The sequence below is a fragment of the Mixophyes fleayi genome, chromosome 1, assembly GCF_038048845.1.
Source record: "Mixophyes fleayi isolate aMixFle1 chromosome 1, aMixFle1.hap1, whole genome shotgun sequence".
NCBI classification, from domain to species: Eukaryota; Metazoa; Chordata; class Amphibia; order Anura; family Limnodynastidae; genus Mixophyes; species Mixophyes fleayi.
In genome coordinates this window covers 437839574-437983752 of record NC_134402.1, presented here as the reverse complement: position 1 = coordinate 437983752, position 144179 = coordinate 437839574, and the positions used below count along the sequence as shown (strand labels likewise).

The window sequence follows — 144179 nt, the reverse complement described above, 5'->3', positions numbered from 1 at the left end:
AACTTGAGAGAGACAACGATGGTGACATTCAGGCCCCCAAGACGTAACTTGAGGGGTGCGCCAGTCAATCTGGGGAGAGTGACATTGAAGCCATGGAAGGCCTAAGACAATCGGACTTGTCGTAACAGGAAGAATTAAAAACGAAATTTCTTCATGGTGTAGTACACCAATCTGAAGGGTTACTGGAGACGTACTCTGGGTGATGAGACCATTGATGAGACGTGATCCATCTATAGCCGTCACAGTAATGGGTGTTTTTAAAGTGATCACTGGTAGGGACCATTGATTCACTAGTGATTTAGAAATGAAATTTCCTGCTGCTCCGGAATCAATCAATGCCTGTGACTCAAAGGATTTAGTAGCAAAGGAAATCGTAACATCGAAAGCGCAGACTTTAGATTTCATAGACAATGGAGAGGACTCCAGGGACCCTAACTTCACCTCTCCAGAACTAGTTAGGGCCTGGCATTTCCCGATTTCTTAGGGCAAGAACTGAGCATATGTGTGGAATCAGCACAATAGATACAGAGTCTATTCTTTACTCTTCGTTTCCTCTCTTCTAAAGATAATTTGGAACGTCCTATCTCCATGGGAATCACAGAAGGTGAAACTGGACGAAATTGAGGGTTTAAACGAAGAGGTGCTTTAGCAGAAGTTGTTTTCTCAGATTCTCTTTCACGAAATCTCATGTCTACACGATGGCAAAGAGAGATCAAATCTTCTAGTGACGAAGGAAGCTCTTGGGTAGTCAGTGCATCTTTAATTTTATCGGAGAGCCCCTGCCAGAAGGCGGCAACTAATGCTTCAGTGTTCCACTGAAGTTCAGAGGCTAAGATCCTAAATTGAATGACATACTGTCCTACTGTATGGGAGCCTTGTCGCAAACGAAGAATGCTGGAAGCAGCGGAGGTCACACGACCTGGTTCATCGAACACACTTCGGAACGTGGAAATGAATTTGGCACTATCTTGTAGAATTGGATCGTTTCTTTCCCACAGAGGGGAGGCCCAAGCCAGGGCTTGTCCAGAAAACAATGAGATAAGATAGGCCACTCTGGAACGATGGGTAGAAAAATTTTGAGGTTGGAGTTCAAAATGGACTGAACATTGGTTAAGGAAACCTCTACAAGTTTTGGGGTCCCCGTCATATTTTGACGGAGTAGGCAGGTGAAGCGTAGGAGCTGTAGACACCTGGGATGGCACTGGGGAAACGGAGGAAAGCACAGGAGCTTCAATACTAGCTGTAACAGTCTGTCCAGATGTTCCTTGGGAGGTTAACGATTGGTAACATTGAAGTAACAGCTGTTGGCGAGCATCCTGTTGCTCCACACGGCTGACCAGATGCTGCAGCATCTCTTTAGCAGTAGGTTCCGTATCTGGGTCTGTCATGGCCTGATCTTACTGTCACGGGCACTAGGAGTCTTTACCCAGGGATCACCAGGTGATAGGCTTACCAGAGCAGTATAGGTGGTAATATGGTACTCTGGTAGCAGGGTGATCACGGAACAGGAAATAGCAGATGATGAGATGCTCAGGAAAGTCTATGACTAGCAGCACTGGCAATATGGAGGTAGTAATACACGAGGAACTGTATGGACAAAGGACACGTGAAGGTAGTCAGTGGTCTGCGGTAGCAAGTTGTACCACTGCTATAGTGAGGAGGAATGTCCAACAGAAACGAGGAGGTGATGAGAGTCAGCGGTCTGCGGATAGCAAGTTGTACCGCTGTCTGAGTGAAGGAATGGAATCCAAGTGGAGATATCCGGGGAGTCAGTGGTCTGCGTTAGCAAGTTGTACCACTGCTATGTGAGAGGATACTGGAACAGGTGAAACTGTAAACAGGAGTCAGTGGTCTGCCACTAGCAAGTTGTACTACTGAATATATATGTGAGGAGGTGCACGGGGAGAGACTGCAACACAATATATACACGGGCACCTTGACTTTGATCCACAGTAATATGCACAATATAAATGTATAAATGACTGAACAATACTGCCAATATAGAAAGTCTCTTGAAGTAGTCCAGCATAAGATAACACAGTCAATGATGGCAATAGACTCAGCGGATAGCACACTCCAGAGGAGAACCAACACAGTCCAGCAAGGTATGCAATACACAGCACAGTCAATGAGAAGTATGCATACCGTGGTTCAGGAGGCAGTCAGACAGGAGTGCAGAGATACCTGAACGGCAGGAGGCCGGCAGGATGCGAAGTCCCTGGATGGGTGAAGCGGTGGTCTAGTAGGTGCAGCGCACGGGAAGGTAGACCAGCAGGGAACACAGGAAAGCGTGGAGAGCGGATCAGCAGTAGATGGATGAGTAGTGCTGAGGAGTAGCAGCAGCGGGTCTCTGCGGGAACACGGAGGTAGCCAATAGCAACCAGCAGGTGCAGTAACGATGGGACACGGGAGAGCAGAGTTGAACAGGCACTGTTGATCACGGAGAATAGCGGGTAGCAATAGTGGAGGCAGACTCAAGGAAACACGGGAGCGTTGACAAGGACTGAAGACTGAAGCGCACAGAGGCAGCGGATAGGAATCAGCCAAACAGTCACGATGAAACACAGACGGGTTGCAGGTTGAAGACTGTAGTGCACGGAGGCAGCGGATAGGAATCAGCTAGCAGTCACGATGATGAAACACAGACGAGTTGCAGGTTGAAGACTGTAGTGCACGGAGGCAGCGGATAGGAATCAGCTAGCAGTCACGATGATGAAACACAGACGAGTTGCAGGTTGAAGCCTGTAGTGCACGGAGGCAGCGGATAGGAATCAGCTGGCAGTCACAATCATGAACAGGTGAGTGGATGTGGTTGAAGCCTGTAATGCACGGAGGCAGCGGATAGGCATCAGCTAACAGTCCCAATGATACATGGTAGAGTTGAAGTGATAAGAAGACTGTAGTGCACGGAGGCAGCGGATAGGAATCAGCTCACAGTCACGATGATACAGTAGATGGTAGAAGTGGTATGGGAACCACAGTAGCAGAAGTGGTTTGGAAACCACAGAGGTAGAAGTGGTTTGGAAACCACAGGAATCAGCAGGGCTGAATAAACAAGGAAACACAGGAACACCTTCAGAGACTCATGGGGAATGAGACTCCAAGATCAGGCAATGTGGTGTTGACCACAGGTGCTTAATATAGGGAGGTTGCCTGATCTGCCAATTAAGTTAAAGGAACATACACTGAAGGTTTGGAAAGGGCTGCGCATGCGCAGTCCCTCAGGATAGAGGACGTCCACGGTTCCTAATAGTCCGGGAAGAAGCACTCACAGTCCGGTGAGTGACAGCGCCTTTTGATGGGAGGAACTAGGAGAATTGGGGTGTTTCTTGCCTAGAGTGGATTAGGAGCAGAAATGCTCCTACTTTTGCACCCACATGCAACATTTAATTTTGTGGTCCAAGATTATTTAGATGAGATAAAGGTCTGAAGAAGGCGCATTTAGGAAGCTTTTTCCTGTTTTGCTAAAGCATTCAACACGTGTAAAAAGAGCATTCAAACACACAAAAGTGACACAACCCATAGAGTCTTTCCAGATTAATGTAGAAGTTTAAATTAATAAAGGTCATGGTTCAAAAGTCGCAGCAGATTTAATTTTGAAGTGATGTTTTTTTCCATTTCTACCATGCTTGCAGGTGTATACTGGAAAAAGTATGTATAACCTCTTCTTATAGGGACAAGTCCAAGAACTGGGCAGTAGGTGTGCAAACAAATATAGAATATATATATTTTTTATTTTATAAATGAATCTTCCTATATCTGCTGAACTGTATGTAGGGCTAGAATTACAGCTCAGCGGAGAATCCTTGTCATAGTCTCTCTGTCTGTGTGTGTATGTTAGGGAATTTAGATTGTAAGCTCCAATGGGGCAGGGACTGATGTGAGAGAGATCTCTGTACAGCGCTGCGGAATTAGTGGCGCTATATAAATAGCTGATGATGTCAAGGCAGATAGACAGGAATATCTGTATAAAACTAAGTGCTGCCTACACCCACTGCAGATTATTTTAAAATGTTTATATCTGTCATGTTCATGGTGACAATTTGTGTATAAATGCTTTGTGAAGACCAAGTGTGGTTTAGCTTTCTCTTAGCCTGGGCAGATAGTAGTCAGCTGGTGTTAGTGTGTAATTTATACGTGCCAAGGTATTGTGTATTCCCGGACAACATTCACGAGGCTTCTGTCTCCCCTGATAGAATTTTAGAAGGGTGAGATAGCATTGAAAAGCTCGTTAATGATATATGGGCTGGACAGTTAACGACTTGATGACTTTTTTTTTTGCGTATTTGTTGTGTCTCTTAATTGAAAAAAAACACAGCAATTCTTCCGTCACGGTGATGAAACACAATGGAGAACATTAATCAATTGACAAAAAAGAAACGACACAATTTGCATATGTAGAGTTTGGTGTTAAGCGGTGTCACGGTCCTATATACAAGTGAAACAGCATAGAATCTTCTAGGACAGATGAAGACCAGTAATCATAATGGAACTGAAAGAATTACATTAGATTAGACATTACATTATTAGCTGTGTTTTTATCATTTAAGCCTAGTAACATAGGAGCAGTTGATTGAATAAAGATTGTATTGTCTTTGTGGTGTGGGTCTGATTGTATCCTGCTCGTTTACATTTTCTGCCATCACGCACAAAACTACAGGAGACTAACAGGGGAAATTAAATGATGGCAACCTAAAAACTGGAGTAAGCCCTACAAACTGTGCATCCAACTTCCTACCCAACACCTGGCAGTATGCACGTGGGTAGGAAACGTTCTCCTGGCATCCGCCAAACCCATATTTGTCCACCATACTTCCAGATGAAGCCTGACACAACTCCAAACGACATTTGGAATTGCGCGCTGTGATCTGTAGAAACCAAATCCATGAAGTTCCCCACGAGCAGATCTTGTGCTTACGTTGCTTCCAGAGGCCGTTTGGAACTCAGTAGTAAGTGTTGAACCGAAGGTCAGGTGATTCTTATGCGCTACACGTTTCAGCCCTCTGCGGTCCTGTTCTGTGTCCTTGTTTGCCCGATCGCTTGTGGCGGAGCTGTTGTTGCTCCTAGACGTTTCCACTTCACAATAACGTTACTTGCAGTTGACCAGGGCAGGACTTGCTGGGAAGGTGGCATCCTACAACAGTGCCTCGTTGAAAGTCACTGAGCTCTTCAGTATGACCCGTTCTACTGATAATGTTTTATTGTACAGATTGCATGACATTATTCTTGATTGTACGCACCTTATAGCAGTGAGTGTGGCTGAAATGGCCAAGCACACTATTTAGAAAGGGCGCCCACATACTTATGGCCGTGTAGTATATAACAAATCCATGAATGCACATCGGTATAATAAAACAATTAAACATAAGAGCAGTAGAAAACCCTAGTATAAGTTATGTAAGAGCACTTACAGATAGCACAAAGGGCCTGAGTCATTAAGGAAAGTAAGGCAAAAAAAGGAGTAAATGTTATCCGGGACAAACCATGTTACAATGCAAGGGGTGCAAATTAGTTTATTATATTGCACATAAGGAAATTATTGGCTGTTTTTTCATGTAGCCCACAAATACTTGATAGCTTTATTTTTGCACTGAAATTTAAAGTTGATCTAGGACATGCCCTACCCCAACTATAAATATGTCCCCAAGTTTCCAATTTGCCTCCCCCTCCAATGCATCATGGTTTTGCCGAGGTGCAAAGTTACTCCTTTTTCATGCTTTACTCTCCTTAATGACTCAGGTCCAAAGTGTCAGCGTAGGACATCACGGGCTAGATAACAGACACCAGACATGGGGCATCCTTTCTTTTCCCTTACATTTCTTTGTGACAACATAAATACTGGTCACTATTTACAAAATAAATATCTAGAAAGGATAAGGAACAGATAATCCATTTTTTCTTTAAATAACCTTAAGGAAGGAGGCTGATAATTTAACCAAACTTGCACTGTGGATTATCTGTTTGGAGTGGAATGGATAGAAGCTTCTATTTACAAAGTAAGTAAGAGAAGTTGTGCGATGTATGGGAGAGTTACATGAATATATCAACGCAAGATACTAAACCTCGAATGTATCAATGTTTTAAACTTACAAATGAATATGAATATGAATCTATCATTTTATTGGAAGACCCCACTATTGAAATATCAATATGAAGTCTGTTAGTTTGCATTACTTCTCAGGATTATGTGGGGTAAAATAGGCAGTTAATAGTCCTGGTTATGTAGGTGTTGCAAAGAGTATAGATGAGACAATGGGGCAGGGACTGATGTGAGTGGCAAATATTCTTTGTACAGCGTTTCGTTTGCTGGCTATGCTATATAAATGAAAGTTCATTAATAAATTATGTCCCACCTAGTTGTCTACCTTGTTTGTACCTGTCTTATGTTATTTCTCTTTATGTTGCATCATCTTTGTATAATATTTTGTTTTATGCTCATGTTTTACTTTGTATGTCTTATAATGCTGTATGTACTGAAGGACCGGTGGTGTCTTATACATAAACACACAATGATGATGCTGATCTTGATGAACATGGTTGGCAGCTATTTCATGACTACACCTACTGCGGCCAACTATGTTCAAAATTGAGGCCAACTACTCTTCTTTATCCAGGAGGGGAAACAAAACACAAACAACCCCAGCATTTTTCTGCAGGTAGATAACAATGCATAAGATCCGCCCTGTCTACCTATAACATTGTTCTGGGAGCTATGTATATGGCCTGAATCAAGTCCGGAAGTGCGTATCGTGCATGATTCCACACTGCACATGCCCAGATATGAACATTACGCCAATTAGTGCAATTCAACGTATGTCGTATCCACATGCATCGTAGGTCATGTACTGTAAGGTAATATTAAAGCAGATGCAGCTGTTTCAAATCCTGTGTTAATCAAAAATACTCTTATTGTCAGCCATATCTTTTACACTTTTTACAGTTGTAAATGCCAGATGATAGTGATGATCGACACTGCATCGTTTTTGCAAAAAAATACTCATATGCGTCTCAGTAGCTATCACAGAACAGCTGTCAGACGCCGTCCCCGTGCCTCCACGCTAAGCAGGGACGGACGTCTGACTCTCCTTCAGCGTCCCGTTGCTAGGCAACGGAGACGCACCTTCCGGCGGCGGTGTGCGCATGCGCGCCCGTCGCCATGACAACGGGACGCGCTGCTATGATTTCCTGTCGGCGGCCAGACAGCTGGCCGCCGAATCACTGCCCACCAATGAGGGTTTAGCTCTTGCTATTTATATCCTGCTCTGATATCACTAGGATGCCAGAGCAACTAGTTTCCTAGCCTCCAGCGTTTCAGCCATCCTTAGTGTATTTCTCCATTGATTCCTGTTATTGACCCGGCTTCCTGACTTTGCCTTTGGATCCTCCCTGTGTCCTGCATTTATACTTCGGTTCTGACCTCGGCCTGCTGACTATCCTCTGCTTCCTGATTTTGTACCTTACCTGCCCGCTTGGTTCTGACTCGGCCTGTACCTCCACGGATTTGCCCTTACCTCGCAAGTAGCTACCTGGGAGGGCCGCGACCTGCACGTCGTTCGCCGCGAAGTCCAAACTCCCTTGCGGGGGTCCCTGGTGAATACCGGCGGCGTGTTAGACTCCGCGCCTCCTGGCGTAGCTGAGCCAATACTTGCAGGTACTAAAGTCACCTCTGTGACAACAGCGGTACGCATTTGGGTAGCACAGTGGCTAAGTGATTAGCCCTTCTGCCTCACAGCGCTGGGGTCATGAGTTCAATTCCCGCTTTTGCTAATAGGATGGTCCTACTCTAAACAATGAGAGTCCCATATATTTGGGCAAAAGCGCCTTGGCGCTGTTATGGCCTATAAATTGATTTGAGCAGCTTCCACTTTTGTATTTGTCTGAGAGGCATGTTGGTGTCAGTAGCTGAGAGGGGGTACTGGCACTGAATTGCTGTTTGGAGGCTTCTGGGGTACCTCTTTGGTAAGTTGGCTCTCAATTTAAAAACACATATGTATGGCCCAAATATATGGGACTCTCATTGTTTAGAGTAGGACCATCCTATTAGCAAAAGCGCCTTGGCGTGGCAGGATGGCTTAAACATACATTTGCAAATGTGTGCAACAAAGACTTTTGCATTTTTATCTACAATAGAACTACACGCAAGTTGCATGCTCTTTTTAAACATGTAAATTATGGCCTCGTTGCGATCGGACTTGAATCTGGCCCATAGTGAGTAAGTATAGCGTGAAAGAAAAGTATTCTAGGAATGGGTCTTAAACTTACATTTTGGAACCTGGCCATTTGTCCTTTTCACAATTAATTCCATTTATTGATGGGATACGTCTAACCAAATAAAAAAAACACTTGTGAACATTAGGGATAGAAAGTATATTAAAATAGGTTCTTCCTGGAGAGACTGTGGCTACACTGGCACCTTCATGCACACCTGGTGGGATTGTCCCAAATTGCGCCCGTTCTGGACAGAGGTTCTCGCACTAGCAACAGCTATTCTCGATACTCCTGTACCCTCCGATCATAAGCACGTATTACTGCCTCTACCTCTCCCAGACCTTCCACCACACACCCATAAGCTTCTTCGGCATATAATCAGTGCAGCTACTTGCCAAATAGCTGCCCACTGGAAGAAGAACCCCACGCCTCCAATGCTCCAAATGGTCTGTGGTCGGGTCTGGCACACCTATCAGATGGAATACGTCACCAGCGTGCTTAGGGGCTCCTCCGTGTCCTTCAACAAAATCTGGTCCATGGGCTTCATATTGCAACCAACCCCTGCTTCAATTCTAGTTGTATTCGATTTGTTACTGGAAATCCCAGATTATCACCTTCTGCTAAAAATTTAAAAGCGTGAATTCCTCCTCCCCCCCCTTAACCTTCCCAATCTGCCCCCTTCCCCTCCCCCCCATTTTGCCCTATACCATCCCCTTACTCCCCTTTCTTTATCTTTTTCCTTTTATTTGTATAACTTAAAATAAAATAACATCTTCATGGTACCATGCTCATATGAAGCTGAATTTGATTTGTAAAAGCACTGTGAGAGAGTGTTACACACACTGTTAAATTTGTATCTGCATTTATCTCACTAATGTACCTTTCAAGAGTTTTATATTTTGTAATGCTGTTCAAGATTAGATGTTATTAATAAAATGTATTTAAAAATAAATAAAAAATAGGTTCTTCCATATAGGCTTGGTTTCTGAGTAAATTAAGTCATGGTTGGGGTTATGTATCATGGTCAGGGTTACGTTTAAAAATATCTGCTTCACAGCACTGGGGTCATGAATTCAATTCCCGACCATGGCCTTAACTGTGTGGAGTTTGTATGTTCTGCAAAAACATACTAGTAGGTTAATTGGATGCTATCAAAATTGACCATAGTCTGTCTGTGTGTGTGTGTGTGTGTGTGTGTGTGTGTGTGTGTGTGTGTATATGTTAGGGAATTTAGACTGTAAGCTCCAATGGGGCAGGGACTGATGTGAATGAGTTCTCTGTACAGCGCTGCGGAATCAGTGGTGCTATATAAATAGATGATGATGATGATGATTCTGCCCGTGTTTGCGTGGGTTTCCTCAGGGTGCTTCGGTTTCCTCCCACACTCCAAAAACCATACTGGTAGATTAATTGGCTGCTATCAAATTGACCCTAGTCTGTGTGTGTGTGTGTGTGTGTGTGTGTGTTAGGGAATTTAGACTGTAAGCTCCATTGGGGCAGGTACTGATGTGAGTGAGTTCTCTTTACCGAGCTGTGGAATTAGTGGCGCTATATAAATAAATGATGATGATTATGATTGTACATATCCAGGCATCTGTCACTACAGGAAGAGACCACTTCAGGGACTTTGAGAGAGAGCTTATTGCTGGGGCATGTTTGGTTGAGTGACAATGATAGACTCAACTTAATGGTGTTTCATGAACAATAACACAATGGTGTTACTGGCATGGAAGACTGAGGGAAAGACTAGGAACAAGTATCTACTCCTGTACTGTGATGTCCATGCATAGATTCATCATACAGAGTTAAATGGACAGGCAACTCAGAAAAATTACAAATCTACAGTGTTAGCAGGTGACGTCATCTATTACAGATCATCGAGAACTTCATACTATGGTTTGACTGCAGCGTATAAAACTGTAATTATTCATAATATTTAATAAGACAATCATATAATTAGATAAATTACAATTAACACTGTTCCCAAGAATAGTATACATTGAGGATTATTTACTAAGATTGCATAGAGTTACAACGTGCATTCAAACAGTATTTAGCTCTCCGGGGATATGTGCTGTCTCACTTGTTTCACAATAGATACTCTCTGGAGTACAACCTGGAACACGTTCCTGAGTGCGGTCAGCCCTCTTTTTTGTTTTGCATAATGCAAGTGTTCCCCTAATCTAATGTTAGTCAATAACACTCATTGCATGCCATACGTTTCATAAAGAAAAATATCAATTATAAGAATACTTTACATGCAGAGCGCAACTGCTAATTTAGAATTAGCATTCCCTGAAGGGGGCCACAGTACGCTGTAGATCAGACATCAGGCTACATTTTTAGTAGGACATCTGTGGAGGCGATGTAGATCGGACCTCATCCTACACTATTAGTAGGACATTTGTGGAGGTGATGTAGATCGAACCTCAGCCTACACTATTAGTAGGATATCTTGGGGGTCATGTAGATTGGATTTCACCCTACACTTTTAGTAGGACATCTGTAGAGGTGATGTAGATTGGACCTCAGCCTACACTTTTAGTAGGACATCTTTGGAGGTGATGTAGATCGGACCTCAGCCTATACTTTTAGTAGGACATCTGTGGAGGTGATGTAGATTGGACCTCAGCCTATGTTTTTAGTAGGATATCTTTGGAGGTGATGTAGATCGGAGCTCAGCCTATACTTTTAGTAGGACATCTTTGGAGGTGATGTAGATCGGACCTCAGCCTATACTTTTAGTAGGACATCTGTGGAGGTGATGTAGATCAGACCTCACCCTACACTTTTAGTAGGACATCTGTGAAGGTGATTTAGATCGGATCTCACCCTACACTTTTAGTAGGACATCTTTGGAGGTGATCTAGATCGAAACTCATCCTACACTATTAGTAGGACATTTGTGGAGGTGATGTAGATCGGACCTCAGCCTACACTATTAGTAGGATATCTTGGGGGTCATGTAGATTGGATCTCACCCTACACTTTTAGTAGGACATCTGTAGAGGTGATGTAGATTGGACCTCAGCCTACACTTTTAGTAGGACATCTTTGGAGGTGATGTAGATCGGACCTCAGCCTATACTTTTAGTAGGACATCTGTGGAGGTGATGTAGATTAGACCTCAGCCTATGTTTTTAGTAGGATATCTTTGGAGGTGATGTAGATCGGACCTCAGCCTATACTTTTAGTAGGACATCTTTGGAGGTGATGTAGATCGGACCTCAGCCTATACTTTTAGTAGGACATCTGTGGAGGTGATGTAGATCAGACCTCACCCTACACTTTTAGTAGGACATCTGTGAAGGTGATTTAGATCGGATCTCACCCTACACTTTTAGTAGGACATCTTTGGAGGTGATCTAGATCGAAACTCATCCTACACTATTAGTAGGACATTTGTGGAGGTGATGTAGATCGGACCTCAGCCTACACTATTAGTAGGATATCTTGGGGGTCATGTAGATTGGATCTCACCCTACACTTTTAGTAGGACATCTGTAGAGGTGATGTAGATTGGACCTCAGCCTACACTTTTAGTAGGACATCTTTGGAGGTGATGTAGATCGGACCTCAGCCTATACTTTTAGTAGGACATCTGTGGAGGTGATGTAGATTAGACCTCAGCCTATGTTTTTAGTAGGATATCTTTGGAGGTGATGTAGATCGGACCTCAGCCTATACTTTTAGTAGGACATCTTTGGAGGTGATGTAGATAGGACCTCAGCCTATACTTTTAGTAGGACATCTGTGGAGGTGATGTAGATCAGACCTCACCCTACACTTTTAGTAGGACATCTGTGAAGGTGATTTAGATCGGATCTCACCCTACACTTTTAGTAGGACATCTTTGGAGGTGATCTAGATTAGACCTCAGCCTATACTTTTAGTAGGACATCTTTGGAGGTGATGTAGATCGGACCTCAGCCTATACTTTTAGTAGGACATCTTTGGAGGTGATGTAGATCAGACCTCAGCCTATACTTTTAGTAGGACATCTTTGGAGGTGATGTAGATCGGACCTCAGCCTATACTTTTAGAAGGACATCTGTGGAGGTGATGTAGATCAGACCTCACCCTACACTTTTAGTAGGACATCTGTGAAGGTGATTTAGATCGGATCTCACCCTACACTTTTAGTAGGACATCTTTGGAGGTGATCTAGATCAGACCTCAGCCTATACTTTTAGTAGGACATCTTTGGAGGTGATGTAGATCGGACCTCAGCCTATACTTTTAGTAGGACATCTTTGGAGGTGATGTAGATCAGACCTCAGCCTATATTTTTAGTAGGACATCTTTGGAGGTGATGTAGATCGGACCTCAGCCTATACTTTTAGTAGGACATCTGTGGAGGTGATGTAGATCAGACCTCACCCTACACTTTTTGTAGGACATCTGTGAAGGTGATTTAGATCGGATCTCACCCTACACTTTTAGTAGGACATCTTTGGAGGTGATCTAGATAAGACCTCAGTGTCACTCTTAATTTAAGACATACATGAGAATGGAATGAGCAGTAATTTGAGTAAAATCTTTACTGCTCCCATTGTGCGTATTTACAGCTGGACCCACAACCCCGTAAAAGTTGGAGCAGAGTGATTTTAAGTGGTGGTACCAAAAATCCAATTTTGGCATGCTCCTATATATACACAAGACATTGGATTATGTTAATTTGCATAAAATGAAAATTGCTGCATGCCTGTGTATTTTACAGTTTGTGCATGGTCCTTATTGGGTACACTTTACAGTCAATTATTATTTCATCCATTCCAGTAGTTACTCCTTCAATTGCTTCTCACAGCTGATGATTTTTATTGCATAGACATTCAGGGCCTGATTCACCAAGGAACATAAATGCAGATATGTGCCGTATTTTGCGTTAAATTGCCCAGAAACGCAAGTGTAAGCAATTTATCTTCGAGCAAAAAGGAAACTTCCAACATCCTATGATTTCATGGATGGAACGGGTAGAAGAATGGGCGTATGCACATAGTCAATGTACACTAAGGGCGTGCCAAGCTTGCGCGCACAAAGCAGCGTCCAATTCAAGCTTTGGGCATCTCTAAGGTTGTTTTTCTGACACAGCTACAGGTCAAGTGTAAATGCTGAGTGATAGTGATGATGGTCGTGTATTCATGCTGGAACATGTGTAATCAGGAGTAACTGCATAAATGCATTTTATGTACAATAGACATTAATAACAACATAATAAATGTATTTCATGGGGAAAATATAAAAAATTACTTTTATTTTCTGTCCATTCTCTTGGTACTTTTTATTCCACATATGTATTTTACGTATCTTGCAGTGTTTTGTGTCTACCAGAGCAGAGCGGACCTAGAGCCTTATGCAAACAAGACGTTTGTGTATGCCAAAATTATGTGCGTGTTTGAAAACAGCACACTACATACGTTTTGTGTGCCTTAATGAATAAGCCCCAAAAAGCTTGATGTTGGCTTTTTAAAGTATCACATGATCAGTATCAGCTTTTAAAAGCATCTGTGGAAGATTGTATAGCAATCACTCTAGATCACTGAAACTTCTCCTGGGCTTATATTTGGAAAATTTCAATTTAACACCTTTGCATTTTGGGAGAGGCTTCAGGTGCTTGTTTGTGATTGTCCAATGAAGTCAGGGATATGGAAAACAATCCAAAATATAAGCGGTTTGGTCCTGATCCCATTTTCCCTGTGAGAAATGGTCTAATTCATAATTAAAATATCAGGAAGGATGTATATAATTTATATTTTTTACTTAATTGATTATGTTTTGGGATAAATAGAAGCTAACCTAGAATTGTATTTATATTAAGAAGCGCTAAAGCTGTTTAATTCATGTTTACGCATCCTGTGACACTGTCAAAAGGCTGTGGAACTACAAGTACCAGCTTTTCCAGTCAGCTGCTATCGGAGCATTCTGGGAATTGTAGTTCCACAAGAACGTGACAACTGTATGTGGTCTAATGAATCCCAACCTAGCCAATCTCTGCAGTGTTTTCTAGGTCTTCTAATATTATCAGAAAAACACATAGCCACACGCTGTTTGGAGACAATATTACATTGTAGAGATATTGACAAGGTTGACATTTTCCACTGACAAACGCAGAGTGAAGAATGTGTGTGTGCGGAGATAAACCCAGGGCATCATGCACCGTGTCCCAGTGAGTCAGCTAGGCTAATTTAATTACAAAATGTCATATATCTGCGGGTGTCACTTGTAAACTATTTTTTCTTTCTTCTTTCATCCATTCATAAATTCAGTGTTTTCTAACAACTGTCTCTATTAGAGTTGTGTGATCGAAGCAAACACCGGCTATCAAGCCTGATGAACATTTGGTGAAAGGTGTCATATTTTACACAAACGATTGCAATCTAAACAAAAAACACTGCAGAAGGGAACAAAAAGGGGGGGGGGGTGGGAGAATTATTATTGGAAATAGATAGTAATAAGATTTGAGTGACATGGATTATAAGTGATATTGGCATAGGTGACTCAGACGGGGTGTTGCAGAGACCGGGTCAGTTTCTGGGTAAGGTCAGTAAAGGGTCCTGTTGAGGGGAGGAGGCGGAGGGGGGCGTCAGCCTGATAAATTCTGGCACTAGACCTTCCCTTCTTCACTTATAAATGCTCTGTGAGAAGTAGGGACAGGAATAACACGGATTCCAGTGGAGATATAAGGATATCTCCTAACAGGCGTCATTGCATTGACAGTCCAGGTAAAGCTCCTAAACAGTCCAGCTTCAGCACCACAGTCAGCGCCTGTCCTCAGCTTCAGCACCTCGGACAGCACCAGTCCTCAGCTTCAGCACCACAGTCAGCGCCTGTCCTCAGCTTCAGCACCTCGGACAGCTACTTACACCCATCATGGACGGAGTTCTGGTGTTCTGGAGATACCGCACCCTCTTCTCCCTCATCCTCTGCACCCTGATCCTCTTCAAAGTCCATTCCCAGGCAGCTCCCTCCCAGCAGCACACCGAGACAGCCCCTGCCTCTAAAATATACCCCCGGGGCAGCCACTGGGCTGTTGGTAAGTGCACCTTCTCTCCTAATAATGTATAGGAAGCTCCACCAGGTATTAGAGCACGCTTACTGCTTTTAATTAGACAGTGAATCAAGGAAGGCTTAGACAACGTCGGCTGTTGTGGGACTACACGTCCCAGCAGGTCCTGCCTGCTGAGACTTGTAGTTCCTCAAAAGTTTGGAGAGCCAAAGATTTGCCTACCTCTGGGTTAAGGGAATGTAAAAGACTGCACAAATATCGATGTAAATAGGCGCAATAGCGACATTAATAATATGTAAGACTCTTATCTTATGCCAATCTGTGCAGGATGCAACATATACATAGGAGGGAAGAAATGCAATAAACTTGTAGTGTATATCACACCACAGACATGCAGTGACTGTGCAGACTGCTCTGTGTACATGAGAATTGTTATCGGCATTTTTGCAGCTAACAAAATCTTGACAGTTAATGTCTTGATGATAATGAGACTGTATCCTGCTGTATTCTGACACGGACATATGGGGAAACAGATAATGACACCTGTATTCACGATTCTTTGTCATTCAAATCAAATGTGCTCACAGCAATAATGGTATAATAATTGCATCGGAGGAAATATGCTGTATGGACAACTAATTACATCTACTGAAATATACAGTATGTACAACTAATTACATCTAATAATTGTCTATAGTGCCTTATAACAAGGTTCTACAGGCTCTATACTAGCTACTGCGCAATAATATGTGTCGGCGTATATTAAAGAAAGGATTATAATAGTTACTCTTGTGTTTTAATATTAAATTAACTACTAACAAATTATAAATTCAGAGCAATGTCAATTTCGCTTTCAAATTGTGCAAATTAATTAAGCCTGTACTGAAAAAAACGAAAACTTTTCAACAGATAGAATTCTCCCAGAAAAATGTGAATTCTCACGTTTTTGTCTTATATACCGTTTCTCATAGGACGATAAGGTATGTAACGAATGCAAAGTATTTAATAAAAATGACCAAATAGAGAAAACAAACAAAACATCAGAATCGTTTACTATGTTGCGGTGACGATTTATGAGACTGGATACGAGTTTTTGAAACAGAGTAAAAGACCCGTGAAATAAAAAATGTATATGTCATAAAATACCAACGATACAGAGCAATATTAGCTTTCCAATCATTGGTTAGTAAGGATAGGATAATAATATTTCAAAATTAAAATACTGAAAATAAATAGATACATACAAATTGAGATATCTATTCGCTCTATAATAGACCTTTTCGTTTTTTAATGTATATAATTAGCTATTAACTTTCAATAATAGTGTCTTTGCGATTTTTTTAATATATATATATATATATATATATATATATATAAAATTATTTAATATATATATTTTAATAATTGAATTTAATATATATATATATATATATATATATATATATATATATATATATATATATATATGTTATTATAATATATTATTTTATATTTTATATATATATATATATATATATATATATATATATATATATATATATATATATATGAGTTATGTGCATATTTCTGTGCATACGTACTGAATATGAAACACAATACTTTACATATTATAATATTAAAAGTAATATATTTACGTAAGGATTAATTCCGTATATCATCTATACTGTCAAAAATGTAAGTTTCCATACAGTGCAGCTTAGTGACTACTGCAATGTGATTATTTAGAGGCAGGTATTTCATCCTGCAAACGTGCAGCTGTATACAATGCAAACTAGTCCACTCTATCATGATTAAAAATACACTTTCGTTGTTGTAGCTTTAAAAAGAGACATCACCCAGTAAGAGCAACTCACTCTTTAAAGGTTAAAACTGAGTTTGTGTTTTTAACTAGTTTTTCTTACTCGGTTTTCCTGAGCCGAGAGCAACCAATCTATATACTATCCATTATCACAGACGTATCTCACAAATAAACAGTATATATGTGTGAACGCGATGAGCAGTTATTACATATAAAGCTGTTTAAGGACAATGGTGCATTATTATCCAATCAGAATTGTTGTTTGCCGTTACAATTAAAAGTTGGAGATAGAAAACTTACAGTGATTACATTTGCAGCTTCACCACTTAGGAACAGTTATTCCAACAAAAAAAAACAAAGGAAACGGAGCAAAACAAATGTATTCCAGATAAAGCCTCGATGAACTATAGATGAACGGCAGATATAGTTTATTATAGTGTTATTGTAAACACACCCTTCAAAAAAATGTTTACAGTACGATAACAGTAAAATAAAAATAATTGTGGGGGTTCCTAGCAGACAACAAACACTTTCATTGTACTAAATAAATGAACCCCTTCTTAGTGAACCCTAAGGGACATTTCTGCAAGTTTAATACCCTATATGGCGCCTTTAACACTTAAGAAACCTATAGACGATTGAATTAAGTGCTCAGGCGGATTTGCGCCTTTATTGCACATTGTAGTCTGTGATTGTGGTTGCAGAGATTCTGGTCAAAGCTCTACCTAGAGGCGCATTTGAGTCTTACCCCCTCGTGAGAGGTGAAGAATCAATACTTTCAGCCTATGCTACGGTCGCTGCAACTTAATCGGCTGTAAAACTAGAAATCATTGATGATCATTGGAGTGACCGCAGCTCAAACTTACTAAGCGTGTAGCTGTCTTTGAGAACTTATTTTAAATTTCTCTGCTTTCTCCTGAACCTCTGCTCATTCCATCCTCAAATAACTAGCGATATCAGTTGACAATGTGGTCGTCCTTATTTCATCAATGCCTAATCTTAGTATTGCGCAACTGTGCAACTGGAACCACAGAGAAAGTGGCTGATACCAAAAATGGTGTTAAAATAATTACTCTTTTTACACTGTTTTTTTTTTTAACCAATCGATCTCTTCAAGCCCCCTTCACCCTAACAGTCCTGGTTTTAAGGATATTCATGCTTGAGTACAGGGAACATAGTTAGTGCTTCAGTCATTTCGATTCAACCACCTGTGCCTAAATAAGGATATCCTTAAAACCTGGACTGTTGGGGGTGCTTGAGGACTGAAGTTAGGAACTATTGGAAAAGGGTATAACCTGATCCACCAATCATCATGAGAATTCATGTGACTTCTTTCCTTGGGCAGCACGGTGGCACTTCTGCCTTACAGCACTGGGGTCATGAGTTAAATTCCTGACCATGGCCTTATCTGTGTGGAGTTTGTATGTTCTCCCTGTGTTTGTGTGGATTTCCTCGGTGCTCCGGTTTCCTCCCACACTCCAAAAACATACTGGTAGGTTAATTGGATGCAATCAAATTGACCCTAGTCTGTGTGTGTGTGTGTGTGTGTGTGTGTGTGTGTGTGTGTATGTTAGGGAATTTAGACTGTAAGCCCCAATGGGGCAGGGACTGATGTGAGCGAGTTCTCTGTACAGCGCTGCGGAATCAGTGGCGCTATATAAATAAATGGTGACTATGTGTAGTCTGCTATATAGATTCATCCAGGTACAGTACACAAAGGTAGACTTAATGTAAAAACTCTACGCTACATTCTTTGTCATGACTGTGGGTAATTAGCAATTTATTAATATGATTTTAATCGTGTTTTTCTGTGATTTTCTGTTCCTCTCAAGGTCACTTAATGGGTAAAAAGAGTATAGAGGAATATCCTTATATCTATGATGGAGACAGGACCTCAGCCGCTGGCTATGCTGAGGGGGACAAGCCAATGGAGGGGCCCCAGCAATGGAAAGAGGCTCTTCTCGGTTTATTGAGGATGTTAGAGACAAGCGACAGCAGAAGCTTCCAGCCAATGAGAGACACAAAGTTATATAACAGGAAGTTCTGGGATTCCGAGGACAATAACAACAACTACAAAGAGGTGATTGATTGTTTAATGTCTAGTAACTTATCACTGATGTCATTGCATAGTGAAGGATATTAAGGCCGGTGTACGATGGGTGGTGGGCAATGCTATATAGTATATACAAATCCTAGAGGAACCTTACAAATTATTCTACCAGGAAATTGGTGGTAAAAAGTAGAATAATTATATTAGTATATCTCGCATGGTATTTTTATATTTATGTGATTTATAAAAGCCCCCTGCTCCTTTAAACAACATGTTAAATAACATTTCTCTGCAGGTTATAAAATAGAATTCATTTGAGTTCCATTTTTTCCATATCAGATCTGACCACTTGTTTCCTGGCAGGACCCATAAGGGGTGGGGGGCTCTGCAACCTCTCTTTTTGACTCCTGGCATTTAAAATGACACAGAGGACCTGATTGATTAAGGAACACAACGTGATGGCAATTTGCGTTTAAAAACAAACGCGCGCAATTTGAATGCCTGTACGCCTGTACTCAACTGCAAGCGGGTCTGTAACACCTCCTGTTGAATACGGGTGTAAGGTCGCGCTGACTATACGGCACTCGCCGTACGCAGACAGACACGACACGCTGCTGGATATGCACAATACATATGTCAATATCAAGTCCCAGCAGAAAGCTCAGAAATAAAAATATTCACTTATTGTTACCTGTTAAAAATATAGATTAAGAAATGGACATTGGGGAAAAAAAGTGTTTTTTATTTTATTTTTATTTTTTTACATGAGATACATTTATTGGGGGATCTCAATGCGCACTGTACATAAAATGAATATTTACAGTTGTTCCTAGTTGTAAGCACATGTTCTGGCATGTATACCTAACATCATCACTATCACACAGTACTCAGGCCCGGCGCTCCCATTAGGCAAGGTTAGGCACTTGCCTAGGGCGCCGGGCTCTGGAGGGCGCCCTCCAGAATGAAAATTACTTTAAAACTGTGCGGCGACCGCTGACCATACCTGTCACGGCCCCCGCACAGCATTCAGATGCACGGGGGAGGGGGGAAGAGGCTATTGCTCACCACCGCCGCCTCTCTGCTCTGTCTCCTCCCCTCCACTCACTAGTGTCAGTGAGTGGAGGGGAGGAGACGAAGCAGAGAGGCGGCGGTGGTGAGGTAAGGAAAGACGGAGGGAGGAGAGCGCCGATTGTTGCGCGGGGGGGGAGCTGGGGCGCCGATTTTGTAAAAATGCCTAGGGCGCCATGGAGGCTAGCACCGGCCCTGACAGTACTTACACCTGATCTGTAGCTGGTGCAAATGGGACATATTTACTAAACTGCGGGTTTGAAAAAGTGGGGATGTTGCCTATAGCAACCAATCAGATTCTAGTTATTATTTATTTAGTACATTCTACAAAATGATAACTAGAATCTGATTGGTTGCTATAGGCAACATCCCCACTTTTTCAAACCTGCAGTTTAGTAAATATACCCCTAGGTGCTTCTTATGCAGACTGGCCTGGAGTCTGGGACCAGGGCGACAGAGAAGCCCATTGTTGTTTTATTTTTATTTTGTATATTAAAATGTGTTAGTAAAATATTACATATTTTATACATATAGCAGGCCACAGCATGACACAGGTATGTCATGAGGCAGACTGTTTCATCATGATTAGGGCTCATCAGTGTAGGATATGGGTATGCTGTTCAGTATAGGAAGTGCAAGTTGTCAATTTTAATGAGGTTGTTTTGATAGAACTCCACATGCAGAGCAGAACACACCTAACCTACACCAGTGAGTCCCAATTAGGGTGGAGTAACCTGCCTGATGTTAAAATTCTCAGCACTGTCATGCTCCGAAAATCCTGAGGATAAAGCACTGATCCTAAAAGCAGCCACGTACATGGTATTCTCAGAAGTAATGGAATTGCTTATTTGCCTATGGCCACTACTAGGGAGGAGCTTACAAACTCTTCCCCTTTATTCCCCTTGCCTCACATGCCAAACAGATGATATTTAGTCTACACTAATGAGTCCCAATCAGGGAGAAACAGTGTGTCTGATAGTGTCATTCCAGTACAGGGATGTTAGCTGCTTCTCTAACCCTAGTAGAATAGGTAACATAGTAACAGCTAATTGAGTTAAATATTTTCTTTATTGCTTCATGTCTGATGTGTACTTGATCATTTATATTTTTTATGGGAGATGTAAACAGTCAAATGTTCATACTCCTGCATTACTGTTATAAAACAAATTATTTTAGCAGGAGCTCAGTAATCCCATCATACATTTACTTTCCCTGTACATGGGTGGGTACCAATTTATATGTAGGCAGCTATATTTTTGCTCTTTTTTAATGACCCTCAGAGCAGTGAGATATTTTGCTAGAATTTTGGATTTCTATTCATGTCTAGACGTACCCAGGGAGAGAGTGTATCTCATAAAACTAAAAAATGTTTAACCATATGAGGAAATATATTATTAGTTGTGCTAGGTGTAAGCCTTTCTTATTCACCGGCATTTAGGAAATAGTAATAAATAAAGGAAATAGTAACTAATAACCATGTGATATGCCCAGTGGCGGAACTGTCATGGGTGCTGGCGGTGTGGCCGTTACGGGGCCCCGAGGTGAGGGGGGCCCAGCAATGCCGGGTTGTCGGGTTGCCCTTCCTGATCCATGGCCCTTGCGGCCCGCCTGACACCCCTGACCCCTAAAATGCTCTATAGAGCGCTCCCGCATTGATCTTTTGATTGCAGAACGGGGATCCCGATCGGCAAGAACGACATTGCCCAACCCCTTCTCAGATTTTGTTATATGGTCCAGCGATGCACCATCCCTCCCCTAAATATCCCAACTATTTTTGGAGCGCTCCACCCTCCTCTAAAAGCACACGTTCAATGCCGCGTGCCGTAGCAGTTACACGCGTTTTGCCTTCACTTCTGCTCTGTTGTGCAGAGCAGCGTTAAATGGGACATCTCTCCCAACGTTCCACAGCTGTCCCTATCACGACAGCGGGACAGAGACTCCCACTTAAATCGGGACATTTGGGAGGTATTTATGCTCTTTAATTTGGTTTAGCAATAAAACTAATGGGATCATTTAAAAATCTTGACAGTAGAATAAAATTATTTAGTCAGGTAGAGGATAGAGAATGGTTGGGTGTGAGCATACACCAATACTGTGCTTCTCAGAAAGACAATACAGCAGTCTGCATGACCAGTACCTGGTTATTTAGGGGTCATACCAACAGGTGTAATTGTCACAAAACTTCTATATAAATATGATCTAGGCAGTGTTAATATATTTTTGCATGCTCTCCCCATGTTAATACAGATTTATTCTTGGAGCCCCAGTTTCATCCCATGGTTCAAACACAAAAAGGAAGCTGAATAAGATTCTGACTCTATTACCCCTAATTTGTACATTTGTATGTCTGTGACAGGGAATATAGATTGTAAGCTCCACTGAGGGAGAGACTGATGCGAATGAACAAACATTCTCTTTACAGCACTGAAATATGTTGGTGCTACATAAATAAAAAATAATAATAATATAAAAAAAGAAGAGATAACATAAAGTATTGTGTTCATTAAAAGGAAATAGCATCACTTAAAATTAAGTCTTGGTAAATCTGCTGTTACAAGTTAAGTTTGCAGTAAGCGGTCACTCGAATATCCAAAGACGAATCGGACTCAGATGTGTACTATGTGTTTCAAGTGGATTTCAGTGATGCCATTTTTGACAGACGCATTTCACACCATGGACTTCCTAAATGACTTGAGAGTGTCTTCACAACGTGTGAAACGCGTCTGAGGTCACTGTGAGATTACATTTGAACGCAAGTGACATGCATTGGTATAATTACTGTTCCAGATTTGGAAAACTCAAGTACCACTCCTCATACTTCACAATGATGGTAACAAGTAGGTTTACCAAGACTTTATGTGATACTATTTCCTATTTAATGATTGAAATACTTTATACTAATACTAATATTTGCCCTTTTTTTTTTTATTATATGGGTATTGCTCTCAGCATTGGATAGTGGAGATCCAGTAGGAGGATACACACACCAGAATCCTACTGCAATACATACAGCGTGTGACATTATTTCCACACTGCTTGGGTTGTGCTGTTAGATGTATTGGGCCTGAGTCATTAAGGCACGTAAGAGCCTTCTTGGCTGCAAGTAGGCTCTGTTTACACCTGTAGTCAACAAGGAACGGATCCCCCTCCAAACACCATTTACCCTTGTGCTGCCAGCCTAGTGCTGGTAATCGCAAAATTGGGGGGGGGGAGGGGAGTGTGGGGACCCCAAATTTTACGAAAACCAGCACTAGGCAAGCCAGCCAGGGCTGGTGGCACTATAGAAAAGGAACTCGCAGTGTGGGGTCCCCCTGCCATAATGACAAACCAGCCCCAGGCTGTTCAGCATCGGGCTGACTTCCCTAGGGAGTTGGGTCCATCCCTCTAGGGATACCCAGCCCCGTGCTGAAAGCATTAGGGCTCTTCCCACACTGCTGGGTGGCGAGTGTTGGGGTAATAAAATGGTAAACACTATTTTAGTTTGTGCAGCTACAAGTCCCAGCCATCTCTGACTGCCATAAACAGTCTGGGCAGTCGTGTTTTTAGAACTACAACCACCAGCATACCCATGGCAGCCAGGGCATGCTGACACTCAGAGAAACACAAGTGCCAACATATCCTGACACCCACTGAGTCATGTAGTTCCACAAAGTAAAATTTAAATAAAACATACCCCTTGTTAAAACCACATTAGTTTATTAAAAATAAAAAAACAAAATAATGTAAATAAATCAAACACCTCTTTGCTTTATTAAATTTTATTAAAAATAATAAATCCCCATATACTTACCATGTATTTGTCTGTAAGCAATCCAATTTTGTAAGCTTTTAATCCAGATTGCTTGCAACCATAAAAAAAACATAATATTCCCAGGTCCCATAGTTGTCCCAAAAATATAATCCAAGGTCCTGGAGTGGTCCATAAAAACATTACTAAAATATATTCCAAAGGTTGTTGAAAATAATCCTCTTATCTTCTTTCTTGAATATTTCTTGCTATATATGTGCATAATGCTAGCTGTGATTGTTCTTCCCTGTAGTAGTTTAATATAACAATACCAGATGCCAGATTATGCATAAAACATCCTAGACAATTGCCTATGGCTCTGACCTGAGCTTACATACTTTCAATGTATTTCCAGATGCTGGACTTCCTATACCAAATGATGAAGGAAAACGCACAAAGCTGAGGGGGAAGATGCCGTTTGTATCGTGGAAGAGCTCTGTTTCACAAGCATTTGATTGTACCAGATAACTGAGATTTTATTTATGTAAATGATACTTTTGTGTAAATGATATAAGTTTCCTTGTTACAATCTTACCAAGCCCATATTTCCAAAGCACGGAATTACTTGCCTGATCTGTAAATAATGGTCGAGGAAGGGTCTTCCAGTTACATGATTATATTTTAGCACCTGACAATTTCATCTATTTAGTTTGTAGACACAGAATATTTTGACATTCACAATAAAAAAAAACTCAAATAAAGATGTTGTGAGGTGTTTCATTACTTCTTGTTTTCAGTGCAGTAAGAAGAAAGTTTCACACAACCGAGTATCTGAATTAAAAACTATGTGACTGCATAAAACGCTGATACTCCAATTGCCTGGAGTTTTTACTTGTGAAAAGGACATACCTTAAAGTAATAAACAAATGTGGATCAGAATGAAAACATGTAAACACAAAGAGAAGGGTTCAAACATTTGATAAGGACAATAAAGTGTCAATTGTCCTACACATAGGATTATCCATGTAGCATATAGTGCCAACATATTCCACAGTGCTGTACAATCACAAGGTATTATTCAGCCAGGTTAGTCCCTGCTCCAGCAGAGCTTACCATCTAATTCCCCCACCACAGACACGCACACAACAGCCAATTTACCTACCGATATGTCTTCAGAACGTGGAAAGAAGGAATCCTGCCTGGTTGTAGGGAGTGGTACAATCTCAATACACCTTGGCTGGATTTGAACCAAAGGCCCCCGGTTCTGTGAGGCAGCAATGCTAACCACAGTGCCACCCATAGAGGTGCTGAGTTTCCACAGATATTGTGCATGATAACAGTCCGGGCGAACTTGGAGAGTCACTGGCAAATTGAACTTTTATTGTACTCAGAGCTTAGCTGTTACCATGGCACTGACTGAGACTGAATACACATGCTGTTCCTCTAAGCCGTGTCAGGAAAATGTTTTTTGGCATGTTCCAAAGCAGACCCTGATCAGGTGTGAAGCCCCTTACATATCAGTGCATACGCAGAAGTGGCCACCGCCTCTATTCCTCTTAGGAAGCACGATGGGGGAGGGGGTGGGGGGGTGTTATTGGGCCAGTGTTGGATAACCTGTGACACTCCAGGTGTTGTGACACTACAAGTCCCAGCATGCTTTGCCAATATGTAGCAGCTTATTGCTGGAAGGGTATGCTGGGACTTGTAGTTTCACAACAGCTGGAGTGTCACAGGTTAGCCAACACTGAATTTGGCAGTGTAAGCGCAGTGAAGCCGGAATTGGGACCCCTAGGCAACAATACTGGTTGGACCCACATACACCCTCTATTTTTCAAGAAAAGCAAAGCATAAAAATAGGGAGATCTAGGCCCCCCAATGCCCACTGGGCTCTAGACGGGAGCCTAGGATGTGTAGTGGCTGATCCTACAGTGCCGGTCCCCTTTGTCCTTGACTGTACCAATAAAACCATAGTTTTGCAGTGCGGACGGGCTGTTGGGATGTCCCTGAAGCTTTGTGCCTTCCTACCATGCACATGGCATTATGCTGGTCCTGTACAACAGGAAAAGATGGTAAGTAAGGCCTGGACCCCACATGATATTATAACAAAGCTGCTGTTCAATGTCCTTTATGCATATGGGTCCTCAGCCAATCAGAATGGTTTCCCATAGTCCAGCCTGTCAGACACTAGCCGATCTAATTGGCTGAGCATTTGACCCCTTCAGGTCAATAGAGTTTATTAATTCTTATCGAGGCTCCGTTAGACACAAGTTACATTTGTCTATTAAAGTGCTTTATATCCATGTAAACTAAACAGGAAAGAACATTCCCTGTGGATTTAAGAGGTTAATAAAGAGGTTTTAATAAAATGTTGTTGTTTTTTTTAGCATAGCTATTGTCAGGGCTGGACTGGGACTAAAAATCAGCCCTGGCATTTAAAGTACACAGGCCAACCTCAGGTCCAGCATTATAATAAAACATTACATTTATCACGCCCTCCCAGCCACATCATGCTATCCCCCGAGGCACATTATGACACCCCCAGCCCACTGTACTTATCTGTGCTTCTGGTGCTGCTGACATCCATCAGAGTGGGAACTTCCTGTAGAGTGAGCAGGGAAGCTCTTAGTCTCACGAGATTACCAAATCTTGTGAGATTTAGAGCTCTTTGGCTTGCTCTGCAGGCTGTGTCCTATCCAGGGACTGGGAGCAACTATCCGCTCCCTCCTGCTAACCAGAGCTGGAGTAACGCTCGGGGGGCACAGGGTATTTAAGACAGGGGGTCCCTATTATGTAACATGGTTATCATATTAGGCAAAATGTTAGACAAATATACAGGCAATACTATGTGCAATACTGTTAGGTGCCCGCAGCTCTGCCTTCACAAGCAGTACAGTGTGAAGTGGGACTTACCTCCCAACTGTCCTTGTAGTCGGACCAAATCTCACTAAACGAGACAGTCACTAAAATTCGGGGCTTCCCCACCAGTGTTCTTGTCACTATCACCACCTGTGGCTGCTGGTGTCTTTAGTTGCTGCTTGTTTGGATCCTCGAATGCTGGAGGCCCTATTTGGAAAAAAAAATGGGTACATGTAATTTAGAAACCTCCAACCAGCCCTGGTGTTTAATCAATGCAACCCATGTATTATAATTAGGCCTCTCTCCAGCCCCAACATTAAAATACTAGTATTCACGTTTAATAAATAAACCTATTTACCTCCCTCCAAATAAACCCCACAAATAAATGAAATCACATTTACGTTTAAGAAATATACCTATTTCCCGCAACCATCACTGCCATTAAATAATTCCTATTCACATTTAATAAATAGACGTTATTTTTTTCCCAAACAGCCCCACTTTCAATTAATAGCCCCCAAATCATATTATGCCACAATAGTGCCCCAGTTCATACAATAGTGCCCCCAGTTGATATTATGCCACAATAGGGCCACCAAATCATATTATGCTATACAGTAGTGCCCCAAATCATATTATGCCATGAGTAAACATATTAACAACACTAAATTATATTTGCATAAACAGTGAGTTTATATAAATATCCAGCCAGCAGGAATATACAGCTGGAAGTTTGTTTGTTACTTTTTTAGTCACTTCCTGAAAGAGAAATCATTTGGCACAGTATTGTGGTATCATCATATATAATTAGGCTTCTGCAACAAAATGGTCAGAAATGTTTGTAAAAAAATAGGAAGAATTTGCGGTCACGGAAGTCATAAAATTGCAATGCAACGTTTTAGCCACATGAGGGAGCCCTTCATCAATCAAAGGAAAGTAAAACTTGTGGCAGAACTATTTTGGTTCAGTTCCCCAGAGGTCTACAGCTTGCACTTAGTTATGTGGATGCTGAATTTCTGGTACGTCCGAGGTCTGCTTATTGTATTGTAGAAATTATATTGTAACAGCTTGTTCCTGTGATTTGAGTATTTCTTTGACTTTTAAGGTAGCCACAACTTTAAAACTTGCCCTGGACTGGGCCCTTATCGTGCCCTGCAATAATGACTGGCAGTTGTGTGTTGTGTTCACCAGATGGTCAAAATAGTGATTTATTGATCACTGTGGCTGCAAATACACTGAAAATCCAACTGACAAATGTGGGTCATGGGAACAGCTCATGCTTTCAGTATAGTTACAGCACTAGTTATAGAGGTCAGATGTGATTAATACATTAAGTTAATAAGCCAATTTGCATCTTATCGATTGAGAGGTCCACAGCTGTTTGTTCGTTTTTTTGTTTTTTTTAATAGTCTGTGGTGGGTCCATTTTGCAAGAGAGCCTGAGGCTTTGTGGATTTCTTTGTTAATCCCATTGTTGTTAATTGTTAGTCACTAATTTATCCATTTGGAACAATAGAGCTGGATGTGCTGGTATAATACAGGTGGTAATGTACATTATGAGGATGACAAATGTTAATAAAGAGGTCTGTTACTATACAAAGACACAAGCACAACTTTTAAAACATAGGTACCATTTATAGAACCTCTGGGTAGATTGAGTAACTCTTCTAAAGAGGCAAAGTGGAGGTATTGCCCATACCAACCAATCAGATTCCAGCTATCATTGATCTAGTGCAGTCTAGATAAATGATAGAATCTGATTGGTTGTAGTGAGCAACACCTCCACTTTGCCTCTTTAGAAGGGTTAAAAAATCTTCCCCTGAGACTTAATTAAAAGTATTAACTTTTATTACTATAATACCAATATTTTATGTAATATAGCATGCCAGTCTTTGCATTGTCTTTCCTCTTTTTAAAGGCCATTTTTATCCATAACTTCCAAAATTATTTATTTTACCTGGGACATAAAGCTCCTATACTTAATTCCTACAAGAACTTAAGCTGGGTACACACTACAGAATTTGCCACCAACTTTTTGTGCTGATCGATTTTACATCCTATCGATGTCTTGATCGCTCGGTCCATGGACTGCATACACACCAGCCTTGCTTTAGACGATAAAGGGAAGAGCGTCCGTCCCGTTAGCGACTTTTTACAGCCATGTTGTCGTGAGCAATGATTGTAGTTTCGTACTCACTGTCGTTGATCGGTCGGAAACTTATACACACTGCACAACAGAAAGGAGATTGGAACAAAAATATTGAACGGTACGACCAACCAAATGAGGCGACAATCGTCCATTTGGGCAGACTTTCGACCATCGTGTCACTACACACACTGACCTGACTTTCGAAGGAGCGGTCGTATGTCGGCTTTTTGAGCCGATTATTGGACAAAAACCCTGTAGTGTGTACCCAGCTTTATTTGGTGTCAATATCAGCTACTTATCTTCAAAACTATAAGGAGATAACAGAGGCAATATGGGGGAAAAACAATGTAAATCTATTTAACCAGTTTACGGCTAGTTGCATAGATAACTTTGCGGCTACAGGTCGAATGTTAGTTCTTACAGCACCACAAAGATCTCGGTGTAATTTGGAATCCTAGAATGCCCCAACGCAAGTAGGGAATTTAGGGCTCCAAATTACATCCTTCTCCGTTCCCTTCCTGTTTGTGCAGCAATTGCTGAGTGGGGCCATTGCAGAAAGAGGAAGAGGCAAACATCTTGGTAAGGTAAGTGAGGGTGAGTTAGGCTACTGTATCCCTTTCTAAGAACCTTGGGAACCCCTTAAAATTTACCTAAGTGGCCCCCAAATTTCTAGTTACGCCCTGCCTTAATCTAATAAAATTGTAACATTGACAATTGAAAAGTGTGGATCAGGATAAACCATTCTCCAGGAACTCCACCTAAAATTTTGTTTTTTTGGTGGAGTCCACAAAGTCCTAATAAAATGCAAAGGTTGAATTATATATGATCCAACCATTCTCCTGAAGGATCCTGCAGTTCTGTTCTCTGCTTCTAAGCCCGGCACGATGATCCACAGAGCAGCGCTGTCAATGCCCCGCCCTCATGAATTTCCCATTGACATGAAGTTCCATCAACAACAATGCTCAGTCTTTCAAAAAGGCTACTGAGATAGAGATCCGAACAACACTAGGCCGGCTGGGTGTTTGCAGGGAACTCGCTGCATCACAGGCAAGCCGGATTTCGCATTTCTTTATAATTTAGTGACCTCCACCAGTAATATAATCCAATCTAATTTCAATGTGATATTATTTTCTATATCCAAAACAACAAAACTAATCCTACTTTGATACTGTACATTGGGCCTGATTCAGTAACGAAAGTAAAGCAAGAAAATGAGTAACTTTGCACCTTGACAAAACCATGTTGCATTGGAGGGGAGGTAAATTAAAAATGTATTGGCAGATTTGTAGTTTGGGAAGGGCATGTCCTAGATCAACTTTACATTTCAGTGTAGAAATAAAGCTATCAAGTATTTGTGTTCTACATGAAAAAACAGTCAGAATTTTCCTTATGTGCAAAATAATAAACTCATTTGCACCTCTTGCATTGTAACATGGTTTTGCCAAGGTCCAAAGTTACTCATTTTTTGCTTTACTTAATGAATCAGGCCCATTATCCATAAGGATGCAGGATATTTAGACCAATGAGACACAAGTCTAAGTGGAAACATAAGTATGATTTAATGGAAATTCAATTTATATTTTTTCTCTTTCTTTTAATAATAATAATTATTATTATTATTATTATTATTATTATTATTATTATTATTTACTAAATTGCCTTTAGCAATCAAGTTGCTTGCCTATAAAAAATACCAGAGTTCGGGCTTGTATAGAGAAGCATGAACATATTTCCCCACAATTACTAACACAGTGTATTCACTCACAAGTCCAAAAACAGTGCTGACTCCACATACAACCACGGGCAGAACAAACTCAGCCACAGGTGCTTGTATGACAATAAAACCAACAGTTTTGTTCATGTCACATTGCAAATAAATAGAAATATTCTGAAATCGATTCCGTGCTCAAAGCATAAGGAATAAACCTCAGAAATGACCTTGAACAAGGAGGTTACAAACCGGCTCCGTCCGTAATCTTATCTGATGATTAAACACTAAGTTTGGGAAAGTAACATTGGTTGGTTAGGTTTGTTGTTAGTGTACCCTGTTTGCTATCTCCAGATCCCATCCTAAGCCCTGGTCAGAGCACATAAGTGGTTAAGGATCTAGATGATTTAATCCAGTTTTAAAAAAAAAGTTTTACCAGCGAGCAATTAGATGCTGGTTAAGGAATTAATCACTAATGGGTCATTAACTCTGACTGCTATTGTAGCGTTAACAAGCTGAGGCAGGATTATTAGACTCAACACCCAATTAAGGAGGGAAAGATATTTACAACAATTCTAACAAACAGGCTCTTAAAGTTTGCAAAGCCGGCCTGGGAGACAAGACGAGCGATCAGCAGATTCTGCAGAAAGTGGAACTTGAAGCTGTACCCAAATGCCCTCCATAAAATATACAGCTATACTTACAGCGCCGTAACGCCGTGGATTGATCACTGAATAAACTAGTTTGACAGGCCCTTTTTTATTACTTATACCCTGTTCACACTGTCTCAAAAACCCGGGTTATTGCCAGGGCAAGCCCTGACGACCCGGGTCGAGACTGAGTTTGAATGGGTCATCTGCTAATTCCTGGGTCTTTTGGAGGGTTATTCCCGAGTCTGACCCGGGTAGTCTCCAGTCTGCACGGTGAGACCCGGGATTTTCAACCCGGATCTCTCCAAAAGCTATTGGAAAAAAACAAACACCTTACATTACAAGAGAAGCCAATCAAAGCTCCTCTTGTGATGTTGTCATGGAGATCCGGGTTCAGTGTTGACCCAGGAATATGCTGGGTTGGGAGGCTCTGTCCCCCGGCAATATCCCGGTTTCATATACCCGAGATATTGCCAGGACTTCAATGTGAATGTGGTATTATAGAGAAGTCCTTCTATTGAGGGGTTCTCAGTCCAAAATCTGGAGTTAGATTTATCATACCTGCTAAAAAGCAAATGTGAAGATGCAGCCAATAGCAACCAATCAGATTCTAGCTATAGTGTTCTAGAATGTTCTAGGTAAATGATAACTAGAATCTGATTGGTTGCTACAGGCAACACCTCCACTTTTGCTTTTCAGCAGGTTTGATGAATCTCCCTGTGGAGTGGTTTAATTTCTTGACACATAATATTATTTACCTAATTTATCATATGGACATAGATAGAATGATACTTATTTGCTCCAGAAAAGCGTCTTGTTTTGGTTAGTTTGAAAGTACCTTAGATCTTTTTTTGTCTTCTTTCTCCTCTTCTTGGCTCTTGTGCCAATGGCACTTTATGCAAATAAGAATGGAAACAGGAGAACTGGAGCTAAAACCTTATTGAGTCCTCTAGTAAAAGAGGGAGATAGGTACAATTTCATGGTGCTTCCTAATCCAAGAGCATGATTCTATATGCACCATTTATTTTTTCTAAACTCAGTACGACCCCCTTAATGTCTATAATGTTTCACCCCCCAGCAGCAAGTTGCCATATTAGAAGAAGGAAGGGCTTCTCTAGTTAGACATGCAGGCAGTGGATCTCGTTTACTTACATTGGATATATGTTCAGCAATTCACTCTTTATCTCTCTAATGCAGATTGATTCTGATTGGCCAATATAGTTTAGTGCAAATTATGCTTCTAAATACAGTGTTCGGTAGTGCACCTGAGTGACTGACAGACATGTAGACTTGCTTTGAAGGAAAGCACTGTGTGGCTTGGTGGATTCACACACAGGGGCGGCCCTAACCATGCCACAGGGTGCCCTAAAGATGTAGGAGGAGCTCCAGCTGTATGTAATGGGGTGGGGGGAGGTAACACCGTACTTTTACCAGAACTGCAGTAACGTGTCATGTTACTGCTGAACTATGCATGTCACCTTCGCAGTATCTGAGAACTTCATATCTGAGGGTACTGGCCCTTTAAGTTCCGTCATGGAGTTGTCCACCCTCTTTGCCAATGACTGTAACATGGAAATTAGATGTTAGTGTGGAGACTGGCAAGTTCAACACATTGCTGCTCTTCTGTTGGAGAACCCGCATTAAAGGGGATTCTGGTCACGACAAATATCTTAATAAAAACAAATAATGCAACCCATTATCTATTGATTATTGACTATTGACAGATTTTCTATTTTTTTTAAAAAGAAATTATATTTGCTATTTTTATTTATTTATTTATTTATGTTTTTTTATTTTCTATATATTTTTTTTCCCGGCCATATTCCATATCTGGCAGGGTTGGTGCTACTAGTTTTTTCTTTGTTCAGTCTGGATCTGGAAGGTTTGTAGTTCAAGCTGCCTTTGTGGCAGGGCTCTCTATGCGGCACTATTTTTCCCATCATGTCAGCCATATATGTAAAACGGGCCAAGAGAATGGGCACAGAACTTTGACGGAACTGAGTAGCTCAAGTGCTGGGCGCTGTTACAATCCATATCCACATTTGAGACACTCAGTAGAAAGCAGGAATGGGACATCCGGAAATTAAATGTGTTATGAGCAAAGACTGCTATAAGCTGGAGAACAGGGGATGGGATCTTACAATGTCAGAGACAGGGACATCTAGATGGGACCATCCAGGACCACTACTGAGAGCACTATGTTTTTTCTCACGGGTTTGGCGGTGGTGCGGTAGCCCTTATGGGTCCGATCCCCAACGATCTAGGGGAGGTGGTGTAGTCCTAGCAGTTTCCACTTCCCTGAACTTTCTGAGGTCTCCCCTTTAGGGGGGAGGCAGAAGATTTGGTGCTATGGGGGAAGCTTCGGCGGAACCCTAGAAAAAAGCCCCCCTCCCCCATCTAGCTTGGCGGCGAAAGGGGTCTGAAGACCCTTGCTCCCCTAAGAGGCCTTTTGGCTCTGGGGGGGTTGGGGATAGAGGGACCTTTTCTCTTTTGAGGAGGGTCTGAAACCGTACCCTTAAGCACATTTTGAGTTTACCCTCTTTTTCAAGAAAGAAAGCATGTTCCAGGCTTTCAGCAATTTTTTTTACATATATAGAAATACTTAATTCAGAGAGTGAGATGCAAAACTAACGTTCAGTTTTTGTATGCAAATTGTGCAATATAGATGTGTACTCTGGGATGGAGCAAGCCATGGAGGAGTCCTAGGGCAAGGGGGGGGCTGGCAAAGTTTAGCCCAGGGGGCAATACTCTACTCAGCAGCTGATTGGGAACATTTTAAAGGAAAAAATATGCAGGTGACCCAGCCCAAGGCAGTTCACTATGGGAGCGACCCAGGGGGGCAGACAACCGCTCAGTATGTTTTTGGACTGTTTGAGGAAACCAAAAGAACCAAATGAATCCCGCATGAATATGGGAGGAACATACACACTTCATGCCGACAGAACCCTGGTAGACATCAAACCCACGGCCAAAGAGCCATGGGGCGGCCATGCTAACTGTGCTACCCTTTGATATTGCTCTAATGTAAATATTAAGAGGTGAATGTATAAAAACAGACTTGTTATAAGACATTATCTTATTTTTATGATACACATACTTACTGATCTCACCACTCACTGCAGGTTCATGTTTTGGTCTTTCCCTTCCTCTATATTTCGTTACTTCTTCCCAGACCTCTGCTGTCAATCTTTTTAAGCTATGAATAGAGCCAGAAAGAACCGAAAAAAGTAGCAAACATAACCGGATTTGCACATAACCGGCACCGAGAGATACCATAAAGCGATGCCTTCATATACAGTCCTTTCTCTTAGGTGTGAACATGTTCCAACTTTTAATTGCGCCTCTCTCACTACGGTGTCCTTTCAAAAGGGGCCAAGGTCCGATAAAGAGGTTGACTGGTTATTGCTAGATAAAAGTGTTTGGCGGACACCTGCTAAAATTGGAGGTTCTGTTCAAATGCGCGCACTTACCAAAGGTCATTGTAATATCGCGTCCCGCATGTGTATTCAGAATTGGAGGGGCTGCTAGCAGCCATATTCTCTATGGAATGCCCAAACACCTCAAGTCTGGCCAGCTCCTCCTACCAGAAGAGGCACAAATTCCCCCTAATGTGCAGTCATCAACCTCTTGCTACAGTGCCTATAAACAGGACCATTTCTAGGGGGTGCTTAGCCAAGCAACTGCACAGGGCTTTCCCCAGAAAGAGGCACCCAGACGGTTTCCACGGGCCAGCTTTTGAAGGATGTCATTGGGGTCACCACACAGGACTCCACGCTTAATGCCATTCTTATGATGTTTTGTTATAGACTGAGCGTCGGTGGTGTAATGTGGTGATTGGAGGACAAAGCTCAGTGTAGGTGATATAAAGCTCCGTAATGAGTTCTCTGCTCTGATTAGCCGACACCAGCATCTAATTCATACTCCAAAATGCTGTGCACGTGGCCTGTCATACAGGAGGGCCAAATATAAATTCAGTTAGAGTGGAGCTAGCCACCGATCATTTTCTGATCAAGCAGGAAATATAAGGCGCACAGAGGGGAACTGAGGGATTACCAATTCCCCTCGGAGTAAACATGGAGGAGCAGCTCAGTGATCTGGAGTCTGAAGGAGGGGGGATGACATTGTGAGGATGAATTGATGATGATGATGATGATGATGATGATGTAGATGGTGATGATGTAGATGATGATGATCACCATGATGTATATAATGAGGATGATGTAGATGATGAGGTGTATAATGATGATTATGATGTAGATGTTGATGCTGTATGTGATCATGATGTATATAATGATAATGATGTAGATGATGATGATGATGTATATAATGATGAGGATGTAGATGATGATGATGATGATGATGTATATAATGATGATGTGGATGATTATGTATACAAAGTTCATGATGTAGATGATGATGATGATAATGTAAATGTTGATGTATATGATGCTGTAGATGATGATGATTATGATGTCGATGATGATGATTATGATGTAGATGATGATGATGATGATGATGATGATGTAGATGATGATTATGATGTAGATGATGATGATGATTATGATGTAGATGATGATGATGATTATGATGTAGATGATGATGATGATGATTATGATGTAGATGATGATGATGATTATGATGTAGATGGTGATGATGGTGAAAGATGATTAATAATGGAGGAAGAGGTTCATTAATGGCTGATGGAGGAGTTAATAGTGGAGGTTGAATGTAGAATGAGGGGTTAACCAATAATAAATGGCAATACCCACTTTAGTGGGATAGGGAGAACTCCGCAAGGGATATCACATGGAGATCGCATTTTTAAAGGCCGGTCCTACTGCTGACATATATACTCTGTTGCCAGTCACAGCCAACAAATAATTTCATGCACGTACACTAAATGCAGGCAGCACAGTGGGTGACCACAATGGGTGAGCAATGCAGGGGAGCAAATATTTGTTTTAATGACTTCGCTGGCTGATTGCTGATAATTCAATAGATCCCGTGGGGACTGTAACGGAAGGTTTGGCTCACAGAACAGCCTCAGAGCGTTCCCGCTGGCCCTCGGGTGCACTGAAAGGGGGGCAAGTACGTGGTATCTGAGGATAGAACCACCTTGGGGGCCTGGCAGGGGCAGATGGGGCAACTGCCTGTGGCCCATGTGTGCCCCACGGCTCTGATAACATCTTCCCATCTAGGACTTTACAAAGTCATGATATAGACAAGGCGGAAAATGGGTGCAGATAATTGCGCTGACCAAAAGCTTCCTAATGGTTCGCCTGGTCACACGTCAACTTTTTCTGAGCCTTAGGAGCAGGGGATGTGGGGGTGGGGGGGGGGGGGGGACAAGAACTCACTGCACCTGGGTCCGAGTTTCCTCTCCTTGGTCCTGTTTCCAGGAACAATGTATGACCTAAATCTTATACTGTTCCATTCATGGATCACTAACTCCATCAATGCACGGAATTGTTGGGTCCACACAAATAAAAGTATTTTGAAACACTACATACAGTGGCCGTACAGATTCAGGACAACCTCGTCTGGAGAGTTTGTTAGCTGTGTATGTTTCCAAATTGTCTGACGAGTGGAAAACTTCTTGAAGTGAAGCTGAGCAGAGTTGACGTGCCTGCTTCAGACAGGGCTTTTTAAGCTAAGCACAGATTGTGAAAATATAATTAGAGGAAGGTCTTTGTTTCCACACAATGAGTGGGAAGGATTGAAAGGAGAGGTCTCCCAGGATTCATTGAACTGCCCTGGGGCACAATGGGTCTGCCTCTGAGTCCTTCTCCTATCTCTAATGAGAAACACTAATTGCCATAATTTCCAGATTGTGTTAAGTGTCCCGCTCACAGAAATAAGGGGTGTTTTATTTAGATGCTTCTTAAACTTCTCGTCCTCATTAAATGTGGTAACAGAGATAATGGAAAATAAAATGTTGCAATTTTTTTGTGAGTGTGTCGCGTCTCTGAAAAGACTCGAGAGTTCAGCACTTTTTAAAACTTTATTCTTGTAGGAGATTAAATATGTTATTATTTTTAATTACGATAGATATTTAAAAGTTGCAAAGCAAAAAAATAACAATAATCGTGTTTTGAAAACACTTCTCTATGTTATTGCTTTAGGGAAACTGTCTTGTACGTGAGATATTAATGTAACAGCTATATTTATTATTTACACCTGTTGCTTACACATTCCGGGCCTAAAAATGAAGAATTGGATGCAAGTCCATTTGTATAACGTTAAGTACGAATGTCACTGCTGCACATGTGTGCTTAATAGACTTAGGGGTATATTTACTAAACGGCGGGTTTGAAAAAGTGGAGTTGTTGCCTATAGCAACCAATCAGATGCTAGATTGAGAATGTAGAATGTAATAAATAAATGATAACTAGAATCTGATCATGTAGCATCTCCAATTCTACATGAGGCGCTCTGTGAATTGAGGAGAACTCAGCCTATCAGATCACTGGGAGCTTGTGACATCACTGAGAGCTATTTTCTGGGCCAATATATCTGAGACCGCAAATGAGCTAATGACATCGCTCTACTTCCCAGTATTCAGGGTGTTCACATTGGAAAACCATGTTAGGGTGATTTTCTCAACCCACATAGGAATGCAGATTTAAACAAGCAGCATGCTCTAGTTACAAGTAAGGATTGCCTTACTGAATTTATGACGATAGTTAAGGACATCTTTACGATACCCTGTAGGAACGACATACAAATACTCCCATTCATGAGGACAGACTTTTGGGTCTTCACAAGCTCCCAGGAGCATTGTCTCTATTTTTAAAAATAAATGTTTTTGTATAAGGTCACATTAGACTATGAATCTTTTATATTACGAGCGAACATTGTAGTAATGACAGTAGACCAGCCACTAGGGGGCGCCAAAGGAGATGACCTATCTTTCCCATTCACATAACAGGTGAGTTTGATGTTTGTCAGGATGCTGTACAGGCGGGTAGCACAACTTCACTTGTGCCGGGGACTCACCAGTGAAAGAGAGAGTATGGGGTAAACATACGGCTATTGTTAAAATTTGGATCTGAAATGTAAGAAAAAAACAACAAACAAAACACACACACAAAGGGCAGACTACATGGACCTACATAAAGTGTTATGTTACTTTTGGAATTAACTAGGATAAAATTAAATGCAAAGTTGAATTTACCGCTTGTTGGGCAGTGTCTGACTGATAGGTCCCTTTGAATGCAGTCCAGTAACACAGAAACAGTCCAGCAACCCATGATTTCTCTCTTACTACTGCTTATCTGGTTCAAATAGGCAGCGGTGTTGACAAACATAAAAACATATAATTTGACGGCAGAGAAAAACCACTTGGCCCATCTAGTCTGTCCATTTTTTAACCTAAGGTAACTGCAAGCCCTATTTGATCCTTAGTCCTATGTAAGGATATCCTTATGTCCAGGGCCTGATCAACCACTAGGCTGACCAGGCTGCAGCCTGGGGCGCTGGGTCCCGGGGGGCGTGGCACTGTGGGTATTTTTTTTTTTAAAAAAAAATATTATTTTTTTAAAATGTATTTTTTTTTTTTTTACATTTTTTTTTTTTTCTTCATTCATTTTTTTTTTCGGGGTGGGGGAGGGTCGCCGCTGGGGATCGCCGCGCGGGGGGGGGGGGTCGCCGCGGGGGGGTGGAGGGCTCGACGATCAAAAGCATTGGTGGTCAGTGGTTAGCAACACACAGCCAATCGCCAGGCTGAATGTTGCTGTGCAGCAGACAGGAAGTAGGACGTCTTCACTTCCTATCTGCTGATCTGAGGAGAGGAGCGACGCTGGCACAACTACAGGTAAGTGAAGGGGGGAACTGCCCTGCATATCTATAGGGAGGGGGGGAACTGCCCTGCATATCTATAGGGAGGGGGGGAACTGCCCTGCATATCTATAGGGAGGGGGGGGGGGAACTGCCCTGCATATCTATAGGGAGGGGGGGGGACTGCCCTGCATATCTATAGGGAGGGGGAGGGACTGCCCTGCATATCTATAGGGAGGGGGGGGGGAAACTGCCCTGCATATCTATAGGGAGGGGGGGGAACTGCCCTGCATATCTATAGGGAGGGGGGGGGGGAACTGCCTTGCATATCTTTAGGGAGGGGGGGAACTGCCCTGCATATCTATAGGGAGGGGGGGGGGGGAACTGCCCTGCATATCTATAGGGAGGGGGGGGGGAACTGCCCTGCATATCTATAGGGAGGGGGGGGGGAACTGCCCTGCATATCTATAGGGAGGGGGGGGGAACTGCCCTGCATATCTATAAGGAGGGGGGGGAACTGCCCTGCATATCTATAGTGAGGGGGAGAACTGCCCTGCATATCTATAGGGGAGGGGGAACTGCCCTGCATATCTATAGGAGGGGAGGGGGGAACTACCCTGCATATCTATAGGGAGGGGGGGGAACTGCCCTGCATATCTATAGGGGGGGGAACTACCCTGCATATCTATAGGGAGGGGGGGAACTGCCCTGCATATCTATAGGGAGGGGGGGGGAACTGCCCTGCATATCTATAGGGAGGGGGGGAACTACCCTGCATATCTATAGGGAGGGGGGGGGGGACTACCCTGCATATCTATAGAGAGGGAGAGGGGGGACTGTCATGCATATGTATAGGGAGGGAGAGGGGGACTGTCATACAAATCTATAGGGTGGGAGGGGGGGGGGGACTGCCATGAAAATCTATAGGGAGGTAGAGAGGTTGATATGTATGAAGGAGGGCAGAGGAGGGCGGCTGATATATGTGACTGGGGGAGTTTTGATGTGACGGGGGGGGGGGATAGCTAGCTAGCAGAGTGGAGGTAAGGAAAATAGCTGCAAGGGGGATGGATGCAGGGTGGGAGGTAAAGAAAATGGCTGCAGCAGGGGTTAAGGAAAATGGCTGTGCGGGGGGGGGGGTTGTGGTTAAGGAAAATGGCTGCAGGGGGTATTTAAAAAATAGAGCAGCTTTGGGGGGCAGAATCTCATGATTGTGTGGTGGTCACATGGGTGGTCTCAGCAATCACTAGAATACTAAATATTAGTGAGATGGGGCTGGTAGAGGTTTGTATTTGATTGACAACAAATATTCAGATATTGCTTATATATGCCTGTCCAATGGGGGTACTTTTAGCTGCCCATAATGGAGTGTTTTGTTTTAACTAAAGGGCCTAATCATTCAGGGTTTGCATTATAATACATTTTTGCATTTTCAAAAAAGGACGCCAACTTTCCAGAAGCCAGCGAGAGGATAACAAAGTTGGCAGAGAGAAGAGCAAGGACAGGTAAGAGACAATGGCACAATCTGACTAAATTTGAATGCTAGAGAATACACCTGAACATTCATATTCAGGAGTGTTCCTATACACCTATATATTCGGAGGAGGGGGGGGGGGGGGGCGCTGCGGCCGTTATTAGCCTAGGGCGGCCAGAACCCTTAATCAGGCCCTGCTTATGTCTATCCCAGGTATGTTTAATTTGCTCTACTGTATTAGCCTCTACCACCTCTGATGGGAGGCTATTCCACTGATCCACTACCCGTTCCATGAGTTAGTTATTTCTCAGATTTCCTCTGCACCTACCCCCCCCCCCCCCCCAGTGTCAGTACATGTCCTTGTGTTTTAATACTTCTCTTCCTTTGTAGAATGTTTCCCTCCTGCACCTTGTTATAACCCTGATATATTTGAAAGTTTCTATCATGTCCCCCCTTTCCTTCTCTGCTCCAAACTATATATATTAAGATCTTTTAGTCTTTCCAGGTAAGTTTTGGGCTGTAGGCCATGCATCATTTTAGTTCCCTTCTTTGTACAACCAAGCATCTGACTTGCCTTCCTCACTGCTTTGTTACATTGCTTACCTGCCTTTATGTCACCTGAAATAGTAGCCCCTCATTCATGTGAATGGCTGTTTCATGGAGAAGGGGCACCAGGAGACCGCTGCTAGTGGGAGAGATGAATGTAGCACTATACCACTGAGGGACGGCTAAATCTGGATCATGCCTGACCAAAGGTAGAGAGAACTTTGCAAGTTTTCTTATGGTAGTGAAAGCCACCCAAAACTAAGTTTGCATATTGGAGTTCATATTGCTTCACCCAAAATTAAATACTCAAAAAATATTTGTGTTATATATTTGCAACATTATAAGTTCCCTCTAGAGACACCTGCAAAATTGTTTCTCAATCTGTCTTGTCGAATGGTTTCAAATTCTCTAGTATTCAAACAGTAGCATTTGTTGTTTAAATTTGGAAAATGTTAAAATACTTTTTATTTAATAATATTATCAGAATACTATTTAAAAAAAAATAATTATATATATATATATATATATATATATATACAAGTTAACCCGTGCATGATACTCATGCATTCTAGTCAAATCAAGCCACTTAAGGTGTTAAAAAGGTTTGGGCCTAGCCCAGGCCTCCTCAGGGGAAGAGCGTTACTTCCCGACGCAAGCGCCCTTTTTTAACGTGGTTTTGTCCACATGTCACCACCTCATCATTTTTCTCCATCACCTCATCCTTCATCTTCATCGCCACATCCTTCATCAAGCTACTTAAGGTGTTAAAAACTCCCCACTGTCACCCCCGGCAGCCACCAACCACTCCCAACTGTCACTTCTCCTTCAAGAAATATATAGGTCAGTGTATAACTCTGCCCAGCAGGTGGCGCTGCAGCTTGTTTTTGTTTTTTTTCCCCACACACGCCACTAGGCATTTATATAGTAGATAGTGGTAGAAACAAACTACAAATGTGAACTGTGAACCTTGTATATAGAACACAGAAAGCTAATGGTGAACCTGTAACTTGAGCATCGAACATGAGCCACAAATTTTGATCCACAAAGTTGTTATTGTCCTGAATGTAGTATGGCCACGTTTATAGCACATTGCAGCATTTATCGGTTCACACAAAGGTGGGTGACAATAATCGGTGTAAAACTGATCAGATCATCATCGAGCATGCTGATAAATCCGGTCAGAGGATGGCTTCTATTAGGCCTGTGTGCAATAGACCAAGAGGGGTGGCAAATTTGGACACTGACCACAGATGACGACTTTTCAGACCTCTCCTCCACGAGATGGGAACGTTCGCTCACTGAACCCGGGGGGCAGATGGGGGCTTCATAATGCAACACCAAACTCAACGTGGAGATGCAAATTACACCATTGCCCATTGGTGGACAGAGCGTGATGACACAACTTATGTCATCATACTCGGGACCCAAGCTCACTGCTTCTCTGTTTGGCCAGCTTCAGGGAGATCTCCATACTCTCTCGGGAGCCCAGAGGATCTTCTACTATTTCCGGGAGAGTTGGGAGTTATCACATAGATCCTGTCACTTGGAAATTGGGTCCAGCGGTAGGATTACCCCATGTGTAGCTGCCTTTACACAATAAAACACTATTTGGAACAGTTGGTCAGATACCTACATAAACACATTATGCATAGTCTGTAGACTATCAATACATATATGATACATTAGTTATGTACATAGACATATATAAACTACTGTATATATAAATGTGTATTGTAAGGAGCAACGTAAAGAATCCTGTAAATGACTAGGGCTATTAGAAATCAAGTTCCGTAACTGTATAAACACAGTCACAGGGATCCTCTAAGACTTTTCAATTTAATGTCCTTATAATTTTATATTGAAGTGCAATTTATACCATGTATATACCTTATAATTTACAATATCCTTCACAATATCTGTTCCTGTTGTACAGACCAGATAGTTACACATTAGGAATGTAAATGCCGATATGTGCAATATTTTGCATAAATTTGCTCCTCGCACGCCCAGAAATGGACTCTACGCCAGAGAACGCAGCAACTTCATCTTTGAGCACAAAGGACACTTACTACAGCCTACTATATCAGTGGTGGCACAGGGAGGGGACTGGGCATATGCATGTAGACAATGTACAGTAAGGGGCGTGCCAAGCTCATACGCGCCTATTACTAGTGATGGTGGCTGTGTATGCAGCTAGTACAGGTGCTGGCAATCAGGAGCAACTGTACAAATGTACTTTATGCACAGTAGACATCAATAACATCCTAATAAATGTACTTTATGCACAGTAGACATTAATAACATCCTAATAAATGCACTTTATGCACAGTAGACATTAATAACATCCTAATAAATGTATTTTATGGAAAAAAACAAAAGGAAAAAAACAACTTTTTTGAATGTTTTGTAATGAATGACTATATTATTATTAACATGTAACATTAATTGAATATTTTTTTTCTGTGCGTCCTTTTCTGACTTTATATCCACATATGTATTGGACGTATCCTGCAGTGTATTGTCTGCTAGAGCAGAGCGCACCTAGACCCGTATTCATCAACATATCAATCTTTACATCCGCTACTTGTTGAATACGGATGATGATTCTGGCGCACCCACAACAGATCTGATTCATTAAGGAGAGTAAGGCAAAAAAATAAGTAAGTTTTCTCCTGGACAAAACCATGCTACAATGCAAGGGGTGCAAATTAGTTTATTATTTTGCACATAAGTTAAATACTGGTTGTGTTTTCATGTAACACACAAATACTTGATAGCTTTATTTGTACGCTGAAATTTAAAGTTAATCTAGGACATGCCCTTCCCCAGCTATAAATCTGTCACCTCTATTTAAAATGACCTTCCCCTCCAATGTAACATGGTTTTGCCAAGGTCCAGAGTTACTCAATTTTTTTTTGCTTTACTTTCATCAATGAATCAGACCCAACTTATTTACAAGGTATATTCCAGGGTTACATACATACACACACATATGTGCCTGTACATGCGTGTGTGTGTGTTTGAGATGTGCACTTCCATCCGAATTTGTATTTCCCAATTCTTAATGACTCAAACTGAACTGCTCAGCCTGCCATCTACAAAGACAATCATTTTATTAACAGTAAAAAATACAAATATTAACATTTGGAAGCAAACATAGTACATACAACTGATGTCATAAACTAAGAAACAAATATCCTTTGATGGGAAATACTTTCCTTGTACATTCTCCTTGTGGCAATCTTTATCCTGTGATGGATCCTATACATATTGTATCAGAAGTAACACACTATGCAGTATTTGCAATATGAAAATGGGCCATTTAACTACAAAAGAAAAAGTTCATGGTAACACCTGTGAACTAAATGGGAAACAATGAAAAAGTATACAGATAGAGCAGACTTTGTTGCACTCTTATAAACACTTCGGGGCTGATTCATTAAGGAAAATAAAGCAAACAAAGGAGTAACTTTGCACTTTGGCAAAACCATGTTGCATTGGAGGGGGAGGTAAATGTAAACATGTGGGGACAGATTTATAGTTGGGGAAGGGCATGTCCTAGATCAACTTTAAATTTCAGTGTGCAAAAATAAAGCTAGTAGTAAGTATTTGTGTGCTAGATGAAAAACAGCCAGGATATATCTTATGTGCAAAATAATAAACTAATTTACAACCCTTGCATTGTAACATGGTTTTGTTCAGGAGAAAACTTACTCATTTTTTTGCCTTACTTTCCTCAATGAATTAGGATCTTCAAGTCAATTCAGGCACACCAGATAGGCACAAAATGCAATGTTAGGGAAGCTGATCACACATGTGTAACTGTGTATGTTGTGTCCTGTTTGTCACTTTTATTTATCAATATATTAGTGAGTGCGATAAGGTCTTCTCCACATGTGTTACATCTCCATTTAACAGTCACCCATAAGTCTAAGTAGTGTAATCAGCCAGGACACAAACAGAACCAGTGGCTAAAGTAGGTAAAAGAGTAACTAACTTGAGTTAGTCCTGGTTCCTATTCTTCATTTATTGACAAATACATAGTGTTACTTCTCTTGCTCCGTTTTCTGTAATGTGACTACACTATATTTACAATTCCTGTTTATAACTTAATATTATTTAAACGTTGCAGAATTTCTACATTCACTTTATCACACTGTTCCGCTGCAATGCTGTTAGGTTTTTTTCCATGTGATAAAGCCACCCGAAGCAGAAGTGCAAATTATTTGCTCAGTTTGCATGACCCATCCATCAAAATCAGTGACTTGAAACCGGGAACACGCTCTCTTACCAATATGGCAGCATTAAGCGAACAACAAAGGATTTATTGAGTAAACAGCTGTTCTGACATCTAAAGGAAGATGAGACCGTGTAATTCGCATTGTTACATGCCTGTGTTTGTTTTCAATTTCCTCCGCCTTAAATATTTAAGAGGAGCATTTCGTAGATTGTCAACACAATGATTTTATTGGCAAGTACTTAGAAATATATTTGCCATGATCTTATATAATACATTTTCTTGAACTGCAGACTGAATGTTAAGATGTATTTACTAAACACATCTAATGCATTGACCAAATTGCCTATTTCTCATCTGTAGAATTATCACATTGTGTACAGTATTTTACATACTATATTGTCAATAACCACAAAATATCTTTTGACAGAGGTAGGAAGGCTTTGCTTGAACTTGTAGTCCCCGCGGCAGCAGTAGAGCCACAGGGTGGGTTTTAAGCATCATGACCTTCAGTTAGAGGCTGAAAGAGGAATGCTGGGACTTGTAGTTCCACAATAGCTTAGCGAGTCACAGGAGGACAAGTAGACGTTTTGCATTCTCATTTTTTACTATAAAATCAATATAACTGGCTGCTGCCAACTGGATGCCCAGTTATGTGTTACACAGTTTACCAAAATATAAGACCCTTGTCAGTGTGATAAGTTGCTAGATCTCAGGTTGTGTTAGGCTGAAAAGTGCAGTCTTTTCTCAGGACACCAACATATACAGTGCCATGCACACTGCATAAGCGCAGAGTCTGCATAAGATACCCAGGCGCAGAGTCTAGAAGCGTTATGAACGCGCCATTAAATTGCAGGACGCGTCTGCCTTGTATGTATTACATCTGATGTACATCAAGCATGGAAATTGTCTATACTAAAGAGCTTAGAGCTCTATAATTAGCGATGCTGTCTTTAATTGGGTGTTTATGTAAACATGGAGTCAGTTAATAAATCCAAAATGCAGGAACTAGGTAAAAACAAGAAGCGATGGATTCCAGGCTGCAGATAGTCGGGGTGGAAGAGGGCTGATTGTTTCTTGCGTGCTTGGCACATAATGGTTAGTTCTTATTAGTCCAATGTCCTAGATGTGTCTGCCCGGACGTTATATGGTCTGCCAAGGTTTGCCAATAAACTGGATGTGTTCCTTGGCCTTCATTCTGAGAGCTGCTATACTGGTGTTTCTGGGGTCTATCTCTTCCAGGGGGTACTTGTCCACAAAGTTGGCCCCACACTGGTAAGGGGGTGGGGGGCCCATAGATCCCAGGGGTTGCAGAGCATGGCCCACAGGGGTGGTGTTCAGGAAGGGTGGGGGGCTGTACCCGCCCGGGAGACTCTGCTGGCTGGTGACAAATCCTGGCAGTGACTGCAGGGCGGTGGTGTTAGACATGGGGGCACTAAGCCAGGAATCCAGGGGCAGGTTGGTGCTCATCGATGGAGGCTGAGGGGATCTGTTAAATGACAGGATGGGGGAGTCCTGAAGCTTCATGGAGGTCACCTCCAGCTTTTCCTGTCTCCTCCATTTAGCTCTTCTGTTCTGAAACCAAACCTGCAAAATAGAAATAAATTAATAATAATAAAAATATTAATAATAATATGGAGAATAAACTAAAGTGCATGAATGGTCCCTAAAGAGCATTGTGTCTTATATATAGCAGAGATCACAAGTGGAAACCCCATGGCTCTCCAACTGTTGTGGAACTACAAGTCCCAGCCGTTGATTGGCATGTCATGCTGGGACTTATAGTTCCGCGAGAACCACCACAGGTTGCTTGCTCTGTAGAGACACACGGAGGACCCGATTCTATACTATAGGTCCGACCCAATAGAGAGCTACGACCCTCAATGTACTGTGAGGCAAACTTTACACAAACTTTTTACTGCTACGCTGTAAACTGCTACAATGCACATTGTACAGGCGATGAGTGTGTGAAATAAGAAATAATATATATATGTATATATATATATATATATATATATGTGTGTGTGTGTGTGTGTGTGTGTGTATATATATATATATATATATATATATATATATATATATATATATATATATATATATTCTACTATGGTTTTGGGAATTAATATGAAAATCAGTCTTGATTACTCCATCGTATATCTTTGTAGCATATTAATTGATATTTCCGACAACTCAGTGGGTGCCAATAAAACATATGATAATAAGTTATATCTTCAATCTCTTACATCTTGTTACCACCGAGCACCTCTATAAATTTTCACGATCCCATTACCAGTATTCGCTCTCTAAAGAATATTCGTTTTAGTTTATAAAGCCCGTTGCTATATGGATTCCCAGGTTATCCACAACGCGGCACTTTTATATTTATTTTAGAACAATTAATATTACACATTGATAGAGGATCAGCTAAAATATCATTGAGTTTGTATTAAATTCACATAATATATAAAACAATAACTTTAATATGGTATACTTTAATACACGCGTACCCGTGTCTTCATCGGCTTGCAATTAAATGGAGAATATTATAAACAGATTAATAACAGATGAGTACATTAAATAGATTCTGAATTTAATACGGAAAGGAGATCGAATTTCTGTACATGGAAAAATCCAGATTAATATCTTTACATAGAAAATGGAAATATATTGTTTTCCGAAAAATGAAGTTGAGTAGTGATTTATGGATAGTAGCGGAGTAAATTATTTAATGAGGATTGAGTTTGTGTCAGTGTTCATGTAGTATCCAAAAACATACTGGTAGGTTAATTGGCTGCTATTAAAAATTAATTGGCTGCTATCACAAATTGACCCTAGTCTCTGTCTGTCCCCCTCTCTGTCTGTGTCTGTGTGTGTGTGTGAGTGTGTGTCTATATTAGGGAATTTAGACTGTAAGCTCCAATGGGGCAGGGACTGATGTGAATAAGTTCTCTGTACAGCGCTGCGGAATTAGTGGCGCTATATAAATAAATAAATGATGATGATGATGATGATGATCTGTCTGTTGTCAGATAGGACAACAGTACTGTCCTATTTAGAGCAGTGAAAACTGTTTCAAGCTACCTGTTGATCTTCACCTTTTGTACAACTACAAATCTCGGTTGATGTGCCACGCTGAGACTTGTAGTTCCATAACAGCTGAAGGTCAGCAGGTTGCTTAACACATCTTTAGATAACACTAATACAAAGTTACCAGTTCGATTTAAAAGTACAATAAAGTCTCATGTACTTCTACTTGTGTTTTTGTGATGACTTGAACAGAAAAAGGACAAACACTCTTTCAATCAACTACACAAATCTTCAAACACAATGTTCCATGATTACTTCATATTTCGGATCTCATATAACAACCGAAAATAAAATTAATGGAATTCCTCCTACAGACGTAAGAGCAGCAGATCTGAGATAAAATACACTTAATTTCCTATGTGTGATTTTAGTATTTTGGTTACATGGCTTTATCTCACAAAATCCCATCACATTGATTACACCGAACGTCTAAAGAATCACAATTTCTATAAACAGTCATCGCAATTGGATAAATGATTCTATACAAATAGAATTATGACCAAACGTATGTTTATTTCTGTAGTTAGTTTAAATCAATACATATAATTGAAAGCAATATCCACCTGGATTGTTTAAAGGATGTTATGTTGCAAAGAATCTCAGCGATCTCCACTAATTGTAAGAGTTCTAATTAAATTACTATCCAGCTCATGAGTAAGGATGGCTTTTAATTACTATAACTGGATTAGGACATAACAATCCTTTTGATTTGCTGGGGGTTGGAGGTTAATAATCCAGGAAGTTTTACCTGGACTCTGACTTCAGGGAGGTTAACCTTCATGGCCAGCTCCTCTCTGCTGTAGACATCAGGGTAATGGGACTTCTCAAAGGCCCTCTCCAGCTCGTGGAGCTGGTAGGTGGTGAAGGTGGTCCTGTTCCTCCTATGCTTCTTCTTGGGCTGTTCATCATCTGACAACTTGTTGTCGCTGTTATTGGCCGATAGCCCCGGGCTCAGACATTCACTGGAGGTCTTGCTACAGTAAGCATCTGAAAAAGTTTAAAAAAATGTATTTTATGTACATGATACAATGTGTTTTATAATTTTTTTCAGCTATTTATGGACCAGCAACTGCCGGATCACTTAGTTAAAAAGTCACTGGTATACACAAATAAGAACAGTCCTGGATGTTGCTATAGAAGCATCTGAAAAAGTTTGACTAAATGTACTTTATGTACAGGATACAATGTGTTTTATTATTCTTTTTTTTAGCTATTTATGAACCAGCAACTGCCGGATCACTTAGTTAAAAAGTCACTGGTATATGCAAATAACTCCAGGCTTGGATGTTGCCACAGTAAGCACCGGGAAAAGTTTCACAAAATGTACTTTATGTACTTGACACAGTGTGCTTTATTATTTATTTATTTTTCTTTAGCTATTTATGGACCAGCAACTGCCTGATCACTGAGTTAAAAAACCACTGTTATATGCTGATAACTCCAGGCTCCGATCTGGCTAGAGTAGACATCTGAAAAGAATCAGAACCTTAACTTTATTCGTAGGATGCTTTCACCAAACATTTGATTTAATTATTTTTCTACACCTATCCATGGACCAGCAACTGCCTGATCACTGAGTTAACACGCTAAGTAGATACATACATATATATATATATATATATATATATATATATATATATATATATATATATATATATATATATATATATATATTTAAGGTCTAACGTTGCTTACCTCCATAGCTATCGTCTTGCCTGTCTTCCAGCTGGTTCTGTTGGGGCTGTATATCCTCAGTCATTTTGTGCAGACAGTGCCTAGAGGACCTCTTCTCGGCTTCCTTGCCATTCCTGGGACTGCCCTCCGGCTGGAAGGGGCTCAGCACACTGAGCTCTTTGGAAAATCCCAAAATGGCCTCAATGCTGTGCAACCTGTTCTGGTTTCCTCCTGGACTTCTCACCAAGTGTCCAGAGATAGAGAAGCTGCCGTCGGCCATCAGAGGTGGACTGTGGAGATGCATTGGGGAAGGGAGGGGGGGGTCACTTGTTTTTTTTATTTATCTCTCCAATAAAGAATGCCTTTGATACTTTCCAAAACAAAGGTCGAGGATTCTACCAGACCATGTGCAGTTCCAAGGCGCAGAAGACACCGATTCCCAATAAGATCAATATTGTTTTGAAAGCAGCAAAGTTCTGTTTGTTGTATGAGAGGACTAAACTATGTCTGTGGCAGCAGGACAGAGACACAACAGGCTGCAAATCTCCCTAAGAAAGGCTGATTCCTCTAAGCTGGCTCCGTGCATCAGATCCTACTGCCTGAGTCCTGAGTCACTATCTGTCCTCCTAGAGCAGAGGATCAGTTCCTTGTGACCTCTCAGGAAGGAGTGACTCAGTCCCCCAGTTTGCTGGAGACTTTTAAAGTAATTCTGCAATTCGTGGCTCTGTCAGCTGCCCCTGCTGTGCTTCCCAAAGCTGTCACATTACCATTAAATGAGGCTTTGTCTTGTTGGGGACAGTACCTGCATGAGAAGATGCTCCCCATAGCCCCTCCCCACCTGACAGTTGATGGTCCACACAACCCAACAGCCAATGAAAATGTTTGTTTAAGTCACCCCCCCCCCCCCTCTTTATTCTACAAAACTAACTGTGTAACATATAGAGTGCTAGAAATTCAGCTGGGACCTGATTTAGTGTAATAGGTGGTCTATATACCAATCCTCCTATATTATGCATTAATTGACCATAGCTCAGGCTGACAGATGTCTCTGGGTAATTATCAAAATGGTTTATCAATTATAAATGAGATTTATTAACATAATCAGCTTGCTCCAAAAAACAGCTTGTTTTCACCCAATCTTTTCAGGTTATTAAATGAGTAAGACGGTTTGTTAAATTAATTTTCAGACCTAACATGGGATGGGATCAGAATTCGCTGTTCACTTCTTGTGTATATTATTTTACAGTAACTATTAACGTTTGTGCGCGAGTTTGTGTGCGCAATTCTGCACTGCCTTGTCGTGTGTTGTATTTATGTTGTGTACTGTGCGTGTCATTTGCGTTGTGCTGTTTGCCAATTGTATGTCTGGGACTTTGTCAGTGTTTTTGCATTCAATCTGCTATCTTAATTTCTTTTTACTTTAAACTCAAACTCACCAAGTGAAAAAAATATAGTTTTTTTTTCATTGCAAACTAGCTCTCATCCTGCTGATTATCAGAAATTATAGTTTTTGTAATCACTGCGAGAAACGATAATTACAGGGATCTAGTATTAAAAGGAAAATACAGCGTCCTTAATCTAATTGTTGCATCTATTTAAGAAGGAAAACGGCTCCAATTCGGGTGGGAAATTTTTCCCCTCCAAAAATGAAGAAGCAATTCTGATTTCTACACAACTTATCCCTTGGAAACATATCTATTAAATATATAACCATAAAGTTTCTTTAGCTTATATCCAGTTTTGATACTTACTCTGGTCAGTCAAATTATTTATTATTATTATTATTATTATTATTATTATTATTAATAATAATAATTCAAAACTGCTGCCAACGGGAATTGAAGAAAATATACAATATAATACAATTTAATAAGCAAAAAATACTCAAACTTCATATATATTAAGGTGACTTTTCAAACTTTTCGAACTTTAATCTGAATAATTCTATAAAGAGGTTTGAAAATTCTAAAACCAGAATCGTATTTAAATTGAATCCCAATATTCAATGTATCTTAACTATTAAACCTCTGTTGTGTCTGTATTGCGATCAATGTACTTTTTTTTTTTACAATTATTACTCGAATACCTTATTTATTTATTTATTTTTAAATATTTTTAAAACGATTTCACACAGTTACATTTGTTTTTGAAGCTGCCACCTCCAGGTGAGGACCCCCTTTTATATCGTGTCCCAGGGAGTAGGGAGACAACACAAGAGGGCAGAGATGCCAAGGACAGAGGAGAATAGATGTGGGTGCCTTTTCTGCCGGGTATAAAAACCAGATAGTTACAATTGTGTAGACACTGCGAGGTTCCCGGGGCTTTCAGATGGGGTTATTGTTGCATTTCTCCGTTGCTTCCATTGCTCTCTCATGTCACTATTATCCACTATACAGAGATGTCCATTGTTAGGGCTTAATAACAAAACTCGCTTAGGGACATATATGACTAGGTAGATATGGGCAGCTGGAACTGCAGAATAAAACACTGAAAGAGTTTCTGCAGGTTAGTGCGGTCTGCACACAGAATATGGTGATATATATGCACCATCGTTTACTGAAACAGGAAATTGACTACAATGTTCATGGTAATATAGGCATATATGTACCAGAATTAATGTTTTAAAACCTTCTGGATTCTCTCTCTCTTTCTCTCCCTCTCTCTATATATACACACACACACATATATATATATATATATATATATATATATATATATATATAGATATATATATATATATATATATATATATATATATATATATATATAGAGAGAGAGAGAGAGAGAGAGAGAGAGATACGCATTTAGCACTTCCGCCTTACAGCACTGTGTGGAGTTTGTATGTTCTCCCCGTGTTTGCGTGGGTTTCCTCCGGGTGCTCCGGTTTCCTCCCACACTCCAAAAACATACTAGTAGGTTAATTGGCTATCAAAATTGACCCTAGTCTCTCTCTCTCTCTGTCTGTCTGTCTGTGTGTGTGTGTGTGTGTGTTAGGGAATTTAGACTGTAAGCTCCAATGGGGCAGGGACTGATGTGAATGATTTCACTGTACAGCGCTGCGGAATCAGTGGCGCTGGCGCTATATGATGATGATGATCTATCTATCTATCTATCTATCTATCTATCTATCTATCTATCTGTTTCACCATTTACTGAAACAGGATATTGACTACAATGTCCCTGGTAAAGCACAGCACTACTGTCTACATTGCTCAAGATACTTTGTGAACCTGAACACTTTAAAAGATTATATATATATATATATATAGTATGTCATCACCAGCTTTGGACTCACTATTTGTCATTGCACCTAGAGTTTCACCAGTTTTTCGCGCAGAAGCAGAAGTTTGCAGAGGCAGAGTGGTGGTGTGGGCTGTAGTGTGGGCGTCCTAGCAAAGTACAGAGTAAGCCGACAGGCTGGCCTATTCTGCAGAACAGCACATTGGTCACATTTCCTTTGGCAGAGTGAGATTATTGAAAGGAGATAAGGGGAGTGGTGAGGGCTTATTTGTTGTGCGAGCGCTCTCATGGTCATGTCCACTCAGGATTTGAATTTTGCAGCAGCTGAGAGCTGGTGATCTTTGGGTTTCATGCTTTTTCATGGAACCCATTCTGCGCCTTCATGTTGCACTTCAGTAGGGGGATACATTCCTAGTTGCACAACAAGTTTCACACACATAAAAGTCTTTAATAAAACCAGTCCCAATGTTCTGTCACTCTAATGATGAATTTAAGCCATAAAAGAGGCTAAAACAAAAGGCAAAAATGTTACAATTTTATTTAATGGAAAGGGCAGGATTAAAGTGGTAGGACTTTAATGTGACGTTTTACTTTTGCTCAATGCATCTCTTCAGATTTGTATCCACACACACGCAGAGAGGGTCCTAGGGTGCAATCACAGTCACATCTCCTGAGACCGGAGGGCAGATGTGCGTCTCATTGTGAGCTAGACATGATCACGCAGCACCTCCTCTTCCAGTCACTGAAAGGAGCACTGCTACACCAGGTATTGAGGAGGAGCATGTCATACTTATAAAGATAATCACAGAGCTAATCCTTCTACAGTCACCGTGAGGAGCTCTGCTATACAAGTAAAAGGTGGAAAGTATTGTCGTATAGTCAGACGTGATCATCAAGTACCACCTTCTGCAGTCACTGTAAGGAGCACTGCTACACAATGTAATGAAAGGGGCATATAGGGTAAGACAGGAATAATGTTTAAATGTATGTTAGTATATTTTAGGCAAGATGCTCCAATTGACAGGGAAAAAAAACATATATAAAAAAAATAGTGTATATTAAGTACATATAAATAGAAATTTTATTGGATTTTTAAAAGTAGAAATGAGGCCTTATAATATAGCAAATTATGACAAAAATGAATGTATTGGCCTCTTCTATGTACCAGAGAGTTAAGGATCATGGAATTCACTTAGCATAAATGTTTTCATTGTAAACAAAAGTTATTAATTTGCAATATTAGCCATGATTTGTAGACTGCAACATAAGAGAAGGACCGAATTATGCGATTCCCCGAGAGAGAAACGGTTTTAGAGTTTCATGAAGCAAATCTATATTAATGCAATCCTTCTTTACTTGTTTTCCAATTAGCTTAATTGAATTCAGATTGCTTGAGAGTGGGCACCAGAGACGTTTAGCTTGATGGGATGACAGCCTGAGCTGAAGAGATCCTATTAGCCACAAGAATGCAAATCCCAGTTACCTTCAGCATCGCCCATGTGACTCCCCCCTCTCCTAATCTGCCCCCACCATTTACTTTCCGTTATCTGGGATACTCTGCTAGTTTCCCTTTCATACACCTCAAACTGAAATATTATCCTCAAATAACTCATGTCCATGTCTTTATAAATTAGCCGAGAGGTAAATCTCATATTCTGTTCCAGCCTTTAGACTAAAGCAGATTATTTAACCCTTACTCACCCATATTACACGACATGGCCCATTTTACACCCGATACAATTCTCTTCTCTAGCTTTTCGCATGTAATTTTCTTAATGAGCGGCTCACGTAGAGCTGGATGCAATTTCTCTCTAAAACTCAGACGCCAGTGGCGCACGCAGGGGGGGTTTCTGAGTCTCTAGAAACCCCCCCCCCCCTGCGCTAACTAAGTGGCCACTGTCCTATACAGCAGGGCGCATGCGCAGCAGCTTTCTCTCTGTTTTTTTTTTTGGGTCGGCGGGGAGAACCCCCCCCCCCCCGACAATCCTCGGTGCGCCCCTGGACGCGAATAGTATCCGGAAAAAGACACATTTTACACGGATGATCTGAGCCAGACACCTCTAAGCTGATCGTCATCGTTATCAGTTCGTAATTTGCAGCAGTGGTCCAACCTTCCTGTCTCCTGATGCGACTGATCTTGATGCGGCGGATGGAAATAGCTCTGCGCACGTTGGCGGCAATTATGATAGGAATCTCCGCACATCGTGTTGCAAGGAAAAATGAGCCGAGACTCCAGCCACAACATCGGCGTCAGGTGTCTCCGCAGACGTTCCGGGAACACCTCGAACCAAACTGAATCCCCCCCTCAGGCTGCATTTGGTCCTACATGCCCTTATACACCCATAGGCAAAATGAGGGGGGGGGAGGTCACTAGTGCCTGGAGACCCCCCTCCAAGCCTAGGGCACTGTATAAGTGAGGTGGCTGGACCCTGCCTCCGCTTCACACAGCTCTGCTTGAAAAGGGAGAGCTGAGTGCACCTAACAGTAGTGCGTGCAGCATTGCCCATGTATATTATATGGATAGGAAGAGTTGGAGAGCAGCCAAGCACTGTCTAATATTATAGCCACGCCCCCATGCATGCTGGTCACGCCCACTGGTGGTGTAGTGTGAAAACCCCTCTCTACAAATCCTGCGTTTGCCCCTGACACCCCCTCCCTTCCCCGTTCTGCCTCGTCAGTCATAAGGGGCCGCAAGCGCAAGATGCGACTCAGTCTAAGTATGGCTGCAATCATCACTAGAGCTTTGTGAGTACACACAGAAGTATAATGCGTATTAAATGCAGCAACTCGCACTTAGGGCTTGATGTAGAGTCGGACATAATTTACACAGGGTTCCAAGTCGGAGGGATCTAAAGATCTGTGCCAATTGCACAAACATACCTCTTTACCTGCCTTATGGGTATTAGTCACAATGGCACTGTAAAGCAGATAAATAATTAAATAAATTAATGTAAAAAAAAATATGTGCTTTTCCCCTACCCAAAGAGCACTAGGGTTGGTTAAGCTGTTTTGGAGGGGGTGCACACTTAATTTTTTACTTACTTTTTTCAATACAGCAAGATCTGTTACATCAGCAAAAAGCACCGCAAAAGATACGTCTCCTAGAGACCTATCTGTGGCTGCTTTCAACTCAGCATAACATGTACAGAGCGTGAACACGCCTGTACATTACTCGGATCACCCCAATACCTCCCCCGCTCCCCCTCTCTAAGCGCAGAGACGTGCAAAGAGGAGATTCACATCAGTCTGAGTGCAAACAGAGACGGATCCTTGGCTAAAATTGCTTTTTGCGCTGATGACTTGGACTTGCGTCCGACTCTACAACAGGCCCTTGGTCTCCCGCGCTACGAGTAAATTTACCTGGGCTGAATTAAGTAATTGAAGTTAACAAAAATACCTTAACAGTGATTCTTTAATTCTTTCTTTGTTTTTTTAAATAGCACAATGGCATTCAAATGGAGGCCTATCAGCAATAGATACATCAGAATGGGTTCTTTAAAAAATGCATTTAACGGTCATATTTTTTAAATTACCGACACAAATGATTATTTTTATTGTTTTGTTACGGAACATTTAAAAATGATTTTGTTTCCTTTAAGACGCCGACTTTCTCTATCTTTCTGCAGCAGATTTACAGCTTTCATCACATAGACTATAAAAACATGTTTTTAAATTTTGCTTGACCATATTTCTATATACAACCTGTGTCACATACATAGAGTCCTGGCATTTAACCTTTGCTTGACACTATTAATGCTCTTTGTACCAGAATTCCTTGGCTGCACTGGTGTTCTTTCTATATACATTGAAAGAAGTTCAGCTATGAATCGTTATTGAATGTTTTGTGTGCAAGTTAACACAAGAACCCGCACCAATTATAATGCATCTCAGGGTCAGCGCATACGGCAATCTATAGAAGGATATATCTTGGTATGAAATAAAACTGTGTGTATGGAACATTTTTATTTGACAATCCTGATCTGTTTTCCCTGTTTCAGTCGATAAATATTCAGTTATTTTCCTCAGAATGTTGGATATAGAAATCTCTCATTGTCCATCATTGGTGAACAAATATACAGGGACACTTCCTATTGTGTCACTTAAATTACAATTTTTTTTGAGTTATTAACAACACGTTTGTCATTAAACAAGCAGGCTGCTGAACAATAACTGCAACACATTTCATTAAATGCCCTCTGATAGATATTTTGCTAAAGCTTGGTATTCTAAGAAGATACAATGTGTTCCTCTTTTTTTTTTGTGAGCCTATGTAAGTATATACAAGGTCTAGCTACAGAACAGAGGTCTTCACAAAGGACACGGGGAGATTGGAAGAAAAATTCTTTCATTTAAAGTCTCTAAAGGGTTCTTTGCGTTTAGTGTATTAGAGTTGTTCAATGCAAGAATAGAAAATGATATAAATGTATGGGAGGTTTAATTTACAATACTTGGGACATATAGTTTTCTGGATCAGTGTTTTTCTCGTTGCCTTAAACCTACTAAAAGTATTTAAAATTACCCTGTCTTTCCCCCTGCTGCTCTGAGCATTTGTTCTTTCCGACTAGGTGAAGCCACTCGGTAATTATCTTTGTGTAGGTGAATTTACACCAGCTCAAAGTATTTTTTAAAATCCTTTTCTGGATCAACAGTAAAGATGTGCAGACCTCCCAAAATGCAAATATATGGAATCAGGGCATGTCAGAACGGGGGTATGGTTGTGTTATGATGGGGGCATAGCCATGTCATGAACCACAAGGCCATGCCTACTCCTCACCCCTAAAAGCAACCCCGAACAACGCCCACACCAATAGCAACAGCATCCTTCTAACATATCCGTCAGTCAAGACAATAGCCCTGAACATCAGGATGGCGGGCCAGCCCCGCAGAATCTGGACTATCTCACCTAAATTGGGACAGTTCTGAGATATACATGTGTCCTAGAAATGCTCTTTCCCCTATAAAGTGCCCTGGAAGGTGCCAAGGTAGTATCATTGAACGTATCGGAAGATGCCTAGTTTCAGCGACCACCAAGGACTTGTAAAAAAAAATTTGCATGGAGAAAAATGTTCACAGGTCTTCCAATAAACAGGGACCTTCCTCTAAGTGTGCCCACAACATCCACTGCATCTGATTTAACCTTTGCCTGGGATTAGTGACATACTTGCACATGCGGAGGCCTTTTTCGCACTGTGCCAGCATTAGCAGAAAAAACTATTTTTCACTCTACCCAAGTGAATCTTATGTTATTTTTTCGTGATAGACTGGTCTGTCTTTTGGTACCATAGTCGAGTAAATAACTTTTTAAATTATGGACATTTGAAAAGGGAAAAAATAGGATTTTCATGATACATATTCCCTAAATTAAATTGAACCTGAAAAATATTCCCCTTGTTTTATTCATGCGACTTTTAACATCCACAGAGATACTAAATGTGTGCACTTTACTGGAGTGCTGTTTTTTCTCCTTTTTTTTTAAGTTAACTTTCTTGGTTTTTATATTTTTTTTTAACATGTAACATGTGACGCTACGCACTTGGATGTCAGATATTAGCTTGATCCTGATAATCATGGTCATGCAGGAAAAACTGGTGATGATATTGATGGAGATAACGATCTGTATATGCAATGTTTGTTTGTTTTTTTAAAAAAACAACAAAAACACAGCAACATTTGTAGGTTAGTTGTTGACCCTGGATGAACCCTCTTGAAATCCGCCCCTATACATACGGTATTGTAAAAGTTAATTGCAAATTTATCCCTTCCTCACACTCCTGTGGCCCTTGTCAATGGCATGTCATTAAGGTGACTGGGTTACAATTGTTACATGCAAATACTATATGTAGTTATACTCATTAGACGCATCACTTGATTTGAAAGGAATTAACAAGGGTTTAGTTGTTAATCACTTTGAGCTAATCCTCCAGACACCTATTAAACAAACCAGTTCTACCTCTTTATCATCGTTACCAGGCAACACCTGTAGAGCAGGTCCGATTAACGCTGCGATTGACCTAAATGTGATCGGACACAGCAATGGCCTACAGTCAGCAGACAGTCACTCTCCCTATCAGCAAGGATTAGGTGAACAGTCCAATAACTTCAGTGACATCCAGCAGGTATCAGAAAATGGCTTTACAATTAAAATGAAATGATTGGACTTGATCAGAGTGAAACAGTGACGCCCGAAGGAACGGAGAGATCTAAATGTGGCCACAGATGGGGATTGTTTCGAACAATCAGATCCCCCGGTGTTTAGCAGTCATTAGTCAGTGGCTAAAAGTTACTAAAGCACTAATTAAAACTATAGTCTGTAGAAGGAAATGAACAACAAATTAAACAAGAATTGTATCAAAGCTATACATTAATGTTTCTTATTCTCCTTAGAGAGTGGTCGATGGATGAGGCATCAGTATAGAGTCCTAGTTCTAGAGGTGATAACTGGATGCCTCTCACATGCCAGCCTTAGCCAACCCAGAGGAGAGCTCATATGCCCAGTGCGGAGATGGGGGATGGGGGAGGTGTAGCACAATGTATAGCGTAACAGGCCCGACGTGAACCAATTTACTGCGAAACGCGTCATCGAAGCCTCATCACGCCCATTTCGCTAGGTAGTAAGCAGGATGCGTGAGGATGGCTTGCTCTTCTGGGTATCCTGGAGGTCTCCCTGAAATTTAGGAGTCTCCCAGACATTCCGAGAGAGTAGATAACTGATTTTTATGCATGCTTGTAGGTGATCAGTTCCTAGTTTACATTGTATACTTTTAATGGGACATCTTTCAGGGTAATAGGAGGTAATGCACTTTTAGGACAGTGTAATAAAAACATTTAAAGAAACAGAAATGACAGCTATAATAGTGTCACCAGTGGCAGAACTGTGGCGGTTGTAGGGTGATGTGGGCAGTGATGGAGGATTCAGGAACATTAAGAACATTAGATGGGAAAAATATACTTAATTGTTCTATGGATAAGTTTAGTTGTAGAAAGTCAGGGGCGGGCTGGGCCGGGGGGGCAGGGGAGCATATGACCCCCGGGCCGGACAGTAGAATTGTATTTTGGTCCAGTGGTAATGCGATGGAGACAGCCTTTGCGGTCTGTGCAGGGGCTGTCACATCGCATAGTACTCACTGCAGCTGCATCATTCATTCACAGAATATTGTAATACAGCTTGTAGTACAATATTCTGTGAATGGATGATGCCCCCACGGTGAGTACTATGTCATGTGACAGCCCCTGCACAGACCACAAAGGCTGTCTCCATCGCATCTCAGTAGCAGGCAGCTTACATCACAGGGTCATGTGACCACAGTGGTCACATGGTACACAGTGTAGGTGACCTGATGGAGGTCTGTGGTGGTCAGTGTAGGAGCTGCAGCATTTATTTCTGTTCCTGGAGTCACTCGTGTAGAAAAAGGTAAGAGGAAGGGGTACTGTGATGTGGAGCTAGCGTGTGCAAATGGGGGGCATGTGCGATTGAAGCTGCAGGGTATAGGGGGACATGTGTGGCTAAAGGTGTTGGGGGCAGAGGGGGGGGCATGTGTGGCTGAAGGTGCTGAGCAGAGGGAGGGGGATGTGTGACTAAATCATGTGGGCATAAAGGGGGGGCCTAGTTATAAAACGTGGGTGATATATTGATTTAATGCGGGGGATTGTTGAAGTTTTCTAAATTTTATGTACCCATTTTTTTCCAAATAGGGCCTCCAACATTCCAGGATCCAAAGAAGCAGCAAATGAGTTAAAGTAACCAGCAGCCACAAGTGGTGACAGTGGCAAGAACAGGTAGGAGAGAGCAGGACAGTCTGCCAACTGTCCTATATCTGGGGGGACAGTCCAGAATTTGGGTGACTGTTTCGCTTAGGACAGTTGGGAGATATGTCCCGCTTCACCGTGTACTGCTCGAGAAGGCAGAACTGTGTGCACCTAACAGTAGTGCACACAGTATTGCCTGTGTATTTGTCTAAAATGATACCCATGTTACATCATTGGGGGTTACTCTGTCTAAAGTGCCCAGGCCCCCCAGAGCCTTAATCCAGCTCTGGACCTGGGCATAAATATATATATATATGGATTAAGCAACACTAAAATAGCCTCTTTTTATATAGATAAATATATATTGGACCAAAAACCACCCAGTGCTGTGTGTTTGCCCCCTTGAGCTAAAGTCTGCAAGTCCTCCACTGTAGATAGTGGTGGGATATCAATGCCAAAATATTATAATATATAATGGGACATATATACTATGATGAGAGAAGCAGAAAAGTATATAAAATGACAGTAGACAAAAATCAGTCTGCTGAATATAGAGCCACTCACCCATGCCCAGATTAACTGATGAAAACACTGGGACACTACTTTAATTTCATACTCAGGGTTTAATACAGTTTTAATGCAGGCCTGGCCAACCTGTGGCTCTACAGGTGTTGTGAAACTACAAACCCCAGCATGCTTTGCCAGTAGATAACCAGCCAATAGCTGGCAGGGCATGTTGGAACTTGTAGTTTCACAATACCCGGAGAGCAGTAGTAGAGAGGGGGGGCCTTTGGGAGGGGGGAACGAAATCAAGCTGGCTACATACACACTGGTGATTGCAATGCGTATATGTAGTCTCATTTGGTACAATGATTTTTATTTTCCCATCTGTTTACACACACTTAACTAAGAAACACAACTTAAATGCAGACTCGTAATGCCAATGTGAAAGTATCCAAAAGAAGAAATAGTTAATTGGAAAAATGGTTCTGGAATTATGGTTATACGCTTGACAGCAAACATCATCAGGCCTATTCATCAAGATACTAAAGAGCTTAATCATATCCTATCTTCTTCAAACCTCCTCGTCATGTGACCTGCAGAATGCTCAGGTCTTAATAAAATATCCTGTTGAAAATGGATATCTTTCATTCTTATTGGTTAATAGACACCGTTAGTTGGTTCTTTAGTATGGCAATTATCCCAGTTCTCACATTTCTGGATATATGACAAACTTATTATTGCATTTCTGAAACTTTGCTGACCGCTTAACTTTCAATGCAAGTTGGAAAAAAAAAAACTACTGATAACATTCATAAATAAATATAAAGTCTCTTTTCTTCATTTTTTAGCGGTATTTTTCTTTAGCGCCATCTGTCCATCTTATTCTGTTCCATGCTGCAAAAGAAAAATTAGTAGGCAATAAAGGAAATTTATTTATGTGCACAAATGGGGCCCAGTATATTCCTAGTTGGGCCAATTCCATCTTCTAGAACTGGCACTGTAAAATTAACCTTTACTTACTTTTGAAGGATTACGGTTCCGACTGAAACACATATGGTGGAAAGACTGAAAACAAGTTCTTCCTGATATCACTTTCACCTCCCCCTTCATTAACTTCAACATTGTTCCTCCTAAAATATTGCTCATTCAGGGCCTCATTTAAAGTCGGACGCAATGTGCGTCTAAGACTTACATGAAAAAGTAGGAGTGGGAGTGTGCCACAGCTTGGTAGGGTATTATGAGTGGCATGCAACCCCAGTTGCGTCCCACTGGTAATACCCTACCAAGCTGCGACCAGTTCCTGCAGCTAGCTAACTACTTGCGCAACCTAATTCCTGCCAAATATTTTTTGTCTTTTTTGACGTGTGTTCCGCCTGCGTCTTGATCCAACTAGGGTATTTTTTGCGGGTAGACGCTCATAGTATATAAATTATTCACGGTCATGCCTACATAACTCCGAGTTCCACCCTTTCCCTCGTACTTAGGCGCAAGCTGTCGCAGTGTACACCGCATCTGAAAAGCAGACGGACCTGTTGCTTACTATGCATGCCCCATCAGTGGAAATGTGCAAGATGCGCCTGAAATGGACTTTACATCCGACTCTATATGAGGCCATCAGTCTCATCTATATCTTCTATGGATCACAACAATAAAGGTGCATCAAGACTGTCTTTATTACATGTTGTCTGATTAAATATATTTATTAAAATACTTACCGAAATGTTCTTGTGAATGTCCCTACCTGCATCAAATGGGCCTGGTCCTGATTACTGACACCTCCGGAGTATCCCTACAGACCTGTTGTGTTAGAAAAGAGCTTTGCAGACCACCTGCTATTCTACCTTTATTGCAGAACAAAAATTACTTCAAATGTCCTTATTATCTACAGCAGAGAGATGTGTTGTTTCTTGTAAAAGAATAATTATTGAAGTAAAGACATGCAAAAACAGGATAATGCTGTTTTTATTGAAATATTTATACCACAGTACATATAAAGTATTGCTTACGTCCTCACATATCATATTAAGTTTAAATTCAGGTAATGAGTTACCGTAACTTTTAAATGAAACTTTTTGAAAGTTTTTTTCACTGAGTTATATTGTTCATTTGTCAGCACAATCATCATCATCATCATCATCATCATCACCACCACCAGCAGCTTAATCATTATAACTTGGGCCAGTGAAGCCACACTCAGTGATATAAGATTCTCCAACCACTGGTTCTCTTTATAGAATGGTAATGGACATAATATGAAATTTTTCCTCATCTCTACGTACACACTGACATTTTCAAGCATTTTTATTCCATATAGCATATTGCATTTATGTATTTAATATGCATTTTAAATGCGTTCAGACTGTGTTTTTTTAAAATAAAAAACAAAACAAAACGGGAAGTTGTTCATGCCAAACGAATAAATAAATGCTAAATAAATGCCTCTCGTCGTAAAACGCATATATGTGCATTTGATACAATGATTTTTATTTTCACCTCGGTTTACGTGCACTTAACTTGCGATAGAACCGCACCTGAGAAGCAGAATTTTGACACCAGCGTGTACGCACCCGGTCTCAGGCTACATCAGCTGACATTTCTCTTCGGCCGCCTGCTTGATTTCGGCAAACGTCACCGTTGCCTTTTCTTTGATCGTATCAATGTCCATATTCTGAATGTTTTGAATATGTCCAATGATTGAGTATTTTTCTTCCTCCTCATCCTGATCTTCCACCACCATTTTTTGGAGATCCTCCGGCAAATCTACATCATCCCCGGCCAGCTGTATTTGAGTTTCATCCTTTTCACTCTAAGAAAACAGAACAGCAGTTATTTACAGGGGCATTCCTAGGGTATAGGAGGAAGGGGTAAGCATGACCAGGAGGGGGCACTAACACTGCAGCATCTGTTAAAGAATGAGATGGGGCCCTTATGCCAGGGCTTCATATGGCCCTGATTATTTCCCAGATAATTGAGAGTAGTGTGGGATGGATTACCCGGACAGGCTAAAGAGGGGAGGAAACATTTATCAGTGTATGTCATTGGCGGGAGGTGGTTGGTTGAGGTTTATGAAACATTCCCTTCCAGCTAAGTTATCTGGCAATGGAAGAGTTATAACTAATGAGAATTACATCATGAAGACCTGCACTGAGAATCTCCTGTTCAGTGCAACAATGCAGAAGTGTCTTAACACTTTAATTTCCACAACTCTCATCTTACAGGGCACAATGGGGATGCTAGAAGCAGGGTACAGTGGGGATGTGTGAGGAAGTGAGTGAGAGGCAGTTAAAGCTTTGCAGTCACCCACACACAGAATACCTCTATACAGGGGTGAAACTACAGTCATTGCAGTGGTACAGCGGTTATGGTGCCTGGAGTAGAGGGAGTTCATGCAGCCACCGCACATGCTGCAATGGCATTAGCATGATGAGAAGGAGGGAATGCATTGCTGGGCACCCCTGACCTCAGATTAGCAGTAAGAAAAGGGCATCCTTTTGGCTGCCGTGAACAAGAATTATCAAGCAATAGTCATAGTTGCCTAGGGGTATTTTAATACATAATGTTCATTTTAATAAATTCTGGTTTCTGATAAGCAGAATTAGTAACATTTAAGATGTATTGGAGCAGGGATAGATGGCTGAGGGGAATGCCAGATAGGTGAAGGTTGCAGTAGTCAAGGCGGGAGATGGTGAGAGATCTGATAATAGTTTTGGTAACATCTTGGGTAAGACAAGGGCTTATTCTAGCAATGTTTCTAAGGTGGAGAGGAGAGGATTGGGAGAGACTGGATGTGAGGAATAAAGCAGAGGGCGGAGTCAAGGGTGACACCGAGGCAGCGGGCTTGGGAGACTGAGGAAATTGATGGTGTTGTTGATGGTGAGGAAAATGTTTTAGAGGAGTTGGTGACTCTGGGAGGAAGGAAGATGATAAGGTCAGTTTTGGACATGTTGAGCTTTAGGTTGCGTGGAGACATCCATGTGGAGATAGCAGACAGCCAGCTGGTTACACAACATAGTACAGAAGAGGGTTGTTGGGAGGGGAGACGTAGATTTGAGTGTTGTCAGAGTAGAGATGGTACTGGAGGCCAAATGAGCAAATTACTTCCCCAGGGAGAATTAGTTCCCCTGCTCTAATAACAATATAAGTTTATGATCTTGTCCATTCACTTGAATTATCTGTTAAAGCGGAGGTACACATTTTTATTTAAACCCCCTTATTCATTGCAGAGGAGGGGACCTCTGAAATCTGGTCCATAATGAGGGAACTGGTATTAGGAGCAGGGTGTAGTGAAACATTCTGTCAGTCTGGCCCCCACCCTGCTATGACAAAGCTTTATTTCAGTACTTCAGTATCGGCTGGGCTCTTTACCCCTCTGGCCTCGTGTAACGGCTACCTGTGCTCCTCCGTGGCAATGCCTCCCTCTGCAACAGGTAGCCCAATGTACTTTGCAACCACTGACACTGTCAGGGATTGGAAGTCCCAGAATGCTTTGCATGCAAGCTGTCAATCTAGGGCTCCAAAACTGAATTCTGCTGAGAGAAGAAAGTTATTCTTATCTTCCCTCCCTCTCTGAGCAGGAAGTGAGCATCAAGCATTGGAGTAAGAGGACGGCCTTTACTGTAAGAGAGAGGAGGTGTGGGCAGAAGTGTCCTTCCCTGGAAAATTAATGTCACTCACCGGACCGTGAGTGCCTCTTCCCGGACATTTAGGAACCGTGGCCGTCCACCATCCTGAGGGTCTGCGCATGCGCAGCCCTTTTCTATACTTCAGTGTATACCCCTTTAACTTAATTGGCAGATCAGGCAACCTCCCTATATTAAGCACCTGTGGTCACTACCACGTGGCCTGATCTTGGAGTCTCATTCCTCATGAGTCTCTGAAGGTGTTCCTGTATTACTTGTGTATTCAGTGTTGCTGATTCCTGTGGTTTCCAAACCACTTCTACTACTGTGGTCCCATACCACTTCTACCATCAACTTTATCATCATGACTGTTTGCTGATTCCTATCCGCTGCCTCCGTGCACTACAGTCTTCTACACCACTTCAACGTTATTTTATATCAATGTGACTGTTTGCTCATTGCTATCCGCTGCCTCCGTGCACTCCAGCTTTTACCTCACTCACCTGCTTCTCATCAAGTCTGTTTGCTGATTTCTATCCGCTGCCTCCGTGCACTACAGTCTCCTGCTTGCACTCGCCTGTGTTCAACATCGTGACTGCCAGCTGTCTACTATCCGCTGCCTCTGTGCACTACAGTCTCCTGCTTGCAACTCGCCTGTGTTCAACATCGTGACTGCCAGCTGACTACTATCCGCTGCCTCTGTGCACTACAGTCTCCTGCTTGCAACTCGCCTGTGTTCAACATCGTGACTGCCAGCTGATTACTATCCGCTGCCTCCGTGCACTACACTCTCATCTCATCTTTGCTGTGACTTCCTCGAGACTGCCGCTTTTCATTACCAGCTGCTACACTTCGTTATCTACAGCTCCTGCCCTGCGCTGCACTCCTGTTTCCCATCGCTGTTGGTTCCTGTGGTTGCTACTGGTTACCTCCGTGTGCCGCTGAGTCCTGCCGCTGTGGTCAGCGCTATCGTCCATCTCCTGCTGATCCACTCTCCACGCCTTCACGTGTTCCACTGGCCTCTACCCTCCTGTCAGCATTGGATTTGTATCTCTTCTACTACCCTCTGCTGGATCATCTCCATTCTCCTGGGTTTCCTATGAGTCCAGTTCCACGTGTTGCTGACTACTGTGGATCGTGTATAAGGTGCCTGTGTATATCCTGTGTTGCAGTCTTCCCCCGTGCACCTCCTCACATATATATGCAGTGGTACAACTTGCTGATGTCAGACCACTGATCCCTGTTTCCGGTATCACCTGTTCCATTATCCTCTCACATAGCAGTGGTACAACTTGCTACCGCAGACCACTGACTACCTGGATACCTCCACTGGGATTCCATTCCTTCACTCAGACAGCGGTACAACTTGCTACCCGCAGACCGCTGACTCTCATCACCTCCTTGTTTCTGTTGGACATTCCTCCTCACTATAGCAGTGGTACAACTTGCTATCGCAGACCACTGACTACCTTCACGTGTCCTTGTCCATACAGTTCCTTGTGTATCATTACCTCATTATTACCAGTGTTGCTAGTCATAGACTTTCCTGAGCATCTCATCGGCCATCATTTCATGTTCCGTGATCACCCAGCTACCAGAGTACCCTATTACCATCTACATTGCTCTGGTAAGCCTACCATCTGGTGATCCCTGGGTAAAGACTCCTAGTGCCCGTGACAGTAAGATCAGGCCATGACAGACCCAGATACGGAACCTACTGCCAAAGAGATGCTGCGGCATCTGGTTACCCGTATTGAGCAACAGGAAGTTCGCCAACGGCATTTACTGCGGTGTTACCAGGCGTTGGCCTCCCAAAGACCGTCTGTGCAAGATGCCACAACTACTGTTGATGCTCCTGTGCCTTCCTCCGTTTCCCCATTGCCATCCCAGGTGTCTACAGCTTCCACGCTTCACCTGCCTACTCCGTCAAAATACGATGGAGACCCCAAAACTTGTAGGGGTTTTCTTACTCAATGCTCAGTTCATTTTGAGCTCCAACTTTAAAATTTTTCTACCCATCGTTCCAGAGTGGCCTATCTTATTTCATTGTTTTCTGGACAAGCTCTCGCATGGGCTTCCCCTCTGTGGGAGAGAAACGATCCATTGTTACAGGATAGTGCCGAGTTTATTTCCACGTTCCGAAGTATATTCGATGAACCAGGTCGGGTTATTTCCGCTGCATCCAGCATTCTCCGTCTTCGCCAAGGATCTCGCACTGTGGCTCAGTACGTCATTCGATTTAGGATCTTAGCCTCTGAACTTCAGTGGAACACTGAAGCACTACTTGCCGCCTTCTGGCAGGGGCTTTCCGATAAAATTAAAAACGCACTGACTTCACAAGAACTACCCTCCTCTTTAGAAGATTTGATCTCTCTTTGCCATCGGGTAGACCTGAGGTTTCGTGAAAGAGAAACTGAGAAAACAACTTCGGTTAAAACACCTCTTCTCTCAAATCCTCAATTTCACCCAGCTTCATCTCCGGTGATACCCATGGAGATAGGTCGCTCCAAATTAACTTTAGAGGAGAGGGACCGAAGAATAAAGAATAGACTTTGTATCTATTGTGCCGATTCTACGCATATGCTCAATTCTTGTCCCAGGAAATGCCGGGCTCTAACCAATACTGGGGAGATAAGGTTAGGGTTCCTGGAGTCCTCTCCATCTTCCATGAAATCTAAAGTCTGCGCCTTTGATGTTACGATTTCCTGTGCTACCAAAGCCTTTGAGTCACAGGCATTGATTGATTCCGGAGCAGCAGGAAATTTCATTTCCAAATCATTAGTGAATCAATGGTCCCTACCAGTGATTACTTTGAAAACACCGATTACTGTGACTGCTATGGATGGATCACGTCTCATCAACGGTCTCATCACCCAGAGTACGTCTCCAGTAACCCTTCAGATTGGTGCTCTGCATCATGAAGAGATATCGTTTTTAATTCTTCCTGTTACGACAAGTCCGATTGTCCTAGGCCTTCCATGGCTTCAGTGTCACTCTCCCCAGATTGACTGGCGCACTTCTCAAGTTACATCTTGGGGAGCTGAATGTCATCATCGTTGTCTCTCTCAAGTGGGTTCATTCAAAAGACAGCATTCGTCTATTCCACCAGGTCCTCTTCCACAGGATCCTTCATCTACGGATCTGTGTGATAAGGTTCAGTCTGAACGCCTTCCTCCTCATCGGGCGTTCATGACGTCATCGGAAGTTGAAGATGGATCTCAGGAGTCATCTTCAAAAAGTCAAGTGCTGGTGGTTCACGGTCACCATCTGTCTTTTCCGGAATTTCCTGCCCTCCCGCCCACCCAAGTTCCTGCGGTGGAAACTGTTTGTCAGACCTTTAAAAATATCTGGTCTCAGGTCAAAACCTGTTTAAAGAAGACATCTATCAAATATAAATCTTTCGCTGATAAGAAGAGGCGGGCTATTCCACCACTAAAAATTGGAGATCGTGTCTGGTTATCCACAAAAAATATTCGTTTGAAGGTTCCATCCATGAAATTCGCCCCTCGTTTTATTGGTCCATATAGGATCATTCAAGTTATCAATCCAGTATGTGTGAAACTCCTTCTTCCTAAGAGTCTTCGGATTTCTAATGCCTTCCATGTATCTTTGCTCAAACCTCTTATTATCAACCGTTTTTCAACTCCTCCCTCAGCTCCGCAGCCAGTTCAAGTCCATCAGGAGGAGGATTTTGAGATTACCGAGGTACTAGATGCAAAAACTTCGCGAGGAGTCCTCCACTTCCTCGTTCATTGGAAGGGCTTTGGTCCTGAGGAGCGCTCTTGGATCAAAGCTGAAGATCTTAATGCTCCTGCCCTTTTGAAGAAGTTTTACTCCAAAAATCCGGACAAGCCCGGTTCCAGGCGTTCTGTGCCCACCTTTAAAAGGGGGGGTACTGTCACTCACCGGACCGTGAGTGCCTCTTCCCGGACATTTAGGAACCGTGGCCGTCCACCATCCTGAGGGTCTGCGCATGCGCAGCCCTTTTCTATACTTCAGTGTATACCCCTTTAACTTAATTGGCAGATCAGGCAACCTCCCTATATTAAGCACCTGTGGTCACTACCACGTGGCCTGATCTTGGAGTCTCATTCCTCATGAGTCTCTGAAGGTGTTCCTGTATTACTTGTGTATTCAGTGTTGCTGATTCCTGTGGTTTCCAAACCACTTCTACTACTGTGGTCCCATACCACTTCTACCATCAACTTTATCATCATGACTGTTTGCTGATTCCTATCCGCTGCCTCCGTGCACTACAGTCTTCTACACCACTTCAACGTTATTTTATATCAATGTGACTGTTTGCTCATTGCTATCCGCTGCCTCCGTGCACTCCAGCTTTTACCTCACTCACCTGCTTCTCATCAAGTCTGTTTGCTGATTTCTATCCGCTGCCTCCGTGCACTACAGTCTCCTGCTTGCACTCGCCTGTGTTCAACATCGTGACTGCCAGCTGTCTACTATCCGCTGCCTCTGTGCACTACAGTCTCCTGCTTGCAACTCGCCTGTGTTCAACATCGTGACTGCCAGCTGACTACTATCCGCTGCCTCTGTGCACTACAGTCTCCTGCTTGCAACTCGCCTGTGTTCAACATCGTGACTGCCAGCTGATTACTATCCGCTGCCTCCGTGCACTACACTCTCATCTCATCTTTGCTGTGACTTCCTCGAGACTGCCGCTTTTCATTACCAGCTGCTACACTTCGTTATCTACAGCTCCTGCCCTGCGCTGCACTCCTGTTTCCCATCGCTGTTGGTTCCTGTGGTTGCTACTGGTTACCTCCGTGTGCCGCTGAGTCCTGCCGCTGTGGTCAGCGCTATCGTCCATCTCCTGCTGATCCACTCTCCACGCCTTCACGTGTTCCACTGGCCTCTACCCTCCTGTCAGCATTGGATTTGTATCTCTTCTACTACCCTCTGCTGGATCATCTCCATTCTCCTGGGTTTCCTATGAGTCCAGTTCCACGTGTTGCTGACTACTGTGGATCGTGTATAAGGTGCCTGTGTATATCCTGTGTTGCAGTCTTCCCCCGTGCACCTCCTCACATATATATGCAGTGGTACAACTTGCTGATGTCAGACCACTGATCCCTGTTTCCGGTATCACCTGTTCCATTATCCTCTTACATAGCAGTGGTACAACTTGCTACCGCAGACCACTGACTACCTGGATACCTCCACTGGGATTCCATTCCTTCACTCAGACAGCGGTACAACTTGCTACCCGCAGACCGCTGACTCTCATCACCTCCTTGTTTCTGTTGGACATTCCTCCTCACTATAGCAGTGGTACAACTTGCTATCGCAGACCACTGACTACCTTCACGTGTCCTTGTCCATACAGTTCCTTGTGTATCATTACCTCATTATTACCAGTGTTGCTAGTCATAGACTTTCCTGAGCATCTCATCGGCCATCATTTCATGTTCCGTGATCACCCAGCTACCAGAGTACCCTATTACCATCTACATTGCTCTGGTAAGCCTACCATCTGGTGATCCCTGGGTAAAGACTCCTAGTGCCCGTGACAATTAAGCTGTGGGGCCACCAAAGCCTTGCTACACACCTGTGTTCAATTGGTTCTGAGAGCAGTATAAGTAGGAAAATAATCATGACCTCTCTGTGGCCTCTGTCACAAGTCTCCTTCATGTCTGTGCAGAGAGTTTGAGGGACGACCTTCTCTAGGCAGTGTCTGGGTTGCTGAATGTATCTTCCAATTCCTGATCATTTAACCAACAGCGCCCACTGGGACCTCTATACACTTGGATATTGTTTGTACTCTTTCCTAATTGACACATTTCTATTACTTTATCTCTGATTTCGTTGGGGTACTCTTTCAATTTTCACAATTGCCCTGTGGAAGCTTTTTTAATGATTCACAAGTAGAGGCCAATTGTGATGCAATAGAGTCTTCATTTGGCAGCTGGTTATTATCAGTGCAAGTTAAGAGCTTCTGCAACAAAGGGATTCAATTCTTATACAAAAGATTTGTTTGCTCTGATGATGGTTTAGTAAGATACAACAATGCCCCATTAAAAAATTAGTTGCAACCTCTCTCACCTGAATTAGCGCTCCTACATCTCTATCCTCCCCAAGTCCCATTTTGCAATAGATATGTGTTCGGTCACATATTAATTGCCACTAGGGCATCCATAGATCAATCTTGGAAGAATCCAGCTCCACTATCTCTCCATAAAATAATTTCGAAGGTTCAATTTAGTTTTGAGATGGAAACACTAGATGAAGTGGTCCAGTTGGCATGAATACATCCCACAGGGAGAGGGATCTTCACACACCCAGCCAAAAAATGTGACAACTTCGCCATATATAAACGTGATAGAATCCCCACAATCCTTTTGCAAGCTACAGTATATATAAGTTTTGGGCTCACAAAAATTAAGGACCCTTGAACTTGAGTTATAAACCTACATATTTTGGCTGCAGTAAACTCTTCTCACTTTCCTCCTTTAGAGATTGGCCAGCCTATTGGTGAAGCTAAAGATCCTGCACAACCACCGAATATACAAGCGTGACAGACTGATTTAAAATGTTCACTACTTTGGCATATTCATTTTGCAAATGTAAAGTGCTTAGTTACAACAATAACACTGAAAAAAATATTTTAAGTCTGCAAGTGTAAGCACAGACAATAATGTTCATTTTTTTCACTCTATACAAGTAAAAATAAAGAACCACGCAAAGACAGGCATATAAAAAAACAAAAAAAGCAAAAAATCCTGGTGCACAATTTACCCCCTCTTTAATACTGTGTTACTTCTGCTTCTCACACACTGACAGGAAGAAGCGGGCAGTGATTGGTAAGTGACTGACTCGTTGATCATTTGCTTCCTCTTGTCAGTGTATGAGGAACACACAGCTGAGAGCGGAGACTGAGAAGTTCTTCTACTCCTGTTCTCACTGATGCACTGACACACTGACAGAGGAATGTGGATTGTGATCAAGTTCATTATCCTGGAAGGTGTTATGGAGGGTGGTGGATAACTTAAGGCCAGGTGGCATGGAGGTGACCCAGACAAAATATACCATTATTTGCAGTTGTGATGTTTACCTTAGGATCATACTACGTACCTGGGGTAGTCTGTATTTCTCTCTTAAATGTACCCGTAGGGTAGCTCTTTCTGCTTTCTTTTGGATAAATTTGGCATCTCTTTCCATCCTGCCAACCAAACACAATTGTATATTTTTTACTGATGTTGTAAAGTAATTACGTTACAGTGTTTGTATCGCTATTTAAACTCATATCTCGGACCAGAGGCGGCAAAATGAATAGGTTTACCTACAGAAAACCTCTTGATACAGCCAACAGGGTACACAAGGAGTTTGGAGTAGCAATGGATTATGGGGATTATTTGAGAATTATCTGACAAGTTATTTTTGTTTCATTAATCAAAGTGTTTGTTCCTTCTGGGTAAAATTAGGTTACAGTCTCACCACAGGTTATTTCCCTTTTGCCGTGAGTAGAACGGCGTTTAATTGTTGCCTGTGGTCTTATGAAATACGAATACTTTTTGTAAATAAAACATTTGAGCAAATTAGACAACATTCCCCATAAAACTGGAAAAAGAAAACCATTTAGAGCATTTTACAATATTTTATCATTTATGGTGTTATTTTTTTATATATAGGGCATACATTTTAACATAAAATCTTGCACACATATTTTAGACACAGTTCCTCTGACCAGTTGAGGTTACAATCCATGTTTACTCCCATTTTGCAATTTTGGGACCCATAGTTAAATTGTGGTAGGGGTCAGATGGTGTCTTTCACGCCTTCTGGGGCCCCCGATCTGGTATCAATAGAGCAGAGTAGAGAAAGATCTTCTGGGTATGAGTTCAGAGGAGGCATCAGGAGGGCAGTGGGTGCCCTAAATGCTCAGTAGCTGCTGCACCCCTCCCCCACGTTAAACACCTGCTGATAAAATTATTTTATTATCATCATCAACATCTATTTATATAGCGCCAGCAAATTCCGTAGCGCTTAACGATTGGGAACAATCAGTAATAAAACAATACTGGGTAATACATACAGACAGAGAGGTAAGAGGGACCTGCTCGCAAGCTTACAATCTATGAGACAATGGGACTTTGTTACATAAGGGTAAGTGCTACATCATATTGCATAAAAGAATTTAGTGGACTGTAGGATCAGTCACACAACTATGTTAGAGGGTTGTAGCCTTGTGTTCGCTGTGTAGAGGGTGGTAATAGGGTAACCTAGAGAGAATAAGAGGGTGGTTGAGGAATATTATAAGCTTGCCTGAAGAGGTGGGTTTTCAGAGAATGCTTGAAGGTTTGAAGACTAGAGGAAAGTCTTATTGTGCGATGGAGGGAATTCCTCAAAGTGGATGCAGCCCGAAAAAGTCTGAATGAGAGGATGTGATGAGAGTGGAAGAGAGTCGCAGATCTTGTGCAGAACAGAGGTAACATAGTAACATAGTTGATGAGGTTGAAAAAAGGACACCAGTCCATCCAGTTCAACCTATTTTGGATCTCCTGCGATCCTGAACTTATATTTGAAATTGACCCAGAGTAAGCAACCGCCAATCTGTTTCAATTGTGAAAATCCCCCCAGACCCAATATTGCAGTCCTATGTTTACCCTATATCCAGTAGTATCCTTCATTTTAATTAACGGTCGTATCCCTGGATACACTTTTCCGCTAAAAATTTGTCTAACCCTTTCTTAAACATAGCTATTGAATCTGCCATCACAACCTTCCCTGGCAATGAATTCCATAATTTGACTGCCCTTAATGTAAAGAACCCCTTCCTTTGCTGGTTGTGAAATTTCCTCTCCTTTAAACTTAGGGGGTGACCACGTGTCCTGTGTATGGTCCTTGGGGTAAAAACTTCCCATGAAAGTTCTCTGTATTGACCCTTAATGTATATGTACATAGTAATCATATCTCCTCTTAGACGCCTCTTTTCTAAAGTAAACATGCCTAAACTGGCTAACCTTTCCTCATAACTTAATGACTCCATACCCTTTATCAATTTTGTCGCCCTTCTCTGAACCCTTTCTAAATCCAAATTATCTTTTTTATAGAGAGGTGCCCAGAACTGTACTGCATATTCAAGATGAGGTCTTACCAACGATTTATACAGTGGCAAAATTACACTATCTTCCCTTGCATCTATGCCCCTTTTTATGCATGCCAATACTTTATTTGCCCTTGCAGCAGCTGCTTGACATTGAGCACTACTGCTTATTCTACTGTCTACGAGCACTCCCAAATCCTTTTCCATTATAGATTCTCCTAAACTAATTCCATTTAATTTATAGATTGCGTTCATGTGTTTGATCCCTAAATGCATAACCTTACATTTATCTATGTTAAACCTCATATTTCATTTGGCCACCCAATCCTCCAGTTTATTTAAGTCCCTCTGTAGAGAAGCTACATCTTGCTCTGATTTTATTACCTTACAGTGTTTAGTGTCATCTGCAAAAATAGAAACTTTACTCTCTAAACCATCACCAAGGTCATTAATAAATATATTAAAAAGGAGTGGTCCCAGCATGGAACCTTGAGGTACTTCACTTAAGACTTTTGACCAATTAGAAAATGTTCCATTTATCACAACTCTCTGTTCCCTATTCTCTAACCAGTTTTCGATCCAAGTACAAATGTTGATTCCTAGACCCAGTTCCCTTATTTTGTAAACCAATCTCTTGTGCGGCACTATATCAAAGGCCTTTGCAAAATCGAAGTAGACCACATCTACTGTGCTGCCCTGGTCTAAGTTTCCACTAACTTCCTCGTAGAAACTAATTAGATTAGTTTGACATGACCTATCCCTCACAAATCCATGTTGATTCCCACTAATAATTTTATTGCTCACCAAGTAATCCAGAATACTATACCTTAAAATACATTCCAGTAGTTTCCCTACTATTGACGTCAGACTTACAGGTCTATAATTCCCTTGTTGTGATCTTGTCCCTTTTTAAACAACGGCACCACATCTGCTATTCGCCAATCCCTTGGTACTGAGCCTGATGAGATTGAATCTCTGAAAATTAAGAATAGCGGTCTAGCTATTTTCGAGTTTAGCTCCATAAGGACCCTTGGGTGTATGCCATCTGGACCTGGAGCTTTATTTATCTTAATATTCTTCAGTTGCCTTTGGACTTCTTCCTCTGACAACCAAGTATTAATTAATGGTATGGTTTCATTTCCATTTTTATGTATTACTCCTACCATTTGTTCCTCTCTAGTAAATACTGAAGAAAAGAAAGTGTTTAATACCTCTGCTTTTTCCTTAGTATCATTTATCAATTCACCCATCTCACTTCTTAGGGGTCCTATATTATCTTTTTTAATCCTTTTACCATTTATATACTTAAAAAACTTTTTGGGGTTTGTCTTACTTTCTTTTGCAACTTGCCTTTCATTTTCTAATTAAGCCAATCTAATTTCCTTTTTGCATGTTTTATTACATTGTTTTATTACATACCTACGGAAGGACTCCTCTGACCCTTCAGACTTAATTGAAATGCACGCTTCTTCCTTTGCATTTCTTCCCTTACCTTTTTATTTAGCCACATTGGTTTAGACTTAATTCTTTTACATTTATTTCCCATAGGAATGAACTTATACGTGTATGTTTCCAACAACATTATAAAGACAGCCCACTTTTCATCCGTATTTTTTCCTTCAAAGGCTTTGTCCCAGTCTATGCTCTTTATAGACTCCTTTAGCATATTAAAATTTGCCTTTCTAAAGTTTAAAGTCCTAGTTGATCCCTTATACCGTTGCTTCTGGAAACTAATTTCAAATGAGACCATATTATGATCACTGTTTCCCAAGTGCTCCCATACTTGAATATTTGATATTATGTCTACATTGTTTGTTATTACTAGGTCCAGTATAGTCCAGTTCCAAGTTGGTTCTTCTACTAATTGGGACATGTAATGGTCTTTTAGCGTGCTCAGAAACCTATTTCCCCTAGCTGTACCGCAGGTCTCAGTACTCCAATCAATGTCCGGATAATTAAAATCCCCCATAATTAAATCTTGACCTAGTTGTGTAGCCTTTTCAAATTTGCTGTAGAAGTTGGGCTTCCTCAATCGAGTTGGTGTAGAGCTGGCAAATATTTTGAGACAAGTGAGGAGATGTATGTCGGTGCAATTTTGTTGATGGCCTTGTATGTTAGTAGAAGAATTTTATATTGGATTCGTTGAAAAAATAAGGCAGCCAAAGTAGAGACTGACAGAGTGGCTCAGCAGAGGAAGAATAATTTGCAAGGAAAAGAAATCTAGCCACTGCATGCAAAATAGATTGTAGGGGTTTGAGTCTGATTTTGGGAAGACCAGTAAGGAGGGAATTGCAACAGTAAATGCGGGAGATGATGAGTGCATGAATTAAGGTTTTTGCAGTGTCTTATGTGAGATATGTGCATATTCTGGAAATGTTCTGTAGATGTATGTAACATGATTTAGATATAGAGTTGATGTGGGGAACAAAATATAGTTGTGAGTCAAGGATTACACCTAGGTAACGAATTTGCGGGGTGGGATATATGGTCATGTTATCAACAGAAATAGAAATATCAGGCAAGAAGCTTCTGATGTTGGGTGGGAATATTATTTTGCTTTTGAAAGGTTGAGTTTCAGTTGGCAAGAGGACATCCAAGACAAAATGGCAGATAGACAGTCAATAACGCAAGACAACACAGATGTGAGAGATCAGGAGAGGATAGGAAAAATTTGTGTATCATCCGCATAGAGATGATACTGAAATCCAAAGGAGCATATTAGTTTTCCAAGAGAAGTGGTGTAGATAGAGAATAGCAGAGGACGTAGGACTGAGCCTTGTGGTACTCCAACTGATAAAGGAAACGGAGCAGAGGTGGATCCAGAGAAATTAACACTGAAAGAACAATTAGATAGGTAGGATGAGAACCAGGATAGAACAGTGCCTTCAAGACCTAGGGATTGCAGCGTTTGTATGAGGAGAGAGTGGTCAACAGTGTCAAATGCAGCAGAGAGATCCAGTAGAATTAGAAGAGGTTTTAATTTTTGCTATGATCAAATCATTGACAACCTTGGTCAGCGCAGTCTCTGTGGATTGTTGAGAGCGAAAGCCTGATTTTATTTAAACTAGTCAAATTTATTTAGGTTTTTCAAAATTACAGGTACAGGTTGCCTATAGATGCTTAGACCACTGGTTATGGCTATCAATACCAGAACCACAAATAACAGGTCTTAACTAGGGTATTGATGGGGATGAGACAATACAATATTGTTTGTAAAAGAGGAAAGAAGGGGTAGGATGGGGTATATAAAGCGGCTTTAAGGAAACACATAAATCAGATTATGTTTAGCTTTGCAAAACTCAAGCAAAAACCTATAATGCCCAGAAATGGGATCAATGGTTACCAGAGTGTGGTGAAAACTAGAATTAATAAGAATGGTCAACAACTTTTCAGGGCCCACAATCAAACTTAGTAGTAACAGAATCCACAAAAGCCATTGCGCTGTATCCCGTCCCCTGGTATCCTATGTATACAAAGAGGTGAGGAGAGTCTCCATTTCCAAGTTGCTTGACCAAGGAAGTCCTAGGACACAGACACATTTTTGTCTTGTACTCTTCTTCAGGATACACGAACACAGGGAGTAATATAGACTTGGGACACAGTTGCATGATAGCCTTTGTATTATTCAGATCATGGGGGCCACTATCGAAATCTGTACCTGGGACCACTAAAATGTAAAAGCAGCCATGGACGTGGTTTGTGCAGAACCAAGTACGTACAATGCAAATTTTTGAGACTTCTACCACGTTTAACTATAACGCCTCAAATGTAACCATGTGTAAGTAGATAAATCAAAAGAGGTGTCCAATATGATCTATTCAATCCATCATGAGTTGTTACTGCCAAAGATCTGATGAGCAAGTAAAGGGCATGTGGGATGGACCGAGAGGTATGTGGGGGGCGGGATGGGTTTGGTGGGGGAGAGGGAGACTGTTTCACAATTTCTGATGCAGCCCTGTCACCCGATACCCGGTGAGGATACTAAATTCAGAAGACCCTAAATTATTCTCAACATCTCAAATTATGTTGTCCCAAGGAAATTAGTAGATGTCAGAGATTTAGTGAATATGTTTTTTTCCTATACAAGTAATACAGTATTTTGACACCCCTATAATTAATGCAGAACAGAATGACAGAGTTGACTATTTGTGTTTTTCAATACACTACTAGTGTGCAGGTTCAATATCTGTTTTTGGGGTCACAGCTGTACCTGGTTAAAAAACAAACAAAATATCAAAGGGCACATGTCCATTTATCTGTCAGCTGACAGTACAATTGTTCACTAAACTTGAGTCTTATTTTTTCTGTCTTACATAACACCAAAATCACCAGCTATCGCTAGTCCTTCGTGCCACTCTATGGCTTCTAAAATTGCTTTGTATCTGCAACCACTAATAGGTTTAGGAGGGTAAAAGATAACAGCGCACCTGTACATTATTCTGTAGGCAGGAAGTCGGAGGGATTAATAATGGTAAGAACTGATTACGTAGCAAAGGCTACAATGAGCAGGAATAATGATGTCTGGGCCGGATTCACAACAGCATTAACAGAGGCCATAGCAAAGGCGTAATCAGAGGAGACAAGATTAGGACAATGGGTAAGTGATCTAAAGGGTAATAGACATAGACCTAAGTACAGAACAATCATATCAGCAGCATGATCCATTTTGCTGAACCAATCACATTGTGGCCAGGCAGATCATCCAATGGTACATAAATATAATTTAAATGGCAGATTTGCTATCTACTTTGAGCTAACTGCAGCTTGTATCATTGCAAGTCTTTAAACTATGTAACCCAGGGAAAATTCCAGCAGGTCCATGCAAGATTGCTATCCAGGCAAGCTAATTCAGCTGGTTATGGAAATACATACGTCTTCACCATGCCAGTGCTGGTCAGCTGTACACACACACACACACACACACACACACACACACACACACACACACACACACGGCTTGGGGAACAGACACAGGTAGATGCCCCATGTACTGGGTCTCATATATATTTAGGTCACATGTCCTGTGGACATGAACCAGTTTGCCATGAAACTGATTCATTGCATAACAGTCACTGTGATAAATAATTTGAACATTCTAAACACAATCAATGGATGGTTCCTTTACCTTCTCCTACACATGTTCTGAATTAAATGGTTCTGCTGCAGTTTAGACCCCACTCGTAACTTACTGTATGATATCTATATCCATTAGCTTCACTTAATTTTTCAACATCAGGGACTGGCCAATAACAATATTACATTGGTATACATTATGTTTCTGAGAGTTGGGGCCACCAACACGTGCCAAATCAATAAATGGGTGGTTGGATTGTGCTCAGGGGTATGATGGAAAGAGCATAGTACAATTTACAGGACATATTTCTTTTAGTAAATACTAATGTAACCACTATAAAGTATAAATAGACGGTTATATCTATCTCATTAATACTATAACATAGCTACTTTGCTGCTGCTTCTTGCATGATTCTCTCTCAGATTCTAAAAGATTCTTAGGTCTCAGCTTTTTCTCTTTGAATTTGCACAGGTAAATCAGTAAGTGAAATCCGATCTAGTATTAGGAGCACTAGAAAATCCTCCAGTCCATAGCTATATCCCCAACCTGGAGAGACACTTAATACATTAAGTCTGGTTTTCCAGACAAATGCAAATAAATTCACTCACATCTGTGTCTGCACTTTTCGAAAGTCCAAAACAAAAAATACAGCAAAGCGACAACGAGTCACAATAGTAACGGACCTCTATAGTGACACATTAAGGAAACAGAAAACTTTATTAACAGTTTGGCAATCCTATATAGGTATACTCACTTTTCCTCCACTAGCTGCCTCTGGTACTCTTCATACTCCTCATGAGTCATCCCTTGAGCTGCAGCTGAGTCTGAGCCATCTCCACCTTCTGGCTTCTCTTCGCTCGACTCTCCAAACCCAAAACTCTTCATCTGATTACTCACCATACCCTTAAGCAAGAAGGCCATGTCACCATCTACCCAAACATAAAGCACTAGGCAAGACGAGAGCATCAAGTGTAAAAAGTCAGCCGAGGGAAAATTGCCTGCAGCAGTGTCAGCTTGTCAAGGGCAAACTGTTACCGGGAAGTATATGCCAAAAATGGTTTGTCAGCCATAATCTGGATTAGCGGGCGAACTGTTCTGTATACTGAGGCAGATGGTTCAGATTACTTCAAAAATCATTAGATGCAGCTGCCTACTTTCCATAATAATACCTTAAGCTAATTTCAAGGCCTGTGTCCATGTTACAGAATGAGAATTTTATAAAGATTTAGCAGACTAGATCACCTACTAAACACTGCTCACATAGAGGTTTGGGGATTTTAGGTGAGACAATACAAACTGTGGATGGTTGATTGTTTGCTTTTAGATTGTCCCCTATATACAATGTTATCATTTTGCTGTTTTGATGGATGATTAACCATTTACTTTGTGAGATACTTCCTGTTCTGTATTGTTACCTGATAATGATGTCCTGGTTCCTGTAGGCACACATAAAAACAGTGAATATAAAAATTCTACAAACCCTTTTTGAAATTGCTGGGATCAAGATGGATCATGTCAGACTATTTTTTTCTGTTTTTTAACAAAATAATTTTTTATTGGTATATTTAAATGGTAAGGTAAGGGATACAGAACAAATGTCCTCCTTATTGACCTCCTCCCAGTGTCCCCCTACATCCCCTCCCACTCCTGTCCCCCTCTTACCTCCCTCCTTTTCTTTCTCCTCTCCCCTCCTCTCCGTCTCAGCCTCCGTTCTCCCCATTCCCTCCTCCTACCATTGCGTCTCTGTCCGTCCTACCCTCCCCTTAGATTGTACGCTCCTTCGAGCAGGGCCTCCTCTCCTTCTGTTCTCCACCACCTTAACTCTGCTCTCCAGCTCCTTGTCCAGGTCCTCCTGCCCTTCTACCACCTTCTCTACCCCGCTGGGGGCTCTCACCTCTCATCTAGCTATACATCGAGCTTCTGAGTTATTGTGCTTTTTGTTAACTGTACCATGCTGTCTCACCCTGTATCGTGTTTCTGTCTGTCCCTGTATGGCGCTACGGATGCCTAGTGGCGCCCTATAAATAAAAATTAATAATAATAATAATAAAAATGTCAGACCTTTTTTCAGCTTTGCATAATTGCAATTGGAAAATTTCAAGTGATAAACAAATAGGCAATTTTTAGGAAAAAGAAGTGAAAAACAAACAAACAACCAACAATACCTTGGTTGTATAAGTGTACGCACCCCAAGACTAATACTTTGTGGAAGCACCTTTCAGTCCACAGGAATTCAATGGGTTTGAAGTCTGGGTTCTGACTGGGATGTGGCTTTGGATCATTATCATGGGGCAGTATGGTGGCTCAGTGGTTAGCACTTCTGCCTCACAGCGCTGGGGTCATGACTTTGATTCCCAACCATGAGCTTATCTGTGTGGAGTTTGTGTGTTCTCCCTGTGTTTGCATAGGTTTCCTCCAAGTGCTCTGGTTTCCTCCCACACTCCAAAAACATACTGGTAGGTTAATTGGCTGCTATCAAAATTGACCCTAGTCTCTCTCTCTCTCTCTCTGTCTGTCTGTGTGTGTGGTAGGGAATTTAGACTGTAAGCTCCAATGGGGTAGGGACTGATGTGAATGAGCTCTCTGTACAGAGCTGCGGAATCAGTGGCGCTATATAAATAAATGGCGATGATGATGATCATGTTGGAAGGTTAAATGCCTCTTCACCTTCAGTTAGCTGACAGAGGCCAGCGGGTCAGCTGCCAAAATATCTTGATATTTGGAGCTAATCATTATGCCTTTTATACTGACTACAGCCCCTGTCCCAGCTGAAGCAGCCCCAAAGCACGTTGCTGCCACCGCCATACTTCACAGGAGGTATGGTGTTATTTGAGTGATGAGTTTCGTTGTCTTTGTGCCAAACACATCTTTTAGAACTAAGGCCAAGAATTTCAACTTTGGCATCGTCAGACCGCAAGTCATTGTACCACATGGTTTGGGGTGATTGATTGTAGTTCTTTGATTTTTTGGACAGTCTTGGGTGTTCTTCTTTGTGAAAACGGCTTCAGTCTTGTCACTGCACCCCATGGCCAAGACTCTAGATTGGTGTCACATGTAGTACGTGACCAGTTCCTCCCAGAAATTCCTGCAGCTCCTTCATTATTGCTATAGACCTCTTGGCACCCTCCCTGATGAGGTTTTCCCTGTAAGTTTATGGAAGCAACAAATCGGTATATCTCAGCTAGATAACAATGGTTCATTCAACGATAGATTAGATAAATAGAAAGTTGTATTTTCATATTAGGTCAACTTTACTTTCAAGTTCAGCTTCCCATATAGAATAGCGGGTTATCCTATAACCATTTGTGTGTCGCATTTTCTAAGCAGGCACAAAATAAAAAAACATGACGATAACTATTAGGGGTGCAGTGTCAGCAAAAATAAAATCAGAAACACAGCTTGTGCTAAACCATCACTGCAATCAGCTTAATCACAGATCTCTATTTTTAGAGCCTGCATTAGAGGTGGAGCTTAGATGAGTTAATGCCATCATTTGCATTAGTTGCTTTCTAATTAAATTACTCTCTGCTCCCAGAAAGTTGCGGACATTACTGTAATCCTAAATCATCAGTAATCATTTCAAAGAGAAATGAACTTTCCTTATGAAAACAACACAAGCAAATATGTTTTCTCTCTTACTTCTTGGGATATTTAATGGTGAATGTGAATTTATTAATTCATCACTTTAACAGGTAACGGATATTTGAGATCATGCCATACAATCTTCTTGTAATAAAACACCCTTGTAGGTTTGCAGAACCACATAAACAATTCTTAATTGTTATTATCACTCCTGGAAGCGGCAACCGTTTTAAAATAAAGAAACACGACAGCAAACTAAAATATGATGGACACGTACGAAACATTTTCCACAGAAGAATAAGGCTTGGTTCACACTAAAGGTTTTTCACCCAATCATTGGGCCAACCACACGATAAACGACCGTTCGTCCCGATATCGCATTAGTGTGTATACTCCAATGAAGAACGATTATCATTCCAAAGCACATTGTATTGTTTGATTTGATTTTTAAACCGGACTAGAAATCCCGTTTAACGATTGAATGGTCGTTCCAGTTTTGCAGGGTGCATGCACTCAGGACCGGCAGTGTCCATAGATCTCTATGGAGCGTGCAGAGTCACCATCTTTTCAGCAGATGCTTATGGCAGATGAAGAGCACAGATCTGACGATAAATTGTGTAAACCATCAATAGTGTATACACATAAATCAGCATGCTGATTGGGACTGTCAGTCATTGGTAAAATCGTTAACGATATCGCATCAGGAGAAATTTTCTGTAGTGCGTACCCAGCCAAAGTTTCGCTGTCCATAGCAACGGAGAAATTACTCTAATACGGCGGTTTCCAAAGTGTGCGCCGCGGCTCCCAGGGGTGCCGCGGCGCTGTCACTGGGGTGCCGCGGGCCAGACATATAAAAAAAAAAAAAGTACACATAAACTTACCAATCCGCCGGGCGCCGGGACCCAGCAGCCTCCCCGCAGCAGCTGTCACTGAATATCGACGTCAGTAACAAGCTGCGGGGAGAGGAGGCTGCTGGGTCCCGGCGCCCGGCGGATTGGTAAGTTTATGTGTTCTTTTTTTTTTTTTCTATGTCTGACCCGTGGCAGAGGAGTGACAGGGATCGTGGCAGCGGAGGGTGACAGCGGGGCAGAGTGAGTGTGACAGCGGGGGCAGAGTGAGTGTGACAGCGGGGGCAGAGTGAGAGTGACAGCAGGGGCAGAGTGAGAGTGACAGCAGGGGCAGAGTGAGAGTGACAGCGGGGGCAGAGTGAGTGTGACAGCAGGGGCAGAGTGAGAGTGACAGCAGGGGCAGAGTGAGAGTGACAGCAGGGGCAGAGTGAGTGTGACAGCGGGGGCAGAGTGAGTGTGACAGCAGGGGCAGAGTGAGAGTGACAGCGGGGGCAGAGTGAGCGTGACAGCGGGGGCAGAGTGAGCGTGACAGCGGGGGCAGAGTAAGAGTGAGTGTGGCAGAGGGGCAGAGTGAGAGTGACAGCGGGGGCAGAGTGAGTGTGACAGCGGGGGCAGAGTGAGAGTGACAGCGGGGGCAGAGTGAGTGTGACAGCGGGGGCAGAGTGAGAGTGACAGCGGGGGCAGAGTGAGTGTGACAGCGGGGGCAGAGTGAGAGTGACAGCGGGGGCAGAGTGAGAGTGACAGCGGGGGCAGAGTGAGTGTGACAGCGGGGGCAGAGTAAGAGTGAGTGTGGCAGAGGGGCAGAGTGAGAGTGACAGCGGGGGCAGAGTGAGTGTGACAGCGGGGGCAGAGTGAGTGTGACAGCGGGGGCAGAGTGAGAGTGACAGCGGGGGCAGAGTGAGAGTGACAGCGGGGGCAGAGTGAGAGTGACAACGGGGGCAGAGTGAGTGTGACAGCGGGGGCAGAGTGAGTGTGACAGCGGGGGCAGAGTGAGTGTGGCAGAGGGGCAGAGTGAGTGTGACAGCGGGGGCAGAGTGAGTGTGGCAGAGGGGCAGAGTGAGAGTGACAGCGGGGGCAGAGTGAGTGTGACAGCGGGGGCAGAGTGAGTGTGACAGCAGGGGCAGAGTGAGAGTGACAGCAGGGGCAGAGTGAGAGTGACAGCAGGGGCAGAGTGAGTGTGACAGCGGGGGCAGAGTGAGTGTGGCAGAGGGGCAGAGTGAGAGTGACAGCGGGGGCAGAGTGAGAGTGACAGCGGGGGCAGAGTGAGAGTGACAGCGGGGGCAGAGTGAGAGTGACAGCGGGGGCAGAGTGAGAGTGACAGCGGGGGCAGAGTGAGTGTGAGTGTGACAGCGGGGCAGAGTGAGTGTGACAGCAGGGGCAGAGTGAGAGTGACAGCGGGGCAGAGTGAGTGTGACAGAGGGGGCAGAGTGAGAGTGACAGCAGGGCAGAGTGAGTGTGACAGCAGGGGCAGAGTGAGTGTGACAGCAGGGGCAGAGTGAGAGAGGGAGCAGTGTGAGAGAGGGGGCAGTGTGAGAGAGGGGGCAGTGTCTGGATGCAGAGAGGGCATTTTTGCATACAACTAAATAAGTATTTCTGTCCTGACCTAAATACTTATTACAATTTTTTGACCCAACTACTTCTAAAACAGGACTGCTCAATAATTATTTTGGAGGGGTGCCTTGAAAAAATTTGGAGACTCTAAGGGTGCCGCGAACTGAAAAAGTTTGGTAACCACTGCTCTAATATATTAAGTTTTGTGGACAGGCTCAGAGAATGGTTTTGATACCAGTCTTCCTCTCTAGCTCATCCATATTTACCCAATTATGAGGTGGAAACAGAAGCACCTGCAGCCAGACAGCAGCACAGAGTATTTCATGAGTTGAGATAAAGAAGAGAACATTTCAAAGAAACATATTAAGAACACGAGTTCAAGTTTGTGCCCTAGGAGTAAACCCTCAACTTAATCCCAACACATTTCAATGGTTCAGCAGTCCGACCAAATGTATTTTGTTTTATTACATTGAGAACAGAAGAATCCAGTATTGACTTGCTAAATCATTTTGGGGCATATGGCTTGTTATATGACCAAAGTTTTCTGTAAATGGATACACAAACCTTTTGTGCCGCTGACCAGGGCTGAACTAATGAAAATATAGGTTGTAATATGTTTTGGCTGACTAGATATGCTAAGACTAGTAATTTGGCTTCCTTTTCCCTACAGAATCCTCTTTAAACTCCTCACTGTTACCTACAAGGACCTCTCCCATTCCACTGCCCCGTATATCTCTAACCTCCTCTCCATCCACACTCCCACCCGTTCCTTGCGTTCGGTCAATGTCCGTCGCCTTTCCTCTGCACTGATCACCTCATCCCACGCCAGAATTCAAGATTTCTCTCGTGCTGTCCCCCTCCACTGGAACGACCTCTCTCGCATCATCAATCTGTCCCCTAATCTTGGCTCTTTCAAACGGGCACTCAAAACCCACCTGTTCCTCAAAGCCTACCAGCCATCCAACTAACCTTCTCCTTCCTTCTTCTCCTCGCCTATCACCTGCCTCCTCTCGTATCTGCTGTCTGTTTACCTCTCCTTTAGAATGTAAGCCCTTATGAGCAAGGCCCTCTTTGCTCCTGTCTCTCTACCTATTCTTCTGCTCCAACTTCACTTTACTTGCTGTGCTTGGACATACTAAAGTCTTGGTTATACTAATTTTACTCTACTGTTGTACCTTTAGATACTGTCTATTGTATTTTTGTATTCTGTACAGTGCTGCGGATAACTTGAGATTAAAAATAATAATAATTTCACAAGAGGTGGTGCAACACCAGTTGCCTAAAAATGGTCTGACACATCTTGTCACAGACAAACTTGTCTTGACAGACTTTAGACCTAATTTATCATAAATTGCAGAATATACGGGCACTATCCGAGTCAACATCATATAGGGAGCAATAAGCTAGTGAGGTTTAGGGTAAAATACAAATAATTGAACGTGAGCCTGAATTGCTCAACCATACCAACTACACACCATAGGATCCATGTGCTATATTAGTCAAACATATGTAGATCTATAGTGCAAAAGTCCCTTGAAGTTAAAATGACAACTCCTGTTACAGGTTCCCATGGACCCGGAGCACAGGAAGGACTTTCATGATCAATGTGCTTTTGGACACATCAGTCTGGTTCCGGAACCCGAAAGGGTTAAGAGGTTATTATGGCAACCTTCTTCTGGTGCCCAAAAGTCCCATACGGAGCCTAAAAACAAATTCCAGTGATTCAAGCTGGAGTTATTACTATAATCTATTGACAATACAGTTGTTGCTTTGGTCAGTGATCCAGGACATGACAAACCTGGTGTTTAAAGACACATATCTACACATTTCTGGAAAAATAAACACTTCCTCTAAAATGTGCTCCAAAGGACTTCAGCGGTGCTGTCAGTCCTGTTGGTCTTCTCCAAGGTCATGGCAGCGCTTCGCACCAGGTGAGAACTTAAAAGCCTATGGCTAAATTATCAACGGACCAGTTTTCCCTGGTTTCATTGGCTTTTTCATGACTTCGCTGTTTCTAATATTCAATATTGGTCTTCTGCAGGTTTTTCTTCTACAAAATATGATCAGTTTTCTCCAAAATTGCAATTTCTTTTCTTCTGACAAACCCATGGAAATCCATTCGGTATGCTGGAGGTGGTCACTTATACACAGCTGTACAAGTGTCCAATCCAAATGTTAATCCTGCACTTGTGGAAATGGTCTCTCTGGTATCTTGCCAGACCCATTTTCTCCCTCCTAGGTTTATTGGTTTCCTGGTGTGGTGGATAAATCAGTCCCATCTATCAGGCCTTTCTTGACAGGTGGTCACCACTGACTCCAGCCTCCATGTCTCGGGGGTGGGCTCTTTTCACCATTGTGTTCAGTTAGGTGTTGTTTCCCTCATCGTCCACTCTATTGATCATTTATGATGCCACATCATGCAAATCTATAACACCCACATAGCACTTGTGGTTTTGTGACCATTCCATTTGTCTGTTTCCCCTGTAGCATCTAACTTCTCTGACCATGAGGAAGGGCAAGCTGAAAGGATAACACTAACTGCTAATCACTCCTGAATGGCCCAGGTGATCATTACACCAACCTCTCTGCCCCTTTGTTCATCAAGGCTGATAGAGCTGGCTTTAGTAGTGTGGCGATTGTTCAAGTATCGATCCCAGTGCCTGGAGATCATAATTTGGCACAAAGAAAGCCATTTTTCTCTGGAGGTTTCTCTCCATGGTGTTTTGGAAAAAAGTCCTGAATTCTCTCAAGGTTTTTACTCTTTCAATAGCCCCAAAAGTGCTAGTTGGTGGTGCTTCCAGAGATTATTTTTTTCTTCGAAGAGCACACCATATTCTTTCAGTTTTTCATTCTCCTTTTATGCCTTGGGAGCTTAACCTTGTTCATAAGATTCTAAAGGCCACTCCTCCCTTTGAACCCCTTAGTTGTTTCCTTGTGCTTGTCCATTTGGAAGGTAGTCTTTCTTCTTGCCCTTTTCTTGTTAGGCATCTCTCTCAGCTACAAGCTGTCTCACAAACATCTATAAGTTTTCCGAAAACAGGCAGTCCTTTTCATCATGTCATCATTTCAGCCTTAGGTAGTTTCTTATTTTCACGTACACAGAGAGTTGGTGGAGCCAACCGTGCGCCTGCATCCTCGGAACCCTAAGAAGGCGACACTTAACTTTCTAGATGTGTTGAACTGCCTCTAGATTTGTCCAGAACACAAGAATTTCAGGCAGATAATTTTCAATCCGATGTCTTTTGCTCTCTTCTCAGTTAACTTTCTGCTTCATTCGGGTGGCTATTTCATGGACTTAAACAATGACACAGGTACAGGTTACCTCTGGGCTAGTGGCAGACTTGACCAGTGTGGCACAGCATGAGGCCTCTGCAGAACAGGCACCTGCTGGTCTCCACACACCTTCTCCAAATTCAGCAAGATGGATATTACCCAGAGACTACCTTTTATTAGGAAGGTCCTCCAGGCAGCTGTTCTTTCTTAGACATCCCCCATTCAAGGTGGCTTTGGGACATTTCACCCTCTATGTTACCCGACTGCTGAAGGAGGATATTTTCTACATATCGATAAGAAGATTTTTGTACTTACGTTAAATCTCTTTCTCCGATTCCATCTGGGAGACACTGCTACCATGGGGTTGTATGAGGGCGCATGCTAAGTTTGCTGCTGACTCCTCCCCTCTGCAATCCCACAGTCCTCAGTAATACTAAAGTCCCAAGAAAAGGGGTCAACAACACAACTAACTGTAGAACAGCAAAAGGAAGGGAACGCAGTGTCCCCCAGATGGAATCAGAGAAAGAGATTTAACGTAAGTACAAAAATCTTCTTTTCTCCTTCATCCACTCTGGGGGACACTGCTACCATGGGGACCTTCTAAAGTAGCCCCTAAGGGAGGGAATTCTCTGGTCTACTAGCCCGCAAAACACCGCGGCCAAAACTGGCGTCCGCAGACGCAAAAATGTTGAACTGGCAAAACCTCGTAAAGGTATGAACTGAGGACCAGGTTGTCATCCTACCCAACTGCTCTGCAGATGCTCCATGGTGAGCAGTCCAGGAAGCCCCCACCGCACAGGTAGAGTGCACCGTGAGAACCTGAGGCACAGGTAGATTTCTACACACATAAGCAAGCTTAATCATAGATCTGATCCGATGAGCAATGGTCTGCTTGGTGGATGGCCAACCTCTCCTATGAAATTTGTAAAGAACAAAAAGAGAGTCAGTCCTGCAACCAGCAGAAGTCCTGTCCACATAAACCCATAAAGCCCAGACCACGTGCAGACTAACAGAGGAAGACGGACCAGAAGGAGCAATCCCTTCTCTAACGGCCGGAACCACTATCTCATGATTTAAATAAAAACCAGGAACCACACTAGGCGAGACAGTAGGTACAGTCCTATGAACTGTCCTATTTGTTACAACTCACCTGTCCTCGCTCCAGCGCCGCGTTCCTCTCTTCCTTCCGGGTCGCGGCGGCGCTGTCACATGACAGTCGGGGCGGGGAATTCAAATCTGTAGACTACTAAAGTCCTGCTCTGACGCCTGGACAGCGTCAGAGCAACTTCCTATGTACCCTGACTAGGTGCTTCTCGTGTGTCTCCCGTGTACCAGCTCCTTACAGGCTTTTCAGTCATTAACTCCTTGTGTACCAGACCCAGGCTTGCTGACTACGTATTATCTTCACTCCAAGTGTACCAGACACAGGCTTGCTGACTACGTATTATCTCCACGCCAAGTGTACCAGACCTCGGCTATCCTGATCCTACCTTCCAGTTACAGTGTTATCGTGGGCTACCTCCTAAACCCTTACCTCTAGAGGCAGACCAGTGAACCGTGACCTGCGATCCTCCGCAGCAAAGCCCATCCCGCCTTGCGGCGGTTCTTGGCGAACAGCAGGGGGTTCGTTAGACTCCGCACCACCAGCCGGCCAGCGCTAATCTAGAGTAAGGCAAGTACTCCATATTCATTACTTACATTGCTATATAATTGTTACACTATTCTCATGAAACACCAGATAAAGACCCCTACGGGACAAGGCTCCAAGCTCTGACACACATTGAGTAGATGCAATGGCCAGCAAAAATACCACCTTCCACATCAAGAATCGCAGATCAGCCGACTCCAGGGGTTTGAATGGAGACTGCTGAAGAACCCCCCAAAAAATTCAAATCCCACGGGGTCAACGAAGGAATGTTGGGAGGCTGAACATGAATAACCCCCTGAAGAAAAGTATAAACGTCAGGGAGGAAAGCCAACTGGCACTGAAAGAAAATAGAAAGCGCAGAGACCTGAACCTTTAAAGAACTCAGTCTTAGTCCCATTTCTAACCGATCCTGAAGAAAGACCAGAAAACGACTAACCTGAAAAGGTAGGGTTATGACACTTCTTCCCTACAGTACATAGATCCTCCACACCTTGTGATAGATCTTAGCTGATACCGGCTTCCAAGCCTTTAGGAGGGTCTCCACTACCCTGAAAGAGAACAGCTCCGCAGCCCTTCAGACTGGCATCTGTGGTCACCAGAATCCAAGACCACAGGACAAAAGATCGGCCCATCATCAGAAGTTCTTGAACTAGCCACCATTTCAGAGGTTGACAAGTCTCCCTGGAGAGTCTGATTCCTTGGGTCACCAGATGAAAAAGGGGTATAACCATTGTCTTAGTAGATTCCACTGGAACGTACGAGAGTGAAAATGACCGTATGGGAGGGTTTTGAACATAGATACCATCAACCTTAGAATCCCCATGTTCAAGCGCATGGAAGGACCAGGGTGACTCAGGATTAACCGTACAGAAAGTTGTAGGGATCTGTAGAGAAGGTTCTGGAAAAAGATCTTCTGAAAAGTGGTGTCCATTATTAATCCTAGAAACCTCATCCTCTGTGAGGGCATCAACTGGGACTTGGAATAATTGATTATCCAACTGTGTTGCCCCAGAATTCAAATAGACAAGGTCAGATGCTAATTCAGAAAAGGATCTGATAAGTCTTTGAGGAGAAAATAGTCCAAATGCGGAATAATGTTCTCTCCCAAGGCACGTAAACGTTTTGCCATTACCCCCATAATCTTTGTAAAAACTCTCTGGGCTGTGGAAAGCCAAAGGGAAAAGCCCTGAATGATAATGGGAGCTTCCTACTGTAAAAACAAAGGACTGATCCCATCCGAAACTTGTGTACTTGTGGATGTTGGTTTAGTCCCTTGAGGTTTAAAATTGATCGAAATGAACCATCCTGTTTGGGCAGCAAGAACAGGTTTGAATAAAGCCCCCCGTGTCTCTGCCACTCTGGACATGATCCCCAAGATCCAAATATCTTAGGCGGATGCCGCCCACTGATATCTGAATAATTGTAGGTGACCCCCTACCTCTGCAGTCGTGAGGAGAGGAAGGTCCCGTCATGTGGATTAGTATTTTATATTATTATTTTTTTATTTTAAGATCTTGGGATTTGGACGTCTTTTAGAGTAAGCATCTCTACCCGTTTGCGACTGTCCTCGAATTGCAAGGAGACTGCCTCTATTGGCGGGCTGAACTTAATAGCTCGTGTTCACAAGAAAGGATTTCCAAAAAGACCCAAAACACGGAGTTCGTGATTTAGGGACATTCACCGGCAGTAAAGTACCTTTACCTCCGGTTGCTTGGCTAATCATAGTACCCAACACAATCTTGTGTCAATATATATAGCAGAATAATCCTCACAATAGAAGAATCTCAACAATAAGTTGATAACTAGGTGAAGGAGTTAGTAAATATTCTACAAAAATCTATTTGTACAGATATGTGTACGGCAAAAGTGATGTAAGGTACTCATCCCTCCAGAACCATGTCTAGGGCAGAGTAGTCACAGATTGTCTGACAGGTTGCTTTTTGACACAGTATACTGCCGATAGAGAGCAGTCTGTCAGTTAGACACAGTATATACTGTTGATCAGTAGCAGTGATACACATAGTACCCACAGATAGAGAGCAGCCTGTCAGTCACACACAGTATATACTGCTGATCAGCAGCAGTGATACCTATAGTACCCACAGATATAGAGCAGCCTGTCAGTTAGACACAGTATATACTGCTGATCAGCAGCAGTGATACCTATAGTACCCACAGATATAGAGCAGCCTGTCAGTCACACACAGTATATACTGCTGATCAGTAGCAGTGATACACATAGTACCCACAGATAGAGAGCAGCCTGTCAGTCACACACAGTATATACTGCTGATCAGTAGCAGTGATACCCGTATTACCCACAGATATAGAGCAGCCTGTCAGTTAGACACAGTATATACTGCTGATCAGCAGCAGTGATACCTATAGTACCCACAGATATAGAGCAGCCTGTCAGTCACACACAGTATATACTGCTGATCAGTAGCAGTGATACCCGTAGTACCCACAGATAGAGAGCAGCCTGTCAGTCACACACAGTATATACTGCTGATCAGTAGCAGTGATACCCGTAGTACCCACAGATAGAGAGCAGCCTGTCAGTCACACACAGTATATACTGCTGATCAGTAAAACTGCTCAGGAGTTTCTTCAACTGTCTACTGTCCAGTTCCATGAATTGGCTGCAAGGAACAGACCAATATGGGAAGGGGGAGCAGTCCTATAGGAAAATGACATGTTCCTCCTCAGTTTGTATATGTTATTATTTAAAAAGAAACAGACAGGCCATAAACAATCGCACCACAGAGATAATCACGTTTGTTTTGACCCTGGCTAATGCCTCAAAACAGTATGGAAACTAATCCCTGAATAATAAAATTATGTCTCATAATCATTGACTGAACACTCATGTAAAATACTGTCTGCATTAGATCCTTCTATAATAAAACTGTAAACTGTAGTTAGAGATAATTTATATATATATATATATATATATATATATATATATATATATATATATATATATATATATTATATACATACACACACACATACATACATACATACATACACAGTCTTCTCTATATTACCATAATGAGCCTCATTAACTAGTTTTTCCCCAGTGGGGTACTTACTGCTGAGGACAGTGTCACACTGAGCACTAACAGCCCCCCGGTCTCTTTACCCCACAGATAATCTGACAGAATATTGTGAACAAGTATAAAACTCTTCACAAGAACTATTGTTCTTAATCAGACATTATATTTCTTTTTTTTTTTAAAGAAAAACAGATAAGGCAACTTCACAGAGAATAATACAGTAAAATAATTACTAGTTCTGACTCTGGGCTAATATCCTCAAAACAGTAATATAAATATCTGTGGTAATTATAATGTAAAAGTGGAAGATATTGTATAAAATCACCTAAGCGCAGATAAAGTCTAGTTATAACCCCATATGCCTGTTGTAAACACGTATATATACACATAAAGAAACACACATTAAAAAAATATATATATATATATTATATGTATATATAAATATAAAACTCTTGACTTATATCATAAACAACTGGGGTACTTAATGCTACTGACAATGAAGGTAAGCCATCAGCAGATGGATTCTCCATTATGTCAGTCAGGAGTCCTCTGAGGTAAACTGTAGCTGAATTTTCCCGCCTTTGGAGTGTCTCCTTTACACTCCCAGCATTGGTGGGGGTTTCTTCTTAATATATATCCCCTATGGGGTACTTAGCCGACACAAGGAGGTATTGTGAGAAGCAGCAGTAGAACCCTCTGAGGCGCCTCTGAAGTCCGAATATCTCCCGCCTCTGAGCGTACCACTGACAGTCGGAGAATCTCTCACTCACTTCCAGCTAATGGTTCAAACGCCCAGAGGAAGCCTCTATCAGTCCAGGCTGTCACACTGGGTTGTGCCCCTGTACCAATGCCCATTTGGAATCCTTCCTGGGGCTCTACGAGATCCAAGTTTCCCGTTCGCCTCAGCGGGGGACTTGGCATCTCCCAACATGGCGAATCCTCAACCGAGTGCAGCGCTCTCTGCCCGTGGCAGTGTCGGACCCTTTGGGACAGTGCAGTGACAGCTGCATAGCGCTGTCATTGCCCGCAGTCTAAAGATGCTTCTGTTGGTCTTTTGCTTTTTAAAAATATTAATGGAACATAGTTCCATTAGAAACCTAAGAGGAAAAAATGTTAATCAGCTCTTATCCTCACTAGAATAGAACAAGAAAAATAATAAAACAGACTAAACAGCAAGTACTGCCAAGCAGTACTAAACACAGCCCAACTCCTTGGGCACTTGTGGTTGCAGGAGCCAGCAGTAAACTTAGTTGTTAACTATTTAAGTGCCAACTCCATGCACCCTCATTCAACCCCATGGTAGCAGTGTCCCCCAGAATGGATGAAGGAGAAAAAAATCTTTTTCTCCAAGGCTGTAGACTCTGGGAGGGGGGCAGCTGCACAGACGGACTCATTCTGGAATGCTGAGTGTTACAAGTGAGAGTAGTCTCCGTCCAGGGCCCTGTCTCCTAGAGGTTAAACAATCAGCCCCCACAGCATCTGTGACCCCATAACAGCCTCAGAGGATGGCATGAATTTAAAATCTGCATATTTTCCTGTGAAATACATTTTAAGAATGAAGGTAGAGATGAAAACACCACAAAGAAAGTTTTAATGAGACATATAAAAATAGAAAAGTGGTAACTTTTCTCCATAGTTTTAAACGAGTTTAATTTAAGTGTAAAGGCAGACCTTTTGTAGCGATGATGCACTGGACAAAGATATTGAGTTTCACAAAAATATAACTCCATGTTGCTGAAAGAGAGTACACCAGAGTCTTAAGTACATTCTAATAAATATACACAACAGGAGAACGTCCAGATTTTAATATTAAGGACAACCACGCCTGAAGGACAGAAAAGTAAGGGGTAAAGAGCAGGCTTAGTATGTGTAGTTTTTTGCAACTCAAACCAGCCCTCCATGAAAATAAATAAATAAATATATATATATATATATATATATATATATATATATATACACATACACATAAAATGGTGACATATGTTCAATTATTATCTTTGACTTATAAGGCACCACAAAGGGTCCGCAGCGCCGTACATTACATATACAGAAAACAGAACCAAGACACAACATGATACAAAAATATATACAAACACAGGTGACAGGGTAAAGCAAACCAGATTATATCTGGGTCAGATAGTGAAAGGAATGGTAGAAATCAGCGAGAAGGCCAAAGCTTAAGAAGACAGGGAAAACAGGGCTAGCAAAGCAGACCAAGAGGTACAAAGGGTGAAGGAACAGTAGAAGGAGCCCACAAGGAAAGAGAGCCCTGCTCATGAGAGCTTCCATCCTAAAGGGAAGGGGGAGACACAAATAGGGTGGTACTAACTGGGGGAGAGAGCCAGGACAAGGAGGTTAGGAGGAGGACTGATAGACTTGAATAAAGAAATGAGTCTTAAGGGCACGCTTGAAGCCTTTGAGAGTAGATGCTAACCTGATGGAACGTGGAAGAACGTTCCACAGCATGGGGAGCAGCCCGGGCAAAGTCCTGAAGACGAGAGTGAGAGGAGCTGATCAGTGAAGTAGTGAGGCGGCGGTCACAGGCAGAGCGGAGGGGGCAGGTAGGAGTGTAGATAGAGATGAGATTGGAGATGTAGGGAGGGGGATATTGACTAAGAGCTTTAAAGGTGAGTTTAAATTTAATTTTGTAGGGTATGGGGAGCCAATGTAGTGACTGTTGTAGGGAGACTGCCGATAGAGCGGTGGGAGAGAAAAATGAGGCGTGAAGCAGCATTGTGGATAGACTTAAGAGGGTCAATGCGAGAATCAGGTAGGCCAGAGAGGAGGTTACAGTAGTCAAGGTGAGAGACAACAAGCGAGTCAACAAGGGTTTTCGTGGCTTCCGTGGTGAGAAAGGGACGTATCTTAGATATATTCCGAAGGTGGAAGTAGCAGGATTTTGAGAGGGACAGAATGTGAGGCTTGAATGAGAGGGAGGAATCAAGGATGATACAAATGCTTCAGACTTGGGGCACAGAAACGAGGGTAGTGTTATTAACAGAAATAGAGAGGGGGGGGGGAGGGGGAAAGTCCTGGCAAGGGGGAAGACTATAAGCTCTGTCTTGGAAATATTAAGTTTAAGGAAGCATTGGGATATCCAAGAGGAGATGGCTGAGAGACAGGAGGAGACACGAGACAGAAGGGAAGGGGAGAGGTCAGGGGATAAAAGATAAATTTGGGTATCATCAGCATAGAGGTGGTACTGGAGGCCAAAGGAGCGGATGAAGACAACAAGGGAGGAGGTGTAGAGGGAGAAAAGCAGGGGGCCAAGAACGAAGCCTTGAGGAACGCTAACAGGTAGGGAAAGAGGGGATGATGTAGAATCATGAGTAGAGACTGAGAAGGAGCGGTTGGTGAGGTAAGAGGAAAACCAGGAGAGGACAGTGTTACATAGGCCTATAGATTTGAGAGTTTGCAAAAGGAGTGCGTGGTCAACTGTATCAAAGGAAGCAGGAGAGGTCAAGAAGGATAAGAAGGGAGTAGTGTCTATTGGATTTAGCAAGGATAAGGTCATTAGTGACCGGTTTCAGTGGAGTGGAGGGGGCGAAAACCAGATTGGAGCGGGTCAAGGAATGAGAGGAGAGAAAGGAGGCGAGATAGTTGTAGACAACCCGTTCAAGGAGTTTGGAGGCAAAAGGAAGAAGCGAAATAGGGCGGTAATTCGAGAGGCAGGATCAAGGGATGGTTTCTTGAGTATGGGGGAGACACGAGCATATTTAAAAGAGATGGGGAAGTTTCCAGAGGAGAGGTTGAGGAGGTGTTGCAGGGTGGAGCAGGCTTCAAGAGAGAGGGAGCGGAGGAGATGGCAGGGGATTGGGTCCTGTGTGCAAGTGGAGGGGGGAGAGGAAGAGGGAAGGGTATGGACTTCATCTGCAGATACCGGAGTGAAGGAAAAGAAGGAGGGTGAGCTAGCAGGAGGGGAGGGGAGAAAAGAGATAGCAGCAGCAGAGGAGGGTGAGAAGGGGGACGGAATGGGCATGGAGGGGGGAGAGGGTGCGGTAAGAAGGGACTGCTGGGAGAGGTCATGACGTATAGACTCAATCTTGGAGGTGAAGTGGGTAGCAAAGTCGACAGCAGAGAGCGTGGGGAGGGGGGAGTGAGAAAGGGGGAGGGGAGAGGAGGGAGTTGAAGGTGGCAAAAAGCCGACGGTGGTTGAAGGATTGGGAAGAAATGAGAGCTTTAAAGAAAGAGATTGTTCAATAGTGACTCTTGTGGAGAAAATTAAATGTAAGTGCTTTTATTTTCCTTTTTGGAGTTTTCTGAATATGAATCAGAGAAATTCTCAGTTGTAGAAATACTGAATATGATGCTTCAGCGGGAACATGAAGAGGACAGAGGGAGACTAGGTTATTGAAATTGGTGCCATTGGTGTATCATCTAGAGTTAGAAAGGGGCTGCCTCAGTGTAGGGAGGCTATATTATTTTCACCTTATTTTCCTATCATTTAATGCAGAGAAACCACATAAAATTAGAACAGCGTAATTATTATGACCCCATTAAAAGCTCTATATTAGCAGTGTACCCTGTGTAGACTAATGCAGAAGGCAGATTCTGGCGAGCCGATGGCGTGCTCATTTGAAATAAACTCATAAAAGTGTAAACAAGTCATAAGAAATCCTGCCTGGTCCTCTAAGAGATTAAAATTAAATGAAACGTCTTACTGATGGCTAGACACCTGGCTCCAATCTGTAGAAAATTCTAATTCCCACTTAAAATAGAGTGCAAGCCATGCACACATATGCAATAACCCTTTACAAAAAATAATCTGATGAAAAAAAAAAGAAAGAAGTAGATGTGGTTTTTGGCAGGGGTGAAATTTAGGATCTTAAAAAGGTCTTAAGTCTTCAATACCTTCTCCAGGATTACACCGTGGTTGGTAAATCACAAATTTCTTACGTTCGTCAATTAAACCCAGAAACAATATATTCATTCAATTTATTATTGGTTAAAAACTATTGCCCAATTTATGGTAATATATACAGCACTGATGCTGTACCACTCTATAACACTGGTTGCATTTGTCGATGCCAAACAAGTAGGTTTCTGACAGAGACATTCATCTAATTACATTTCCAGATTAACAATTCAAACAGAACAAATACACTGTATTTATTATAGGAAATACTGACTTTTATGGCAGACTGGTTTCAAACATTCGTCTTATACTGTTCACCTGCAGTTTCTGCTCGAGCAATACATGTTATATCTGGCACATAGGCAGTGGCACATTTTATTTTACAAACAAATTACAAATGCAGGTCATACAGATGGTTCACAAGTTTTGTTGTTGGACATTTCCTTGGCAGACTTGATATCTCTAAATCCTGGTCCTTCGCAGCACTGAGACATGACAAAGAATGATCCTTCTGAATATTCCGATTCACAAATCCAGATTGATTGGACAAATAGAGTCAGGAAACGATCAGAGAATGCAATGTATATACCGATAAAACAAATGCTTGTTTAGTTTGAGTCCTAAAATACCCATCGTTCCAGAGATGAAGTGTATATTAAGGCAGCAAAATTATTGGTAACAGAGATGCAGGTAAGTTGTGTCTAAATGAGACGCTTCCACAGGCAGCATGTTTTACCAAACTTCTATATTAAAAGTTCTTTAAGAGGAGGAAAAACAAAACACACAACACGCAAGCATTAAAAGAAATTCCAGTAGCACTATTATGTGTTTGTCATACTGTATTGTGTATAGTAGATCCAAGGCTCGTTCGCACCAATAATTTAGAAGTGGTATGCTGTCGGCAAACAGCTTGTGAACCACCCGAAGACTGTCACTGATCTGTGAGACTAACGTTTCAGCCTGTTCACCGCTAAGTAACGAAAAAGCTGCATGCAAACTCTATACTGATCTCGTGTCAATGAGCCCATCAGCGAATCTGCGCCTCTAAAGCCACAGAACTACACCGCTCAGTATGTCAGATCACAGATTGCCTACTGCTGGTGTAGGCTATAAATGATCAGCCTTCTGTTACAGCAGACACATAACAAAAGTAATAAGCAATTAAAGAGTGATAAAGTACAATGCATCGACCTGACAAGACATTCATGTTAAGGTAAATGCAGCTACAAAACCACAAGCCATGGAGAGAGAGCATCTCACAGCTGGACCGGTGTATGAACACGGCTGGATCAAAGAAAAACGTGTCGGCGACTCATTTCTGATACACAGATTAACCAGAGAAAAAGACTAATCTCTGTACAAAATGGGCACGGATCAGACAAATTAATTTTTAAAGGGCCAAAAAAGTAGTGCACAATTCTCCATTAATATATTCCAAGTTACAAAGGCACTAATTTGCTGGGGATTGTGTTGGTATCTGTGCTGATTTTGCATTATGCATCTATAAACTCTTGTTGTAGTATAAGTAGGCAGAGAATCCCTGAAGGGTTTGCCCTACACATTGAGCTAGTTTGCAATGCACGTGCCACTAACACTACAAGGTTTATTTAATAAAAAGTGTACTATAGGAACTGGAGAAAAGCTTTTGTTAGTTGGACATGTACAAGTGTGATCTAAATAACCTTACAGTGATGGGTGACCATCTACTTGTGCCATTAGTAAAAGTGAGCTTCTACCTTCAGATAACTAACGTACTAACTTAAGCACGCCTTCCTGCAAACTTTACTAAACACGTTTTTTCCCCCCAAGACTCTTTTGATGCTTTTCAACATGTTCCACGGATACAGTCCTTGTCCAGGACAAGTGTAAACAAGGTGCCAAATGGTATAAAGACATTGTTTGATGCTTATGGCTTCCTCCTTTTACCTTATAACAAAGTATTTAGTGTAAGCTGCAGGAGGGCGTATACTAACCAACAAATAAAGTTTATCTGAAGGTAAAAACCTCTCAATAAGTCTGCCTTCTTTTTACGAATATACATCTTGAGCAGTTTTCTACTACAGCCACAATGTTATTCACAACCGATAAAGAACCGTAAGATTAATTAGAAAATGACATCAACAAAGTACATTTAGGGGGAAATAGCCATCTGAACATGAAGAAAGCTTCTGCACCTGAGTGATTAGGATCATGTGGATAAAGAAAGCAGACTAGTTGTTACGGTAATCAGACGGAAACACACAGAGCTCTCCAATGGACACACTTTAAAAAATAGATTTAAAAAGAAAAAAATACTTTCTCTCTGTCTTTCTTGCATCTATGACCATCCAACAACAAAAGTCCTCTCGTTTCTCAAAAATTCAATAATTTAATCTAGCCGAGCAGTACTTAAAAAGTCCCTCTTGTACAGACATATGCCAGGCATATTGTGGTGTACGTTACACACAGTAAAACGGGTCATCAAAAGAACTTTTTGGCTGCAGCTTCTTGTTGACTTCTGAAAAACAAAAAGACGGAAACAGAGTTAAGTGTCAGCGTGCTTATCATACAGACTACTACCAGGAAGGGAAACGCATATAAATAGAGATGCCATAGTGTATATTCTGTGGCCTGTGAAACGCCATCTATATCATGTAATAAACAGTGTCCAAAACATGGAAAAGGTCATTGAAACTAGAACTTTTATCTTTTTACAAAGACCTTTCACAGTTCTTATGAACCCTACAGGTAGTACGACCAAGGACCATGACCTGACCCACCGATAGGGAATCACAGTTTTACACGAATCCGCCACTTCCTGCTGACAGAATGGACATTACTCACCTGTACATCATGTAACCGATGAAGAATATGCTCTGCACAGCTACAATTACAAAGAAATGTGTTGTAGACAAGCAGGACGGAACAGGAGGCTCTGGGCATTTCTGTTTTTCATGTGGCTAAAAAGAAGAATAAAATGTTTTAGGAGTATGAAGCCAACAAGCTAAATACAGGTAGAAGGAATGGGTAAAATGAGGACACAGAAGTTAGTAGCCCAACAAGAACTCTTTGACAAAAGAATTGTTGAAGCATAAATGAATATTGCATGAAGTAGTACTATTTTAGAAGAATCAATATTATACTAAATTGTCTGCAAAGGGGCAACTATGTTTTTTCTGTTACCTTATGGTTGAAATTAAGTTTTTACATCAATTAAAAGATATCTTTGCTGTCACTAATGCTCCTCACATACAGCCAACTCACAAGAGAAATCCTCCTAGTACCCAAATCAGAGAGCCAGCCCTCATTACAGAAGGACGAGTGCCCACTCATAGCTCTACAATAAACAATGTGGAAGCTGTTCCATAGAGCATTAGGCAGAGCTATGAATAACTTTGCACTGTGCAAGGAAAAAAAAACATGATTTTGAGGAAGCCCTAAGCGGTACATGCTGTGTTTACTTAATTAGCTGCAACTATAGGTGGAGTTGTTAAAAGCTGGCCACACACACAAGCGTTAGGACCACTGTTCAAACTGGGCACAAAAGATGAGAGGTCAAAGTGCCAGCAGTTGGAACTCATGCTAAGCACTAAACCTAATTCCAGATCACAAAGTATCCCGTAAAAAGGATTGGAAGATGATGACATGCCATATAATCAACCAATCATAATATTCGGGCATGGCATTCATTTATGTGCCACACTTGCCATCGGGTAATTTGCAGCATGAATGGTCAGCATAACTGTTGACAGTTTTCTCTGCCAATCCCCAGTTGGTTATGATATGAATGATTATTTAATATTCACTGTACAGAACTGCATAATATGGTGGCACTATACATATAAAATCATAAATAATAATTCCACTTCCTGAAAACAGATGTTAAAACAAGTGATGTATTTCAGTCATAAAGCAGTAAAAACTAGCAATGATTTACAAACCATCTTACCAACAGGAGGACATGAATTTAAAATATGCATTCTCTCTCTTTACTAACACAACAAGCGTGTTAAGTTTGATTTAATATGCAAGAAAAATACGGAAAAAAGGTTTACATCCTGGTGTATACAATCATAGTTAGACTTGAGCTTTGGGAATACATGCTAAAGAAGATTAAACCGTCTTGTACTCTGGTGCATTTGGCAATAAGCAGACAAACCCTTACCAAGTTCTTCTGCACTAGATGCTCAATGTCCCTCTTAACCACATGAAGATGTTCTTTGATGTCATTGAAGTGCTGTGTGGTCTCGTAGCCGGCAGAGCCCAAGTGCTGATTCCCAGACACCAATCGAACAGTTTCACTCATCGAGTTCCTAAACAACAAGAAGGCTGCTCAGTAAATCAGGTGATCAATAAAACACATTCTGCCAGTATTCTATACGGTGCACATGTTCACTATATGACTTCAAAAGGTCTAAGAAATGTTATCGGTTATGTCCGTTACATTTTATTTCTCCCAATTTCAATGAACTTAATAGATGATGTGGTTGGTAATGACACTCGGAAGGCAGGCACTGAAAAAAGCGAATTCGTTATGCTTAGACCTCAATATGTGAGACAAAGAGCACAGTTTCAAAGTGTACTAGATTTCAGATTATAGTTGTACTAATATGGTGATAACTTGTAATTTTGCTTAATTATGTTACACGTTTTTTCTTAACTGTAACCAGAGGTTTGTGTACTAACTATTAAATCCCTTTCTCGGAGGCTGTAGGGAACACAGATAGTGGGTCAAGATTTATCCCTTGGAGAACTATGGAGGAGCCAGGGAACCAAGACTCATCCTTGGTTTACAACTAGCCCAGTAAGGAGATCACACATTCCTGAGTGAGTTGGTCTGTGTTCCTATACAGCCTGGGAAAAAGGCATGATACAGCTAGTGAAAAAAAATCCTCTTTTCTCCACCAGGATTTCCCAAAGCCACCCCTCAATAGGAGGAGACAAGTATCTAAGAAGGTGCAGCCACCTGGAAGACCCAAGAGAACTTCTGGGTCCTTGACAGATGGGCTTGAAGATCTCACAGTATGTCCAAGACGTGGACAACTTTGCATTTGCAAGGGCAAGTTTGAAAGAAGGAACGGTACTAAATATGTCTTTTTTGTTTTTTGTGGAAAAACAAATAAAGCTGAGAGAACAGCCTAGCTGAAACAAGAGCTAGTATAAAAAATTACCTGCTAAGAGAATGACCTTCAAGGTGAAAAGTTACAATGGAACAAAATGGGAATCTCATAGGATGCATCATACAGAACCAGGCTCATTTCCCACGAAGAGGAAGGAGAACAGGAAGAAGAGCTGAACCATGTCGATGTTTTGTTAAAAAAAACCAAAACAAATATCTGGAAGCTATGTCAGTTGACACTTAAACCCCCCTCTTCCTAAGTACACAAAAAGAAATCAAAGGGGCTCCTAGAAAAATGAGACACTAAACATTTTGTTGTGAAGTCTCCAAGGCAAGGTCAGGTACAATTTCCAAACCCTGCGACAGAAATGAGATGAGAGCTACCATGTCCACAGCATAGTCTCAACAATAACAGAGTCAGTAAGGCCCTTTCGCTTGAGAATCATGGAATCAAGAGCAATGCCATTAATGCAATTTCTGTCAGGGGACCTGAGACAGAAGGTTTAAGGTAAAAGAGGGAGTCGCCAATGTTTATTGATAGAGAGATTGATCAGGCCAAAAGAACGTACACAAAATTGGAGAAAAGCACCGTGAAACCAAATTGAAAAAAGCCCCCCCATGTGAGGGTGTGAAGATAAGTAACTTTGATGTCCAGTGACTGAAAAACTCCTTCCCTCCTAACCATAATCACATAGTCCATCTTGAACTTGTTTAAGGTCTTCTGATCAAAAACAGGGTGGAATAAACGATCCTGTCTGGAAGCCAAGAAATGGCGGAAATAAAACCACTAGCCTCTGAAGATCCGGGACAGAAAGACTATTCTGAAGGCAGCAAACACACTTCCAGCCCATAGCATCCTTGATGATCTTCTGCAGCTCCAGTGTAAAGAGGGCCTCGGCTGAAAGAGGCAGTGTAGACAGGGACAGTTTGGAAGTGTTGTCTGTTGACCAAAATTTCAGCCAGAGGACACGTCACTGAAATGGTCTTATAACTGTCCGCTAACCTGGTGAAGCCTAGGGCCATATCCTGTGCGTAGGACAATGTGTCAAGCTCTGCCAAGGGTGTTCCACTTTGCAACACCTCCGGGAATTGTTTCAACCAAAAGATACATTGACCACCCAGGTGGGTACAAGCACCAAACCAGTAGTGAAAAACAGGCAATCCACAACAATAACAAAGTTCTGATCAGTGGGGAGGGGGAGAGAACTGGGTGTCAGGATCACTTTCCAAAAAGAGAGTAATGTCCAGAGGTAAAAATACTGCTCTGATGAAACAGTCAACAGAATCAGTCGTAGGGAGGACTTCAACAGATCCTGGAAGGGCTGACGAATAGTCTACGGCTGCATTCTCTTTAGACTCAGAGGAAGGTGAAACTATGCAAGACAACTTTCCTCAGAAGGGATGTGAAGGACAGAGTTAGGGAACAAGTCCAGACAGGAAGCACTGTTGGTAGGAAAGAGTGTGCCTGAGGGACTGGCCCAGTCTGGTACAGACATCGCCTGGAAAGTTTCAGCTTCTGATACCCTTTAAAGGGGGATGAGTCACACTTGCCTCCCACTGGGCTTGCTAAGCAATTGAAAAGAAAACCATTCCCCCTTAAATGGGGGAAGCCGGGGAGAGCAGGAGATAGTCCTTGTCAGCCAACACTGTGTCCTCTGGACCCACGAATGGTCCCTGTACATGCTTAATCAAGTCTGGAGGTTGTAGCAGGTTCAGAACCATGAGGACACTCCAATTGTATAAGAATTTCTGTTACCCTAGTACTCCTACAACTTGTCTGTCCTGCACCTATCAAATAGGAGCCTCTAAGGGATGTCCCCTGGACTCTCGCGTTTCCACAGGCCCCTGCACCAGACACAACAACTGACATCTATCATCCTGAGATCAGGAACAAGGCTGCCCTTGTTAAGGATGGCTGTCCCCCGATTAGTCATGGAGAAAATGCCACCAGACGGCCAGATAATAAAACAGAAGTGCTGTTCCTTCCTCCCTCTACCTGGGACCCTGTGGTAGGCAGGGTTGGAGAACTGGTGATGCCGCAGAGGTCTCCAGCAATCCGACTCCTCTCCTCACCCACTTGACCCATAGCGGAGTTCAGGGACAGAGATAAAGGACTGCCGAGATGGAGCGAGGCATGGGTTCCACCCCCTCTAGCTAGTGTAAAACGCCCCCCAAAAAATTAAAAAAACTAAGGGCAAAAAGCCCTGTGCTTATCTCCTATGCAAGGCATTGGAAAAATGAGGTGTTAATTCATTTCTCCAATGCCCCGCTTCCTAGGAGTGAAATACAGCCTACTGTCTGTGTCCCCTATTGCTAAAGGGGAAATACATCATATACCTCAGCACTGCCACTGGTTTCTGGTTGACCAGCAGGCCACATTCTTTGGACTATTCCGTCGGCCCACAAAATGGCTACAACGTTTGCATTTAACCACCAATAAATCCTCGTTTTCATACGCTATGACATTTATATGTTTTAGAGGATTCCCGGATGAAACCTGAGCTGTACAACGTTAACACTGAACAGGCACATCTGACACACCGTGCCAGAGTCCAACGATCATCTAGATTAAAAAAACCTTTACGCTTGTCCTTAGATGAACAGGAAATAATGAGCATTGGAATTTTCCTTTTATTGCTTCAATATATAGGTTCAACTTTAAAATAATATATATATATATATATAAAAAATATATACATATACACACACACACACACACACACATATATATATATGCACATACATACACACCTATATAATGTCTCTATATATCTATATCTATCTTATATATCTATCTATCTATAGATATATATATATATATATATATATATATATATATATATATATATATATATATATGTATACAGATAGAGACATTATATAGTTGTGTGTATATATATATATATATATATATATATATATATATATATATATATATATATATATATATATACACACACATACACACACACATATACACACACATTTATTTTTTTATATATATATCTATCTTCAAGTAGGACACAAGTGTTTCTCTCTGTATAATAAACCCGATTGTAACATCGCATGGAGACATACAAAGCTTTCCAAAAGAAATTAATACAGTTGTGCAAGAAATGAAGAGGCTTAAGGATAAGGAAAGATTTAGGGCTAAGGTCCAAGATTACATTTAACATAAGAGAAACTCATTTCCCATACTGGAATAGTTTAGCCTCAGGGTTTTTTTTTGTCTTCCATTCTGTCGTTACAATAGAGAAAAGAAGTATAATTAAAATATAGCCTGTGTTTAGGTAGCAGGCCGTTTACACAGATCTGTAACGTGATCAGATAAGCGCACACGGACATGCTGCTTAATCAATATGCTTGTATCGCTGGGCCGCGCTGTTATGAGGCTTTTTTAGTTGCAAAGGAGATTAAGGTCTGTAACGGGAATATTTATCATGTGGATTTTAATCCCTTTTCTACTTCTGGCAAAAGACACAATGGAAAGCTAAACCCAGTAACGGAATTTAGCCCCGAGAAGCTTATTCTTTGTAATAAAAGAAAACAAACAAAAAAAATCTCACATATTACAGATGGCCCGTGTTTTTAAGGCAAACAGGAAAAAAACAACACAACCCAAACAAGTTATAATATAGGGGACCTTCATCACCAGGAAAGAGAATATTCAACCTAAGAAATGTCAGGACTGGAGCCCACTTTTAATATTTACAACAGTTTGGAATGTAAGGTGCAAAATATATTTGTTTCTTTGATCCTGTGTAATGTTTTTCAGAATGGCCGACCACCAAACTGAGGACTCCGTAAAACAAGCCTCTAATCTGCCAGAGATCACTGCTACTAGGAAAGGGCCAGGAAAATCCACATGGAGTTCAACATTAAGCCATTGCTCCAATAGAGAAGAACGAGCACACAGAAATATAACATGAGATTCCCTATAGTCTTGTATCAGCATCTACAGATAATTGTACTCGAACATCCACTGAGGCCCTCTGACCCCTCCTCTCATTCCTTGTCTCTCACCCCTCAGCTTTTTAGGTCTTTCACTCAGAACCAGGAATTCTTACAGCTGTCATAGGGACCAAACACCCCTACGGTCACATTTCTGTCTCTCCACCCTACTGTGCCCACCCCCCCCCCCTCCCCTCTTTAGTGGCTCCCTGTCCCCATACATTGCATAGGTAATTAGGGCAGCACTTATATAAAATAAAACTTTATTTGCTGCTAGGGTCAGGTGCTTGGAAGATACAATGAAGGGACGAAATTCCTCAGCGTCTTCTGACCTGGTCTTGATGGCAAAACAAAGTTGAAAACATTGAAACAGTGACAAACAGCTTCAGCGCACTACTTCTGCCTGCCTCGAGGGCGGCGCTGTTAGAAGTCAGAGGAGTAATGTTGCTTTATTTCATCTTCAGAACACCCAAACCAGGTATCAAATGAAGCTGCACTGTACTGAATTAAATTAGGGCATCAGTACAGAGACATAAACGAGGATCTGTGGATACAAAGTATGAGTGACCTTCTATCAACCAAACACACACTCACTTTGGAATCACTGGTGCTAAAGAGCTTAACACACACTTCAGTTCCTTGCATCCATCTCTCTACAGATTCCCCCTACTTAGAACTAACAACCTTTCTTGCCCCCTGAATGTGTAGTAATGCCCAGTTTTCTGAACAATAATTGATAATCTAATAGCAATAAAAGCAAATAATTGACTATGGACTCACACTTTCTGTGTTACATCCAATGTGGTTTATGGTGGATGACCATGTGCAAGCCACTTTAAATATGCGGGGGGCCACATGGTCCACTGATGCCAACGACACAAAAACAAAACAAACAAACCCCAGAAATACTTTGTCCGGTTCTTTGTAATGTACAATAAACAAAAACAGGTATTCTTATAGTTGTCATAGGGATCAAACATCCCTACGCTCACCTCAATTTTTAGTGACGTTCTGTTGTCGTCACCTGCCACATTTGAAGTGGAATGTTTCAATGAAATGTTCAATAGGTGAGCTCAAATATTATTTTCTCGTTATAAGCTGCCGTCACCAAAACAAGGAATGTTCTTTCGAGACCAAACTGCTTTTGTAATATTTAATCATTTAAAAGAAAAGCGTTTTTCTATATACTAGATACTAGTGTCCATTTAAACTTTCTTATGCTTCAAAAATCAAACCATGCATACTGCAAATTGTTAACCTATATATCTGCCAAACACATATATATTTATAACTCTCTATCGAGAGAGAGTGAGAGATATGAAAGTGATATATATATATATATATATCACTCTATATAATATCTCTCTCTCTCATATATATATATACATACATACATACATATACACATACATATATATATTCATATATACACAAACACATATACACACAGTTAATAAACAGAAAAGGCTTAGGAGACATTTCCACATTGGAATAGTCAATAGGCTTCATGCCAGGACTTAATCACACAACACAAATCCTCAGCATATTAGATATTAACCGGTATTATTAAATCTTAAGCAACACATGAAAACAGGCAGTCACTAATCAGATGATTTGGAAAGAAATCCACAAATCCGTGCGAGGAAATGACTTAATTCTCTAAAGGAAGATGAGCAAAAATGAATATGAGCAACAATAAGCAGAAAAGAGGCTGCTCACTTGTCTAAGAATACTCCGAGACAATTCTAATTCTAATCTGGGCCAAGCGGAGTTTATGTTAAATATTAAATAAGACCAACGCTTGAGACTTTAACTGGTAAATCTAATTTGCTCACTTCGAATAAAGATTTGGAAAGAATATTAAAAGCAAAAGCTGCAGTAGTAAACAAAAACTATGATAATCTTCAGACACAGCTGACCTACTTAGAGACAGCGCAGCCCAATGGGAAGAGACTGGTCAAGCTGCGGGTGTTACACATTGCACTATGTAACAGGTGACATCTCTCTTCTGACATAGGGTAGTGTCAATTGTAGGACAAACACAGACCATGTGACATAGCATATTCTCCATTTATTAAATGTATTATAAGAGAGCCCATAATACAAATAGATGTATAAAACAGGTAAAATGTAACCTATTTTTAAATAAGAAAAAAAAATGTTTTTTAAAAGCTGCGGTAAAAACGAACAGCTTAAGAGATTGAGTCAAAACTATGGCCCAAGGCTATTTTAGCTCGATATTAAAGGAAACATGAGGTTCACAGGGAAAGGACCTCGACACACTCTTGGCCTGTACGATAAGAATACAGAGGAGTGCAGAATGGGAGAGTTACAGACAAGAGGGATTCTGGGAGATCCGTAGAGCCACACCTGAAATGTAAGTATGCAACTCCTTCCATAACATCTTAAGACTAGAAAGCCCACACAGGTTGGGATTGTGCCTGCTAATTAGGCAGTAATAAACCAAATTGGCTGCAAACTATAGTGTGCACAAAACCAGCGCGAATCCACATCATATGAGAACACAAAGATGTCTATTAGGAGTGGTGGAGAACTGGATCATACGGTGTTCGCAATCTTCCCCACAGCATGAAAGGGTCGGATCTGCCAGGCCCAGTGAGATTGGCCACATATAGAAGAATCTTGTTTCATGGGTCTTCCATTTTTGCCAGAACTAAAATATTCAATGTAAACTGGGAACAGCAGTATCAGAAATTCCGGAACACCGTTGCCCCATGTATTTATTTATATTTTTAATTACCATGTCTGTCTCATTTTACCAATTTATTTAACTTTCCATATGTTATTTGTTCTTATTGTTCCCCAATAAATTTTAACCATACGGGGCCTGATTCATTAAGGATCTTAACTTAAGAAACTTCTTATTTCAGTCTCCTGGACAAAACCATGTTACAATGCAAGGGGTGCAAATTAGTATTCTGTTTTGCACATAAGTTAAATACTGACTGTTTTTTCATGTAGCACACACATATCAACTTTAAATTTCAGTGTACAAATAAGCTATCAAGTATTTGTGTGCTACATGAAAAAACAGTCAGTATTTAACTTATGTGCAAAACAGAATACTAATTTGCACCCCTTGTATTGTAACATGGTTTTGTCCAGGAGACTGAAATAAAAAGTTTCTCAAGTTAAGATCCTTAATGAATCAGGCCCAAGATATTCATCTCTGGCAAGTTATAATATATAGGGTAATAGAACTGTATTGTGGAGGAGCAGGATTCGCTGTACGTGATTTACTGTTTAATTGTACTTCCTGGAGACAGCCGTTTTGTGAGCTGAAGCAATTATAATGAAAATCCAGCCTATTCATTCACTGCAAAACATCTCATGCTTCAGCGACGACTGTGGCTCTCCGTGACGGAAAGCTCATTAATACGGCTTCAGTCCACAAAAAGGCTGCTTCCGCTGGGCATAGGAGATGCATGCACCCTAAGCAAAGAGGAGGACGGAAACGTTTTCTTACCTCATCTCACTAACGTGCTTTAACACTTCTCTCTGACCATTAAGAAGGATGTCCAGCTCCTGTGGGGCAGCCTGGAGAGGAGAAAGGGAAGTATGAGCAGTTACCACTGTGTGTCAGAATGGTCTCCGAGCAGCCATTTCTTTGGAGACTGTCACAACCCAGCTCTCAATTACAACACTCTCAATTCAAGTATTTACAAAAATAATGGGGGGAATGCCGAGCAAGATCATAAAAACTATGGTACTGAAAGAGTAGTAGATGCTTGGGACAAGCAAGTAACCCATTAATGTACAACACCAACAAATGAGAGTGCTTTTTTTTTTCTTTCATTTTCCACCACCAAAATTAAAATGTTTGCGTTTCTGGACAGAAGTTATTTAAGCAACCAATTCCAGATGGCTGCAGCTTTTCTTATGGGAAGACATTATAATAATGAAGGGGATATATAAAAGGCGCTTCCTGTGATTGTGCCAACGTCATACTAACAAGACAAACATGTCAGAGTTCTAGAACTCTGCTGACTTGCATCTGATTGGGGAGACACAGCTCTTGTAGAGACAGGGAACGTCCTGTACCTGCTGCTGGTCACCTCCTGCCCTCTTGGCCATCTCGTCAGTCACGGCATTCACATATCTCCGCTGCTCGTCCAGGATCATATCTAGCTGCCGGTTCAGCTGCTTGATCTCAAGGTGAATGCGGTTCTGACCCTCGAAAATCTGCCTGACCTCCCGGTCATTCACGGACTCAAACATGTCATCCACTAAGAGTACAGCGACAACAGAATTACAGCTAAGTTATGTTACCAGAAGAGAGAAATAACAATCACTGTGCTAAAAGGACATGGCCACAAAGTATGGGTGAGGTTTACACTATGATACACAGATGCAGGAAATGCTGGAGTATAACCTTAATGCTCAAGCTGCATCCCCATGAAAAAGTGTGATTTTATTTTATTTTTGTTTTTTTTTTTATTATTGTTTTTTTAACATAAATCACTCTGGTTACATGTAAGACACCTCATTTCTTTCTGGTTTTTTTGATCAAACTACTGTTGATTTACATTTTGCCAAGTGTCACGTAGTTACCGTTGTAATTAGTCACGTGACATATTATGTAGTGAGCAGCGAGGCTTTGTAACGCCCCTCAGCTCAGCATGTAAGTTCATAGCAAATCCCCCCATTTCCTTCCTGTGCATCACATGACCACTGAGGAGCTTCCTGACTGACTGGCTCGTACAGATCAGCTGTCATGAATGCACATGACAGCTGAAACCAAACGCTTCCACCTGAGAGACACTATCTTGCCATGGTAGCCATGTAACAATCCCCAACTATTGCTGGTGGGGGGTCTCCCCTGGAAACCCCCTTGTTTGCATCTGTGTCCGACCTTTATTGTATTCGACAGAGAGGATATATTAACAGGTGCATCTGAGATCACAGAGATCTCACACACTGCTAGAAGTGACAGCCAGATCCTGATTGCAACATTAATCCTTCATACAGGAGCCTTCTGGTTCTCACTTCTAACAGTACATCGGATCCCAGCCCTGTCCCCAGCAATTCCTCAATACAAACACAGTAATGTTTGTGAAACAGCTAAGTGACACAAATCAACAATCTGTGGAACTACCCAGGAAAGCCCCATTAAACATCCTGTATAGTATTTTTTAAAAAAAAAAACTAACAGTGTGACATTTGTGGAGAGCACAGCTGTGACTGGCCACATATATTTAAGTCCTTGAACCAGATCAGAATTTTCCCATAAGATTCTATAATGCCATCACGCAATACGCTACAATTGGGAGATAAAGCACTCTTGTAATTCCATTCCCCATCCTACCACACCAGCATTAGATGTAAGACACTACACTAAATATTGCATTGAAAATATTGAAGTAAAGTATTCTTGTTGCTAGAGCAGCAGTGTAGTGTGTATGTGTACATGCCTGGGTGTTCCTTCATCTCTGGGTGGTCTTTATTGTAGTCGTCCTTCCTCTTATCGAGTTCTTGTTGAAAGTTGTCAAACTCCTCCTGGTACTTGTCTTTTTCTTCCTTGGGAATCTCTCCATCTAGTGCGGGCTGAAGGACATCTGTGTTACATTCCCATACAAGAAACACTGTCCACACACCAAGCACAGTTACACTGCCTGGTTGTGTCTATACAGGGAGCAGCTACAGAGAAGCTACCGGCAGGTTATAACTTTTCGGCAGCCTCGTCCGTTCTTATCCAGTCAATTTTGGAATCGAACACACAGTGACTGCTCTTTTTATATTTTCTAATCCAAACAATGAGAGAATCATGTGGATGAACGTATCTGAGATAGTAGTGCAGCAAGTATGCTTTTAATGATCATGAAAAGAACAATAAAAGTATGCGCTTGGACTTCATTAGCGTTAGAATTAGCTAGCAGTACTGAAGTCTTCCAAAATCATGATTGTAGACCTCAGGTTTAAGATCAGATCACATTTCCAAACATAAAAGCCATTTTGTGACATTATGCACCTGTTACTACACAAATGTACCAATTTATAAGAAAAGTGAGCAGATTAGCAGGAAAACATGGCAGCTATGGGAAGGATGTAATATAGCTAGTGTCTACTGATGGAAAGCGCTGGTCAGAAAGGGGAGTCACTGGCTAAGCACAATCTCTGCTCATAAATGCACCTAGTTTTTTTTGCAAAAAAAAAAAAAAAGCAGTCAGATGAGAAGCTGGAGATATTTACAGGGGACTATTCATGAGGGTCAGACATTACTCACTGCATCTTTGCCAGGCTCAGTCAGTTGAAAAGTGAGAAAAGACAGCACGTCATGGTCATCTGTAACAAAAACACACGATTACAATTATGTTTACATATGTAAATTAATGTTATTCTCCGAATCCTTCAAGGGAGGGAAGTGGGCTTCAGCCTGAGACATTAACACTGGACACAATTATCCAGCATTGAGAACATATGAACGGATTTCTGCCACTAACGCACCGTCTTAGGAATACCGCCTATCGACTCTCTAAGAGCTAGTGACATCACTAAGATCAGCATTCTTAGACCACAAAACTTGCACATAGCAGAAGTAAGTGAAGTACTGCATGCAGCGTTGATGGAGCCAGTTCCTAGTGAATTGATAGGATGCACTGCTTTTACCATTAAAACCGCTTCTTCATGCGGAGAAAGAATAAATATAACTTCATGTCGGGGGTGAGGGGTGGAGGTGAGCCGATGTCGGGGGTGAGGGGTGGAGGTGAGCCGATGTCGGGGGTGAGGGGTGGAGGTGAGCCGATGTCGGGGGTGAGGGGTGGAGGTGAGCCGATGTCGGGGGTGAGGGGTGGAGGTGAGCCGATGTCGGGGGTGAGGGGTGGAGGTGAGCCGATGTCGGGGGTGAGGGGTGGAGGTGAGCCGATGTCGGGGGTGAGGGGTGGAGGTGAGCCGATGTCGGGGGTGAGGGGTGGAGGTGAGCCGATGTCGGGGGTGAGGGGTGGAGGTGAGCCGATGTCGGGGGTGAGGGGTGGAGGTGAGCCGATGTCGGGGGTGAGGGGTGGAGGTGAGCCGATGTCGGGGGTGAGGGGTGAAGGTGAGCCGATGTCGGGGGTGAGGGGTGAAGGTGAGCCGATGTCGGGGGTGAGGGGTGAAGGTGCAAACACAATAATATAGAGAAAGCTTTAACCTGCGAGGCCTCCGGTGGCTGCAGATATCCCGAAGAAACCTTGCTGGGGCAGAATCATGTTATTCACTTTGGCACAGAACTCGTAGTCATCTCTGTCCGGCGTGAAGCCATTGTTAATCATCACCTATAAACAATATAGAAACAAAGTGCTTCAGGATAAGATAAATATTTGGTAATTCTACCCACCAGCAGTCACTTGTATCACAGAAACACTCACTGTTAGAGTCTTCTTGTAGTACGTGATCTTTGCCCGTACTGGGTACGGCTTGTTACGGAAATCTCTCTGGCAGGAGGACAGTGATTGCGTCGAACCATCGCTGGAGACAAAAGTACAAAAACAGTTATGTTTCCAGTGAACCCACATATATAAAGCAGTGTCATACAATTTGTGTTCATAGGTAAAAGGGACACAAATCCTATATTGTTTAGTTTACTTTCATCATTTTCGAATATTAAGGGATGAATATATACAAATATTGCACAGCTCAACATTCAATAAAAATTACATTTTTTTCTCTTCACTTCCCAATAATATCCCCCAGACCTCGCTGGTCAAACTGAATAGTTTGTGATAATACTCTCACAATACAATAGTTTTCCACAGAAGAAAAATATGGTAAACACAGCAGGTAAAGAGGAAGGGACAGGAAACACACAGCATGTAGTCCCCATTACCTAAACACAGTGGAGGCAGCCAATGGTAATTCAAATGCTGTACGCAATGAAACGGCTGTTCATTTTTTTTACTGCGTCTCATGTAAGGATAGTAGCGCTTGTAAAACAAGAACCCATTAGATCGCTAGATTGTAAACGTATTACAGGTATGGGCCATACTCACAGCTATGACGGAGTTCCTCCTTCTACAGTCTGCAGGGGAAGTACGGCTAAACAATTTAATGTGGAAGTAATGTGGAAGGGGCCATGCAGGATATAGCAGGGTAATTTTTCTTTGTAAAGTAATTCAGTATTGGTCTTCCAAATTTCAGCAAAAAAGGCTCTTATCCGAAAAAATCTAAGTTCCAAACATTCTGGATAATCGAAGTCCTAACTGTGAGTGCTATTTTGTCTATTATCATCTATTTATTTTAAATAGCCCCACTAATTCCGCAGCGCTGTACATCAGTCCCTGCCCCATTGGAGCTTACAATCTAAATTCCCTGACATACATACACACAGAGAGAGACTAAAGGCAATTTAATAGCAGCCAATTAACCCATCAGTATGTTATTGGAGTGTGGGAAGAAACCGGAGCACCCGGAGGAAACCCACGCAAACACGGGGAGAACATACAAACTCCACACAGATAAGGCCATGGCTGGGAATCGAGCTCATGACCCCAGTGCTGTGAGGCAGAAGTGCTAACCACTGAGCCACCATGCTGCCCCCTATTAAAATTATTTCATTCACAAAAACATTTCCTTATTAAATGAAAGCACGGAGGATAAAGCATTTAAGCGGAGCAAACAAAACACTTACTTTTGATGGTCATACTGTAGTTTGCCATTATTGCCCACAACCATAATTGTTGGATTGTTTTTCTAAAAGGAAAAAAGAAAGAAAAGAAAACGACTTAAATCTTGACCACAATACATACATTCCCTGTTTTCCTCCTGACATGCACTGCAGCAATGAACAAAATGGCCTTTATCACATTTAGCAACAGGGTCAAGGGATTGTTAATCTCTATAACACAAATGCCTTAAGCCCAACAGGCTTGTTAATGTACAGTAAATCACATAGGTAGTGCTGTGGACAAGCTCCAGACTGCACAGTCTAAATATACACCAGTAACTAGACATTGGTGCAACTGATCAATGGATATTTTCTATTTAGTATCCAGGGGAGGGCTGGCAAATTTTAGCCTGGGGGGCGAGACTCCACAGGTGACCCTTGTTAGGATCCAATTTATTTAGGACAAAAGTGTTTGCTGTGTGGCATTTGTTATATACTGGATGATAATGACACCTGTGGGGTCAGGAATGTTTACATTAGGAAACCCAGAAAGGTGGAGGGAAGGAACAACATCATTATCTCACTAAGCTTCTCTCCTACTGCTTGGACATCACTGAGCTCAACAGAGAAAGAGACCTGCCTGAGTAAAGCCTCCATAAAGGTAATGTATACAAGCAGCTTGTGGTTTGGTGTTTGCTCCATTCCTGGCTTCTGCAAATCAAAATTGCACCACTGGCAGGAGCACTTCTGCAGACCGGCAAATTGGAGGTGTAATGTATAGCAACCAATCAGATTCTAGCTATCCTTTTCTAGCATGTACTTGATAAATAGCTAGCATCTAATTGGTTGCTATTGGCAACACCTCCAATGTTCTTTTTTAGAATGTTTGATAAATCTGCTCCACCAGATCCTGCTTCATTGAAGGCTATATAAACTGTTCTCTTGTGGCAGCATAACGACATCACACAGCGTCTCTGCGAGAAAGTAATCTGATACCTACAGCACTCCTGGACTGCAAGAGCAACAAGCGGAAGGGAAGGAGGCACCATGTATCAGCACAGGTGGCGTTTTATTTAAGCTGGGCACTAGTGAAAGCAGTGTATTTTTCACCAAAAGCACCAGGCAGGGTCTATTACTCTAAACACCATATAAGGGACGGGATATTCTCAGGATTTGTAGCTATCCTGTTACAGTTAGTAAAACTGTGTAAATTGGACCAGTTCACTGTGATCAGCAAATCAGTTAACACAACTACAAGTAAATGAAAATAATAATAATTGGATTTATTATTCTACATGATTTACAGCTGCCCTGATGATACACCCTGCTCCAGGGTACTAAAGACTGAAGAGTCATGTGAGAGAGAGCTTTAACCATCTATCACACACGACACAACAGTAATTTTAAAATGTGCTGTACTTAATACAGAGAGTTTAACATTATCCCTCTGTGCAGACAATGAGCAAACTTAGCGCCTTGTCTGCTATTATTGGACCTCTCAACGTAATCCCCCAACAATGTCATACACTGACTCACTACACAAGCCACGTACATCCCTGGCCATCACGCTATGTCCCCAAATTATTGTGTTACAAGAGGATAATCACACCTGGAGGATACTGAAAGGAGAGCTCTGAGAAGAGACAGCAAATAATGGAACTGTACTTAATGGTGAGCTCCGTAAGCAAACCTACTAGCATCATAACAGAAACTGGGTAAAGTCGAATAACAAAATGTCCTCATTAATATTAGACAAACACAAAGTTACAAATATTGAAAAGCTAAAAAATAGCTGATAACACTGGAGAGCCTATTGTACAGCAATAGTAAAAATCAGTTATTGTAATGTTTTGGCCAAATTAATGCCTTTTAATGTGCCTTTTCAACAGCATAGAAGCTTGGGTTTATATACAATGTATATCACGCTGACACTCCATACAAGTAACTATTGAGGTCTATCAGATCTGTCGGTCATGATCACCAAGTACCTCCCCCTCCCATACACCAAAGCGAACCCATCCACCAATTATGATCCCTGCCCTGTGAATCAGATCATGACCGACAGCTGTGTGCCCATCTAGATAAAACTGAATATTGCAATATATTATTTTGTCAACATTAAGGTATTTTATTTTCGTTGTTGCAGCAATAAAAGAGATTCTAACCATATATTTGTATCGCCTTCGTATTTGTACAGCGTAAATTTCTAGTATTATATATGTATAAAACATTCTTGTTATAGGATTTCACCTAGTCTTGATGAGGCTGCTGGTTATTCTGCTTGTAGAGGTCACTAGTTTGCCTTCTCTTCCCACTAATACCTCCTCCCAGAGTTCTCCTGGCAATCTAATTAAGCTGCACTAGCTCTTCCACAATGGAATAAAGGCAGCAGGGTATGGGTGGCTATGATAGCATTTTGGTGTAGCAAGGTTAAAAAATAAAATAAAATATGAAAATGCGACAGAAGATATAAACTTAGCAGCCAACCCCCCTAAGTTTGCGTTAAGAGGGATGAAACGGTGGTTAATACACATTTCCCCTTGTCCCAAGCATAATTAAAATCAGATACAATTTTTGAAGTCACGGTTCTTTTAACAAACTGGAAGATCGCACAGCTTGGAAAGGAATATATTCAGCAAACAGGAGCTAGAGTCATTAAACAAACAGAGTCACACAGTATTTAATGAGATTAGTGCTCATCCAATGCCCCAGTGCCACCCCTAAGGATATTGATTTAATTACTGGTTTGTGCCACCCCATGAATAATAATAAGTCAGTGTACATGATATACACAGCAGATAATTACACATACTCTACTCTATAACTATAAGTGGAAGTGTTTCTGTTCATGCGATGCAATTTTCTGGATTATATAAGTACTTTTTTTGACAAGTAGGTACCGTACCAGAAAAACATTGGTACCAATCACTAGCTTAATATCCAGATTTTAATAAACAGTTTGCTGCCCACGGGACTACACACCAGCCAACAATGGTCAGAAATGAAGAATATCAGTGCCCCTTTTCCCCTTAACAGACTTCCCTGGAAAAAAAGAGACTGTGCCCTGAGCATTCCTTGTGGTATATGGGCCAAGAGGTTACTGTGGTGGAGGAGAAGCTGGGAGTGATAGGACTAGGCAGAAGGTGTCTTCAGGATGAATATGAAGGATCCTGGTACAATGTACCACTTTACTCACAATTGTAACCAGCCCGATACTTGAACCTATTGTGAAATCAGCACACATCATCATCATCACCATTTATTTATATAGCGCCACTGATTCCGCAGCGCTGTATAGAGAACTCATTCACATCTGTCCCTGCCCCTTCGGAGCTTACAGTCTAAATTCTCTAACATACATACACAGAAGACAGACAGACAGAAAGGGGTCAATTTGTTTTGATAGCAGCCAATTAACCTACTAGTATGTTTTTTGGAGTGTGGGAGGAAACCAGAGCACCTGGAGGAAACCCACGCAAACACAGGGAGAACATACAAACTCCACACACCCACAATATCATTTCCTTATACCCAATGTGTCTCTGTACCCTATGCTTCAGCTAGTCGGGCCATGCAGAAGGGAAGGGGAAGACGATGTGAGGTTATACTGTTGCCTTAAGAGTTTACTATCTGCTATGAAGCTTTACTATCAGTTAATTTACTGACCACTATGTGGGAGATGTTAAAAAAACAAATATCTTGATTGCACTTTTCAATAACACAAAACCTTATTGTCTATACATAACACAACAATATTCCAGAAAATATTTAAATAGTTGCACTTTCACACAGCTTCTGGAATCAGAAAATGTAATTTTAATGTCAAAACCACAATAACAAAAAAACACACACAGATTTCTCCTTGATGTAGAAGCTTTGAATAATAGGAGCATTGTCCAAGCCTGGGGAACAGTCCTCAGATCTGGGGTTATAAGTTATAAGAAGCGTCATCTTTTACAGAGCTCAGTATTTGAGGGAAATGTAAATGGAAGAAATCACCAAATTCCATGCAAAGATAAGAGTTCACGTATTCATTTGTAGCAAGGATCCTGCTATGAATTGATCTAATGCAGTCTGCAGTGGTTAAGTAAACAGTTTTATCCTGTGTGACCCTTGGAACAAAAAGATAAATTCAATCAAAGTGCAAGAATAATGCAAACTAACCTTTCCGTCGTTGTCAAAGGAGTCAAAGAAGATCCCAACGCCATTCCACATGTCTGCGGCCCCATAAACTTCACCATCCAGGCCTTGGGCGGAGGTGTACCATATAGCCTGTGTGCAAAGTATAACATGTTATATACAGCGCACGCGGAATCGTACATACAACATTATAAATGTTACGTTTCCTGACCAGGAGATTGTACATGCTGATGATGTGCTGCGCTCTCTATATAATAAACTAGTATACATACCAACCCATCTGCACCAATTCTGCCGCGTCCTGTTACCCGAAACGTCACCTCCACTTCCCAATTCTCGAAGCTTGGGGACGATTTTGTCCAGACGGATCCTTTCTGGCTCTTCAAGGACGGCGTTATTCTAATTTGATCAGCACTGGGAATAGCATCTACAAGCAAAATCATGTTTGGTTACCAACATCTTTGAAGCACTTTGTCATTGGTTATAGTGAAGGAATAGGCTGCATTGTCATTAGTTTAGGGCAGTGATGGGCAAACTAAGTGGGCCGGATCTGGCCCGCGGGCCGTAGAGGTTCTATCCGGCCCGCCAATATTTTAAAAAATTTCATTAAAATATGCATAAAATTATTAGGGCAGACCCTGTGTGTCAGAACCTTCATTTTTATGCCTTCCCAGCTATTTCCTCCATTACACTGCATCCTCCTTCCCAAAAGGACACTTCGTATGTCAATCACTCAAACGCCTGCCCGCCCCCTAATGGCTGAAAGTCATGTGAGAAGAGATGGGCTGGGCCATATAAGGCGGATTTCGATTGGCTGCTGTGTTGTCAGTTAGTGGCTCACCAGAAAGACGGATCTGCAACCTGCTGAAATAAGGGCTGTGTCTGTACGATCGCTGCACTTATAGAGGTAACACTGCTATATAACACCCTCCCGTCCCATTCAAAACATTTGTATTATATATTTCGATATTTGAGTTTTTTAATAAATTATATTGGCCCGCCTAAAGTTTTTCTTTTTTATTTGGCCCGATCTTGAAAAAGTTTGCCCATCACTGGTTTAGGGTCTGCGCACAATATGGCTGCCACTGCGCTATGTGCAGGCAACAGATGCCCCTAGCAAAGCAACATGTATTTTCCATAACATCCATACAGTTAGTAAAGGATGTTTTTAGTGCTTATACAATACAAGGCAATGCAATAAGTACACAGATTTCCACCAATCCAAAGGAATGTCAGTTAATACAAGAACTGTCACTGCTTTGCAGGCGATTTTTCTGGGTCCCCATGGTTTGTCTCACAGCACCGGCTGGGCGATGCTGTGAAGGGGCGAGTCAGGGGCTGGAGTGGGTGGACCAATCAGAAGCCGCAAACACAACCAATGAAGCAGCTGATTGGTCCTCAGTCACACACATCCTTTACAAGTCCATTTTAAACTAATGAACGGAATGTTCACAACTTTAGATGGTAATGTAAGTTCTGACAAGTAGGACACTCTCTACATTCTGTCTCTTGCCCACACCTTCTCCGTCAACCTCATATGTCTTGTTCCTCTTCTATGTATGGTTGTTTTGTATTATTTATTGTATCGACTGCCCGGTGTGGTTTAGTTTTGTGTCGCCTTATAAAGAATGTGACATTTTTTTTTCTTATCTTGAATTGATGTGTGTGGGTGACAATAGATTCAATACAATCAAATACAGATGGCCAAATCAACTGTTAATCCGGTCGGATTGGGTTGGACAGATACATCCAAATGGAGCAAAATGAAGTTGAAAGATCCTACAACTTTCCTATACTGCACAGACTCCAAAAATGTATTTTCGCCTTTTAGATTAAAATTGTAAAGGAATCACTTGTTTTTTTTTAATGCAATTAAAAAGATCGGATCATAACGTGTGCATCTTGTTTCTACACTGATGTCATCAAACAGGAATGCAATTGTTTGTCCAGAAAATAAATTGATACTCAAGATCATGCAACCCAAACAATTATTCACTCTTCATCAATGATAGTCATTCTGCTTTACATAAAATGAACTGCTAAATCTAACCGATATCCCATATGTCATGCCGTTAAAGGAACCTACTTAATAATGGGTAGAATGTTTGCCCCCTTATTTGAAGCTTTTAGAATTACAACAGTATTATAAAAAAAAAAATAGAAAAAAATGTCATGTAGCTGGCATGACACGGTGTACGATTCCTAGTATTACTATAGGTTTCAATCACAGAGACTAAGTTTCCTGTCAGTTTCTGATTGTTTTTCAAGCCAGAGTTCACAAATACACGCAGACAGTACAAATATTAGTACATGACCACAGCTGCAGTGCCTACAGGGACACATCAGCATAAGCAGGCTTATCAGATAAGTGGGGGAAGTGAAACCAATACGTGTCAAATAACTGTACTTGGTAGAAGGGCGATGTTAGGTAAAATGGGTTTATGGGTGAAACTATCCATTACGCGCATGAACTTTAACGCATGGATTTCAATGGACCAGCTATCTGTTAGCTAATTCTATTTGGACACACTGCTTACAGACCATTGTATTTGTCTTATACAATTAATCACACATAAACAAGCAGCTAAAAATCATCCATGTCGTCTGGCTGGGTACTGGAAAATTAATATTCAGGCAAGTGCAAAAGATGCTTCCCATAATCACTAAAATAGTAAAGATACAAAAAAAAAAAACCACTTCTAGCACTAAGGTATTTGTGTTTAAAGCAATTCATCCATATTGCAAAAAGATTACATGAAAATGCATAAAATAACAGTCAGTAGGTTATTTGTCTAGAACATATATGATTGTTTCATATAAAAGCTGTCAAAGTCTACTCTACCACTATATAATGTATAAAGAGCCCTAAATATATTACTGATTTTTTTTCCCTATAAACCTTGTACAGACAATAGTAAAGTGACACCCACTGGCGTACTGATATCTTGGCAAATTATAAACTCCACATTAATTGCACAATATTAAATGATGGCAACATGCAGCTATCCATGACCTCCTTACGTGCTGTCACAAGCCTGAAAAGCTTTTTTTTTTCTCTGACAGTATCAAAAGTAAACAGCTACTGTGTAAATACCAATTGCCCGCAGCTCATTTAGAAGCAGATCGCAACCTTGGTGCTTAAACGAGGCTGAAGTTAGCTTCTTATTCAGCCAGTTTCTTATTCACCCACTAGCTTCTTATTCAAAAAACATTATTTTTAAAGGATTAAATCAATATGGATCACCGATTTAAGATTAGATTAACAAAAAAAAAGTGTTCCTTACACAGATTGCAACTGTATTTAGCCTGGCCCAATATGGGTTAGGGCATGAAATCAGGGACCTAACTTCAACCACATGGTCCTTAAATAATTATTATTGAACTTCAAACTCTGCAAGTTATTATTATTTATATGGTTCCACAAGGTTTCCGCAGCGCTGTACACAATACAAACTATTATACTGAAGGATCCCCAAAGATAAAAATCAATACATTGTTACAGCGTATCAAACAAGCAGCCCTTTACCAGTGGCAGATTCAATTTGGCGTGAGGTGACGCAATGTGGCTCCAGAACAGTCAGCGGAAATACATTGCTTCAGTTTTTACTGAAATCTCCGCTCATATTCCCTTGCGTCCCAGAGGTGCGATAATAACCGGCAATATGCCCATCTGAACAGCGGTACCTCGCGCCGAATTGAATCTGACCCTTAGGGGCATATTCAATTGCAGCGGCATTAAAACTACGACCGTTATTACAGTAGTAGTTAGCTGGAATTCAGCTCGCGGCTCAGGGAGCTGCGAGCTGAAATCCAGCGAGAAAAATACAGTAGTAACATTTTTTTCACGCACTATTACAGTAATAACGGTAATAGTTCGCAGACCGCGAGATTTTAGGCGTTTCTGCCAACAATTGAATATGCCCCTTAATATTCATAATTGGCTGATTCCCACTACCATATCTGTCAACCTGACTTTACCACAGGGTGATAACAGTCCACGTTGGACCTTCCATAATGGATTTGAGAAGAGTTTCAATTTTAATTTAAAAATAACTAATTCAGCCCAGATATTGCAACTAGGGAAATAAGTGAGAAAAGCAGAGTCAGAAGTGCCAGGAGGATTTAGTGTATGGGAGACAATATTGGGTCACAGAAGCCAGGCTTAGGAAATTCTCAACCCCCAGGTGTTGTGGAACTACAAGTCCCAGCAGTACTGGAAGTGGTTCCCTAAGCAGGTACCACACACCTCTGTCACTACTAGCTGCGGGAGGATGGAGAATGTCACACAGACAAGTGAAAGCACTTCAGCTATGTCCCCCCCAGGGGTAACCTCATACTTACTGCCTGTGTGAGTCCAGAATGGGACAGAGCCGTCCCCCTGCACCAGGTAGGGGCCCTTGAAGCTGTATTTATACTCGAACCTGCGGTGAGCGGGCTTGTCCTCCTCCTCTGCCCCGGTACCGTGCAGAGAGCACAGGATGAGCACCAAGCACAGCCCGGCTAGCGCTCGGAGATGCTCACGGTGAATGGACATCGCCATCTTGGACGAGGACTGACGTCACAGTGACAGAGGGGAGAACCTGCAGAGCCAACAGGGCGCTCGCTGATTGGTGCATCGCAGGCCCGGTGGGCGGGGCTGAGTGGATGCCTAGCAGCGAGCTGCTGTGTGGTCCTCCGGACGCAGAGGTCGCTGTAGGCCCGGCAGACACCGGCGTTTACTGTACCTTCTGGTTATTCAGGGCACCTGTACTGTTACATTTACAGAGGAACTAAATAAAACAATGAGCATATGTGGTTTAAAACAGAATAATGTATGTGACATCAACATGATGAAATGTTTTATATACGGACAAATCTGTATATTTATTTGTCATGATGCCTCTCTCAGAGGTGATGGAGCTGCATTGTACATCACTGCAAAGGAAGTTGTATGATTGTGGAAATGCCCAGCTCTGGTTGTATTTTTATTTTTTAACTTCAATAGTATTTTTATTATTAATTTTTCAAAAATTATGGGGTACAGAAAGATGAAAAGGGATGGGGGGTAAGGAAAGGACACAAAATTAAAAGGGGAAAGGTTGAGGGGGTACATAGTGGGGGGAACACATTAAACAATTCTGCTGTTAAACCATATTGAACACATGAGGGAGGGAACCTAATAGGATCCCTTCCAATTCGTGAAAGTTACACTGGTCGAATGGTCACCATAGAACTACTAATAGGGACATTGGGGAACTTCTCTAAGTGTAGGAGATGCAGGTATTAGATCAGAGTCTATTCGATTTGGACGCGCTCCCTCTCCGTCCGTAACATACACATGCCAGCTGAACCACTTCATTATCGGGGACGAGGTGGCAGTGGAGTAGGGCATCCCCTCTGTCTCCATTTCAAAGCTGAATTGCACCTTGGCCACTACTTTCGATATCAAGGGTGTCTGTGGTGACCTCCAACCTTGAGCTAAGGAGGCTCTTGCGGAAATCAGAATATGACTAAGGACATATTTAGCATGTGATGGAAACTGAGGGGGGTAATGCTGCAGCAACGCAACCTCTGGGGTAGGGGAGAGATTTTGTCTAGTAACCTTATTGGCTAGCTGGAAGATTTGACCCAGAACGACTGTATATGGGGACAATTCCAGAATATATGCATCAAATCCCCCGGTATATTGCATTGCCGCCAGCAAAGTTTCGACTGGGAAGGCCACATTTTATGAAGTCTAGTTGGGGTAAGATACAATCTATTAATTCATTTTAGCATCATTTCTGTGTGATTTATACATTTGGACATTCGGAACGAGTTTGTGAAAATGGCTTCCCATTCTTCACTTTCCAACTCTAGTTGAAGGTCAGATTCCCACTGTATTTTAGTTTTATTTTCTGATGTAGAGGGGAGAGTATAGCGGTAGGTTGTTTGTTTTTTTTAAAACATTGTGATTTGTAAACAAGTCAGTAATTGGGGATGTGTGTAATACATGTGCACACAAATATGGTAGTTTACAGTGAGCAACTTGTCCTGTTCTTAAGGACAGTGCCCCCCACCACTTATCTATTGCGGGGTCGAGAACCTGGTAGGTTGCCCTGCTCTCCCAGGAGCCCGGGAGGTCTCCCAGCAATGCAGGCGTCTCCCGTACAAATCCAGGGAGAGTAGGCAACTATGCTTAAAGAAAAGCAGCTAAGGAATCTCTAGAGCCTGAAGTGTCTTTTACATTTCTGTCTCCATTACTGAAGTCATGTTGTCTTACCTGTCAGTCTGATTAAATCTTGGTCTCCATGAAAATGGCCACCTCCATAGGCATCAATACATGGACATAGGACACAATTTCTGAACTATGTCATCATGCCACAGATGGCGAAGCCAACCACGTCTTGTACTGGCTCAGCATCAGGGAGAATGCCAGACTCTTCAGGGAGTGAGGGAGATCACCACTATTTCAGGGAGTCTCCCTGACATTCAGGGAGAGTTGGCAAGTGCGACCTTAGGCCATTAACTACATTATTCTTTATGTCTAGTGAATGTACTGTAATGTTTTACATGGCTACTGATTTTAGTTAGAATGTTCTTTTCTGCATTTTAAATGTTTCTCTTCTATACATATTAACTTGTAAAGCCCAAACATGTATTACAATATCAACTGAGAATTGCATTCAGTATTCAGTACAAAAGGAATTGCACTGTGTAGTTTGCAGACAAACACTGAAAAATAGGGACATTTTAAATGTCAAGTCTTTAAGTACTGAGACTGTCCATGTCAATTAGAGACAGTTGGCTAGGGTTGCCTGTGCTCCAGGTCTGGATTAGGTACATTAGCATAACTCCAGCTTCAGACTGTCTCCAGAGCCAGGATGATTTCTTCGCTTCAGCATGCTCAAGAAACCCTGCTTCACGCTGCTTTAACTTTTACACAAGCTCCAACTCTGGAGCTATTAATTGAATTTACATTTGTTTAGGTATAATGTCCATTTTAATTAAATATAGTATATTTTTTGGGGTTGTTTAAGCAATGTTGATTGGATATAAATATTAGCCTAATTTTAAAGCTAGCAGATATAGTAGCTGCTAGAAGCTTCGGAGTATAGTTAAAAAAAACTGGTCGGTTCCACTCCAGCTCCAGGTCTTGGTGTTGGCTCCAAGGTGGTATACAGGGGATGTAAGGTGGTGAACACATGTTTGTTTACTAATGACGTCCTCAGTACCTCCACCCAGGTCTCTCTTCAAACTCTTCCCTCTTCAGGGTGCCGGTGTGCGCTGGCTTACCGGTAGTTGACTCCGTAAAACCCCATGATACACAATAAGGACACAAGTGGCATTGGGGACATACCAAAAACGGTACATTTATTAACAATGGGAGAGAAGATGATGTGGTTAAGTATGGGTAAAATATAATAAAAGTCTGTGCTAGTATTTGAAATGTGAGCTTTATAGGCTTTCTCTATCCACAAGTGTATGTATAACTCACAATGTAGGTAAATAGGCTCACTGGCAGAGACTGAGGGTAACTATCACCTGACAAGGTTGTATAACAATTCAAATGTAATATTGATTACAACTCTTACTTTAAAACACAATATCTTTAACATTGTAAAACCGCTGCAGCTCAATTGATAATTCGCACTGTAAAGAGCTTGACACTATAAATGAAGCTAGGTGCACACTCTTCATAGGTCCTGACCCTGAACAATATTAATCAGTGGCAGGAAGCTTAATTTCCCTGGAACTTGATATCTGAGCAGGAACTGCAGAGCGCACACAGCAGAGCGACAGAGCAGGAGAAGGCAGCTGGCCCAGTCATGGGATAAGTGCAGTCACCAGGAGTGAGGAATGTGAGTCAGTCTGCAGAGCAGGTAAGAGAGTGTGTGGTCGGGTATTAATGTAATGTGGGACTATTCAGGTAATGTGTGACTGTATACAAATTGTGAAGTTTTATTGATGTAATTCAGGGGCCATTAATATATTGTGAGGGATATTAATGCTTGGGGTTATTAGGGGAAATAGACCTATTTACAAAATGAGAATGCTATTTAATGTCAAAGCTGGTTGGGGGAGAGGTATATGTAATAAATGTGGGTGTTAATCTTATCCATTGCTCGGTTTTCCAGGCAGTGAATTGTACCTAACCCTTTCTCAAACAGGGTCCAACTTTAAAAGCTAGAGACAAGCTGAAACCAAGCTTAAGACAGCAGCAGGTAGTGAAAGCAGCAAGAACAGATAGAAAGGAGACTAAGAAGGGCAACCCAACACTGTCTAAAGAGATAGCCACACCCCTTGTGTACAAGCCAAGCCCACTCCGGTGTCAGCACTTACAATGCCCCGCCTCCTGTCAATTCGGCCCTGCCTTCTAAAAACTTGGTCCCGCCTACAACATGAGGCCACTTTGAAGTTATTTTCTAGGGCCACTACAAATCAAAATCTGCCCCTGAGTATAGCTCCATCAAACCAGGCTACAGTGCCGCCCATTCATGCTGGTATACACTATAGCTCCATCATGTCAGTATACACTCCATCATGTCAGTATACACTATAGCTCCATCCTGCAGTGAATGGGTGGCTCAGGTGCAGAAACATATTTTGTCCCCCTTCATCTCTATCCCATAAAATACGCAATGTGAATAAAGTGCATTTTAATAGTATATCTACATTTTGAACTTGCAGATAACTTTTTCTCAAATATCTTGGAAAAAGTTCCTGTGAGTCTGATATATTGGAAATAAATCATATTTATTCAAGTTATCCTCAGTGGCCTTCTTCAAGAATTCCTGGATGAGGCTCACTAAAGCTATATAGAGTCATGGCCAAAAGTTTTGAAAATGACACAAGTATTGCTTTTCACAAAGTTTTCTGCTTCAGTGTTTTTAGACCTTTTTGTCAGATGTTGCTATGGTATACTGAAGTACAATTACAAGCATTTCATAAGTGTCAAAGGCTTTTATTGACAATTATATTTAGTTTATGCAAAGAGTCAATATTTGCAGTGCTGACCCTTCTTTTTAAAGACCTCTGCAATTCGCCCTGGCATGCTGCCAATCAACTTCTGGGCCACATACTGACTGATGGCCGCCCATTCTTGCCTAATCAATACTTGGAGTTTGTTATAATTTGTGGGTTTTTGTTTGTCCACCCGCCTCTTGAGGATTGACCACAAGTTCTCAATGGGATTCAGGTCTGGGGAGTTTTCTGGCAATGGCCCCAAAATTTCGATTTATTTTTTTTCCGAGCCACTTAGTTATATCTTTTGCCTTATGGCAAGGTAATCCATCATGCTGGAAAAGGCAATGTTTGTCACCAAACTGTTCTTGGATGGTTTGGAGAAGTTACTCTTGGAGGATGTTTTGGTACCATTCTTTATTCATGGCTGTGTTCTTAGGCAAAATTGTGAGTGAGCCCACTCCCTTGGCTGAGAAGCAACCCCACTCATGAATGGTGTCAGGATGCTTTACTGCTAGCATGACACAGGACTGATGGTAGCGCTCACCTCTCCTGCTCCAGACAAGCATTTTTTACAGATGCCCCAAACATTCTGCAAGGGAGAAAATGACTTTACCCTAGTCCTCAGCAGTCCAATCCCTGTACCTTTTGCAGAATATCAGTCTGTTCCTGATGTTTATCCTGGAGAGAAGGGGCTTCTTTGCTGGTCTTCTTGACACCAGGCCATCCTCCAAAAGTCTTCACCTCACTGTGCGTGCAGATGCACCCACACCTGCCTGCTGCCATTCCTGAGCAAGCTCTGCACTGGTGGTGCCCAGATCCTGCAGCTGAATCAACTTTAGGAGACAGTTCCAGCGCTTACTGGACATCTTTGGGCGCCCTGAAGCCTTCTTCACAACTATTGAACTGCTGTTGTTGAAGTTCTTGATGATCCAATAAATGGTTGATTGAGGTGCAATCTTACTAGCAGCAATATCCTTGTCTGTGAAGCCCTTTTTATGAAAAGCAATGATGACTGCACGTGTCTCCTTGCAGATAACCATGGTTAACAGAACAATGATTTCAAGCACCACCCTCCTTTTAAAGCTTCCATTCTGTTATTCTAACTTAATCAGCATGACAGAGTGATCTCCAGCCTTGTCCTCATCAACACTCTCAACTGTGTTAATGAGAGAATCACTGACCTGATGTCAGCTGGTCCTTTTGTGGCAGGGCTGAAATGCAGTGGAAATGTGTTTTTGGGATAAAGTTCATTGTCATGGCAAAGAGGTACTTTAAAATTAATTGGAATTCATCTGATAACTCTTCATGACATTCTGGAGTATATGCAAATTGCCATGATGAAAACTGAGGCAGCAGACTTTGTGAAAAATAATATTTGTGTCATTTTCAAAACTTTTGGCCATGACTGTAGACTACTCACCATCAGACTCGCCCCTATGCCTCCCAGTCTCCCGGCAGGCCCCACTACAAAGAATTCGGGTTCCATCCTCCCCAACTGGTAATTTGTTTTTTTCTGTAGTTTTATGGGGAAGGAAAATATATTTTATCAGACCAGAAACATCAAAACTAGAATATGAACTGCATGCATGAAAATAAGTCTCTGCTACTTACAGAGAAAAAGTCATCATACATTTCTTTAAAGACATGAGCGGCTAAGGTTTACACTTACGTAGTCGCCTTCCCCCATCCTCCCATGCATTAATATCAGTCAGCAGTCCGATGGAACATCAGTTTTGGCTGCTCTCTTGTCCAGTTCGGGGGGTGTTCCGATTTTAACATAGTTTATGTCATGCACCAAAGAGAGTTCTTCATTGCTATATCAGTATCAAAGCCCACCTAATGCTGGGGGATGCCATGTAATAAAGCATAGTACTCTACATGGCCCCTTGGACAATGGGAACTACAGATCCCAGATGTACTTGTTCTGGTTCCTGCTGATGAACCTTGTGAGTCCGTTCCAGTCTGCACATGAGCCTCTGATCAAGGGCTGCTTTCAACGTGTAACTAGACAGACAACTGGTCAACCCTACAGATCTTCATACTTTATTTTAGAAATAAAGGATTGAAATGAAGATACACTACTCCATGTTTAATAAATGCAGCCAGTGTGGGTCACTTCCTTCTTTCAAATACTAATTAAATCAAATTAGAACAGAAAATAAAATCTTACCTTCGGGTGTTCCCCGGCAGCTTGTGTGTTATCTGACCAGGGTGTAAGAAGTATATTGTGCTTTCCAACCAGTGCATTTGGCCTTGTCTCCTACAGTGTGATATTTATATTTATTACAAAACTACACACCTTTACAGATATATCGTGTGACATCATAGAAATATCATGCAAACAGGTTGACTACAGTATCTACACTATCTTCATAGTATAAATGAGTGCAGCTTTTAGTTAAGATTTGCTAAAAGTATATTCCTCACCCCTCCCCACATGTCCCTCACTCCTACCCCACATGTCCCTCACTCCTACCCCACATGTCCCTCACACCTCACACACATACCACTCCACATGCCCCTCACACCTCCCCACATGTCTCTCACACCTCCCACACATACCACTCCACATGTCCCTCACACCTCCCCCCACATGTCCCTCACCCCTCCTCCACATGTCCCTCACACCTCCCCCCACATGTCCCTCACCCCTCCTCCACATGTCCCTCACACCTCCCCCACATGTCCCTTACACCTCCCCCACATGTCCCTCACATCTCCCCACATGTCCCTCACGCCTCCCCACATGTCCCTCACACATTCCTCCCACACGTCCCTCACACATTCTCCCCACAAGTCCCTCACACGTCCCCCCACACGTCCCTCACACATTTCCCCCCCACACGTCCCTCACACATTCCCCCCCACACGTCCCTCACACATTTCCCCCCACACGTCCCTCACACATTCCCCCCCACACGTCCCTCACACATTCCCCCCACATGTTTGGGTGTTAACTATAGCGAAAGCTCTGCCCCTTTATGCTAATGTCTTTGGTATATCGTTACATGCCCCGCAAATGTTGCTTCAGTGTGTACGAAATAGCAATAATTGCTCACGACAACATGGCTGTAAAAAGGGACGTCCGCTCTTCCCTTTATCGTCCTAAACAAGGCTAGTGTGTATGCAGTCCATGGACCGAGCGATCGGACCATCGATCGCATGTTAAATCGATTGGCATAAAAAGTTGGTGGAAATTTCTGTAGTGTGTACCCAGCTTAACTGGCCATACATAGATCCAGAGGTTCAGCATTAAAACTAAGTGCCTGAAGCTGCCTGTGTATGGGCAACTCAACCCTTTATCTCACTCCCTAATCTTTTACAATTTGTGGCAGACTCATATACCTGGCATGGTTTAAAATAAATTAGAAGAACTCAAATTCTTAGGGCTAGATTTACTAAACTGCGGGTTTGGAAAATTGGAGATGCCTATAGCAACCAATCAGATCCTAGCTTTCATTTATTTAGTGCATTCTACAAAATGACAGCTAGAATCTGATTGGTTGCTATAGGCGACATCTCCACTTTTTCAAACCCGCAGTTTAGTAAATATACCCCTTAGCCTGCAATTACCATTAACTCAGTTTACCACATTATTCAGTAACTACTCTTTCTAAAACGGACATAATAGTAGGAAAAATTTAGGGATTTATGTGAAATTTATCATCAAGGGATTTTATGCATTCGTATAACTACACCTCGGGAAAGACATGTAAGACTTATTAGACCACTGGAGAACGTTAAAACTTTAATTCACTGAAAGATTAAATGTAATAAAGATGATATGGCTTCCAAATGTCCTTTATTACTGTAGCACGCTACCTACACATGTGCCAAAACATAAAAGCCAGCTGCTGTAGGAGGCATTAATGTGTCCTTAACTGCAAACCTCCAGGAGTAGCACATTGACAAGTCATAAACGTTAGGGTGGTCTTTCCATCTCTGTTTCCTTTATATCTCTGGTGGTTTTTATATAACTATTAAATAGGAACAAGGATTTATTTCTTTCCATAGCTTATCTGTAAAACTCCTAAAAATGTCTTCACAGGAAACTGGGATAGACATTGAGGGCGTCACTCATTAAGGCATGGGGAACAAACATAAAAATTGCAGATCTGAAGAAGCGTATCTTGTTAAAAATGGGTCTAGGTGTGCCTTGCTCTGACAGATGCAGGATACGTCCAATACATATACCAGTGGTTCCCAAAATTTTGCAGTTTGCGGCACCCTTAGAGTCTCCATAATTTTTTCAAGGCACCCCTCCAAAATAATTACCGAGCAGTCCTGTTTTATAAGTTGTTGGGTCAAAAAAACGTAATAAGTATTTAGGTCAGGACAGAAATACTTATTTAGTTGTATGCAAAAATAATACACATAAATCCAAGGAAAAATAATATTTTTATATATTTACTTCAATTATATTTCTGTCAAAGAATAATTGACAACTAACTCACACTGTGACCTCCTTCATCTCCACACACTCTGTGCCCTCCTTCATCTCCACACACTCTGTGCCCTCCTTCATCTCCACACACTCTGCCCCCTCTGCATCCAGTCACGCTACCCCCTCTGCATCCAGTCACGCTGCCCCCTCTGCATCCAGTCACTCTGCCTCCTCTGCATCCACTCACACTGCCCACTCTGCATCCACTCACGTGGCCCGGCACACTGCCCCTCTGCCCTCTCTCACGCTGCCTCCTCTAACACTGCCCCCTCTGCCCTCTCTCACGCTGACTCCTCTCACTCTGCCCTCTCTCACACTGCCCCCTCTGCCATCTCTCACGCTACCTCCTCTCACTCTGCCCTCTCTCACGCTGTCTCCTCTCACTCTGCTCTCTCTCACGCTGTCCCCTCTCACACTGCCCCCTCTGCCCTCTCTCACGCTGACTCCTCTAACACTGCCTCTCTGGCCTCTCTCACGCTGCTTTCTCTCACTTTGCCCTCTCTCACACTGCCCCCTCTACCCTCTCTCACGCTGCCTCCTCTCACTCTGCCCTCTCTCACTCTGCCCTCTCTCACACTGCCTCCTCTCACGCTGCCTCCTCTTACTCTGCCCTCTCTCACACTGCCTCCTCTGCCCTCTCTCACACTGCCTCCTCTCACTCTGCCCCCTTTGCCGCGGCCAGCCAGAGAAAAAAAACCAAACCAAAACTTACCAATCCGCTCGGCGCCCGGGACCCAGCATCCTCCTTTTTTTTTCATAAGTAATGAGCAACATTATGTTTTTTGGTTTATTTAAAGCTGCACAACCACCAAGGTAAAACATTTTTTTACAAAGGAAACCAGAGCCCCAGGGGCTCTTAAATCAATTTTGATAACCAACTTTAGATGGCAGCTGAGGGGCGGTGGAAGTGGATAAGAATTGTGGCTTGTGACTGATCATTCCACCCACCCTCCACCGCTCCCGTCACTGGTGCTGGAAGAGAAATGTAGAAGCACCTAGAAGATAAAGGTGACACTATGCTCTTAATTTAAAACCTTTGCTCCCTCCCCCTCTATCTTACGTGTCCTGGACCCCCCAAAGCCTTAGTCCGGCTCTGGATAGGATATTTGAAACATGCTGAGAAGCTCATGTGTGTGAAATAAATAGTGAGTCCTGCATTGATAAACTGTTTCACAGGATGGAACACAATACGTATTTCACAAGAATGTACCTTTTTGGCCCAGCACTGTGAATCGCAGAGAAGAAGTAGCTCCGAACAACCCCATTCACAGCAACACCTTCCTCATTTCCATTTATATCACAGTCTGTTTTAGGAACTGGTCATGTGACTCATTGCACCTATTTGACGAGCAGCTTTCTTGAGTAATCTTAAAATACCCATTTTGCTGAAAATCTACGCTGCTGGGAGTTTTACTTCCAATAACCGATGCAGATTCCATTGCTGTGACTGATAATATCCTGTATTACTATTTGTAATCCCCCAAAACAGCGGTCTTTCTATAAAAGGACTGGTATCTTACAGCAAAAACACACTGGAATTGTCTTTCTGTCACGTGCCGGACCCTCCGGCTCTCTTACCAGGGTCTGGTGCGCAGGTTGGGCCCTCCAGCTCTCTTACCAGGGTCTGGTGCGCAGGTTGGACCCTCCAGCTCTCTTACCAGGGTATGGTGCGCAGGTTGGGCCCTCCGGCTCTCTTACCAGGGTATGGTGCGCAGGTTGGGCCCTCCAGCTCTCTTACCAGGGTATGGTGCGCAGGTTGAGCCCTCCAGCTCTCTTACCAGGGTATGGTGCGCAGGTTGAGCCCTCCAGCTCTCTTACCAGGGTCTGGTGCGCAGGTTGGACCCTCCGGCTCTCTTACCAGGGTCTGGTGCGCAGGTTGGGCCCTCCAGCTCTCTTACCAGGGTCTGGTGCGCAGGTTGGACCCTCCAGCTCTCTTACCAGGGTATGGTGCGCAGGTTGGGCCCTTCAGCTCTCTTACCAGGGTCTGGTGCGCAGGTTGGACCCTCCGGCTCTCTTACCAGGGTATGGTGCGCAGGTTGGGCCCTCCGGCAATGGTGACAGCTCCTCCATTTTCCGATTGTGACCACTAACCTTTTCACGTTTGACTGGGTTGAGCTAAATCTGTCAGATTGTGAGAATCCTACCACTGCTGTGTGTCTCATGACACTTTCATAACTTCGCCACATTTCAGAGCCATTTCTGCTCTCTTACAGTCGCACACATTGGCGGTCCAAACACTCCCAGAAAAAGATGTAAGCCAAAAAATAAGGCTACTTACATAGGTGTGTTGAGTTGGATGTATCTCAAGACATGCCTACGGAAGACGTAGAGATGTGTGTTAGCAGCAAATGCTAATGTTGTATCTTTGTATATAATCTAATAATATAACAAAGTGCCATATACAGAAAAGAGAATATTGTCTTGCGAAAGTTGCATTTCCAATATAAAATGTAATAAAAAAACAAGCATCACCACCTCTATTGTTTACCCATTTGGTAGTCCAAATGAAAATGTCAATTAGTGGTGCAAATAGGCAGCCGCGACTTGATACCATATAGACTCAATGCTAATGAGTTAAGTTCTATCAGACAAAGGGGTCAATATGCAATCTGCCAATGAGGAGGGACTAGATAGTGTTGCTGATAGGTATTACATATCGTTATACCAGCCCTACAGTACCTGCTAAAAGCTGTATTTGATGATGCATCCTGTGACAGGATAGACCGCCTTAGCCACCCTGTCTGTTGCTGGTGGGAACCGGCTGGGCTTACTTTGCCACTGTACCCTTTCGTTATTCCAAATATACCCCTCCTGCTGCAGTAGGAGGAGCCTGCTGCCACCACTGGGCTACTTTATGGCACCCAGAACCACGTTCCTTCTGTGTACTCCCGTGCTGGTACACTTGGGCTGGTACCCCGGACCACTTACTGTTACTGGTCAGGGTGCTGTGGATGGATCCATCTGACCTATCACACTGGCCAAAGCTGCTGGGTAGCGGCAGAGTGGTGGTACTGGAGAGCTGGGTCCAAACCTCAGAAACAGCCGGAAGACGGATTAGATTTAGGGTCTAAGCTGTAGGTCCCAGGATTACAGTAATATTGAAGAAACTGTCAAGCAGGGTCTTGAAGCAGGGTGATGTTTATTGCTCAGGTGTCCTGACAAGGACAGTTCCATTGCTTAAAGGTATCAGTGGTCAGGTCTGATGGAACATCAGAATGATACATCTCAGTGTACAAGACAGTGCTTTTTATACTGATTTGGACACATGCTATTTTTAGACAAACATGGATTTACATGCATTGCAAAGCTAACAATATTTACACTTATCTGTGAAATTCTAGAAATGCTGTGATGTCCTGCATCTTGTTTTTAGACACAGGAAATCTAACAAGTCAAAAGGTCTAATTCACATGAATACTTTCTTCAGACAGTCGCAGAATACACATTCCCAAAGAAAGGTACAAACCCCAAGCAAGTCATTTCCCTACATCACGATACACAAAGGCTTTCTAAACAAAGGCTCATTGTATCAGATACATACATCAGAAATAAGGCATTTCCTTTAGCAAGATTAAAACAGAAAAAGCGAATTTTCTACCATGATCTCAGAAATAACGATTTCCTATATCAAAATGTACAGAATATCAAAAATAAGTGCATTGGCAATTATATAAATAAGCGCCCTGCACTATTTCCTTTAAATAAATTTATACCATAAGTTATTTATAAGTGATCCAGTCACACATCCATATCTAATTGTATCGCAAATTACATGAACACGCTCTTGCTGTATTCTGCCTACGCTTGCCCGCCCCTGTTCCACGTTTCCGGGTATATGGTCAATGATACAAAAAATCTATATACAGAAGTATGTGCACACATTTCAACAGTACGAATATTTTACACAGAAAATTTTAAGTATTTTCAACTTTAAATTAAGCCCTATGTCTCTTTTCCTGTTCTGAGTTCCTTTATGTTTACATTTCAGAGAAAGGCTACACAGGGCAACGTCTAATATATGGCAATAGTTAATGTCAATTCCAGTTTCTGAATTGTTCTTCAATGTCTAGTATAACATTTACATATTCTCGCATCTACTGGTGATTTTGCAGTCTCATGCTGTATATTTGTGTAGCAGGTACCGGTTACTATTTAAATTTGTTCTTTCATGCAGTAAAACCTGTACCAAGTCTCTCCTGCCTGCTAACATTTTATGGTCCATGTAAATTTAATAAAAATAGAAGAAGCTGTTTTATACAATACATTGTTTAGTGTTGTTAAAGGAGGAGACATTCAATAGGATTATTAAAAATAAAATTTGATTAAAAAAAACATACAAATGCATAGCACACATTTATAGCGCAAGCAAAATATTGATGAAAGGATGTATTTTCCCCCTAATTTTTCCTTTTCCCCCTAAAACAGACAAAATAAATATATTTATTCCAATCTAAAATGTTGGAAAAACAAAAAACATTATTTTCAATTAATGTAGGCACCCAAACTTAAAAATAGGTTTAATCATGAAGTGGTTAATTCCACTTTTTGACTATTTTTTCCTAAAAAAGAAGAGTGATGAAGCAATGTCTGCCCACATCAGGCATTATTTACTACTTTCTACGGATAAATTAACAAATAATTCCGCTTTTTCTTTTTTTTTTGCGCAAAAGTTTACAACTGACAGAGTGAATACACAAATTGTAAATAACAAGATTAACACACAGGGGTATATTTACTAAACTGTGGGTTTGAAAAAGTGGAGATGTTACCTATAGCGACCAATCGGATTCTAGCTGTCATTTATTTAGTACATTCTACAAAATGACAGCTATAGACGGGTGGACAAACAAAAACCCACAAATTCTGACAAACTCCGAGCATTGTTTAGGTAAGAATGGGCGGCCATCAGTCAGTATGTGGCCCAGAAGTTGATTGACAGCATGTCAGGGCGAATTGCAGAAGTCTTCAAAAAGAAGGGTCAACACTGCAAATATTGACTCTTTGCATAAACTAAATGTAATTGTCAATAAAAGCCTTTGACACGCTTGTAATTGTACTTCAGTATATCATAGCAACATCTGACAAAAAGGTCTAAAAACACTGAAGCAGCAAACTTTGTGAAAACCAATACTTGTGTCATTCTCAAAACTTTTGGCCATAACTGTATTTCTCAGTATCTGTCCGTATTCTGTTTTATGGGGACAAATGCACAGCACCAGTTCTTTTGCCCTTTACCCTACATGTAATTCTCAGTGTGTGTTATTATTTTGTCCCGTGTCTACAACTGCACAGCACCACCTCTGTTGCTCTTTACGTTGTGTGCAATTCTCACTATGTGTTATAATTTTGCAATGTGTGGACAACTGCAGAGTACTACCTCTTTATTCTTTAACAATGTACGGAATTCTCAGTAACTCTTCTTATTCTGTCCTGTATGGACAACCGAAGAGCAGCACATTTGTTCTCTGTAGTAGATGCAATGCCATGTACCTGCTCTTAATCTTTATTAATGACCTTTAACCTCATGTTTACTAAAGATGATTCTAAAGTGAGATAAAAGTAATGTCATGTTGCGGTAGGATTCGGTCTCCATGTCAGCCTAGATATTCTTTTTGTATGTCACTACCTATGCAGCAACAGAATGTCACTGTAAATTAATTAAAATGTTAGCTATGTATATGTGCAATGGGCCTATATTGATACCAACCAGTGGGCAGCACGGTGGCTCAGTGGTTAGCACTTTTGCCTTACAGCCCTGAGGTCAGGAGTTCAATTCCCGACCATGGCCGTATCTGTGCGGAGTTTGTATGTTCTCCCCGTGTTTGTGTGGGTTTCCTCCGGGTGCTCCAGTAGGTTGACTGGCTGCTATCAAAAAAATTGACCCTAGTCTCTCTCTCTCTCTCTGTGTGTGTGTGTGTGTGTGTCTGTGAGTGTGTGTGTATGTTAGGGAATTTAGACTGTAAGCTCCAAATGGGGCAGGGACTGATGTGAGTGAGTTCTCTGTACAGCGCTGCGGAATCAGTGGCGCTATATAAATAAATGGTGATGATGATGATTAATGGAGAGCACCTCCTGTATGCATACAGAGGTGTTCTTATGTATGACTTTAATGATGCATCCGTCTTTTCACACCCAGATTTGGAATAAACCTTGTTTGTGTATTTAAACAGCAACCACAATACACCTCCCTCCTTTACACAATCAATTCTTACTAGCCCTTCATTATCGACCAACTCCATTGACAACAGCAAATGGTGTAGATGAGATTAGGTAATAGATGGATAATGACCAGCAGAGAATAAGTGACAGATTCATTATGAGGGTGTACTGGCTCCTACAGGCAGTCTGTCTGCATGCTGAAAGTAGACGCCTTCAGGGATCAGTTCATTTGAATTCCCTGCAAACTCTGTGTCATCTTAGCTTGACCAGATCTGGAAGAACACATTAACCTCCTCTTGTGATTTTCAGAAAACCGTTCTAATTTAGCAAGTAATTAAGGGTCACATGCGGGATAAAGGCCTGGATAATCTTGGATTACGCACAGGAAGCTTTGTTTCCAAGACAACACTGGATGAGGAGTGTTAAAGCCCGGGTCAATCAGTTAATGAACTGGGAATGGTCAGTGACTCCGAAACCTGTTGGAGCTAAAGAAATGGAAAGTTGAGGAAATGTTTATTATGGCAGAGATGAATGACTCAATCACAGGGGGTGCAAAAGAGTTATTCAAATAGTAAATGAGCTGCAACAAAACAAGTTTACAAGCGAACAATTAGGACTCCTTTAGCGATTGTTTAGGGAAGCAGAAAGAGTAGAATGAGATTTTCCTAGATGAATTACTAAATATTGTAAATAAGTTCATGTCACCCAACTGTGGGACAAATCCATCAGACCTTTTCATAAAGTTGTTCTAGTAAATTTTAAATTCTAAGTTTGCTGCTGGTTTGTCACATACTGTATAGTGTAACATACATTGTTTGGATCCATATACTAAAACAAACAAATACAACTATAATAATTATCTACAGTACATGAATGTGGATATCCTTGTTTCTTGGCTCCCAAAAATGTCAACATAAACAGCATCCGTCCGGTATATTTTTAGCGTTTAAAAATGTATATAGTAATCTGTGTTTTATGATATGTTCAAGTTATTTTTATTATTATTATTATTATTATTATTATAACATTATCATTATTATTACTGCTATTAGGCATTGGAGGGATTGGCATTGGAGTTTATGTCGGCAGGTGGCAGTGCCATGTGTCGACCCCCAACAACATGACATTAGAGTGTTCGTTTGTGCTAAATTAATCAATAAGCAAATACAATTATAAATACAATAGAATGTGACGGCAGATAAAAACCACTTGGCCCATCTAGTCTGCCCATTTGTTAACCTATGGCAACCTATTTGATCCTTAGTTCTTTGTAATGATATCCCTATGTCTATTCCAAGGATTTTGAAATTGCTCTACTGTATTACCCTCTACCACCTCTGATGGGAGGCTATTCCACTTATCCACTACCCTTTCTGTGAAGTAGTTTTTTCTCAGATTTTCTCTGAACCTACTTCCCTCCAGTGTCAGTACATTTCCTGGTGTTCTAATACTTCTCTTCCATTGAAGAATGTTTCCCTCCTGTACATTGTTAAAACCCTTGATGCACGATGGCTTAGTGGTTAGCACTTCTGCCTCACAGCGCTGGGGTCATAAGTTCAATGCCCGACCATGGCCTTATCTGTGTGGAGTTTGTATGTTCTCCCCGTGTTTGCGTGGGTTTCCTCCGGGTGCTCCGGTTTCCTCCCACACTCCAAAAACATACTAATAGGTTAATTGGCTGCTATCAAATTGACCCTAGTCTGTCTGTCTGTGTGTGAGTGTGTATGTTAGGAGATTTAGACTGTAAGCCCCAATGGGGAAGGGACTGATGTGAGTGAGTTATCTGTACAGCGATGAAGAATTAGTGGCGCTATATAAATAAATGGTGATGATGATGATGATATATTTAAAAGTTTCTATCACCCCTTTCCCTTCTCTGCTCCACACTATCCATATTAAGATCTTTCAGTCTTTCTAGGTAAGTTTTGTGCTGTAGGCCAAGCACCATTATAGTTGCCCTTCTTTGTAAATAGCTAAACAATAGTTTAGCAGTGAATAACTGTAACTTTCCAATCGACAGCCTTGCATATAATATTTGATTTAGTGAAAAGAGGAAGATTGAATGATACATTGTGTGTGTCTGGCCAGACTGCTTTAAACAGATTGTTTTCTCTATCCCCTCATGGGGCCAACAACTTTCATTTGAAACTGCTCTTATATTAGGGAAACGTTTAATGCAGCACTTAATCTCTTGTCACTTCCCTTGTGTTCCGAAACTCCTGTGTGATCTGCCGCACTGTACTCTGCCTATTTTGCAGGAAGCATTTTAAATCTATAGTACTTGCTCATGGACTGTAAATATTCTACAAAGGGTTTGTGTTCTTTTGAATGTTTTCATAAGATACAGTATTTCCTCTGTGCTGCGTAACATTATGTGACTCTTCGGTTATTTAATCTACTCTGGATGTCTTTGAACAGCAATGTTACTGAAGGTAAAGATTTAATTTTGAATAATTATTGTGAAAATCGATACTGCAGTGATTACTGTAAATGTCAGGTTCAGGCAGATATAAGGTAGAAATGTACATAGGGACTTTGAAGATAATGATATGTATAATCAGCTCTGCGTGCTACCATTCTGTGGCATCATATTTATAAGTGATAACGTTCCTTTATATTATTCTTTTAGATTCCAACTGAAGCTCTTGTACTAAAATAACGAGAAAATAAGTATTTTCTATTCCTTAAATACCTTTCTGTAAAATCACAGAATTAAATCAACAAAAATCCGGTGGTATTGTTTGTTACATATTTTTTTATATTGGTCATTACAATTTTAGTGGTGCTACATTTTTAGTGAAACTTTGTAGGCAATAATTGGTCACTTTTGCTTGTAAGTTTCTAAAACCTAAGGAGAGTTTTCAGTGGGCCCCTTGTGTAAAGGAATGTCTTAGGTGAGTGGTATTTAATTTTACAAAACATAATGTTCTAGGGCAGTGTTTTCATTTTCCTTTCATCATCATCATCATCATCATCATCATTATCATCATCTATTACTACACTACAACCCCAACATGACCTGACCACTGGACATGATCATAATACAATTCTATTACATTGTAAGCAGACATAGGACACTACACCCCCAACATGACCTGACCACTGGACATGATCATAATACAATTATATTACATTGTATGCAGACATAGGACACTACACCCCCAACATCATTATCATCATCAGTTACTTATATAGCGCCACTAATACCGCAGCGCTGTACAGAGAACTCATTCACATCAGTCCCTGCCCCATTGGAGCTAACAGTATAAATTCCCTAACATACACATACATACAAACAAACAGAGAGAGAGAGAGAGACTAGGGCCAATTTTGATAGCAGCCAATTAACCTACCTGTATGTTTTTTTTGGAGTGTGGGAGGAAACCGGAGCACCTGGAGGAAACCCACGCAAACACAGGGTGAACATACAAACTCCACACAGATAAGGCCATGACCTGATCACTGGACATGATCATAATACTATTCTATTACACTGTATACAGACATAGGACACTACACCCCCAACATGACCTGACCACTGGACATGATCATAATACAATTCTATTACACTCTATACAGACATAGGACACTACACCTCCAACATGACCTGACTACTGGACATGATCATAATACAATTCTATTATACTCTATACAGACATAGGACACTACACCCCCAACATTACCTGACTACTGGACATGATCATAATACAATTCTATTACACTCTATACAGACATAGGACACTACACCTCCAACATGACCTGACCACTGGACATGATCATAATACAATTCTAT

At 41.9% G+C, this 144179-nt stretch overlaps 4 protein-coding genes across 5 annotated transcripts; 1 reads left to right on the top strand and 3 right to left on the bottom strand.

Annotated features, from left to right (window-relative positions):
- Nucleotides 1–14850: 14850 nt before the first annotated feature.
- Nucleotides 14851–24618, top strand: GRP (gastrin releasing peptide). The gene is made up of 4 exons (XM_075193742.1): nt 14851–14992; nt 15024–15241; nt 18845–19092; nt 24273–24618. Exons 2-4 carry the CDS (start codon nt 15079–15081, stop codon nt 24318–24320), a joined length of 459 nt encoding a protein of 152 aa, XP_075049843.1. The 5' UTR covers nt 14851–14992; nt 15024–15078; the 3' UTR covers nt 24321–24618.
- A 21448-nt stretch (nt 24619–46066) lies between these two features.
- RAX (retina and anterior neural fold homeobox) lies at nt 46067–50775 on the bottom strand. The gene is made up of 3 exons (XM_075193741.1): nt 50032–50775; nt 49085–49323; nt 46067–46836 (listed from the first exon to the last, which is right to left on the bottom strand). The coding sequence occupies exons 1-3, from the start codon at nt 50312–50314 to the stop codon at nt 46393–46395; spliced, it is 966 nt and encodes a 321-aa protein (XP_075049842.1). The 5' UTR covers nt 50315–50775; the 3' UTR covers nt 46067–46392.
- Nucleotides 50776–63878: 13103 nt separating this feature from the next.
- Nucleotides 63879–81360, bottom strand: CPLX4 (complexin 4). The gene is made up of 3 exons (XM_075193740.1): nt 81009–81360; nt 73209–73296; nt 63879–64306 (listed from the first exon to the last, which is right to left on the bottom strand). The coding sequence occupies exons 1-3, from the start codon at nt 81218–81220 to the stop codon at nt 64079–64081; spliced, it is 528 nt and encodes a 175-aa protein (XP_075049841.1). The 5' UTR covers nt 81221–81360; the 3' UTR covers nt 63879–64078.
- A 17775-nt stretch (nt 81361–99135) lies between these two features.
- On the bottom strand, nt 99136–125433 carry LMAN1 (lectin, mannose binding 1). Of its 2 annotated transcripts, none has more exons than XM_075184790.1 (13): nt 125200–125433; nt 121131–121285; nt 120883–120990; nt 116743–116804; nt 115484–115583; nt 115267–115390; nt 114364–114422; nt 113552–113684; nt 112182–112366; nt 111607–111680; nt 103215–103362; nt 101894–102009; nt 99136–101567 (listed from the first exon to the last, which is right to left on the bottom strand). In XM_075184790.1, exons 1-13 carry the CDS (start codon nt 125396–125398, stop codon nt 101531–101533), a joined length of 1500 nt encoding a protein of 499 aa, XP_075040891.1. In that variant the 5' UTR covers nt 125399–125433; the 3' UTR covers nt 99136–101530. The 2 variants fall into 2 exon arrangements, with proteins under 2 accessions (XP_075040891.1, XP_075040892.1); XM_075184791.1 differs by having other exon boundaries at nt 111607–111677.
- Between the last annotated feature and the right edge of the window lie 18746 nt (nt 125434–144179).

Coding starts and splice junctions, on each gene's coding strand:
- GRP (XM_075193742.1), top strand. CDS start 15,079: ATGGACGGAGTTCTGGTGTTCTGGAGATACCGCACCCTCTTCTCCCTC. Junction 15,242..18,844: donor GGGCAGCCACTGGGCTGTTG/GTAAGTGCACCT, acceptor GTTCCTCTCAAG/GTCACTTAATGGGTAAAAAG. Junction 19,093..24,272: donor ATAACAACAACTACAAAGAG/GTGATTGATTGT, acceptor ATGTATTTCCAG/ATGCTGGACTTCCTATACCA.
- RAX (XM_075193741.1), bottom strand. CDS start 50,314: ATGCATCTCCACAGTCCACCTCTGATGGCCGACGGCAGCTTCTCTATC. Junction 49,324..50,031: donor GCAAGACGATAGCTATGGAG/GTAAGCAACGTT, acceptor AAACTTTTTCAG/ATGCTTACTGTAGCAAGACC. Junction 46,837..49,084: donor TCCCTGAAGTCAGAGTCCAG/GTAAAACTTCCT, acceptor TCTATTTTGCAG/GTTTGGTTTCAGAACAGAAG.
- CPLX4 (XM_075193740.1), bottom strand. CDS start 81,220: ATGCTCTCGTCTTGCCTAGTGCTTTATGTTTGGGTAGATGGTGACATG. Junction 73,297..81,008: donor AGGCAGCTAGTGGAGGAAAA/GTGAGTATACCT, acceptor TTTGGTTGGCAG/GATGGAAAGAGATGCCAAAT. Junction 64,307..73,208: donor AGAAATACAGACTACCCCAG/GTACGTAGTATG, acceptor CTGTTTTCTTAG/AGTGAAAAGGATGAAACTCA.
- LMAN1 (XM_075184790.1), bottom strand. CDS start 125,398: ATGGCGATGTCCATTCACCGTGAGCATCTCCGAGCGCTAGCCGGGCTG. Junction 116,805..120,882: donor CCTTTGACAACGACGGAAAG/GTTAGTTTGCAT, acceptor TTTTCCTTTTAG/AAAAACAATCCAACAATTAT. Junction 111,681..112,181: donor CAGGAGGTGACCAGCAGCAG/GTACAGGACGTT, acceptor CTTTCTCCTCTC/CAGGCTGCCCCACAGGAGCT.